Here is a 144179-nt window from a genome sequence, read left to right on the forward strand (position 1 = left end):
CCAATCAAGAATTTGTAAAAATAAGATCTGATACTGAATTTTCAAAGTCAAATAATATTCAGTTTATTCAGAATGCTGCTATAGCAATTCATAAGATCCAAAGGAAAGAAACTACTTGTACTTTGGAATAAGCTTTTTGCAGTACTTTTTTTCTCTCACCATTTTGTATCTATCAGCAAGGAGAATATTTATGTGAGCCACTTGCATTGATGAGTTCATTAGAGTAGAGTGAGGTAAGACTTAGTTTGCAGAAAGGAGAAAATACAAAACCTCCCTATGTGTTCACTGGAAGGGTTTGGGAAGAGGAAGCTGGTTACTAAGAGAAAGTTGAAGGTAACCCTTAAAACTAGTAACAGGCAGGATGAGAATTAGGACAGCCTTCTTACTAAGGACAGGACTTCTCACTAACCTACTTACTAAGGTTCAGGAATATTTCTTCTAGACTCAATGCCTCTTGAGAGCTAAATGAGATGTTACTATCTGCTAGCAACTGCCCAATGAAATCAGACGTTTTCTGCAGCTGGGATTAAGAATGGAGGTAATTGCCTCTTGTCTACCAAACCAAATATGGCAAGAAGGGAATGTTACAGAGTTCTCAGAGGAGTTAATGAATTTGAGTAATTGAATCATCAATTCTGAATTAAAAAAAAAAAAATCATGTTCTTTGTAGTCTTACAATATTGCTTTTCTGTCTGGAATTGCGATTCCATTGTGCCATTAAATCAGTATTAACACACTCAATTTTGGTTTTTGGCTGCTGCCTCTAAGATTTCACGTCTCTTAAAAGACATTTCTAAAGATATTTTTCCTAACAGAAGGCATAACATCTAACTGGGAAATTTCAGGTCTTCCTAATGACCTTGTACTTGAATAGCTACTTTTATCCCCAGAGGATTTAGTGGCTCTTAAGCTTAATAGCAGCAAAGTGCTTTAGAACAGGATGAAAAGAATCCTTCAGCAGTTGAAAATGCATGGTAGAAAAAGAAGTACTATTATTTCATAACCAGACCAATTTCAACAATTCAGGAAGGCATTCTTTAAAGTATATGGAACAGAAAAAAAGGCTGGTTTTTTTCCTAAAATCTGCCTGAGGAAATAAGAATTTTAGTTGTAGTTGTCAATAAAAGTTTTGTAACTGAGGTTTTGTCACTGATCCTTGCTTAGGTGAATTTTTATTGTAAACAAAATAAAACTGATCTGCTAAATTCATAATCATCAGCCTCAAAGATTTACATGAAAATTTAAAATTTTGTCTTGTAAAAAATGTCATAGAGGATCTGATATATCTGAAACAAATCTGAGAGGATAAATGTGAAATAGGTATGAACATCTTTCCCACTCTGTATATCCAAACAGAACAAGCTCTAGATTTCCAGTTACAAGTATTATATGTACAGTTTATCTGCAATAAAAAGGAGCTCCTTTTAAAACTGAAGTTTAACCTCAAGAAGTACACACATAGATGAAAAGTCTTCACTTTTCTGATGGCTTCTTAATAGCCATTTAATGGGCAATAAAGCTTGGTCCCTAAATGCACTATACTGTGTGGTTTGTCCTTGAACTCTCAAGTGTTGCATTGGCCTCCAGCTGTGAGCAGTGCACCACACTAATATTACCAAGAGGTATCATTAGTGCTACTAAATGTGAAAAGAAGAGTATTTAAGTTACTGTGATCTGGAGCATAAATAAACTGTTACTTCATATCCTCCGTTCAACTACTCTCTATGGCTGTGTTTACATCTTCCTGCTGGGACATATTATGGAATGCACTACAGTCCAAATTAGACATGTGTTCAAGGAGTGTCATGGTTCTCATCCAAATCGGAAGTCTGTGAAAAATGAAAACCAGGTCGTGAGGAAAAAAAAAAAATCAATCTTCTTGGGTGTTTCTTCAAACACTATGACTACAGTAACTCATTGGTATCCCAGTTCCTAAATTCTATTACCTTTTTATTTCTTGTTCACTTGGGTGCTTTTAGAAATAGCAATTCTACAACATTTAAATTGTTTTATTGAGGAAAAAATAATTCTGATTTTAAAAATTACAGTAATTTTATTTTCACAAAAATGCAACTTTTTACCTACCATAAATTCATTAACTAAGAAATGCTTTTATTCTCTTCATTATTTATTAATCATTCTACTCACTATCTCGTCACTTTTAAAAAATTTTACAGTATGAGCTTAATGTAGCAAGAGGAAAGACAGACTTTATTTTTGAACACTCCCTAGTTCCAAGAAACAATCCTGAACTCTTGTATCTTTGTCTTCTTTGAGCTATGATTATGTGAAAGTTATGGTACACTGCCTGATTTCACTGTTCCCACCAATATGGCATAAGTCTGGAAACTTGGGAATGAAAGAAGACATGAATAAAAAGTCTTGCATTCCAGAGCAAGGGAGTATTCTCAAGGAGGGGGGGAGCAGTAGGGAGAGGGAAACTAGGGCTTTGTCTTCCAAAGCATAACAGCATGTTTATAATAGAGGAAACACATACCCTTTAAAAACTGACTTGATTGGAAGAAAATTACTTTTAGCCAGCTACTGAAATCCCTAAGCACATGCTGGTTTGTTTAATGGGAACCGATTTTGAAAGCATTTATGGAATGTATAGAGGGATCCTGTCTGAAAACATATACAAGGAAGGCATACCAGCTGCAGCTATTCCCTTCATCCTCACTGACATTAGCAATTTGAGATTTAGTCAAGCACAAAACACCCATGACCTTCTGAGCCATGCAGTCCCACAGAAAGCAGACGACCTCTGCAGTTAGGCAAGCCATCATGAAGAAACATCACTGTACCACAGAAGACCTAAAATAAATCTGCAACAGTATTGAAAACTGTGGGACACTCAAATAAGAAAAGTCATAAATCTGTGTCCTCTCTTGTCTGTTGCAATACTCTGTTCTCAGGATCTTTATCCCTGTAAAGCTAGCCAGAGAACAAGCCTGAAGAGGACTGTAACTCAGCATGTTTTGTTCCTATTGTTTTCCCTGACATCAATTTTTCTAGCTTTAAAAGTCATCCAAAAGCAAATGTTCAATCATGCTTCTACCTGGTTCCTGCCTTAAAAAATAATCCATGGTTTACAGAGAAATCTCCATGCTATATGAATTCATTGTATGGTTGATCAGAAGCTTGTAGAAGTAGTGCCATTGCCATTCCAGCTCTCTAGGCTGCCCATTTTTTAAGGATCAGTTCATTATAGAAAAATGCACCTGGCTGGATAAAGTATTTTTTTCCCCCGAAAGTTAGTGAAGAATAACTAGAAATACACAGAAAGGAGGAGGGTTTAGTAGTGAATTAAAGATCCTTTTTAGTAGTTATCTTTGTTGTTGCTAATCAGAGCTTTTTCCAGAGGTTGGTCTAGTTTACAGCATGACTCTTCCAAGCAGGGGCATCAGCATTTAATGAGGGTAGAAGTGAACAGAGTAAGGGAGAAAATGAGGTGGTGGGGATGAAATGGATGTGGGAAATTCCTAAGCTAAATCAGTAATTTACAGTTCTAGAAACTACTCTAAACACATTAGTGTGGGACATTTTATTACAACTTGTTTAGTTATTTTCTCAGATCAGGAGGATGTCAAAAGAAGAAATTGAGAAGAACTCCCAAAGCAGATTTTTGCCCTTTAATTTTAAAAGTCAAAGTACTGTCTAGGAGGCAAGCATTCCTACAGGCTCCTAGGTTCCAGATAAATTACTTTCTCCCTCAGATACTCCAAGGAATATCACAACATGCCAAAATGCTCACTTAAGGTGTAAGGGACTCACCTATTCCAATTACAAGTAAAAAAAAATCTTTGGAATAAATGGAGTTATTTTACACAACAGAGAAAATAAAAATATCCACCTAAACACCTGAATTAAAATTTTAGGCAAAGATTGACTCATTGAAATAAAAAAAAAAAAGTATTTTTTGCAAATGTAGACTTCTGGCTGAAAATACTGTTATGATACTTAAAGTGCTAGGCAAAATCTATCTTCATAATAAAAAGAAATTTTCTTCTGGAAAAAAAAAAAAAGGATGGGAATTTGCCCAAATGGTTCTTGTGAGCCCTCAGCATATTTTTTTCTCCTTCCATAGGGAAAGTAGAAGGAATGATGATTAATCTTGCCAGCATTCTTGGCAGAATTGTAACATATATTTAGCCACTGAGTTCACATTTCTAAATAATATTATAACTAATGTGCTTCATTAATGGTGTACATAGCATTATAAGACCTTTGCAAGCATTATGAAAGTTCAAAAAATGCCCAAGGCAGTCTGAACATGGGAGATTTGGGGGTGATTCTTCATCTTCTTTTAACAAGTAGTGTTCTTAATACTTAATGAAAAGCTCTTTCTTATCAGCATTATCAAATACATTTTTATTGATTGAAAGCTACAGTTTTAAGTTAATTCTTTTAGCGTGATTAAATTCACATCCCTTGCACTACACTGCAGTTGTATTTATTATTTCCCTTTCTAAGACATGACTGAGAAATAAGGACTTCTAGGCTTTTGCTGTTGGCTTGAATATTTATTTTACAGCTTCACAGCCTGAGAAAATTTATTTCAGATGGAAAATGGGAAGAAAACCCCTTATCTTTAATACAAATACCATGCCCCCTCCTATCTTCTCTTTAGTAGACATTCATGTTCTATGTTGAGAACTTCTGATACAAAGGTGTCTTCGTGTTTCTAGTCATTCTCCTGGTTGTGACTATGTGCTGTGATTTTATTGTTTTTGATTTGAATGAGTGACACTCTATTGCAGCTACGCAGCAGATCAGTCAGGTGGAATGAAATTGATACATATTCTCTAACATGTTGCTAATAAGAAAGCGATTTATTGAGGTTGGCATACAGTAATTTCCCTTGGCAAATCTCTTCCACTGAATGAAAACCAACCTTGCTACAGGTATTGCATCGGAAATGCTTTCAGATCATCCCTCAGTCATATGGTTAGGTCAATCTACAGCTAAGACTTTGTAAGTGCAGGCAAAGACCACCTCCAAGGAGGACTGGAAGAGATTAGAGTTATCTAACTCAAAGTACATGAAATAATGAAATGCTCTGTGGAATAGTTTTGGTCTGATAGCGGGCATTATTGAGTAGAAGTTTTCACTGAATCTTCCATGCTTATCTCACTAATCATCCCTCTTCCCTGAAAGATTAGTAACTTCAGATCACAGTGGGAACAACACTGTGCCACATTTGGTACAGACAGAAACCAATCAAATATAAAATCTCTGAATGCAAAAATAAAAGAGCAAAAAGCTGAAACTTTTAGGGAATATGGAGAATATTCAAAAATTGCCTTTATTTTTCATGGTATCTGACTGAGTTGAATATCTTAAGTTGAATATTCAACCTACTGAAAACTGTTAGATTAAGGTGGCAAGAATGGAATCAATGGACCTTAGAAGCTCACCAGGCTCAACCACTCTACACAAACAGGGTCAGCTAATCCTATGTAATTCCTGCAAGGTGCTTGTCTGGCCTTAAACATGCCCAGACAGACACACCATGTATCTTTACATTCCAACCTCTTTCAGTCCTTAATTATGACCTACCATTGGATTCTTCTAATTACAAATGAAAATCCTTTGTTCCTTCCTTGTTCTCTGCCTATACAGAGAATATATTATTCCCTTCCTCTTTTATGTATCTGAGTACTGTTTCCATGCCCACCATTTTTTCCTTCTCAGCCTAAACAATCATGTTTTTGCAGGTTTTTTGTTTGAAGTCACATTTCCAAACCCACTGCATCAAGAGTTATGTACAAAAATCTGCACTGTGCATTACTCCCCATATAAAGCCATTACATTTTCAGACAGGTACCACAACAAGATGAAAATGAGGAAGAATTTAAGTTTTTTCTAGGTGAAGCTACTATGCACTACCCTTATAAATTTCTAGTTTTGTTATTATGGGAGGGTAGAAAAAGTGGTCAGAAGTACCCATTTTTACATTAAAACCTTGTCCATTTCATGAATTCATTAGGAATTGCATGTGCTGCTCAGATAGGAGACAGGAAACATTTATAATGAGCTCTAAAGAAAGCTGAAGGAGTCCGAGTGCCCCCAGGAAAGCTGCTTTTCTTTTTGACCTATGACAGAGGCTGAACAATTTTATTACCCTCTGAATTATAGATTGACTAGAAGAACATAAAGAGCAGATACACTTGCTGGTTGGTTTGAAGAAACATGAAAAATATTTCTGTTGTATGGGCCCAGAAACATTCATGAAGCAGTCAAAAGCTTTTTTGACTGGTTGAGAATTTAATAAGAGAGATATACTGGAGAGTTATGCTGTCAAATGTTTTTCACCACTTGACATGTCAGCAACAGGATTTGGGCAGGTGCTATGAGAAAAACAAAGTATGTGTTTATGCACATTCAACACCTTTCTGCAGGCATTCTTGCCTCACACTGTCACACTGGGTTGCTTTCAGCATGTAATGTGCTTCACAGGGATAAAAATAGCACAGATATATGATTTTGCAGAACACAGCAGTGTTTGACTGGGAAAACGGAATAGTTTTGGAAAGAGCTGTGATACCTGGGCTAATGCTCAGGAAAGGGGAGGAGATGAATGTCAGTCCACAACAACTCTTTTCCTACATGTGCCAATACAGCAGGTAAATTACTGTATGGTACTGAATGCTATTGACAGTATGTCTGCTTCAACAAACAAGAAATAGATTTTAAAAATACTTACACAGCAAATATCCGTAGAGATATTGATTTTTTAGGTGTTCAGCAGTAGCTGAAGCTGCAGTTCTAAGATTTTTTAATGAGTATTTGAAAGTTTTTCTAGAGATCTCAAGGAAGATTTGGTTTTTTCTGACTGAAATTTAGATAAAACTCACGTTTCCCAAAAGTAATTGGCAAATATTTATGTGAGACTTTGCCTATTATTTTATAATCCAACATTTGCTTGGGTTTTGGTTTTACTGTTTTGGGGGTGGATTTGAGTTGTTTTTTGTTTGAGTTTGGTTGTTGTTTTATTTCGGGCCTGGGGGGCTGGTTGGTTTTGCTTGTTTGTTTGTTTGTTTTTAGTAGGGTTTTTTGGTTTGGTTTTTTTGTTTGGTTAGTTTTTGGGGGGAGTTGGGGTTTTTTGAGGGGAGCTGAGTTTTTGGTTTCGGGTTCTTTTTTGGTGGTGGTGCTGTAGGTATTTTGTTTTAATTCTGTAACAGGATCATTTGCAAACTGAAGGAACTAGCTGGTGATTTTGTAACAGGATCATTTGCAAACTGAAGGAAGTAGCTGGTGATTTAACACTCACTCCATGAAATAAAGGAAAATAAAGAGATATCCAAACCTAGATACATACCAATTTACTTACTAAGTAACTTTTCCTAATCAGAAGTAATATTCAGCTCCATTGCAGAACCTGAAACCACAGAGATATTAAGAAAGGCTATTGGTACAAGTAACTGTCAGCATACTCTCCCTTTTGGAATCTAATATTACTTCTATAGTGCTAACAGATATATAATAATACAAAGTCACTACTTCAAGAAAGAAAGACCTGAAAAATAGAAGTCCTACCAAAGTCCTTTCTCAAATGAAGGAGGGACAATTTTTATTATGTGATTTATCAAAAGATCTCCGGAACATGTTGAAATATGTGTTTAATCCTATGCAAGAAGATTATTAGGAACTGAAAAAGCACGCAGTTAGTCATCTAAAATAAAGAGTGACACTGAAGAAACTATTGCTTCTTGCCATCCATGCTGAAGTGCAATCAAGCAAAAGAATTCAAATAATTAAAAAGCAATGATGGATGTTTTTATTGATGCCTACATGAATATGAATTTAACCTTTTCATAGACTGGTCTTAATTCCTTGGTATAACTTTATTAGAAGTAATAAAACAAAAAGCAAAGTCATGGTGATTTTAGTGGCAAGAACAATTTTGAGTGTTTTTCACTTAAATGAATTTTGGATCTATCTCCACAAAAATATGATTACATATGTCTTCTTTATCATCTCCTGACTCTCCAGCAGATAAAGACAAACAAATGTTTCTCATTAGAAACTAATCTGCAATTACTCTGATCAGATAAGAAACGGATAAAGAAAAATATCAATGTTTTTATCTTGGCTATGTAAAAGATTAAGAGAAAAATACCAACTTCTTATATTCATTACTAACAGACACATAACAGTACAAGGTCACTACCCTAAGAAAGATACCTCAAAATATTTAGATCTTACTGATGGATTTAGGTCAGCTCTTTTTTTGTCTTGACTCTTTGAAAAGCTCCCAGTTTCCTTATTGATTGCACAAAATCTTGTGTGCAAGTTGCTCAGGGGCTTAAATTTTAAGTCCACGTGAAGTACCTCAAGAGCATGAAACCAAGGCTGAAGGTGCTTCCATGGAAGAACGAAGGTTTTGCACTCTGCATTTTTTTTTCCAGTTAATGAAATGTATAAAATCACCATTAGATGATGGACAATTGTTCCAAGAAAAAAACTTTACAAAGCAGTTGGAAAAACCTAAGTAAGAAAACCATAAATATGCGTGCCATAATAATCCTGCTGATGCGTCACATAAAAATATAGAGCTGATTTGCAGAAGACCACTGCAACAGGTATTGATCAAGCTAATAATTGTTGTGTCACAAGTCTCGTGTTAACTTAGAAGGAGGGAAAGCTGTGCAGAAACTCTTTAGCTACCCAAAACTGAGAAGCTAATTAACATGGCTGGGGCAAGGACAGTGACTGCTTCTTTCATGACTTGGTCTCATATCCCCAAGTTGAACCATGTAGATTCACACAGACTTAGCCAGAAGGTTTATGTAAGATTTACTGGGCTTTATTGCAAAACTGATGAAACAGAATTCTGTCACCCTCTTGTAAGTCATCTAACTGCAAGTCCAAGTTGCATTTTTCTGTCTTTAATATGTACTAATCACTTACAAAAAGACTTTTTTCTTTTCCTGTGGAACTGGAAGGGTGATGTAATAAAGAAGCATTGCAAAGTACATTATTTAACCTAGAAAAGCTGGCAATCAAGCTTCTGAAGGCTTATAATTTTGAGCTAGAAATATTCAAGTTTCATTGTTGGACAACCATATTCAGCCACAAGCCAGCCTCTAGTCCAGCCTAGTTCCTAGGCATGACTGCAATTTACTAGAACATATCTGGCAAAGCAAATAATACTAGGTAACTGAAAGTGTTATGTATGTGCCTTCATGTCCTTTGAAGCAAAATCCAGTGGAATAATGTTTGTGGCTTCCTGGGGGATACAGTTACTCTCATAAAGAAAAGGAATGCATTACAGAGAAGTTCTAATACAGCATGGGAAGAACCCTTACCCCATCATGGAAATTGGACCTTTTATTTTTAACTAAGTGCTATTGAAAATGAAATTGTCAGTTAAGAAATTGCTCACCTAAGCAAAGGGAAGAGTGTACTTTGCCCAGTTTTGGGGGAGATGGAGGTTGTGAAGAACTTTATAAGTATTTGGGGTCTTCCTTGCAAAGCCATTTCTATAATGTGAGAAATGGAAGACACAGGGAAATCACATAAGCATCTATATGAGCTGTTTAATCCCAGTGGAGTCTCTGTGGCTTCAGTAAACAAAGAAGCCTCATTTCTTCCCAAACTTTACCAGTCTGTAAGAGGGTGACTCTAGTAAAAATGGCTACCCTCATACATATGTAATTATTCTACTTTTTTTTTTCACTGTTGTGTAGTAGGTCTACATTAGGGCTGTAACCTCCTTTATAAGCTTGAAATAAACAAAATAAATTAATCAGCATTACTATCATAATAAAATTAATAAAAAAGATATAAAACAATCAAACCATTTTTAAGAGGTAATATCTTAATCCACTTTCCCCTCATTATTTGGGCATAAATTTTTCTGTTGGGAAATTCCCCTGCATCAACAAACTATGTAAAGAGTCCTCATACTGCTTCAGGTTAATAAAAAGAAAATAGCAGCTTTGATGATCTATATTATTCAAACTTGTTTCAATGCAAAGTCATTACATTCATTCCATCCTGGAAGGAATTAAGAACCAGCTGTCTTTAATCTGCTCTGCTGTTCTAGTCAATCACAGTTCTCCTGAGCAGCAGGGAAAGGAGGATTCAGGTGTTGACACTTGCTTCTGATTGCTGTGTGCTGATGAAGCACAGCTGCCCAGATGAGGAGTAAGTAGCATGCTTCTCCAAGCATGAGCTTTTCATTTTGGCATGATCTCCATTGGTTAGTTTCTTGATTAATAAAACAAATTTTGTGTCATGTTTTTGTTTGTTTGTTTCTGCTAGTCTACACCTATGTAAGGATAGATTAATATCCACCTAAGACTAGGTTAAGTGATTACTTGTTTGTATAAAATCTTGTTGTTGTTGTTTGACCTCAAGCATGGTAGTCACATTGATGTATTTATATTTCCTGAAAACCAGCCTAATTTAGCAGAGCCTTTTGTCACTGTGTTAAGCTAAAATTCACTTCTTTTTATGTTACAGGGCTATATAGCATAGAAGTTGTAGGGAGTAAGTAGAAGTGAAGTAAAGAATTTTAATAGCTGTTTCACTTTAAATGGGTTTCAGTACTGGCATTCTCATTTCTCTATAAAAGTAGAGGAATTGGAATGAGAAAATTGCTTTTGTTGTAATGGTTTAATGTTTCAGTACTCTAGGAAAAGAGTGAGATTAAAAGGCAACAAGACAAAACTCTCTGTGAGAGAAATTATGGTGCCAGAAATGGTTGGCATTTGTAGTAATTTTAAAATAAAATATGGCCAGAAAACATGGAAACATGGACTAAACTCTGAAGACAAAAAAAAAAAAGTTTGGGCAGTATTTTCTTTTTTGCAAAGGAAAAGAAATCCTGTTCCTTGCAAAAAGAATGTGATTTGGTCCCTGGAAGAATATCAAATTGTACTTAATCTATATCAGACTGTTCTAAACCAGAGGACTTAGTCATTAATGTAAGACTATTTAATGCTATAAACTAATGTGGATAATATTTTTTTGATGCCAAAATTTCTTCTGTAATGGAGTGGGAATGGAGTTTGAAAAGCTTACAAGGAATTAGTCCATAAGTTGTTAATTAAGCACTTTCTCACACACACCTGTGCATTTAGCACCTGATTTTTATGATCTTCTTTGGTAAAGCTCTTATTTGACTAGAAGTAAATCTTAGGACGTATAATACTTTATTGAATACTTGTATTCTTATTTACATGCTTAGTTGACTTCACAGAACCTGTAGGTGGGGAAGTAAGGGAACATAATGAAATAGAAAAATCAAGGGAAAAAATAGCATTAAGATCGCAAACAAGGAAGATGTTTATGCTAAAAAGAAATAGAATTCAGTATTTCTGAAGGAATAATGTTTCAGTAATATTAACGAGATCAACAGGAGTAAATATGTTGTTATTTATTACCACAAATTGCAAGCAAAATCAGTAGTGCTCTGTTGTTGTTATGACAAGAGGTCTGTTTTACTGTCTGCCCTATGTTTTCTTTTCCTAACCACCAAAATCCCTCAAGCTTATTACCTTGCCTAGCTTCTTAGCCAGACAACTATTACTGAAACCACTTCACCTCAGTGAATGAGTCTTCCTGTTTTCTTATGTCTAACCCTACATAATTTACTAATGGGGATTGTTATAGAAATAGGATTTTACAAATGGACCACAGTTTTAAATAGATGCCATACAGGGACTCTGAAAGGAATTTTTTTAGTTGCCTTTTCTTGGATTTTTAATTGGTGAATATATTTCTGGAATTAGGAGGGAGATAGAATAAGATCGAGGGTAATTTCTGGAATGGTGAAAAGTTATGATAATCCTTTGGTGACTGAGTCAAAAGGCAGGCAATGATACTACTTTGATACACTTTTTCTTTAAAAAAAAATTCAATAGGCGTAGCAGATGTTTTCTAATGCAATTTGAGTGCCCCAATTAGTTGTAGGTAGTGGGTTGCTTTTTTTAAAGTGAGGAATTGGATGGGCAAATGAAAGAAACTATACCTCAGCTGACAATCTGTAACTGAAGGAAAACGAATGGAGTAAGTGAAGAGAAAAAAATTAAATGAAATGAGATCTTCCTGTGAAAAGTGTTCGTTTTTTCTTCTCAGAGTGGAAAAATGATCATTAGAAAGGTGTTTTTCTTGTTTGAGATTGTAGCGTTGATAATTAGTGGTGATTCTAAGGTGTCTAATTTTGTGCTGCCTGTCGAAGGAAAAGACATGGTTTCTGTTGCCTAAACCTTGAAAATAAGGAAATTATGTGTTTTCCACCTCCTAAATAAGTTTTCCATTCAGAAGATTTAAAATATATTTTTAAATTCTGTTCCCTGTTTTTGACCCAATAAACCTTTAGCTGCTGTTTCAGGAGCTCTTTCACCTCTAGAAAAACAGTTAAAAATATAGTCTGAATTTGGTTACTGATTAGTCTCCTGAAGGGAAGGACAAATCTTGTGACTTTTGCATCTCAGGTATGTGACCACAACTCTACATATATTGATGTGCTTAATATGGCTGGAGCACACCTAAGTGTTTTTTTACTGCCAGTCTTCTAACAGCCTGAATTACATACCAAGCATTAAAACAGAAGGGGAAAAAAAAACAAAAAAGGAAAATTTTTTACCCTAACTCACTCTTTCTATTTTGAGCAAAGTGCTACTGAATCGTGGGCAGTGGCCCTGTGACTTCACTCTCTGTATCCCTCTCAATATAGAGTACTGGATGTTGACATATCTCTTAATTCCTTTATGGTGTTTCCTAAAGAAACTGAATTGAAGGAGAAATTGATAAGAGATTATGCAACTTAAAGGGTGAAAGTCATCATTCCAACAGGAACCATCCCATTTCTCGTTCTAACATCTATTGAAACATAATAGGGTTATACATCCATGTTATTAGTTGGAGAAAAGCGAAATAATTAGAGCTTCTGTTCCTTTCTTCTGGTGGAAGTGTGGGCTTCTAGTTGCCCCTTAAAACGTTTTTGGTTTTTTTTGGGGGGGGGGGGGGGGGGGGGGTTGGGGTTGTTGTTGTTTTTTAGGCTCTGAATACCTAAAGTAAGGTATGAAACTCACTGGCAACAGGAATTGGGCATACCTAGACAAACCGCCAGTCTAATTTGCATTTTTATCCTCTTTCCACATCACGTTTTAAGTATTTATTTTTGCACATATTACAGAAAACAGTTAAATACTGAATTCATCTAAAGGAAAAATCACTCAAGCAAATTAGAGATTGATAATTTAAGTATTTTACTTTTCATCTACTGTGTAATATTTCTCATTAAAAAAAAAGAATCTGAATTTAATATTTATGCTGACTCATACCAGCTAAGTTCCTAAAATAGCAAAGCAGCATTATTATCTACAATTCTAAAACTAAGCTGCCATGCCATTGATCAGGCATTATTTAAAAGGCTTAAGCAGACTTCCCAGGGAGGCTCATTTCCATCCAAATCAAACCTATAGCGAGTGTAACCTCACCTTATTTGTAATGCCTGGTGGGACACGCAGGGCTCCTGTTGTTTATGAAGTATTGCAGTGTAAGTAATTTGCCTGCGTAAGAGATCTATAGCTTGAAGGTCAAAGGTCTTGATGGCCTGTGACCCAGAAACAAGAAATGTTTAGCCTTTCTGTGTACATAAAGTTTGGCCACTTCAAAACCTTTTGAATGTGCCTGTGCTGTGCCGTGCCCCTGCAGCTTTATGTGACTTTTCTCTCAACAGTATTTGTTTCAAAAATTCCTTTAAAAATAGTACCTTGCAGGAACTGCTTGGCCTCCCAGAGGGTGAATGAAAAATACATTCACTGCTATGTTTGAGCCCTTGGGAATGAATTATATACTTGCCTAAATATTTGTTGCCTTGTGTTACTGTGAAAACAGTAGCTTAAATTGAGATTTCCAAGACAGTATTTATCTCCATGGTTTTAATTACCTGTGCAGCTTTGGTATGGTAGTTAGCCTTGTCGGTTTTTTCATCTTCCATAAAATCTCAGTTTACAATAATGTATAAATATACATGCAACAATAACATATAAATAACATGTTACCTACAAAAATAACTTTGGTCAATTTCAGGTATCTCTCAGATGAAGAAAGGATTTTGCCAAACAGTCTGGAATTTATTCCTGCAGCTGCTGGATCAGGCAAGCAATGGAAGTTAATCCAAAAATATGATAAAAATTTGGACAAAACCAGGGATTTTAGTGCAGCCTCTTTCCCGGTCTTGAGTGTGATCTCAGCAACATTTTAGCTCTTTTTATTTAAAATTAGATAACCATGGTGTGATGATCTCTCAAGGTTCTTGACAAGGAGATTTTTATAGCGAGTTGAATGTCTCTCCTGCCTTGGGCTGAGTGTTTTCAAAACATTCCTTTTTTTGTTAGAGTACGGTTATGCCACTAAGAGGCCTGTTAGAAATAGCCTAAATCCATTTTGGGGCAAAACAGTTCTGAAATGGTCAATCAAATATCCATGGGTCTCCAATTTGTAGATCTTTTCACTAATGAATGGAGGCTGGTAACAAAATAGGGTTTTAAGAGGAAAACCTGATTAATCTGTAGAGCGGCAAATTGTGAATTAAAAGCAAGAGCAAGGCTCTTTATTCAACAATTTTTCAGGATACAAATTTGCTTTCAATGCTGAGTAGAAAAGTTCTCTCTGACATCACCCCAGCAAAGAGCTTTTCTAACACAGCTGTGCTGGTCTCTCTAGTTGTGTACAGGTGAAACGTCAGGACGTGCAGTAGGCAGGTGATGGTGGAGTGCAATCAGGATAAGAGTTTACCCATGAGAGCTTGTAGCAATTCTAGATTAAGTCATCCAGACTTGGTATTTAATGGATATTTTGCTGGGTTGTATGTCTGTATTGCTCCAGTTACATTCTTATCTGGCTGATTTAAGGCATAATCCAATTAAATTACTCAATTTGACATAAGTTTTTATGTAGGTTTAATCTCTGAGCTACTGCCTTCTCAAATTTTCTCAATCTTCCTTTTTTTTCCACAACCTTTTCTTATGGAAATGGTGACTAGAGAAAAACATGTTTTGACTATTTAGGCTTTTAAATTTTCTTCTCAACATCTGGGGCAAGAGTAGGGAGAAAGAGTGTCATTATTAAATTTGACTGTAAACAATTAACAGTAGAATATGTAAAGCAAATATTTTAAATTCTTGACTGCATCTTTTTATAAATTTGTTATTAATGGTTCCGTTCCTTTTTATTCTGGTTACCTCAAGCAAACATTAGAAAAAATATTCCAATTAATTTCATTATTCTAATTATCTTTTTGTGTAAAGCCTTGTGATTAAACAGACGTTTATGAAGTTAAACAACTAATTCAAATGGTGGGGTTGAATGTATTTTTTCATGGTGTTTTAAAAGGTCTCTGTCCCCTTGAAGCTTTTGTTATGTTGAGCTGGTTAAAGGTAGGATGACAACAGAAAACTGGATGGACAGGCAAACTAAGATACAGTTCTGTATGCTGTTTATAAATTATTCACATTGCTATTTCATTTGTTTTCATGATATCTTCAAGAAAACTGCTGAAAATAGGAACATAATAAGTTTTTCTAACTACATCTTTTTTTCATAGCATACCACATTTTGGCAGTGGATACTAGTGTAGTCTTACATGGAAAATGTAAGTTACTTAGGATAAGCAGGTTTATTGTAATTCTGAGACAGACATAGTATTTCTGCCTTTACTGATTGTCACAGCTTAACTTTAATTTTTATAGCTGACAATGTTTTATCTCTTTTGTGCATGGATCTCAGTCCCTCATAGATTATATGCAACTATTAATTTTCTTTGAAGGAATGGGGACTTACAGGTCAGTGCTGACTTTAAATTACCATTTATTTTTAAAGAAACTCAAGTAGTCAGCAGACCACATGGGCTGCTTTTCACTTTGGAAGATACCCATAATTGTAATGCTATTTGTCATTTTAAGACTAGGAATATGACCTAAGTTCCCAAACCCACATAGCAAATAAACACTCCATGTCTCTTGGGAGCAGTACTACCACTCCACTACTAACTTTGGCTCATTATACTGAGTTTGCTGAACATTTAGCCCTTTCACTGTACTGTGTATGTGATATATGAGAATGAGTGAGTGGGTGTTGCTTGCAAATGTCCTCTGTTCATCCATAATATAAACAGGCCATCCTTACTGGTCCCTAGGTAACCAGTTTCTGGCCCAGTGTTTAAGCTGCAGTCTCCTGGAAAGATTGTGTGTTGGACCTGGTTCTGTTTGTATTAGAAAATTATCTAGGGTTTGTAGAAATACTCATGATTTACTGTACATGATTCTAGCATATATAACTTAATTTGAATGCCCTGATAACTCCTTTACCTTATATATCATAGATGTTGAAGACATAAATCATTCTAATCCTTGGGTTTGACCCCTACAACATCTTTTCTTTGTCTTTTGGAGGCTACAGGCAGCAAACTGAAGTTCATTAACTCATGGACTAATAGTGTGATACCTTGTTGCTTTTCCCTGAATGCTGTCTCCTTAATGTTGATACCATCACTTTTTAAAATATTTGTTGATGATTCATATAGAGTAAATAGACTCACTATATATAATGATTTGAAAAATATTTCTTCCCATTTTAAGTTCTTATCTGAGACTCCTAGCATTAGAAAACAGCAAATGAGAATGGTGTGGGGGAGAGTCTGTGCTTTACCAATTGTAATTTTGTCACTATGCTTACTTGTATTGCACTTGCCACCTCTTGCACTGAGGTTGTGATTTGTTTCTAGCTGTTCTGCTTTGTATCCAAATGACAAATTATCAATCTTAGCATAATGGGGCCTTCATCTTACATTTTCTTTTCCATTAGAACTTGAAAAAAATGGTCAGGCACCCAGTATAAACTAATTCAAATTTTATTGGGAATTTTTGGTTTGGTTTGGGGTTTTTTTTGGCATTTGCAGAAAGAGGACTTTGAAAGTGAATTTTAGGACTTCCCTCTTACACTAAGTTCTCAAGGTGTGTTCATCTGTGAAGTGCCTCTAGCTGATGTGTGTGATGTGCTGCAGCACATATTACTGCCTGCAGAGTTGTGGCAGGCAATTTCAGAGTCTCAGAGTCTTGTCCACTCTTGTAGTCAGTCCTCTCTTCTATTCTGTTTGCTGCAGACCATGCACTATCCAGCTCTTGTAATGTTTATCAAACAAAAGCATTCTTTTCACCACAGACTCAACCATAATAGTTGCTTTCCTCTCTTATGATTTCTGCATTGTCTTTTGTATTAGACCGGTGCTTCACCCATTACAAAACAGTACCATAATTTCCTATCCTGCTCTAGCACAGATAAATCTCTAAGTAGATGATATCCTGAACATAATTTTGTAATGTTTCCTTATTTTTAGTAGGAGTGAACACCTCCTGTTTCTCTGCACCCCAGTCACCCCTTGAGCACCACATTGCACCAGCAGTCATGTCTCTGTAACTCAGGCATTCCTCTGGAACAACACTTACAATGTGCAAGCAGAATGCAATACACAGTAATCTGGGAATTGGTTGCGACATGAACTTTTGGAAGACCATGCTACTTGAGCATTTTCATTCTATAGCAGCTGTTAGTTGCTCTTAAAAGATTATATCAGAATAAATGAGTGGAAAAAAAACTTCATTAATTTCAGCCATGACAGCAGATATAATTTGTATCATAAAACATTTTGCATAGTGGTCAATGTGGCATAATATATGGTTCAACATGTGTTGACATGTATTAGCAATTTATGTCAGAGTATTCCAAAGAGCTTATACAACTCTTGACTCCTCTTCTTAATTATATTTCACTTCTACAAAGTTCACAGTTTTAGTATTCATTTCAGTACTCTTTTTGTTAGGTACTACCTCAGAGGCACTTCAAATACTAGCCAAGTAAAAAAATTGCAAAAATGTGGCTTATGATGTGCTTTTGGGTTATTATTCACTCGGACAAATTAGCTTGTGAGTTCACCAGTGCATATGGATCCATTCATGTCATTTGAACTGCACTCCTATGCTGGGCAACTGAAAAGGAGAAGCAGGGAAGTGGAAGTACAGGACGCCACAACTGGCAGTTTGATAATTTGTATCACAAGAGCTCTTACCTGAAATGCACAGGACTTGTACAATGAACACAGTCAAAAATGTACTGATATTTCAGGGACCATATTAGTTAGAAGCTGTGAGCTTCAAGAGTAACACACATTTTCTGGTTTATAGCCTCTCTTTCCAAGTATTTTTGATGACAAAAAGTAAAAATAAATATGACATGTTCCTACCTATACTTTGTGAGAAAAGGCTAATAGGCCTTTCAGATCCTTGCCACACATTTTGTATTTTGTGGGCTAGGAGAAAAGGTCACCTGGTTAAAAAATGTGCATAGCCCTGATGTGTAAATACTCTGTTTTACTAGGAAGGATTACAGGGAGTTGGAAGAGGGAAAGCAATAAAATAATTATTTTGATTTTCCAGATTTAAAGCTGATCAGACCAGCATAATACCATACGCAAGAATTTGTTGTCGTGAGTTTTGTAATCCAGAACATTCATTCAAAATATCTAGTATTCAAAAATATCTATATCTAACTGAAGGACTTGCAGTAATGCAGTGCTGCACTCACTGATTAAAAATTGATCTCTTCTTTTTATTAGTACTTGTTTTAGTTTGTTGGTTTTCTATTTCTGCTACATTAAATGCTCTAATTTCTACCGTTGATTTTTCATTTGTTTTAAGTTTTCTGGAGCCAAATATCTGAAGTAAAGGCAACATAGGAATTGCAACAAGACTCCATTTTACTTGGCCTGTTAAGATTTTCTGCTCTCTAACTAACCTGAAATTTAAAGAGAAGATCACTTAAAATTATGAGATTGTATAATAGAAAACTCAAACTGAAAACTGTAAATCTTTTGAGAGCTGGGGCAGCAGGAAACATCTTGACCACAACCCAACTGAATATTTTATCTCCTGTATGCACATCTTTTCCTATGAATGTAATTTTCCAGAAATGACCATCAGTTGAGTGACTGTGACAGATGTCACCACCAGTTGCTCATTGGACAAAACGGCCTCTGGTGCACTGACTGATACAACATCAGCAGCTCTTGCAGAAGATGACTCTGCTGCTGCAAGCCTTGGCTCACACAGAGCATTAATATAAATTACTCTCCATTACATAGGAAAATTCTATGGGGTTCATGTGGGGTTACAGTAACAGGGTGCCCGATCTTATTCCAGCAGCAATAGCACTGGTGGTCCCTTTCAGGTGCTACAGTGTGTTGTTGAGCCACTTGTCCGCAGAATGAAGCCTAAAGCATGAGCGTGTCTTTATTTCTGAAGAAGATTCTGGATGGTCTGTATGAGTCAGGTTAAAATTTAGGAAGAATAAGTTATTGCAGCATCAGTATGCTGTCGTGGAAACACTAAAACTACTTTTTAGCAAGGGCAGGTTGTGTGATATTAGCAAACTGAGCACTTTTTTTCAAATATTGCTTGATTTCTAATTTAGGTATTTAGTAAAGCCAGCCTGTAATCTGTAACTTTAAAATTGAGTCATGGTCTTGGCACAAAAAGCTGTATGACTTGCAATATGAAAGCAAGCATTTGTTTATTTAGATTTCTCTTCAGGAGTAAATTTTTGTAACTATGTAGGGAATATTTCTTGACTTAATGATTAGTAATAAAGGAAGAAACTAATGTTAAAAAATTATTAGGAATGTAATAAAGAAATTAAATAGAAAAGACCATTGTGATTGTTTTTATCTGTAACAAACATACAAGAACTGTATACAATTCTTTTTAACTCACTTCAATTATGCATGAAAAAAGGTTTAGAGAAGCATATGTATAAGAATGTATAGAATGTATAAGACCATCATCTGCATGAGCAAAAAGCATACTAGCTAGGATCCTTCACTAAAAAGAAAACTAAAGTACATAGGGAAGGAAGTTTACAAAATAGAGTGTGGAGAAAAGGTGGATAAGGATTTAAAATTCAGTTCTGTCATAAGAATGAGAGGCACAAAATGAAACTAGTAGTATTCAGAGGAAACCAAGGAAGATGTTTCTTCATGCAATTTATTGAGCTGCCACGTGGTGTTATGGATAGTGAAAATCTACATGATCTCAAAGTATGACAGTTCAGATTCCTGGAAGGAAAAGAAGAACTGTTACATAGAAAAATAGATAATGTTTCTGCTCAAGAAGTTTTTAAGCTGCATCTTGCTGAGGTTTAGATAATATTCTGAGAAAGTATAACTATGTACTTGCTTTCATTTTCCTCAGGTTCCTGCTGTTGGTCACTGTGGGGGTCAAGATAGCAGACTGGAGAGACCCTTTTCTCCCAGTATTTCCACTCAACATACAAGCTGCATCTATTCCAGAAATATTAATACCTAACAAAAAAACAAAGTAGGAAAGCCTTTTGTCTAGAGTTTACCTCTAGAAAAAAAGTCTTTCTTCCCTGAAAAATAACCATTTCTGTGAGGATACAGCTGTCTAAAAAAGGCCTTATGATTTTCATGCTTATTGCTACTCAGCCACTTTTGGTTCAAAGTTATTATTTCTTACTTTACCTTTATAAGCAATATCATCTGCAAAGACAATTATATGTTGATTTGATCACTTTTAAAATGACTAATGCATTGTATCAGAGAGAATTTTGCATATTCTAAAAAATATATGTGTTCAAACTCTTTCATGTCCTTACTGGTTTCCTTTATAGTCCTATATAGTTTTCATAGTTATTCTGATTGGACCACAGTATATTCATATTCACTTTTTTAAAGTAGAAAATAAAAACCAAAATTCTTTTACTGTCTGTTACATACCAGCAAAATAATTCATCTAGTTTGATACATGCTGCCTAATTTAGTCCTGTTATTATTCTTGTCTCTTCTCTTGATTACTTATTTATTATTCTATAGTTTTTTAAGTTAAAATAGTGAAGAGGTAAAGAGAGGTAAAATAACTATTTTATTTCTTTTTAATGGAGAAGATAAAGTTCATCTGTTAACTGCTTGGGCTTTTCTTTCTATTTATTTTTTTTGTCTTAACTGAGATCACTCATTATTTATTTACTAGTTTATTAGGTCTCTTTATTCTGATGAATGCTTTTGTTTGTTTTTTTGTTGGTATTTTTGGTATTTTCCCTATTTTTTGCAGTCAAAAAATTTGGGATTTTTGTCCCAAATGGAAATTCCTTTCAAAGAATTCAGTTTCGGAGTCACACAGAACAGTTCTTGGCTAGGATTGCATTTTCTTTGCAACACTAAATTATACATTTCACAATTTTTCTCTGCCTGGTCAAAGCAGTGTCATTAAAATTACTTAATATGCAACCCTAAAACTAAATGTTCAGTCTTCTAAACTCCGGTACCTTCAGTTTATGGGCTGAGCTAATACACTGTCTGTTACCCCAGAAAATAATAGACTCCCATCTTTCTCAATTTGTACTTATTATATTTTATGTGATACCAAGGAAAAGAAACTTGGTAATATGTGGTTTTGGTTTTTGGCTCATGCTCTATGGTGGTTTGCTGTGGGTTCCCAATAGTCATCTTTAACTGTATTGTTGGAGTTTTACAGAGGCTGGCAAGAATTCCCTGCTTCTGATGGACTTTTATGGCTTTGCAAACCCTGCTAAATCACCTTTACAAGTTTTTGTTCATACAAAGTTCACGAAGGAATTATTACATTTCTTTTAACAGAAAAAAAATCTGAGGCTCAGTATCTGAAGAGAAAAATCCTGGGGTTTTAGCAAATTTCCCACATTGTATAGCATTTGTTTTTGCTATTCCTCTTCTTCAAAGTTGCAAAACATTATTTTACATGTTTTATTTTAGGGAGGAGGAATATTTTGGTGGTTTTCTTGTTTTGCTTTCAGAACTAAGTATTTCCAGAGGTGTACAATGGTATATGAGATTTTCCCTGTTCCATCAGTTGTGATTAGAGTGGGAAAAATATGGGAAAAAAAGTCCTTTTTAACAGAGGGAAAACAAACAGTTAAGCCTTGCTCTCCACTTCTGACTGTACACACCTGTAAGTTTCCACAGTTTAAAAAGAAGTATTCTTGTGGGAGCTGTTTGTTAAAATAGTACAAACTGTCAAGATTCTTGGCTTGTTTTCTTCTATTCAAAATAAGCACTAATTTTCAAAAGGAAAATAAAGAACTTTTGTAATGACAGAATCAGCTTAGTGTAAGCCTCATCTTGTCCTTAAATTACATTTTCATTCCTATAGAATGAAGAAATAGAAAGAAATGTTGCTGAGTATGCCAAGCTGGAAAAGGAACACTTCCCTTGCTTTCAATACAGGACTGAACATGATGGAGAATTAGTGATTGGTTTTGCAACACAAACCACCAGTGCTATGTTGCCACCAGTTTTGCCAAGATCAATGCATTTGTAAACCCAAAATGGCTCTAGATTTCTTCATCATGTTCTGCCTAAAGAGCAAAACACTAGGCATGAAGCTTTCTCACTGAGGATAGTGGAAAATGTTTTAATTGATTTTTAGTAATTTTTGGATTTAATTACTATGGGAATACCGCCTTCCCCCTCATCCCCATCCCCAAGGCAAATAGTGAGCACTAGGTTCTAAATCATATCCAAAGTGTAACTTATGAACACTGGGACTTGAGTCAGATTTGCAGGTAAATACTTGGTGAATTTTTCTGCTAATTCAATACAACGTAGGTGTTACTTCATTTTAACAGTTTGGTTTTTGTATTGAAAATAAAATCTTACTAAAGAGAAATGGGAAAAAATCCCAGAAATGGAGAAGGAAAATCTTTAGAGTAGGACAAAGCAATTCTGTCAGAGTTAAATATTGGATGCCAAAAGGGGAAAATACCTTTTAAAATTCCTTATTTGCAGGATCCTTGCAGTTTTTCTGTAGGAAACCAATCTTAAGCAACATTTTGGCTGCATGGTTTATTCACCTCATTTTAACTATTATGGTAGCATGTATTTGACTGAGCAGCAGGATATCTTTCATGTACAAAACACCAAGTATTAGTAAATTGCATTCCTGTCAATCTATTACTTAAACAAAAGCAAAAAGAATTTAAAGGCCCTAGGAAAACCTACTAAAGGTTTGTGTTGCTTTCTCCCAATACAGGATGATTACAAGTGTGGGAAGATATCATGCTGAAAATTTCTGATATGCAAGTTTAAATAAATATTTGAATAAAATATAAATGTACTGTAAGAATGTTAGTGACATGCTTTCTACTTTCCATAGATGTCTTGTGTCTCTCTGCCTGATCTTTGGAAACAATAACTGTGACACTGATGTATTCAGTGCTATTGTGCCTGTTGTATTAGGAAAAAAAAAGACACTTCAGAATAAGATATTCTGCTTAAGACACATTTGGATGAACCTGGGGAAAATCTGCCTGGGAAAATGGGATTTAAGTGTCTAGAAAACAAGATTAGCCTTTTCCATTTGATCTTTGGTGAAATCACATTGAACTGAGATGTTTTGGAGTTGACAGCTCCTGGTGAATTCGCTTTTTCTTCACATTACAGAATTGGAGAGCAGAGGCCACAGGCCCTGCTGCCCTTTCATTGTCTTGTAGCTCTGTTGTGTCAATTCTCATGCAAGAACTTGTGCTGCACGTATTGAGTAGCTAAAGCTTCACTAATAGTATTTGACATTATAATAGATGTCTAGCCAAAATTATAAAAAAAGATTAGATGGATTCAAATCTCTGTGATTAATAGGATATGTTACTTCATGCCATTTTTTTCTTCTTTGAAGTAAGAATACATAATGAATGTCATAATGTAATTGCAATTTTTGCAACTTCCTATAATTGTTATCTCAAATAGGTGGCAAAAAAGGTGAAGACCTCTTCCTTGTTTTAAAAAAAGTCAAGCAGAAACCTCTCTAGTTAAAAAGAGAAAGTTAGGTGCTACTTTATTTTCCTAATTGCACTATGCTGAAGGCTTCATACATGGTACATTTAAAGATAAACAAAAATCATGTGGCAGATCAGCAAGATTCAGAAGAAAAATTTTCAGTGAAATTATCTGTTCATAATATTGTAAAAGACAATCAGCACTCTATAAAAATGATAACAAGTACAGTGCTTCTGAAGAGCACATCTCTCACATGGAAATGGTACCTTGGTTGGTTCTCTCTTTCCAGCCTGCTGTTGATTCAGTTGAGCAGTTTGGATTTACTGCACAAGAAGCTTACAGTGAATACGTATGGAATTTCTTCATTCCCAGGTAGGCATTTACCATTTGCAATAAAAATGCCTATAGAGAAATTAGACACAATTTTCTGTCTCAGGTATTAGAGAAATCAAGTGTTGCACTCAGATAAACTAAATTTAGTAGTCCCTAAAATGTGATACTTGTGAAACTCAGACCACTCATATGGAATGATTGATATTTGGCTATAAGTGAAAGAATACCTGGAACACAGTTGTCTCCTTTCCATTTAATTCTTGTGACACGCACAAAGGAAAAATAGTGCTGTTTAAATTATAACCATAAACATCGTTCCAAAAGAAGAATGGATCCACTTGTGGGTAGTTTTCACATCTGGTTTGCTAAAAAAGCCATCTCATGATACATTTAGAGTGTAAGGACTACTGCAGTGATGTGTGAGTAAGGGAACTCTAGTTTGTGAAAATCTGAGACTCTTACTGAAACCACTATTCCACAACACTCTTTGAAAGCCTGATCTGGACATGCAATCAGTCCTGCATAACTGGAAAAAGATCTCCTATGATCAGAATTATGGTTTGAATCAGAGGAGATTTTTTGCAATGAGATAGACATAGGCATGCATTTTGTCTCAGGTATCTATATTTCGAATTCAGAAGACTTCACAATTGTAGGTAACACATTTCATGTTTCTCCCCTCCTCAAGCAGGGTTGGATTTTTTTGGGGGGAGTCTTGGGAGAAGAATTCTAAATCTGGTTGAGAGAAAATGAAGTGCTGTTGGATTTTAGTGCTTAATATTAGCTATGTTAGTCTTCCATGATAAAATCTGAGATTTTGTGTGAGATTTTGTTAAATGGCTTTTTTATCTACAATAAAATTAGACCTTTAAAATACCCAGCTGCCCACTTTTTTACATGGCAGAGTTAGTATGTTTTGTATGTAAAACATGATATACATAGCAATTGTAGGAATTAAATTAAAAAACATAACAGCTCTACAGAAAGATCTTCTAGTTCACAAAAAAAAAAAAAAAAGGAAAAAAAGTAGAAAAAAAAAGGAAAAAAAAGAAAAAAAACCGAAACCAAAATCATACAGAGTCCAGCAAGGCACTTCACTGTATTACATTAAAATCCTCATAAAGTTATGACTATCAAAAATACATGTTGTAAAAAGTTGTATTTTGCAACTTTGCAAAAGTGCAAAGAAAAAAGGGTAGAAAAATGGCACACTCTCTCTAATGGCAAAAAAACAATGAACCTCTAAATGTTGTTTTTCCTTGATAAAATTGTAACCTTTACTTGTTGAGCAATATCTGTTCACTTTGGCAACCTGAATACTTTGAATGCATCACTGCTGAAATACCCAAGGAGCCATAAAAGAGTCAGTTCCACCTGTGTATAAAAGATTATTCAGATCAACAAAATTGTTAGCAAGTTTGTCTCACAACGTAGACTTCCATAAGAGAGGTTCTTTAACTAGAAAGAGACAAATTGGTTTTTAGTTTCCAGAGTTTATAAGATTGGCAGGAAAGTGTGTGTGGCAGGGAGATGTCAGGTTTTTCTGGGCCTCAGGGTATTGAATGAGAAGCTTTTGACTTGGTCAAGTTATTACTCTAGTTAGGGTTACTTTAAAAAGACTTTATAATGATCAGATGAAATTTAGGTTTTTTTTTTCTTTTTTGACTGAAATCTTCCTAATCTGTTTTTTATTCTACCTCAACTTTTTAAGCTTTTTCCACACCTGCTGTGTCCCAAATGTAATTTCCTTCCTTTAATCTGTCTACTTTCACACTTTGTAGATCACACAGCTTTTTTAATGGCGTATTTCCCAACAGATGACTGCATCCCAAAACTCAGTCAGAATGTCAGATCATCTAGCAAGATCTCATTTCTGTATGGCTTGATTTTGACAGTCCAAACATCTCAGACAGAAATCAAAGTTCTTTAATAGAAATTACTGCATAAGCAAGATGACAATATTAAGGACCTAACAAATTTTTAGTCTGACTTAATCAATTGCAATGTGAATTTTTTTCATTCACTCATTTGATAATTCTCCAGTAAAACCTACTGACATGTCAAATCATCTTTTGAAACAACTTTCAATTTTTGTTCAATAGAGAGCTGAAAAGATGAGCAATACACCAATTTTAATATGAAAGCTTTATCAGTCAACAATCAAATACTCCCCTTATTTTATCAGTTATGCCACTATAATGTTTACTCCATTTTGATAATCAAATGGCCATGCTGGAGATTAAGTTCCTGTCCCTCTTTCCACCTGTATTTATTGTGCATCCCCTTATGGCATTGGATCTCCCCAGGGACAGATATTCTAATATAGGTTCTCAACATGAGACTTCTTTTCTGTAACTTTAGGGATCTCAAAGTTAGCATATAGTCTCCTTCTGACACTAACTGAGAGAAAACATATTTTAGCACGTGTCCTAAAGTGCCAAAGAAATGGAAAGCTACTTCCTCTTTGGAAGGAGCCTGTTTTGTTTTTCATTGACTGTAATGAACCATCAGACGCTTGGCTAAGACTGGAGCCTTAATTCTGGGATGACAGAAAGGAGATGAGGTCCTCTCCTATTTGTTTGACTCTTTCTGTTGTTCAGTTAGTTTTGATGAATGTCTGCCCACACATGACTACTGTTGAAAACAATTGTAGTTCTCCATTTGGATTTCACATTCTTTGGTCAGTAAATGTTGGCACAATGCAAGAGGGATATCAAGGCAACAATGCCCTTGAGGCATCCTGGCATTTGCTTGGATTTGAGGATTTCTATGTATTCCAAAGGCTAGAACAAATACAGTTCAACAGATGACCTTAAGAAAATGTCAAGAAAGCAGAAACATTTTTTTTTTAATCTTTGCATGGTAAAAATTAGTAGAAATAGCCTGTAAATATCTATTTAAAGATAAACTATCTTTTTAATGAAAGAAAGCATTTAAACATGCTTTGAAATGTCAAACTGACAGCTCTGTTTTGTTAAAAGCAAATGGTTTGGCTTTGCATCTTAGGAAGGGTGAAAAAAGGAGTTTGCTTATAAGGTCAAGTGTTCAAGTCAACCTGAAAAAATGAGTTGTGTTATAATTACTCCCACTGCTGTGCAAGCATGAAGTTGACTGATGAAATGAGTCTTCTTAATTATGAACTTTGATATTGTATATTTAGTGTAAGCTTTTGAAAACTCACTGAGTTTGATTCCAGCTTTTTTTGACCTTGACTGAGAATAGATTGAACTCAAAAAGTTGTTTTATTCCTACTGGCATGCAGCATTATAATTTAACAAGGGATCTGTTACACAGTTTTACTAAACAATAGGTCACACAATGTGCAGAAAATCCTTTGAATCTACTGTACATCTAGACTTTGAAGTTCTGTTTTAAGAAAAGGGGAATCAAATCAAATGATTTTTCAAGATCTCCTATGAATATTAACAGCCTTGCTGTGAATACTTCTGCAGGAATACATCTCATTCTCATTTGAGTCTTACCCCTTTTGGCTTAGGTGATCAACATATATGGAAAAGGGAGAGAAAAGGAATAGGGACTTAGAAAAACAGATGTGATTTGAAAGAAGGCTATTAAAATATAAAAGGATATTATTACAATTAATTATGGCTCCTAATTCCCTCCAGTTGCCTTAAAGATTTCAGTGCAAAACCGTGGGCTATAAATATTAGCCTGTCAGATGAACAGTTTCAGAATTGTGTGGAAACAAATATTTCTTTGGACTATTTTGATTTTTATGTAGTTTTATCAACTAGAACACTAGAACTTCATAGGTCCACTAGTAAACACCTATTTTCATTCTAAAATCTTAGAAACTTACTAGGAGTAACCCAAGAGCAAAAAGTGTGGGGTGAAGCCATATGCTATCTGCAATGCCTTAGAAGCAGATAAATGCTTTTAAAACTATAGCATAGCTTGTCTCAGCTCTCTTGTAGCTGTCTTTGTAGTCTCAGCAGCAGCACCACGTAGTTAGGGTTCCCTGAGCCTCACCAGGTTACGTACCTAATACGGCCAGCTCCCAGGAAAAAAAATCCTGTCTCGTTTCCTCTCTTTGCATGTAGCTGAGCTCATGGGCTTGCATAGGTTGTTCTTGACTGTACACTAGTCCATAACACAGATTAAAGTTACCATCAGGTGGTCTGACAGTCTGACCTCAGCTGGGGCAACTCAGAACCCAGCACCACACTGGCTTGTTCCCTCATCCCAGAATCCTTCCATGGCAGAGGTGCTGCTCCTGACTGGTCACATCTCAAGGGAGCAGAGAAATATGATGGAAGGATGACTCAGACTTTGCTCTATCCTGCTTAAGTGAGATATCTATGAGTGGCCATACAGTTACATAAGAGGTAATTTTTGACCACTCAGAATTATAAGGCAGAAAAAGTAAGCAGAGATAATATCTGTGCATCACTGAAAATTATTTTAATGTTATAATCCACAGTTTAGAACCTATCATTTTTAATTTTTTAAATAAAATATTTGCAATTTCTAGCTTTTAAAAATATACATGCTTGTCTCTCTGCTTCCTCCTCCTGTCTCCAGATCAGCTGGCTACCCTGAGAAGATGCCATCACTGCAGGGAGTCTTACTAAGAAGCTGGGGTTAGTTTTAGTTTTGAATAAACTCAGGCTTATGTTCATTATCAATAGAGAAGATTAGGTTGAGTTCCACAGCTGGAACCTGCTCCTGACAGTGGTCTGTTGATCTACCCTTTGCACTTAAGAATTTTATACTGGGACAGATTAGTTGAAGTGTCCCTGTGGAGTATAGCTGTAGGTTTGTGATGGGATAGGAATTCAAAAAATAGATTAGGCCCAGCATGCTACCTGCTTTTTAGGTCAGTAGTAGCTGCTTGAATTGAAGTTAGAAAGAGATAAGCAAGCAGATGGAGGATGGATGTGCTCTACTTTGTGCCTGCTTTGCCCAGTGATGGTCTCATGCCAGTTGCATCAGTTGCCTACTTTCAGCTGAAGTGTTGAACATCAAGACTGTTCAGAGAGAGATTAACAGGTTGTGCTGAAATAGGAAAGAACTGAAGCAGTCAAGAACTGGTGTAAGCATGCCTCTTATTGCATAAATTCATTAATGATAACAGGGGAAACTAGCATGGCTTTCACTATATCACAGCAAACTAGGACCTCTGCCACCCAGCATTAAGTGTGTAGGAAAATGAAATTTTCTGGCTAGACAGTGAAGGAGGGAATTATCTGGGGCCTTTAATGCAATCTCCATATCAGTGCACCTTTGTTCTTTAATTTGTTGACATTGCTTTTTGTTTGTTTGTTTTTTTCTTAGCAGCTTTTGAAAAGTGAAAAGGTTAGGGATTGAATTTTGAATTCTTAGAGACATTGGTTCCTCATCTTTCTAAGTCTGTGCCCAGGGCGTATCCTGAGGTCTAACAGAAACAATAATGCTCTTGATTCAGCACAAAACATACAAATTTTTGAAGGGAACATGTCATGGTTTTTATTAAGCAATTGTTTAGCAGAGAACAAAACCTTCTTAGTAACCTAGTTAAGCATGCTGCAAATTCAAACTTAGTAATGGCAACTTGCTGACTGAAAGTTGGTATACAGGTTTATAATTTTACTTTGTCTTATTTATTATTATTAAAAAAAAAAAAAAAGGAGGAAGCTGCTGCTTTACTGTTTTTCTGTGAGATGCATCCAAAAAGCTGATATATGGTTTGGTTTAGGTTTTTGCTCTTTCTGACTGAACGATTAAATCTAGTTTCAATGAGGATGGCAGTAGTGCTCTTTATTAATTTCATTGAAAATTATGAAGACTATTTTACAGATTTGATTTCCTTTGTACTTCCTTTCAACCGTATCTGTTGGACTGACTTTCGGTGTAATAATGATGTGCAAAAATAAATATTTTTGTTATGACTATGTATAGCGGTCTGAACATGAAACTGTAAGACAAGAACAAGAACAAATTTACTCTGTGGTTTGGACCCGAATCAATGAGAAATGGATTCAGTTTCCCTCATATATAAGATATGTCCTATGGACTTAGATAAACCATCTGTCTAGACTGTTTATCTATTTTTTTTTTGTCTTCAACAGTTACAATTTAATATGCTACTTAAGAAGAGCACAGTGAGCGTTAGAAAGATGCTTTTCCAGCATCTGTATTCATTGAATAAAGTATCCAACATTGGACTACTCCTCTCTTTCAACCCTCCAGCTCCCTTTTACTTAAAAATCATTTTATGGTCCTGATGTCCATGTCTGATGCATTTTTAAACTCACAGTTTAAACCTGTGGTAACAACAAATTCCAGAGGTTCGCTACCTGGTGTATCAAGGAAAACAAAAGAAAAACCCAACAAACCCAAACCAGTATCCAACCCAAACCACAAATCTCTCTTTCATCATTTTTAAGTTTATCTCCAACTATTTTCAGCCATGTGAAAAATGAAGTTGGACTTAAGCAAGAACTTCAGTCCTGAATATCCCCACGTTTTGGTATTTATGGTTTCTGATTCAGTATGATGGGCTGAAGCAAATCCTGCACTGTGGATCAGGAAGTCAGGAGGGAATTTTTAACCTTTAAACTTTGCAATAGGTCAATAACAACACTTTTTCTAACCACAAGGAACCAAAGGCAGCACAGGGGCAATACACCTCTACTTTGTTCTGTGTAAAGATAGGACCTAGGGAGCAAGGACAGCAGAGGCAGGTAGACTTAAAATTGGAAGTAATTTTCATGAAGGATAAAAATGACTAGAAAAAAATAGGAGGTAGTTCCCTTTCTCTTGAGAAATGAGAGTGTTCCAATGTGGGAAGAGTCAGATCTACAACTACAGGAAAGGGAACATCTGGCTGGATAGAAAATTCTCAAAAAACATACAAAAATTACATCCTATTGCAAGCTTAAAATGAATCTGCCGAAAAAGGAAATACCACCTGGGAATGTACATGCAGAAGAATGGGTTGGGGTGTTTTGTTCTGCCCAACACAGTCAGTTTTGAAGTACCTTTGTTCAGTGTTGAGCATCAGCTTTCAATGAATCCCTGGATTAATGTTATTCAAATTACAGTTATAAGTGTAACTTTGGAAAACAAAAATTTATCAAGATTTTGAAAACACTGATCTTATTTAGCTTAAAACTTAAAGATTAGGTAAGGAAGGCTAAGTGCTCACATCTGTAAAAGGCTGTTTTAAATAGGAGAAAATTATTGACTATATAAATAAACCATATTAAGAAAAAATGAGGCTCATTAAAATAATGCATTTATACTACTCTGGGTTTGGAAGTGAACTGGTCTCAAAAATGTTTGTCAATATCTTTAAGGTTTTAATAAATCAGCATTTTACATGTAGGGTTTCGCATATTCCTAATTTCTAGGATAGGCAAATTATTGAACAGAAAGTTAGAAGCACTGAAGAAAAAGAGAAAGAATGCAGCAGATATCTAAGTGAAGAGGAGGTATACAGGAACAAAATGAGGGGAAACTGCATCTCTTTAAAGAAACACTTATTTCTGCCATTGTTTTAGAAATTACATAGAAATGTCTCTTGACATAGAAATGTCGTCTTGCCCTGCTATACTATCAAATTCTGTAACTGGGAAGAAAAAATTTTGAATAAGCTATGTCATAGCTTGTTACTTGGAAAACTGCTGCAGGAAGGTATGTATCATGCTAAGTGTTTGTATGTTTAGTGGTCATGTGCTGTTAGCTCCTAATATTTTTGTTGAATCTAAGACTGTTTATTTAGTGACATGGCTTCAGCTATACACAGTTTAGATTGTGCACAGCTTTCAGTTAAGAGGCAGCATAAATTTGCAATCAGTCATTTTATTGTTTATAGCCAGAGGTTATAACAATGAACATCATCAGTCTACAGGATGTTAAATTAATGTTCTATGGATACTTGCTGTTGTGTGAGACCTTACATCACAAGAGGGAAAAAAAACTATGGTAAAGAGAAAAATCATAATGTAAGTCAGCTGAATAAAATGTTTGCTAGGGCTTTCTCCATTCTAAGGTTGAGAGATATGTAATTTGCTTTGGTTAATTCAAACACTTTTCTTGAGATTCAGCCTGCTGCAGTCCTTTTTTGCATCATACTACCCCTTTTTATGGCAAGGGTTGGAATGGTTTTACACTACTGCAGTCATTTAGTCTGTAACACAGAGAAATTCTAATGTTAGATGCCAATGGTTTTGATTTTAACAGTTTAAAAAGGGAATCCCTGAGAACAAAGAAATCCCAATAATCCTGTAATCCTTGAATATCAACCGGTGTCAAAAAGCTGAATTCTAAGGATTCTTGTCTTGTTAATTAATTTTCAAAAGGGACCAATTTTTATACTAAACAAAAGACAAATTTTCTATAACAAAGTGCAGGCTCCTAGGTCAAGCATTGCAGAAAATGATCTTGTAGCAACGATGTCTTTCTCACTGAACTGAAGTTATTTGTCCTGGCAATAATGCGAATGAATAGATAAAACTACATTTCAGGAGTTCTTAGCTGGAAGTTTGGTGTCAAACAGTTTCCCATGGGATTTTACAAGACAGGATGTCTGATCAAAGCCAAGGAAAATATTTCAGGAGCTATTGATGATCTCCAAGCCACCATGCTTAGATCCTTTTCTAGGATTATATAAGGAAATACTGAATGAGGGCTGATACCAAGAAAAAGATACGGCTTTAAATGTGCTTTTGATGGGTGATGAAGGACATTACTCTCATAATCAGTAAAACTGGCGGTACCCCTAAATATTTCCATTAAATTATGTTTTATGGAAATAAGAAATGTAGAGAAGCAGACTGCTGCCTCAAATCCACAGTATTCCCCCTTTTCAGTAGCTAAGTCTTCTGTAAAGCTGGTTATTCTGAGCAGCTAAGCAATCTGAAAAGAAATGTGTAATAAAACTTTGGATTGCGTGATTCAATGGCAGAAAATGTATCAGTGAGCAGTTTTGTCCAGTTTGGCACTGAATCAGAATTACCTTTTCTTTTTATTATTTTTTCCCCTAAACATTTGCGGTAATTTACATTTCCCCTAATTTACGGTTGATATTTTAGACATTGATCAATACCCGATTTTTTTTTTTTTAATCATGAGAGGAAGTATGGTGGAATCCCATGTGTAAAGGAACTAAGGAAGCTTATTTAGTGCCTTTATCTTTTGGGATGACTCCAGAATGGCACTTCCACAGTCTTTTGAGTTGCTACACACAGGGAGCAATGTTTTTTACCTTTGAGATTTACATTAAACATAATGCCATGGAAACTTACCTGTAAGACTGATGTGTATTAAAACAAATACAAACCATGATATCTGATTTTAACTCTTGAGTATGCCTCTGTCTGCTTAATGGGAGAATGAAAAGGAGATTGCTTTAAACCAAACACAATAATTTAAAGACAATGGAAATCCCATCTGTGAAAAGAAAACATGTTAGCATTTATTTCTACATTAAGCAAGTAAACCTCATTAGGAAAGCATGCTACTGTTTTTTCTTGCTGCTCTTAACGCTCATGTATTTCCAACTTTCTGCTCACATTTCTTGCAGTGAATTTTTACACTGCTAACAAATGGATAGGAAATAGGCATTGAAATGCATCTGTGTTTTAGAAGCAGAATGCATCTGAAAGGAAGACATCAGGTATTTCTAGATACAGGAGAGATGTGTTCTTGGCAGACGTTACACCACCTTGAACAAGAGATTGGGGCCTGGATTTTTAAAACTCATTCTTAAAACAATATTAAAAGAATTCATTTGAAAGACTCTTACTTCTGACATAAAAATTTATGGTTTTATTTTTCAACAGTAGCTATTGCTGTCATTGAAGCATACATGTCATACATTGAAGCAACAGTCAGATCCAGACCTTGTCTCTACATTATTAGGATATCTCTTTAGTCATCTGCATTTATAACGTCAGCCCACTGTTAGTGTACACAGTATCATTTAGAATTTTAAATTTATTGTCCTGTAGGCTGATTTCTACTTAATTTGAAAACAAGACAAGAAATATTAACTATTAGGTGGTGGAGGAAGTATGAAATATATTTTATTTTGTAATTATTTTCAAATTAGTCATCTTTTATGGGATGGGGAGAAATACAGTCTAGATTAAGGAAAATCTTAGTGTCCCAGAGGCAATGGAATATTTATATGTTTGTGAACAGAACAAATAAACTATCATAGATTTCAACCACTTTCTTGTTAAAACTTTGATTAGACTGAGACTTGAGCCCCTATGACTATGATTACTAGCTTTCAATTATGACACTTGAAACTTGCTATACAGGGCAGTTGGTGGAAATGCTCTATTACATAAAAGCCTTTGATCCCATGATGGATGTTCTATGAATTGTGGGGGGAAGAATGAAAGTGCTGGAGAACTGGGGAAATAAATAATGAAGCCAGCTGATATTATGATGGCACAGCAGGAGTGGTTTCATTCTGTTTTGTGATTTAGTTATGCGGCTTCTCCTTGCACAGCGCTCACTTATTGAAATAATATTATCTGTGCTTGATTTGTCAGGCAGGTTTTAATAAAGTGCTGCACAAGAACTTCTTCTCTATACCAGTCTGTGGTACTTTTGAGAGATTTTTAATATATTTACACTCAAATCAGTAATGCTGTATCTCTATTTAGATGGATTTTTCATCCTGGACTATGCTCTCTTTGGGCTTTAATCCTATGCTTTGATCTGAAGTGGTGTAAGGGTCCAGTGAAGAACAATGGTCTTATTAATTTATGTATGCTATTTTGTATCTTCATAACTGTTCTGCTTAACTTCTACCCCGTCTTTATTTGGCTTTACTCCGTCTTGAAAGTATTTAGAAAAACGTTAGTGCTTCAATAATTTTCTAATACAACCTCTTAAAATATAGCTCTATTTAAACTTTAGATTTTATTCTGATTACAAATGAAGTGATTACTTTCTAGCATCAAAATATTTGTGCAGCAGCACGCTGAAATACCATCTTGGGAATGATAACAAATAAATTAAAAAACCCAGTAGGTACCTGAGAGCCTTCCAGAGACACCTTTATGTATAACTCTCAGAATGTTGCTCCCAAAATAATAACTTAATGGGATTCCCAAACAATAAGAGCAGTGTAACATGAGCAGGCTGCCAGCATCTAGTCAAGGCAGTCAGAGATCTGCCACCACCGTTGGTTCCTATACAGTCTAATTACCAAAAGATGTACACAAGCGAAGCAGAAAACAAATTAAAAGCTTTTTAAATATTTACACAAGGGTCAATAATCAAGCAAAAAATAAGAGTATAGGGAATATAACATTTTCCTTTTGCGTAGCTGAGATTTGAGCAGGCTGCAGAGTGTTACTTTGATAGCAATATGCATTCTTTTTAAACTTTTAATCACAGTGTAACCGGAACACAGGATCTGTGCTCAGTTTTATTTAGGGCTCTGAATGGGATGTTACTTCTCTTCGAAGACGGCTTCAAAATGTCATTGATAGGAAGGCTACAAATAATTATGGTGCTCTTTGGATTACTGTTTCAAACACGGCAAAATCCTTTATTCTGCAGCCAAAACTAGCTGCACACTGTCTTAAGTGAAGCTGCCAACACTGCTCAACAAGTAACTGATTAGGATTCAAAAAAATTTTCTTGGATGATTTCTCTGTGTGAGTTTTACCGAACTTCACCCCTTGGCTTCCGAGCCAAATGAAACGAGCCGGGCAATTCGCTTTTTCCTCGGGGCTGGGACCTGCCACGGGCTTCATCTTGGCGGAGCCGAAGCTCGTGGCTGAACGAGCCCAGCTCTGCGGGACTGGGCGCGCTCGCCTCCCCTTCCCGGCAGAGCCGCGGAGCGCCCCGAGCGGCCTCTTGCCCGCGCTGCGGGACGATCGCTCCCCGGGGCGCCAGCGGCCGGCGGCGCCGCCGCGGCAGCAGCAGCGGCTGGAGGAGGAGGTGGAGGCGGCGGCGGCGGCGGCGGAGGAGGAGGAGGAGGAGGAGGAGGAAGGCGGCCGCCGGCCCCTCTCGGTGCGCAGAGGCGCAGGCAGAGGGCGCTTTCACCATGCGCGGCCGCCGCCGCCGCGCAGCCCCGGGCGCCGCGCACCCCCCGGCCGCGCCGCCGCTGACAGGCGCCCGCACAGCGCGGCGGGCGGAGCGCAGCGCAGCGCAGCGGGGCCCCTCGGCACCGAGCCCCCGGCCCGGCCCGCGCCAAGGGATCTCCCCGGGTGCGACCGGCCGCTCGGTCCCGCTCTGCTGCTCCCTGGCTCTCTCTCCCTCCCTCCTTCCCTTCCCTCCTCCTCCTCCTCTTTGCGCTTTCCACCTCCCCTGCTCCTGAGTGAGCGCAGCCTCGGATGTCCGGTTTCCTGGTGGGTTTTTTACCTGGCAAACTCTGGATAACTTTGGTGAGAATTTGTAAAGCGGCTGGGAAAGTTGGGAGCTCCCCTGCAGGCGCATAGGAGCTGCTGCTACCGCATCTTCTCCATCCCACGGATTTTACTGCCTTGGATATTGCGAGGGGAGGGAGGGGGGAGAGGACAGCGAAAGAAGGGGGGGAGAGGAAAAGAAGGAGCCTCATAATTTCGGCTGCATTCCTCCGACTGCCCCGCGGCCCCACTCTGCGCCCGCTCTGCCATCGCTGCACCATGCACTTGCTGGAGGTGCTCTCCCTGAGCTGCTGCCTGGCTGCCGGCGCCGTGCTCCTGGGACCCCGGCAGCCGGCCGCCGCCGCCGCCTACGAGTCCGGCCAGGGCTACTACGAGGAGGAGCCCGACGCGGGGGAGGCAAAGGTAAGCCCATGCCCCCGCTGTAGATGCCATTCCTCTGGGCATGTGGCTGCGAGTCCCTTTCAAAGGAGGGCTTGGGAATTCCACCAAAGAAAAGATGTGAAAGAAGCCCGCATCTTTTGTGTGTGGGAGGGGTTCCTTAAAAGTGGGGGAAGGAATTTTTTTTGAAGTGTCTGAGTTTTAGGGGTTGCTGGAGGGCGGGCTGCACGGGGAACAGCTGCGTTTACAGAGAGACGCGAAACACCTGATGAGCAGAGGCAGATGAGCGGGCTGCGCTCCTCCCGTGGAGCGGGGACTGCCCGGCGGAGAGCGATCCCGATCCTGGCCCGGGCAGCGGCCCTTGGGCTGCGGCTGATGCCGGCCCTGGAGCTGGGGCGCGCCCCGCAGGCGCCTCCGAGCGGGTCCTGCGCTGGGGAGCGCGGAGCGAGGGAGGCGGGCCGAGAGCGCTCCGGGGAGCAGCTGGGCACAAGAACGAAGCGGCCCGGGAGGCGTGGGAGGACGATGACAACAAAATCCTAGACTTTCCATTTGTTGAGAAGTCTCTTGGAGTTACTGACGCTTCGGGTGAGCTGCTGCTGCTGCTATGTGATACAGTTGACGGAGGTGTAAGGTGACACTCCGGTCTGAAAACCTTAGTTCTGCCCAGACGCATGGTGAAGGTTGGGCTTAGATTCTCGAATTCCAGACACAAATACTTAAAATTCTCGGTTAATTTTTGTTTGCATATTAAGTTTCGTAACATAAAACTCAAGTACCTTTGGTACTTGTGGTTATGCAGTTCCTGGTATGCTGATGCATAAAAAAGATGCATAGTATGTGGTTGTATAAGCATGTGGCATTGTTAGGGAGACCTTTGATGTCTGTCTTACCCTCATCTCATTGTTTTGAAGATTTCTGACATACTTATTGAAAGCAATCATGACCTGGCTCATTCATTATTCATTTCAGTGTGGGGCAGGGAGGGAGTTGTGTGGATTAAAATTTGCACGAATATTCTGATTGTTTTCTCCCACTATGCTGTTTGCTTTACTGATTAAAAAGTTTGGGAAATTTTATTGTAACTACCTAGGAAACCAAGTTTTGATACTATACATTACCTGCACTTCAGGTATGCAAACTGTTGTACACCATATGTTGTACACAGAAGTCATACCTTCATACTTTTCAAATCTTCATGGAAAAGTTTACTGATTATACTCTACTCTCTTAAAATATTTTAACTACAGCTGAATGCTTATATTGCAATATTCTGAGTGCTAATATGCTATCTCAGTGGTAATTTTGCTTAAAAGTGTATAAAGTGTTTTCCGCATTTTAGTATTTGAAAGTAGGAACACAACATCAATTCAGTTAGCCACTCTTACCACTTAGACTACTTATAAAACTTTTTAAAAAAGAATGCCAAAACTTAGTGGAGGGTAAAAATACCTCAACTCCTTCCAACCCATGACTGTAAGTCAGTTATTTACTGGGTGAAACTGGCATTTGAGTTGTAAAGCCTTGGAGTAGTTTATGCTGTAAAGGTAGAGACTCCAAACTGGAGCATAGCACTTACTTTGTGTACTTAGACTGCTGAGGTAGAACAGCTGATAGTGAAGGTACTCTCCTCAGTGATGCTTTCGTGTTCCCATGCATATGGTGTGGAAAGTTACTCTGTTTCTTGAAGAAACCTCGAAGTATTTGGGAGCTGCCACTGTAGTGCATTGTGTATAAGTGCAAGTGCTCCCTGGAAAAAAGAGGAACTGTCAGCCAAGCAAAGGAAGGAAAGGTCAAGAGACCAAGGAGAGTGGGATAGCATGTGTTAAGCGATTACGTTAATAGGAAAACGTTTTTGTGCCTGATTACTGATGAGTAGTAAGTAGAGAAAGATTCTGGATCCAAGCAGACTTAGTCATGTTGGAAGCCTTTAGTTATGAGTAGCTATGAGTTTGTTGCTTTTGCTGGAACTGTTTGAGTGAGTGAATACGGCGCATATTTGTTTCTGTGAATGTTGAGATGAGTATCTAAGGTAATTATGAAAGGATTAAATAAGTAAACTGCAAATAATTGTTTCAAGGAAAATCTGATTGTATTGTCAGTATAAAGCCAACTGCTTGAACTTTGTTAACTTCAAAGAAGTTTATAGATGTTGTGTTTTTATTTCCCATCAAGATGCCGTGCTGCTGCATGTTAAACTGATGCCTAAGTGCAGGTCATACAGGCCATCGGGTCAGCTCTTCATACAATATATTTATTCTCTTCACTCCTATTTTAATAACTTTAGCTTTAGAAAGCACTTTCAAAAGTGTGAATGAAGTTGAGGCTCCTCCAGCATAGGAGGAAAAACTGGCCAGAAAATAGGGGTATTGTGTTTTTAAGCAGGTAATTTTCACGTATTAAACTTGTCTAGAGATTTGCAGCAACTTGGAAGTGTTACAGATATAAATAGTAGTACTTCTTCATACACAGCTCTTGCAAGGGCATGTTCTGCAGCAAGTGGGCACTGATAAGCTTGTGCAACACTACCTCATCCCTCTCCACTCCTACCCCCCACCCCTACCTTTTTTTTTTTTTTCAGCCTACGGGTAAGGTTCCTTATTTAACAAGCTTTCAGGGCCCAGCTTAATACTTTTCAGCTGAACTGTCAGCTCAGTGGGACGGGAATGAGCCCTGCCCGTAAATCACCTCTTGCGGATTTCCTGCAGCGCAGGGGGTTGTCCTGAGGAGCTGACCCCCGGCAGCCACACCCGCCCCTCCCGGCGGGGCAGGAGGGCGGCCCTGGCCCCTCTCTCCGCCCGGGTGTGGAGGGCAGCCTGGTGCTTCAGTCAGCGCTCCGCTCCCGGGGGAATCAGCCCTCCTGCCCCGGATTTCACGGGTTCGGCAGGGACCCGCCGCCCCGCAGGGATGCTCGGAGCAGCTGCAGCGAGGGGAGGGTGAGCTCTTTTGCAGCTTTAGCTCCTTGTACTGTCTTTGAGTGTTTTAGCAACTTTTATAATATGTTTGGTCTCTGGCTTTTGTTCTTTAGATGATTTTGTGTAGGGAACGTGGGGTGAGTATAAACTGTCTACCTGGGAGAGTATTATTTTGAAGAAATAAATAATGCTTTATTGTTTGTTTGCTGAAAGTTTAAAAATGAACTGAAGGAACTACGTGAGTATTCTGTGCAGGAATTAAACTTCTTAGGTCATTGAAATAAAGGTGTGGCACTAGCATGTACCTAGACTTCATTAATGGCAATGAGGTAACAATAGCAGGAATAGGTTATTATGGTAACAATACATGGAATGAAACTACACAGCTGGCAGGGTTTGCCGTAGCTGCACCATCATTTTGTTGCATAGTCTTTAGAGTTATGTGACTATGCAGAAGCAATATTGGTCAATTGTCCCATGTAGTTTGAAAAGGTTTAAAACTATATTTATGCAAACATTTTTAGTTTTGTATTAGAATGGGAACAGCAGATGAAAATGTATTTGCCTTTTCTAAAGCACTTCCCTGAAAATTTTACTGGGGCCTCTTTGCACAGACAACAATAAAGTACAGAAAAGTTTGTGCTGTGATTCTGTGATTTAGGGATTTTTGCAGTGTAAATGCATGTGCTTATTTGAGCTGTGTTTTTCTTGGATGCTACCTGAGATGTACCTCTTTAATTTGATTATTATAAAATTATTTCAAATCTGACCGAATCATACAGTGCTGCTCATTGGTGGCTAACAGAGTTTAAGTACTGTTAGTTAGTGGGAGTGTGAGGGAAAGCAGCATGTCAGTTTCCTGGGTTTCCTGCTGGCTGTATCTCCATGGTACAATCTCAGCCCCATCAGTTTCATGGTCACCCATTAGTGTACTGAATGCCTTACTCCGGGTTCCATGCACAGGTGAGAGATTAGGCTGCCTTGTCTGTTCTGGAAACAAGCACACACCTCGCTCCCTGTACTTCAGCAGTGCTAAATTGAGCATGGAGTGAGAATATTTTTTCCTGCTGCTGCTGTTTAGTCTGCTGCAAATTTTCTTGTATGTGTGTAGCCACTCTCTTTTCAGACCCATAACACAGAAAGATGCTTTTTTTAGAACCATTATTTGTAGCAGATGCAACGGGATGAACATTGGTAGTAGTAGTTATTTTAAAGACTAAGCAATGCTTCTGCAAACATAGATATTAAACTTTGGTCTGGCCTTTTGTGTGAGTAAAGTACAGCACTAAGCTCAAAGAGCTTACTGCACTTTCTAGTTCTTGGAGAGCATTCCTGTCTAGTGTAAGCACGCTAGTGTGCCTGGGAGGGACTTCAGCTGTTTGTCAGCAGCAATCCCATGCATTTATGAAGGTTAGAAAAAAGCTGTGGAGGTCATTTTAACTGCAGTGTTTAGAAGCATACAGAAGCATCCCATCAAAAGTATTATTTTTATGCTCACTTAGGTCATGTGTATTCAAAGTCTTGCCTGTTTTTCAAGAGTGTGCATCCACTTACTTTAGTAAAAATAAACCAGGACCTAGACTTCAGACTGTTGTAGCTGAGGGTGATGGTAATAATATTCTCCCACTAATACCCTGCATCCAGGATAGAAGTCTGTTGAGAACCTTCTGCTGCTGCTTTTTTAAATGTGGTCAGTGATTCATTAAAAAAAAAAAAAATCTTTGGGAAAAAAGGGAATCCAACTAAAGTCACACTGGTTTCCTATCAAATGTAATATCCTGTTTAATGTAAAAAAAATGTGTTACAGCTGTTTGTAGAATGAGTTATAAGAAATTCCAAGCAAGATTGTCCCTGAAAGTTGCAAGTTCTTCTGAAGACTAAGCTGCTTGTTAGGAGTTTTGTTTGATAAAGTACTAAGTTTTGATTAGTAAGTAGAATAGGTATGATTGTTTCCTCTGTCAATTATAAATGTTTATTTCTTTTTAAATTTCACCTTGGTTCTATTCACTGATAATGTAATACCAAATTCCCCTCCATGTAAATGTGTTATCTACTTCAAAGAAACTCATGGCTGCATAAATTGCACCAGAATTTTATTTTAAAACATTGATAAATTATGGGAGTATGGATGATTGTTTGTTGACTTTGTCAATTTGTCTTGTTTTGTGTTTATCTGCTCCAGAAGTTCTTTTGGAGAGCAACACAATATTTGTGTTGCTCTCCCTCTTTGTTGCATTTCAGATTTTGGTTAGAAAATAGCTATGCTGTAAGTCATTTATTCTTCTGTTCTTCCATTCTATTCTTCATGAATCAATCCCTTTAACTCTTTAGTAGTTTGTTGGGTTTTTTCTTTTGACATTTCCTGGCTTGTCCAAGATAGCTATAACTCCTTACAAGTATTTAGAGACTGCAATTGTCAGTGGAAGGAATAGATATTCTAGTAAGAAGCTCCTTTTTAGCAAAATAACCAAGAGAAATGGTGTTCTTTGGGAAAGGGGGAGCAAACATGGGGGAAAACTTCTGATGAGGAAAGGAAAAAAATCATAGTTGTTGTTTTTTGACTGTATTGTAGTCTTTACTGAGTGTAGATGAGCATGCAATCATTCTTCAAGGCCTTATTTCATCTGCAGCTAAGTTTTGAAGAATGATTGCTTGGGGAGGTTAATGCCATCAGTTATCTGACACTGCTGTCACCCTAACTCTATATTACTCCATACTGTTCACACAATGACTTCACCTACTCACTGACAGTTTCCTGATAGCTTGACCTTCAGAATGCAGCTTAAAAGCTGTTGAAGACATTTTATATCTTGCTCGTTACTGAACTGAGCAGGACTTTTTATACTGGACAAGGGAAAACTGGCAAAGAATTGGACAGTTCTTGGAAGAAGATGCCAGAAGGCTGCTGGGGGGCAAATGACACATGTATTTCTGTCTGGTGTCAAGTGTGAAATCACCTGTGGTACTTCTCCTACCTTCTTGTGGCAGCGCTGAGAAAGCCCTAGGTCATTTCAGGAATTGTGAAGAACAAAATCTTTTACACAATTTCATGGTTTAATTCTTTGACTTTGCTTACTCAATAGTTATGCTCTGTTGAGAAAGAGAGAAGAGAGGAATTAAGCAGAAGGAATAGCTTCTGAGAACAGATGCAACAATTGGCTATTTCCTCATATTTTTTCCCTGAAGATGATCCATAGTAAGTCCCCCAATATCGCACAAGCATGTATGGAAACTTCTACTATTTCTAAAGATTTTTAGAAACAGTAGATACCCTGCTCTCCTGCCTTGTTGTGGCCCCACCCTGAGTTCTGTGTGCAGTTCTGAGCCCCAGAATTCAAGAAGGATGTGAAGATCCTTGGATGCAGGCAGAGGGCAACAAAGCTGGTGACAAGGCTGGAAGGAATGTCCTGTGAAGAGCAGCTGAGGACTCCGTCCATCTAGCTTGGAGAGAAGGAGTCTGAGGAGCGACCTCACTGCTCTCTCAGCTTCCAGGGGAGAGGAAGTTGAGAGGGAGGTGTTGATCTCTTGTCCCTCAGGTGCAGTGGCTGGATGTGTGGGAGTGGTTAAACTGTACCAGTGGAGGTTTAGACTGGACATTAGGAAACATTACTGAGAGGATGATCAAACATTGGAACCATCTTAGAGAGGTAGTTGATGCCCTGAGCCTGCCAGTGTTTTGGAGGCTTTTGGACAGTTCTTGTAACAACATGCTCTAGCTTTTGGTCAGCCCTGAAGTGGTCAGGCAGCTGGACCTGGTGATTGGTGTAGGTGTCTTCCAACTGAACTATTCTATTTGAGATCGTTTAAAAGAAGCAAAACTACTGTTGTTGTCCTTCAACTTACTCCAACTGCCAAATTCAGCTGGCCAAATGCATTTGTGGTGAGCTGTTCCAGCTGTCCAGAATGTTCTTGTGGCATCAGTTACAATATTTAGAGCCAAGAGAAAAACTGGAAAAAGTGAAGCTTTACACCTTATCTGCTCTTGACTTACTCATCTTTGTGTAGACAATCAAATGTTTGGAGGGCTACTTTGTTTAATGGGTGTATTTGTTTCAAAGGGGGAGAGGGAAAGTTACAGCTGGTGGGTAAACTCTCCAGTCTGCTTAAGGAAAAGTCTCTTTGGTTTTCTTTGTTCCCTAAGAAAAGAAAAAAGGGAAAGCATTTCTTACCTCAAATGCTGGAAGTAATTCTGAGAGGGTCTTGGTAGGTATTTTTGGTGTTCTTGTTTGTTTGGTTTGTTTTGTTGGCTTTTTAAATAATCTATTTTTAAAAAAATATTGCCTTTGGAGCCCTGTGAATTTACCAGTCCTGACCTGTCATTCTTTTTGACTAACAACTGCAAGGTGTTGCACACGACGTGACAGCTTTGTGACTGCTGTGAGTGAAGACTGGGGATACCATAATAGAGGGTTTCACTGAAAGTCACTGACAGTGCTTGTATTTTGTACCCCTAAAAGGATAATTCTTTATTTGGTGTGCTGCTGAGGAGAGAATATCTGCTTAATTGCACACTCACTATTACTTAGAATACACCACTCATATTTCTTCTTAGAAATAGGGAACTTCAGTCAGTCCAGTTCTACCTGTTTGTAACTACCCACAGATAAACTTGACAGAAACATAACTTGCCTGTAAAAATAATAATAATCAAGAGTCTTGGTGGAGATAATAGTATGATTTTTATAGAATTGCTGCTTATGGTTAGATCAGCAGTGCAATTAACTGTGGAAGGAAAATACAAAATAAACTTGTGAGTTGATGCCTTATTGACGTTGGTCCCTTCTCTAGGGACAGATGTTTCCAAATGAAAACAGAGCCTAGGACTTCCTCTTCACCCCACCCACTCTCCAGCACATCTTGCATAATGGGCAGGGCGCTGCTGCAGCCCAAATACAACAATTTACTTTGTTTCATCTGACTTCTAAATGTCAAATTTTTCATATTATGCGTTCCATATCTCTTCACCACGAGGATATTGTCTAATTTTACCTCTTTTAAGTCATTAGTACTGAAATATTCTGTGATTGGAGGAAATGAGACGATCTTGTTAATAAGCAGGCTTGCACAGTAGAATCAGTAAATATGGAGAATTTGTTTTTCCAGGAAGGACAATTACTTTGACTTTCCAGTTGGATGTTTTTCTGGCTGGTTAGAGAAGGGCAAAACGTTGGTGCATTTAAAAATACCAAGAATCTTGTTGAGCAGCCCATAGGGCACAGCTTTCAGGAGAACATTAATAGCTGCAAAAATCCCACAGATGTGATGCCCAATATGGTGGGTATTGGTATGTCTCCTTTGTAAAATTTAATTTCATCTAAACTGCCAGACAACAGAAGCAAGAGGCTCAAAACCAAATTCTCTGAGGTTTCCTTGCTTGCTGGAGTGTCAGTGGTGCTGAGTTTGTGCTTTTTGCCTTGTGTTCCCAGGCACACCCTGAGGTATGGGAGCTTTTTTGAGCAGACAGTTTGGAGTGGTCTGGGCTGCTTTTGTGGCTCAGAGAGCCCAGCAGGTGGGCAGCTCCTGGCTAACTCCGTGCAATTTGTTCCAGCTGCCAGGAATGCCACGTTAATAGCGCTGGACACGTGAGAATGTCCCCTCTTGGGAGGGGTTCAATGTTTGTGTGCTGAGGGAGGTAGTTTAAATTAACAGCTGGACTCAGACTGAGATCAGACCACCTTAGAGTGGCAAACTGGTTGATGAAGGGCTGCCTACAGTCATGGTTCTCTCCAGGACTGTGGTGTTGAAGTCAGATGAAAGGCAGCCTGTACAACTAAGAGTTGTAAAGTGTTTTGTGATAAAACGCTTTTATTTTTCTAAACCAAGACGAGCTGCCAATTTCTCTCTGAGTATCAGTTATGAAAATTATGGAGATTTTTAAGATTAATGATTTTCTTTTTTCTCCATGTGTCTGGGCCAACAGGTGATCAAATCACTAAAAACAAATAAAGGAGTAAAAATCTGTAGAGGAGCTCTGAAGTACTTTCCTTTCTGAAATGTCTGTGGATGGGCTGTAAAGCAGTAAAAGCACAATGAACCATGAGTTTGGAACAGGAAGTAGGGAAAGGAGCTGAGAAAAAATTTCAGAGGGCAGGGCCATGCTTCAAAGGAAGGAAAAATTAGGCTGTTCTATTGCATCAGGTAGAACTAAAGATTTAGGCAAACTCTAAATTGAACAGTCACTACTAATCTGGATTAACAGCATAAAAAGGCTCTTAGTAGTAATGAAACTCTTTGGATCTCTTAGCTAGCAGTTTCAGAAAATTAATGAAATTTTCAAATCCTCATCTCATGTGACAGATGGATGATCTGTTTTTACTTTGAGCCTGTAAGTTGCTGCTTTACTCCATGATTAGTTGGCTCATGCTATGTATATGGAGTATTGAAGTCACATAAGAGTAGAAGAGTATCTGTAGCTGGTCAGGCAAAATGCCTGATTTGCCCTGTATGCCATTCTCAGCAATCTCATTGGAGAGCCCATGCTGCACTTGCATCCTGTGCCCCACTGATGGGGCAGAGGATGATTGGGGAGTGATGTTGGAAACCTCACACGCAGTACATGATGAGAAATGATGTGTCACATCTTCCCCCTGACCTACCCTTCTCCCCAGTTCCTTCCAGGTGAAGGCTCCCCTGCAAGAAGACAGTACCCAGTGAGTCCTGCCCCCAAAAGTTTCTTTTCTTGCCCTCAATCATGTGAGCTGCCCTGATTGATTCACCTGTAGGGAGTTTGATGCACAACATCCAGCTGATTTGTCCTCAAACCACCTCATGGAAATGGCTTGGGCAATTGCTATTCCACTTTTTTCTTCCACCTTTGCAACCCCCAGACCACATTCAGGAGAAGTACCTGGTGTGTCAGCATGTACATGCTGCTCACTCCTTGGCTAGCTTTGGGCTTTAGTTAGAAAACTCAGCAGCAGACATTTGCAGGATCCCCAGACTCATCATGTTTGTGAAAGGGCAGCCATGGCAACATGCACCTGGCTGCAGGCACTCACTCCTCTGGTCTTTCAGTACCTCTTAGTTTTTTTGGCTGGCCTTCTTTTCTTTTTTATGTCCTTACCATCCAAAGCCTTGCCAAATTACAGGATCTACTTGACAGCCTCCTTCTGAGCAAAGAAATGGAAAGTGTCACTGCGTGCTGACAGGCTGTTGGCTGCAGCTTGTGACCTTCCTTGCCTTAAAGGATGGGGTGTGTGTGTTACTTCGTTTTCTTTAATAGCTTTCACTTGACTTTTCTCCAGGTGTTCCCTGAGCCCAGAGAAGCTTTCACATCAACACTTTTCTGTATCAACAAGTATGCCTTTAAGTGGATGTTCTGTTTACTATACATAATGGTAAATTAAAAAACAACCAAACAAAGGCTCAAGACATGCAAAAGGATTGGTTCTGACACCTGCTGATTAAATATGAAACTTCCAGAGTCCCTCCTCTGGACAAGGCAGGGAGCGATTATGTTCATGCCACTTGTGGTTTTATTGAGTTCCCTTCTCCACTGTTCTTTTTTCAGGCTAAAGATCTTTCACTTATGTAACCTGCTTTTTGAAATGAAACTGTTCTTTACCTTTGATCACCTGAATTCATACCTTCTTAATTCTCTCTAAGACTGCAGAACGAGGAGAGGGGAGAGCCAAGAGTGCGCACAGGATTCCATATGTTGGACACAACAGATGTGTGTAGAGACACAATGATGTTTTGCTCTCTTTCCTAATAGTTCCACTTGTGTATTTGTTTTAAAAGTGTGTCTTGATATGCCAGTATTTTGTAACATGTCAGACATGAGTATGATTAAAATGCCTCCTTTAAAGAACTACCCATATTTATATTGAAGAACAGGATGGGGGAAGGCGTTTCATAGTTATTACTACTTCCTCAAAATTCACATAAAAGTTGTTCTTAGGGGCCTGTTTCAAGATGATGTATGATTATTTAGACTTTTGTGTTCATTATGCTTTTAATGTGTTTTTCTGCCTGCCACATGTGCACAGTGAGAGATTTAATGGAACTAGCTATCTTTTGACTTATAAACCATGAGCTGTATATTTAATGTCCTTAATGATTTTTCTTTAAAAATGAGATGTGGTCTCAGTGTGATCTGTGAAATATGTCAGCAGTCTTGCAAAGACTGTTTATGCCTGCTAACAGTAAGATGTTACTGTCGGGCAAGATTTGTGAGGGTTTGGTTATGTGCACTAATTAGGTGCATATGACCAAGCAAATTTTAAAACCTGCCCATGCTTGCAGATTTTTATGTACATGTCAAGCCTAGCCTAAAGCATAAGAATATAGGAAATACCCCACTGGGGCAAGCTAATGGTTTGCAAGTGGCCTTTGTCATGTCAGCAGCATGTGCCCTTCTGTTTAAGGAGAATATTTGGACTTAATCAGTTTCTCCAGTGCCCTCCCCTCCTACTCACCTAACATGCACAGTTGTTGGATTGAGGATATTGGAAGACATGCCTCTGCCTCTTCAGTATCTCTTTAAGGATGTCTTGCCCATGGGTTTGGTCTGTTTTCATACTGAAGATTCTGTGAGCAGTTGGTAGATTCTGAGCTACTTCATACCGTGATGGTGCTGCTTTGGGGGCAGTGGAGTTTCTTTGACTTTGTAGACTTGCAGTATATGTAAACACTTGTTCTACAGTTAATTTTGATTAATATTATTAAGATTTAGAATTTGAACCTTGTGTTACGCAGGCGCAAAATCTATTTTCAGCGCTTGAGGGGAACAAAGGGCATTTAATTTGAGGATCTGCGATATTTGTCCTTAAATTTTGAGGACCAAACTAAAGAAGAAACATAAATGTGTCATTTAATTATTTTATTCTGTATTTCAATCAAATACAAATTTCATTAGCTCATATATTTTGGCCAGTCAGAGTGACTGGGTGCATTGTCAGATTTCTCTCACCCTCTTGGTTAAGAGACTGATTTTATTTTCATCTTTAGACCTTTATTATATGTGTGGTGTCTCTTTAGTTGCTTTCTGCCTGTGGCTTTGCCAGCTTGGGGAATTATTTTCCCTCCAGGTCAGAATTAAAATCTACAGCTCTCTTGAGGTGTTTATGGTGCCTGAAACCCCTGTTATGGATTTATTTGTAGGAAATTCCATCTTCCAAATGCCATTTGATGAACACGAGTGCAGGGGCAATCCGGGAGATCCTTTCTTTCTCTTGATGCCCCACTCCATAGAAGAGTACAGGAACGGTTTCAAGGGTATTTAGAGGAAGGAGGTGGAGTTGAATCACAAATTTCCCTTAATTCCCTATTCTCATCTTCTAGGAGGAGGGAGAAGATAAGGGAATTAAGAGAAGCCCTTCAGATAAAGATTATATGTGAGCTTTAGCAGACATTGAGTGTTACCCCCTCAGAAACGTCCGTAGTCTTTGGAAGACTAAGTCATCCAAGGTTAGGATTTTTTTAAATTTATCCTTGCATTGTTGTTCCTTCTGCTTTGTGGTATTGGAATATTTTTCTTCTGCCTCATTAGAAAAGTACCATGTTCTGCTTTCTTTTGAGGAATTTGAGGAATTTTTTTTGAGGTATTTGAGGAATTTATGCATCTTGCCAAAGGTCCCATTGAGTCATATTTGTTAAAATTTTTGTTATAATATAGATATTATCTGACAAGTCATATATTGAATAAAATTGAAGTTCTTCTGCATAATGATAACATTATAAATTCTAAATATTTTCTTATATTTGTGCCAACCTGTTGATTTCTGTCATTGTTCTGCACATATTTATTACAATTGTATTTAGCTTTGATTTTGTTCTTTCCTTCCTCAAAAACCCTGTTATGTGCATTATCAAAAAGACCCAACTTAGACTATTTAATTTGTATTCTTGTAAAGACTTAAATTTTTGTCATCACTATACATATATATTTTTTTACCTTTGAACTGCCTAATGAGGAAGCTATTAATTTTTTTTTTTCTGAGCCAGAGTGGGTTGTGTTCATTAGCTAATTAGTTTAATCAGAATTGGAATTTCCTTTTCACTTTGAGTTAGTGAAGAATTTAAAATAAATGCAAAGTCTTACTAAGACGTGAAATTAATTGCTTTTCTTGCAAAACTTGCATTGATACCTCTGTAGCAATCTTAAAAGAAAAATTGAATTAATAAAGGAAAGAAAAATGGAATTAAGGATTTTGGTAATCATTAAAGTAACTGAATTTCATGCAGAACTACTCTAATCCACTGCTTACCAATTTTCCCATCTGCTTTCATAAAATCAGAGTAAGTTTGCAACCAGCATCCTGATACTCTGATATCTAAGTGCTTTAGCTGGGCTGCAACAATGGCTTCAAAGTCTTCTTGGAGACTGAAAGAAAACAAAGAAGAAAACCCCATAACCTCTCTGACTCTACTCAGTGAAGATCACAACAGTTTTAGAAATTTCTACCACACTCTTTAAGGTCACTATATTTCATGCCAAGCTCTGACAGAGCTGTACCTTGGAAGGAAAATTGTATTATTTGATTATTTTTTTCTTACCAGGCTTGCAGTGCTTTTACTAGAGTTGTCTGCAATACATTCATTTTCTAGTAGAATTATGCTCTGTAAGCAAAACTGATAGAAAGGTGTAATTGATCCTACCTGTCTGGGTCCAGCCCTAGTAGTTGAAGAAGGTAGTATCTGTGAGTGACAAGTACCTGTGTTGCATACGAGTTATGGTAAATCAAGCTGTACTTCATTTGACAGAAGAGATGCTCCAGCCAGAAGCCTGTCCCTGTTCTCCTGGTTCGTTCTCCTTCCTCTACATGTCTTGGGAAGCTTGTAGTGGGAAGTACTCCGTTTGGTAGCAGCATGGATTTCTGCTGGATTTGCAGTAACTGTGCAACAGTTTCCTTATGAGTACTTCAGGCAGATAACTCCTAGTGGCTGATCTTGCTTCACTGTGTAGCAAAATTGAGAGTAGTTGTGTACCTGGGTGCAGTGTTTCACAGACACTTCCTCATGACCTGTAACTACCAATGTGAACAGATTATTCTCATAAAATTCTTTTTCATTTAATCTTTGTAGATAATAAGGTTCTTATTAGCCAAACTAATGTTGCTGATTTTGTTGTGGCTTTTTTTTTTTCTCCTTACATACATATAAGATAAGAATAAGCAATATTGAAGTGGAGGGTTGGTAATACTGGGCTGATTGCTAATTTAACTAGTCAGCTGTGCTTCCTGCAGAACATGGCCTCAGGAACAAATATGAAGCTCCAACTCGGGTTTCACTGTGATTAGATAGTACTGTGGTTGTGTTCTGTGTAGTGATAAAGTGATCCAGTTAATCATGTAATTGTAAATATGTTAATTTTTGCAACAAATTCCATGAGCAGCTAAACTTGCACTGGCAATTTACGAGACTGTCCATTGGTTATTTATGTTGAGTGAAGGTAGTTGTCCAAAATTATTTCTGTCGAAATAACTAAACTACCAGAAGGACATATAAATGTTATTTGTCTTCAACTTTGTACTTTCAGTGACACAAGTTTGGAGTCTGGGAATCTTTCTCTTGCTGTGATATGAAGATTTATTATCAATGCCTTGCTGTCAAATAATATGTTTGACTAGAGCCAAGATAAATCTGGTAGTGCTGACAAGCATGGAAACCACAAATGTATGAAGTGTATGAATACATACACTACAGCTTGCTACTTCAGTAAAAATAAAGTGTTCAGAAGTTGGATAATGCTAGTGTTAAAAACTTACTTTTTTTCTGATGTACTTCTGATACTCTTTGGAGTTAACCTGATGTTTATGAACTTTGAAAAGATAAACAAAAAATACCTGCAGCTGTATTGTCCAAATCTAGAGGACATCCTCCAGTCCTCTACAGGATGGGGCTGGCTGTGGGGAACTGGGAAGCAGCCCCAGCCCAAGTGGTGCTTACCTCCCCCCTTACCTCCCTCACTGCAGCCTGTAAATTACACGCTGAACCTGATTTGAGGACTGTGAATTGATGTATAAACTGATACAGCTGAAGAGATAGAAGCCTGCGTGTCTAAACACCTTTGAGTGTTTTTTGCTCATTTAGGGCTGCTTTGTATGACTAGTAAAATAGCAGAGGGGGCAGCAGGCTAGTGTCCTTTAGGTTTCTGTCTTTCACCTGCTTCTTGAGCAGTTCCCGTGTTTTAAATCTATCTCTAGTTTCTCCCTGTGTTTTCTCTACACCTTGCTTCTCCATCAAACTGTGAAATAATCTGATCTCTCCCTTCCCATCTTTGTACCTACAATCAAAATTTTTAATTGCCCTTTCTCATGTGAATAAATGGCAATGAGGTTATACCAGGCTGTCACAGCTCTTTGATTCCTTTTTCACTTTTTCTTCATCAAATAGCAAATTAGTGCCAGTGTATGTCCCCCATGGAGTGTGTGTGTCTCTCCCCATCTCCCTACTAGCTTCAGGTCACAGCTTTCTTTTCTTCTTTCACTCACTCTCTTCTCTGAGATCCAGGTTTCAGCTGCAGACTCCACTCTCTTCCCTCACTGTGTCCTTTCTTTTTCTCATTTTATTCTTAGGGTAAAATGAGCCTTTTTCTGCTTTGTGGTTCTTTACACTGAAGTTTATTCTTCTCACTGCTGTTGCTTCATGATCTGCTGCAGACCAAAGCTGTACCTGCACAGCAGGTCTTGTTTAGCAGCTGCAGGGAGTATACACTGATTGTTCCTTAAAACTTTTTGTGTTTTAGCAGAGCAGTCTGCCAAACTCTACCACAAATTCATAATCTGTGAGGCTTATTTGTTGGCTAAATTTTGCTGGAGATGTTAAAGTATGCCCCTGAGGCACCCTCCATTTTTTCTTTCTCTTCTCATCACTCCATATCATACTTCTCTGTCAATTTAAGGCGCTGCAAATCTTCACTGAGGAGGCTGCACTGTATTAATGTGGAAAGGAAACAGACATTAGGACAGTTCCTCAGTAGAAAATCAAGTTTCAGGTTAAAATCTGTTTAACAGCTAGAAACAAGGCGTTACAAGTGGACAAACTGGAGAAGTTCCAGCCGAAGTTCACTGCCAGAACCTGCATAGTTTGGTGCTGCCAGCCCAAATGGTATTTTTTCCCATTGCCCACTTGCTTGTTTGTCACCTGCTCTGTCCCTTCCTGAGTGCCAGTGGGAGATGTGGGGAGCTGGATTGGGAACATGATCCAAGGGGCAGCTTGCCTGGGAGGAGGTGTGAGGGTTAAGGAGTACTCAGTTGAACTGTTTTTGTTTTTTTTTAAATCGGGTTTACTTCTTGGCTTCACATGTGCCTGTGTCCATCCAGGAGACAAGAATTTGTCTGGGAAGGCATGAATAAGCAGTTGGGAATAGAAAGAGTGGGTGGGGTTTTTTTTTTTTTGGGATAGTCTAGGACATTTGTTGATCAATAACTTAGATCACAGTGGTACTGTTAACCCAGCTTTGAGGGCCTGTTTTCTTTTCACTTTGCAATGTCCTATGAAAAAACAGCCCTAGAGCAGAAAATGCCTTGACGGAGGTAGTCATTCTTTGAAAAACATCTCTGATTATTGTCCCTTAACTGCTCAAAGTTTAAGCAACTCAGTCACGCTGTCTGCTCTTGTGTTGTAGCTACAAGACAGACTGGCAGCTATGAGGAGTACATGGCATGGCCTTGGTAACCACAGTTTCAGGGTATATTCACAAATGTCAGTCTTCAAAAGTTACTACATTTAAATGGGCAGGCTGATTGAGGGGGGTTAAATAAATGTGCACTTGCACATTTATCCTGTGCAACCAGAGCAACTGTTTTCAGTTGCATTTCATGTTTTCCATAGCCTCTTTGGTGAAATTGCTGAGGGATTTTTCTGAAGCATATGAAACTTTTGTCCTCAGATCAAGCTCAGGTTTCTGCAGTATTGAACATCTGCTTGGTGTTTAAATCCTGTTGGTTGGTGCTCAGTTATACATAGCAAATAGCTGAAAGAGTAGGTGAAAGAGATAAAGCAAAGCAGCAATGAAGAGATGGGAACTGCTATCCAGTTTATTCCTACTGCTCCAGTAACATGTATGCAGAATCTAAGGTTAGTAGGAGCACTGTATAGCATACTCTATGCTGAGAGAGTCTAAAGCACATTTGATTTTTTTTATTTTAAAGAATAAAACTGTATATAGATCAATGCATCTGGCTGCTAGCACCAGCTGTTGTCTTGATTCCCATTCAGTGCTGATACAGTGGAATTGAAGGGGAGATAATTTTAGTATGGAATTTCCTGAGATCATATAGTTTTATTTTAAGGTATTGTTCTGTATCCGGATGCTGTTGCTTAGTTTAGATCTAGCTATAGAATATAATCATGCTGTTCCCACCCTTTTATGTATAGACACACAAATGCACATTCACAATATGTGTCTATATCTATATATACACATAGATTCTTTAGATAACTTGAAAATAAGAATACAAATGTGTGTTTAAAACTGTCATATTACAATTCTGCTATAGCTGAAGTAAAATTACTCAAGTTTTTTCCATGAATTAATCTCTGTTAGTTTTATGGTTTTGCTTCCAGTCGGTCAGTTTCAGTTTAGAAAATACAGAATCCAAAACCAAATTTAAAATTAAAGTAGTCTGAAAAACAGGCATTTACTTCCAAATTTTAGATTTTTTTTTAACTGCCTATTTCTGCAATGCCTACAACTTTCATACTGACTGTCATGGTTTAACCCCAGCTGCCAAGTACCCCACAGCTACTCGCTCCCCACTGCCCCCAAGTCCTAGTGGGATGGGGAGGAGAATCTGGAAAAAAAATGGTAAAACTCATGAGTTGAGATAAGGACAGTTTAATAATAATTCTAATTTGAACTGTTGAATTATAATAACAATAATAATTCTAGTGGAAAGGGCAAAGAAAGAGGGGACTAAAAGCTAGGAGAGACAAGTGATGCACAACACAATTGCTTCCCACCTGCTGCCTGATGCCCAGCCCATCCTCGAGCAGTGATGGGCTCCTCCCAGTTTCCATACTGTTTCCATACTGTCAGTAATGTTTTCTGGTATGGAATATCCCTTTGGCCACTTTGGGTCAGCTGTTGTGGCTGTGCTCCTTCCCAGCCTCTTGTGCACCTGTTTGCTGGGAGAGCAAGGGAAGCTGGAAAGTCCTTGGCTTAGGCTAAGCACTGCCCAGCAACACAGTGTGTTTTCAGTGTCAATCTCATAGCAAATCCAAAACACAACCCTGTACCACCTACTAAGAAGAAATGAGCTCTGTCCCAGCTGAAAGTAGGATGGTGACTCTGTTAAATGGTGAGAGACTCAAATTGCAGATCAATAAGCTGTTTTTCAGGACCTCGTGCTTATACTTGTTGCAGTCTTGGTGTATCTTACCCAGGTGTATGTTAAGACTCCAGGATATTTACTTCTTATGCTTGTTAACACTTTATTGCCATAAGATTGGACATCTGTATTCTCATTGAGAATCTCAGGGTAGTAGAATACATCAAATCTGCATCATCAGGAGAACTGTTCATATTTAGGGTGAAGCATATTTTCACACCAAAATCATGTCTTCATTTAGAAAAGATTTTGTAATTGTTAGCTGCCTGGCTCATTATACAGTCAAATCACAGTGTGCGTGCTCTCTGATGTGGGTGAGTAGAAGGCTGACTGCTTTCACTTAAAGTATTGTATTGTGTTCTGTATCACTTCATATTATAAAAGCTGATCAAGATGTGCACAAGACAGAAGCCACTGAGTTGGTAATATTCCTTTTATTAATGACATACTTTTAAGTAGTTTTGCAGGTATTTATTCCCTGATCTGTGTGAAGTACACTCATGATTATAACTTGTTTCATATCTAAATGTGACTGTCCACAAATGTGCCTTTAGATAAACTCAGAAGCCCTTGTGACAGTGCCAATGGAATAGCTGCCTGTGCTCTCAGATGCCAAAGGTGGGGTCTCTCTCACTTCTCCTCCTGCCTTCTTGCTTTATCTTCATCCTTCTTTAATAGTTTTATTGTGAGCGGGGAAGTGAGACCCAAGTCACCTCTCTCACACTCATTTCATGAGTCAGAAGTGGTTTTATAGTTACCTCATTTTTTTGGTCATATTTTCCCCAAACTGTGAGGTGTAATATAATGCATCTTTCTGCTTTAAATAGAAAAAGTTGTTTTGAGTAGAATGCAATTACAATTAGACCCAGGTGACTTCCAGGTGAAGTGCAGTTCTTGCCTCAGTATTCCAAGTCTGTTTCGTAGAAAATATGACAAATGAGGAACACTGAATGCAGTTCCCTATATTTCCTATTAATGTTTTTATGGCAAAAGGCTGTTTAATTTCATTAGAAAGGAAAGCGAAAATGAATCAATTAAAACTATGACCTCAAATCCAGTGCAGTACCTTGATTTTTTTCAACTTGATAATCCTGACCCTGTCAGTCTCATATTTATGATTGCTAATGTGCATTGACAGAAGCAGAGCATTGGAGAAAGTATGTTCTTGAATGCCTGGAAACTGTAATTGGAAGAATGGTTCAAATGTCCTACCGTGCTAGTTTAAATTGCCTTACTAATAAATTGCAAGTGCTTTATATGGTCTGTAAAACAATGACCTATAAAGATAGGGAGAGCAATAAACAAATGTACATTACTGCTGCAGAAATGCTTCCTATGTCGTTATCTGCTGTGTCACATAGAAAACCCTTTTTTACCTGTTGCAGTAAAATGCCAGCGCTCCCAAACATGAAAAATTGGGACTCCAGCAAAGCAAAATAATGAAAATTTAAATTCAGGGTAGTTGAAATAAAACTAGGATTTACTTTCTACTGTTTAACATTGAATATACTTGTTGCATAGAAGGCTAAATGTGAAATAGTACTAGAAGATTGATGTAAAAGCCACAGTAATTCCTACATTCCAGTGTTGTCAATGAGACAGCATTACAAGAATCTCAGGCATATAAAAGGGAAGAACAGTGAATTATACCCCCTTCCCCCTTCTGCATGTGGCACTAATAAGGCAGATATTGAGCTACTGTCTCCAATTTCAATGTCTAGAGATGAACTTGGATTGAAAAACTGGGTTGGGAGGAAGAGATGCATAATAATAGAGAGGCAAATAACTTCTAGTAAGAGTTTAAAGAGTTTCAAATCAAAAGGTGACTGCGGAAACCATGTAGAAATCTTCGGAAAAGAGAGAATTTAACATGGTAGAAGGCATCAAACTGAAGTCAAAGACATTGGTGAGGGTTTTTTTTTTTTTTTTTGTTCTGAACTGTGAGATTGACTAATCTTTGGAAAAAACTGTCAAGGGAAATGGTGACTTTAGCATCTATTCTTGAGTTTAACTCTAAGATAGGAGCCTTTATGTTTTAAGACTTGGTTCAGTGCTCAGATAACAGATGAAAATGGCCATTGCAAGCAAGAGGTTGGAGCAGACTTCCTTTGATGTCTCTGGCTCTCAAAGCAGAAGACCTTTGTACCAACATGTATAATATGGCATGCCAAAAGCCTCTCTGGTGTGATGACAAGTACAAAAAAGCTCTGGAAGTACCCTGATGAAGTTTGTCTGGGTTAATATTTCATCTGCTTGTAATGGTAGTACTGAAAGATGCCATCTGAAGTGGAGATGAGTTTTTTCCAGTATGCTTTGGCTTCCACCAGGCAGCAGATAAGGCCTGAGCCAGTGTAACTAGCCCACCAAGTTTGTTATCCAGTTTTATATACATCCCCCCAAGTTTGCTGAGTTCCTTTGTTGTGGCTGCTTGTAGCTGTTGCCTACAGAGCAATGAGTTTGTTGCATGTTGTAATTGAGTCTTAGAAGGGAGGTGGCAGTCTCCTCTCCACCACCTTTGCTATCTTATTTGATTTTTTTTCTAGATTTCAAACAGTTCTGGTTTTGTAATAAATAGTGTATAATTATTTTTGTGCTGCTGTTTGTGATATTATTTTTATTTTACAGCTCTCCTACAGAAACAGTGGGGTGGTGGCTTGTTTTTCTTGTCTTTTACTGTTTGCTTGTCAGATCCCCTTTGCATTTTGAAGTGGGGTGATCTGATTAGTGCAATTTGTGAAGAGAAAGTGGGCAATTAATGAGGTATGATCATACAAGACCAAAATGTAGTTTTTTCTTGTTGACACAGCTGGTAGTAGCTTTCAGTTCTATTCAAGTGATGCGTCCAAACATCATTTCAGCCCTATTATGCTAATCAGGGAGTAACATGGATGTCTCTCTTCATTGCAATGATTATATATTTCATCACGTGGTTGGAGGTTGTGTGCTGCCTCTTACATGTCCCTCTTGTCCTTAACTGTCCTCTCACAAGCACACATGCTGCTTTTATGTGACTATATATTCATCCATCATAGATCAGTAAGCCAGAGCGGGTATTATCATGGTGCCTGTTTCTAGTTAAGTGAAGAGAGAAGAGCTGTGATCTTTCCATAAATGTTATGACAGGGAGCAAGCTGTGTGAGTAATTCGTGCAGCCCCAGCTTGCCCTTATTTACATCTTGAAATATCTGAAAAAGAGCACTGGAGGAAGCTGTAGCTACGTGCAGAAGGAATTATTATAGTGAGCCAAATCCAGTCAATAATTTTGGGCATCTCAGTCCAAATGACCTTTCTGGCTTTGGAAGAAATATTAAATTTTTTTCAGCTTTTTGTCATTGCTGGTCTTTGTATGGAAACATATGTGGAAGTTTGAATTGTGCCTCCAAGAGTTTAAATAAAACAGTAACAGTTCTGTTTGAAGATGGAAATAAGATTTGGCAATATTGCTAACAGGAAAAGAAAAGCTTTCAAACAGTGTACTTAGGGAACAAATATAATTTTTTTTTTTATAATTAAATATAAATGCACTTTTCCTCAACTGAGCACGCTAAACCTGAAATACACTTTGCATATTAAAAATACAGGGCTGTTCTGATCTGTTAAGGCATATAAAAGTCATAAACTAAAGAAGTGAAATCTATAAAACTAAGAGTTATTTTGGCTTAAATTCTCTTATTTACTCAGTTTTATATCCCAAATAAGTGTATTAGGTCAGTACTTACTCTGGGCTTGCACTTATGTGAAAACAGAATGCAATCCATGTTTTTGTCCCAATCTGCAGACTTATGTCAGACCCACACATAGAAAGAATTAAAATATGGAGCCAACATCTTTTGGAGAAATCTCAAGTCTTTTAGCCATACTTTTGGGTAAAAGATCAAAGGTCTGATCTTTGTGGCAGCAAAGTGGGGAAGAGGGGCAGCAAGCTGCTAAGGGCCAGATTCTGTGATCCAGTGAGTGCACTCGGAGTGTCCATGGCTGGCCTGTTGGCACTGAGATGCTGGGTAGCTGCCCAGAGGGAAGCAAGACACCCTGATGGTTGGGCAGTTGCTAAGACTCGCTGGGTGAAGGTCTGATAGAAACTTTACTGGGATAACAGTATCCATTTCCAAGGAAAACATTCAGGATACCAGACTGTGCATAAAGAGTGGTCACTGACCCCTTCCTCTAAGTGAGATTTTTAGATGCAAGCACCTGTTGCACTTTGCACAAAACTCAAGCTTTCAGAGTGTGCCAAAGCAATCAGCTTCCTGGAGAGATTCCAGGAGAGGTCCTTGGTGACCCTCCTTTGTGAATCCCAAATAACTTCATGAGTGTAAATGGTGCTTGGACATACTATTGTTTCAAAGATAAGCAGGTGTGGGCAAGTGTGGTGAAACACCTTTGGGTATTGAGCATGGTTAGATAGAACTTGCAGCTTCAGTTAATTTTGTTGTCCCTGCAAATATAGCCAGGTGGAATGCTGCTTAGTGTGCCATGTGATAGAAGTGCCTTAGGTGCATCTTTGGTGTACGTCATTTTCTGTCATAGGCCAGAAGAAAACTGTTAGGAGGGGTTTTTAGTTTTCACCTTCTGAGAAGTACAGGTAGGTGTAGGGTAATGGCCATGTCCTCTACCTCTAATTCTAAGGTCTTTCAGGTGCTCTAATTCACTGTACCAGGCTGTGCAGCAGCCTGCTGAGTGAATTAGAGCTGCTTCAAAATTTCAGGCCACTGTAACTAGTGTGGAAGTTCTTCTGTGGGCATTTGTCCTCCTTGTTTCATTCCCTCACTATGAGGCTCTACTTAGAAAAACCTGTAGCACTTCATAAGAAACACTTCTGCTCAAGAAAATGCTCCTTAGAGCCACTGAGTCCCTTTCCCAGCCTGTGAATGCAGCTGCAGTGTCATGTACAGAGGGCAGACCAGGTCACACTAATTCCCTCTTTGGGAAGCCAGAGACTTGAAATATGAAAGAAGCTCATTTTGGAGAAGTCATGGACATGGTAGTGAGAGTTTGTGTAATTATTTTCTTATTTATGGAAAACAAAAAAAAAACCCCACAAACCCCAAAACTGCAGCATTGCTCAATGTGTATATACAATGTGTATATACAAAGCCATAATAATTGCTACAGAAAGTGGAGACCCAAAGAAACTCCTTTTGTTTTGCTTCTGTAATTTCCAACAACCTTTTAGTTAAGGATTACAGTGGGAAGGGAAGTTTAGAAAGCAGTATCTTGAATTTGAGAGGACACCTGTTCTTGAACCACAATTTAAGATAACTGGGGTATAACATATATAATATAGTATAATATATTATTGTAATATAATGTGTATTTCACATATATATATAGTAATGGGGTATTTCTGGGCATAGCTAGGGCAGGGTGCATCTCTGGGGGACACTGCAGAGTGTTTCTTGGAAGAATTTTATCCATGCTTAGTTCTGTGTGTAACAGCCACTTCACTGTTGGTGCCTTCACTAGGTAACTAATTTGCTGTGAACTTGCACATTGTCACAAACTGCCTTCATTTTCTTGAAGGTAGTTTGAACTTGAGCTTGAACTAAGTGCCGTGATTGAATGTATAGTAGGTACTATGAAGACAGTGACAAGCTCTTTATCTTTGTCACTACTGGTTTGAAGACCTGCTTTGGATATTCATGTGTTGAATAACAGCTGTGGTATATGCTTGGAATTTTAGTTCCCAAAAAAAGAAAAAAATAGCATAAATGTGGAAGTGTACTTCTTATCTCTGTGTATGCAGCATTGGCTATGCAAACTGCAAATTGACAATGTCAGGTTTTTTCTGCTAGTAGTTGTAATTTTGATATCTATATCGTCACTTTGAGTTTACTAGCTACATTTCTGTGTTGAATATTTTTGAACTGATGTCTCTGTTCAGGAAGATTAAGAGTTCTCTGATAGTTACGAGGTTCAGGATTTGATTCAGTTTCCGAAGCTGGCAAAAGACAATGGATTTAGTAGGCTGTGATATAGTCCAAGTGCACATAAATAATTATTTTAGTGGGAATAAAGTGTGTGCTTCAAGATCTTAAAAAAATTAAAAATTACTGCCAAGTTCTTCTGCCATGACTTACAAGACCCAGTTAAAGATTGAAGTACATTTATGTTATTAGACAACTACATAGGGATATGTGAAAATATGTTAAGCTACTTGTTTTCTTTTTAGTGTCCTTTCCTTAAAAGGCCATATAGAGTAATTTCTAGTGAGTGGTGTCAATTTTTTTTTCCACAATCTATAAAAACCTCAGTAATTTTTGGCAAATAAAGGATTTGCAATTTTGTGAGCAAAGGAGTAGTTATTACCACTGGAGGACTTCAGTGTGTTTGTTAACTGAATTGCATTTTGAATACAGTCCAGCATCTATGGGCATTTAGCCATGTGCTGTCTTAGAAACTTAGTCACCCAGAGCTGTTGTGAGAGATCAGGGAGAGGGAACAGCTTCAAAGGATAAACCCATGCAAATTCTAAATTAGCCCCTGGAAGTTCTCTCTGCATGGACTAGGGCATTGGGAAAATTGAGATATCTAGAGCCTGAAGTGGAATGTATGTGTATGTTGGATTTCTTTTTTTTTTTTTTAAACTTGCTATAAAATGTTCTCTTTTTTGATAATAAAGGTCAGGTTTATTTCCTACATTGCTGCTCTTGAGGCAGATTTAAACATATTGACCTTTTAGGTTTCATTACTTGGATCCATTTTTTATTTGTTTGGATTTGCAGAGGTTTGGAGGTTTTTTTGATTATTTTTTGTTTAAGAATCTCCTACTTGTGGGTTTGCTGTACCTGGATCTCACTAGGATGAGTCTGAACAGGATTCTGTTTATCAAGGTAGGTGTAAGAAGCGCTTGATCTTGCCTTGATATACCTCCCATCTCTTAGAGCAGGACTTTCAGACACCCTGGGCATCCAGTAGCTCAGACTTCTGCTTTCACAGGCATTTCTTAAACTTCTGTTTTCACAGGCATTTCTTCACTTCAGCTGAGATAGATGAGTCAGTGAACAGCTTGGGGCTTTACAGAGGTTTCTAAGAACTTTGGGTTCCAAAAAAACCCAAAAAGATAAGTTGAGGCACTAGTGGAGAGCCCTCACCATGTTCTTTTCTGCTTCAGTTCTTCCCCACTACATAAGCTTTAGAGGGCAGCCAAGATTTCTCTGATTCCAGGTGTCTGCTGAGATGGAAGGTGTCCCTCTTCCTCAGGTGGAGCTGTAGTAGTCAAAAATACCATTCTGCTGTGAAGCTATGTTCCTTCACTCTTCCCTGTTCCATGATGACATCCTGAGAAGTGCATAAACCAGGCTGCAGTACGGACTTACTGTGCTAGATCTAATGCAGCCATTCATTTAACCTTAGTATTTCATGAAACCAGCTTTAGTTATATTTTATCTGATTTTTTCCATATATTTGTTCCTGAGATTTTAATCACTATTCTTTTGAGCTTTTTTTTTTTTTTTGTAGATAGGTGGCTTATCCAACCTTTATGTTCTTTTAAATTCTCATATCTCTACTTTTGTTTGGAAAAAAAATCTTTAAAAGCTTAAACCTTTTGAGAGCTCAGTGCCCCTACAATCTCAGTCATACCATATCGTGGGTTATGTTAGAAATTTCAGCTTCTCCAAAGTCAAAACTATGATATTAGGAATTGGTTTAAAAATTAGTATGTATGCCAAGTAAATGTCCACAAAAAACTGATATGCATCACGCATTTTAATTGACTTAATTTTTTTTCCTTTCTAACAAAGCTTTTTTTTCTGCTTAGTTTAAACCTAGTTGGTTTTTATAAGTAGAATTAATAGCAAGGAAAATAGCTGTTGCTCAGCTATTGGAGTATGCACCTTCAAAGAGTTTGAAACTTTCTGCAGTGAAATTTTTCACATGCAGAAAATGAGATTAGTCTTTCAAACTTCGTATTTTAATTTATAGAGAAATTACCTACAGTTAAGATTCAATATTCAAAGATTCATCTGTTTCAGAGATAATTTAAAATTGTGTCTTTAAGAGTTTGGGGGGTTAAAAATTTTCGGCACTTGTTTTAAATTAAAATTGAGTTGTATTTAAAGTTGGACCGATAGTAATTTTCTTTTTTATTCTCCCTAAAACTAAGTGGTCTAAAAGAGAAACACCTTTGAGCTCAGTTACATAAATGTAACCTCAATCAAAGCTTCAGTGTTAATGTCTTTATTATGGGGGAAGTTATTTCTGAAAAGCCAAATGTTGCAGCTTTTTTATGGCTTCATGATTATAAAAGATTCATACTGTAAATCGTCAAGCAATTAAAATAAAGTGATGATTTGATTTCTACAGCTCTCCCTTATCTTAAAACCATAATATGGTACTGAGTGGGTTTTGATGGGATTAATTCACACTTCCAATTATTAGAACTTTTAAAACAGTTTTTCTGGTTAGAAATTATGGTTTAAAATCAACCATGTCAAGTAAATCAATTGTCTCTTACACAAGGATTAGTTTTGGTGAGCATCTGCATGAAACAACCTACAAAGGAGGATCCTTTTGTAGCTAAACCATAGATCCATTTTTATATAGACCCAGTGCAGGGATGGCTTCAGGGATCTGAATTCACAAATGGGAAAGGTAGTCAGCAATGTAAGTGTGCTCTGCTCACTGAAAGATTACATTTCACTGTTGTGGCTACCCTTGTGTTTTGTCTTTTTAAAGCCTAATCAGATTTCTGCCTATTTTCATGTTTGCTTTTATATACACTTATATATGTGGCCTTACAAGATTGAAGTGTATTTTTTTCTGAAAGTCATTGCAAATTTTGCACAACTACTAAGAAAACAGAAGAAAAAAGAAAGAGCCTCTTGCATTTCAAAGTTTTTGGAATTGATCCATTAGTCAGAAAAAGATCTGTTTCCCTTTTACTCCCTTCCTCTCCCCCATCCTCTTAAACTACTGGATGGCAATCCTGTTTTTGGAACAGGTGTCCAAACAACATTTGTTAGGCTGTTTTGTAACTGCAACACAAAGTAATAGTTTAGAACTGCTTTATGTATTTCCACAAAGTGGAATACATTTCTTTTGTTGGCTGTTTATATCCAACACCCTAAAGGAAAAATCACTCTATTGGATTATTTCTTGGGCGTTTTTAACCAACTGTATTTTCCTTCTAATATATAATTACAAGAAGGGACACTTTTTCTTGGAATCACATTCACATGTAGAGCTGTCCACATGAATTTTGAAAGAGTTACTTGGTGCACTGGATCTAGCTGAAGCTTCACAGTAAAAGAAATTTTGAATCGACATGGCCAAGTATATGAAACAAAACAAACATTTTATTTCATATACTTGGACCATTTACAACAATTGCTAATGAGATATGCTCGTCTAGTTCCACCAGAGAAGTTTGTCTTGATTGCTTTCCTCACTTCAGCTGCAGCAGTACTGTTTTACAAGACTGGCAGAAAGCAAGATGCTGGCTAGATTCAAAGCAAACAAAAAAGCCTCAAAAAAAGTCTGTGTGGCACAGCAAAGGGAGACTATTAACAGACAGAAGGGGAATTTGGTTAATATAGCTTCCCATATAGATCTCTAGGAAAGAGGTTGTTTCAGCAGAATTCTTCTTCCTAATACCCAGTGTAAATAGCATGTGCTGTAAGTATAAATCTGTTACTCTTTGTCCAAGATAATGTGGATGTGGAACATTACTTATTTCCTCTTTCCTTTAATTTAGCTCTTAAGTTCCCTCAAACTCTTCTTCTTTAGACTAAACACTGGTCTCTTGAGTGTGTTATGTGTTTTTTTTTTAGTTTTTAACTCATGTTCAGGTTGTGACTCATAGATGTCTTTACTGGAGAGCTGCTACAAAGTTAGAATGTCTTCAGTTGTGTTTGTCCACTTGAGTATTTCTGCTTGAAGGACTGAACTTAAAAGATTCTGAAGAGTAGAAGTGTCCTAACAAAATCTCATAACCTTTTTTCCCCTGTATTTCTTATATTGACAGAATTTCTTTTGAATTCTGGTCCTGTCATCCAAACTTTTTACAGCCTACCACTAAGCAGTCAGAAGCATATTTTGGTAAGCATCTCCCTCTTCAGCTACCCAAATCCAGAATGAGTATGTTCATCTGCACAGCAACAAGTGTGTTAACTTCGACTTTGACAGCTGTGTTCACTTTGACAGTGAAACATTGACAAACAACGTAGGGTACAGTTTTCCAGCAGTTTTGCTTCCCTCTTCGTAGTAACTTCCTCTAGACCACATTTCCTGTGTCTTAGAATATCAAGGAAAAAGCCTTACTAAAGTCAAAATAAATTACAGAGTGGACAAGATGATGTTTTTAATTCACACTCAGGTCACAAGCTTTCCAAGAAAACTGAGCTGGCAGAAAAAAATTACACAGATTTCTTCTCAAGAATAATTGTAAGAGGAAGTGCAGCTCCATGACAACCATTTGTATTTCTTGTAGCCCTTAAACAGTGCAACACCTTGGATAAAGGGCCAAGTTTGCTAATCAGTATCTTTTAGTGGATCCCTTTGACCTCTCAATACCATTCATGGAGCAGGATCATGGGGCAGGGGTGTGGAAGCTGTTATACAGATTCCATGTGCAGCCGTGTCAGGTCTTGGTTTCTGACTTTATTTAGGCTACAGAAATAGTGAGTTTAAAAGTATGTGTGATCTCTTTTGCTGCAGAGGGTATCTGGATTTGACTGGTGGCCACATATGCATGCACAGAAGGTGCAAGGTTGGGAGAAGAGTGTTGGGAGGAGTGAGGCTGGGTTGCAGGCAAGCAGAGGGAAAGTTTGGCTCTTCCCCATGTGACAATGTGACAGCGCTGCTTATTACCACATAGAAGGTTTATCCTAACTCATCTAATCCATATTGCTCCTTCCTTGTCAGGAAACCTTTCCCTGCCATAACAGGAAAAGATAATGATATTAATTTGATGTGATTAGTGTATTACACACAGCTGTAACAGATGTTTACAGTCTTTTGGAGCTTAAGGGATAAGGATGATTCTTCATTTTCCTCCCTAAGAACTTGCAAATAATTTGTTTGTTTATTGTTTGCTCTAATGTTTGTGCAATTGGAATTGAGCCTGGGGTCGGAACTCTGGTTTTCTTTCATAGTCTCTGGTAACCAGCAGTCCTCCAGATTGGTTGTTCTCAAAGATGGCAAGTAATAGCTCTGTTGTCCCTTCCTGACAAATTTGAAAGTATTTTAGAGAAAACTAGACAAAGTAATTTGATTTTTAAAGCATCCAGGTTAACAAATAGGAGAATGCTTTCCCCATTTTAGCTGAAGCCCTTTGGTACTTTGTTACCCATGTCAGCTGCCTGGTTCCCACTGACCTTTTTTAAACCTGAATGTAAAGACTGAAAGATATAAATACGTCTTCTCATCACCATCTGTCCATAAGTTGCTCCTCTGCTGATTAGGTAGAAGATCAACTTTCCTTTGAAGGTTAATGCTCTGTTTAATGGAAAACTATTTCTTTCTTCACAGTCTGGATTAAATCCTCCCATGTAGTTTGAGTAGACTTCAGAAATATTTGCTCTCTAGTGGTTTGCTCTATCCTCTGTACTGAAAATTGTGATAAGCACTTAACAGAAGCTTGCTGGACAATCTGTTCTGCTTCATTCTTTCTTTGTCAGATGGGAGAGTTAAAGCTCGTTTGTTTCTCAGCACTAATGTCCCATACATTGGGTGGTCGGATCGGGAGAGGCCAAGTCCTACTCATCTTTCTGTGGTTAACGTTCTTTCCACTGCCTTTATTCTTTTTATTCTTGTCACTATCCAGTTGCAGTGGTTTGTCTGTTTAAAAACAACACATGCTGTAGTAGAGATAATGATGCACAAATTGGCATCTATTGCAGATTGAGCTTTGAAAAAAAGCCCAGCAGTACTAGCTGATACTCTGATTTACTGCTACCATGTCTCATGTTCTCTGTGGAAGTCAATCACTTGGTTAAAAAAAAAGGAAACAAACAAAAACCCCATAAAACAACAACAATAGCAAAATCCACCCCCATCTGTATAAGCTAAACTAGATAAATTTGTGTCTGGTACATAATTTGAACTGATTAGAAGATAGGGTGCTGGATTTAGAGCTGTACCACTTTTCATAAGCTAGCAATCTGGTCTAGGAAAGGCAAAACAGCTTTATATTTATAAGGACATAAGGTAGATTTATTGGAGTTTGTGTTTTTGGTGATTGATGTGGTACATAGACATAATAAGTGCCAGCTGTTACTTCTCCGTAAATCAGAAACAATAATATTTCCTTTTATTTCAGTGTGAACTATCTGACTTGCTTGAATTCCTTTTTAATTCAAAGGGCTTTGTATTTGCAGTTACAAATTAGAAATATATCTACACAAACAAATTAGAAACATTGCACTATAATACTATGATGGAACCTGAGAGCAGCATCCCAAATGTGTATTGTCAGGGTTTGTTATCCTTCAGGAGCTAGATCAAAAGCATTTTTCCATTTCTGCCCATGCTTCAAAAATACGTATTTCTGTCTTTCTCCATTAAAGCTGATGTGGTTTTGGCTGCTCACATCCCTTGGTACTCTAGCTGTATATGGAAGCATCGTGTTTTTGTTAATGGAACTGAGACAGACTCGACTGTTCTATTCCTTTTTATCTCCCTTTTGAAAGTTCCTGCTTTGTTAGCAACTGTTAAATAACAGATTTACATATTTGGCATGAAAAAATTCAGAGTTTTGATGTGCTGTCAGATAAATCTAGTGAACTACATGCTACAAGTAGTTGTTGTAAAGTCATGATTTATCTGGTCTCTTTAACCCTTGAGGAGACTGCATTTCCATACTCTTTCTTTTCAGTTTTCTATAACTAATTGACATGTTGATAAATGTCATGTGTGACATAACAGGATCTAAAAATAAAGTGTTGTGCTGCATAGTGTAAAGGGTTGTGAACTATGCAAAATGTAAGAAAGTAAAGTTGAAATAAAACAATTGTTCAATATGCATAGTCATGTAATGCAACAAGCACATTCCTGCAGCTTGTTAAATTCAATAAATGAGAGTTATCAACGGCTGGTATCTGCCTCTGTTGTTATCCAAATGAACAAATGGTCCATGGTGACCTTTGATAGTTCATTTTAATTATATTTAGTGGCTGTTTAGGGTTCTCAGACAGGTTTAGTTAATTAAAAAAGTATTCTCCCTGACATTCTTATAGATAGTGAGTGTCTTAGTGTTTCTCAACCTTCAGCTTTTGCCTTTCTAAATGAAACCGTGCTGCTGCTTGTAAAAGACGCTGCTGCTTGGTTCACGTGTGTGACAAGTGGCGTCAGTTTCCTTAAACAGCTTGCTGTGGTCCGCTGATGTTTAATGTTTAGGCCCAGTCCTGTTAACTTGTGTGTGCTTCATATGGTTCAAGTTTTACTGAACCTTAAACTCCAGATGGGGAGAGGTTACAGACAGTAAAAAGTGGTTACTTTTTGTTTGCACCTGAATTTTTCTGTTTTAAAATATATTAAAAAAATCTTACTTTTGTTGTTATTTGTATCTTTATAATGTTATGAAATTTAAATAGAAATTAACTAAAGCATTTCTGTTACAAAAAATTATCATTTGCTTTTAAATTTGACATTCAAACATTTCAGATGTATTTTATTCTTTCATTTGCATCTGTTTACTCGTTAAAAAGATTATTAGAAGTCAAAATACAGGGGTACTTAGAGATGTCAGAGGAAACTTTGTTATTTTAGGACATGTGCTTTTCAGAAATGTGTTTCCCTAATTTGACCCTCAGTAACCCTTGAGAGACTTGAGCACAAGTTACAAACTAATTACATTAATTGCTTTTCTGGAACTTGCTAGGCATTTTCTGTTTATACATTAATGTAATATAAATATATCTCAGGCAACAAAAGCCCTTGGGGCAAATTTATGTCCTGAGTAACCCTGTTCTAGTGACCTCAACAGAATTACTCAAAGTCAAGACAGAATTTAAATTGGAAGACCAGATCTTCAGCTGCTGTTAATAGTCTCAACTCCACTAAAATCAGTGTAGCTCTGGTCACAACAGGCAGAAATGGCTCCTTCAATTACGTTTTTGATTTGCAGGCACTTCTAGCAAGGGGTTGGGCTGCCTTTTCATTCCAGGTTTAAAAATGAGCAGAACTTAGCTATAGAAACAATTCTGATTTTAGTCTAGCAATTTTATAATGTACACGACCTTCTTTTGTCTGCATTTTGGAAAAATCTTTCATGAAATAGTGAGGAACACAGGCCTCTTTTGGTCCTGCATTTTTGGTTTTTCTGTGCCATTTTCTCTGCTGTGATCTTGCTTCTAAAAAAAGTTTGTCTAACCAAGCACTATATAGAAACTTATACTTAACAGTTACGTGGTGTTGTTTAAGAGTCTGTATAAATTTAGGAATAGTCACCTAGTAATAGAAAGCTTTTTGCAAAAATAAATTTAAAATTAAGGCTAATCTTTACTCCAGCCCTACAAATGTTTATATCACTTTATTTTCACCTTGGGGATTAAATTGTTGGTTTAATTCAAAAAAGATGTGCTCAGAATTAAGTCTGGATGAAAGAAGATTCTCAACTGGAAATTTGGATTGCGAGTATTTTGCTTAGGAGGAACTGCAAGTGATCTACATTTTTTTTACAATATTATAGCAGTAACCCATCAGTGAGAGTTGTTTGGTAGAGTTTTCATTCAGCAATCAGCATTAACACTTTTTTTTTTTCCCCAGTACATTGAATTGTGTGTCTATTCCTCCTCTCAGAGGATTTTTGTACTAATTGTAGGGGTCAATAACATCTTGTTTTTTTAAGTGACCTCCATTTGCTAAACAAATATTAAATCACCATCAGTCAATTGACTTGCTGGAAGAGAAACTGCATACACATCTTATAAATGGTAGCCTGTAATGATCCTGTATTATTGTTCTCTAAAGCTCTTCTGCAGGCTTAGCCAAGGAAGTGGAATTGTAGTTCAAGATGCGAGGCTGGTGATCCTCGCTGTTGATTAATGTTTCAGTGTCTTGCTGGTCAGTATCCTCAGCAGAACTGAGGCCCTGCTGATTTTTTTGTCTTAGGAAATGTTTTCTGTCAAGGCCTCTTGTCCATCAAGAGAGCCAACTGCACCTCCCAGCTGGGGTGCCTGTGTTCTGATCCAGAGTGCATCCTGTGCAAATGAAATCGAGTTAGGCAGTCTCAGGACTGCAATCCGTAGATATTCCTAGGGTAACTTTTAAAGGAGGTGGTTGGAGTACCAGTGCAGTATAGCTGTACCTATGTGGCTGTTTGCTCAGTTTCAGATAATATTTTCAGTATTCTGTTCTGGACTTTAAACTCACTGTGTTAGATGGGATTTTATCCTTGTTTGGCTAGGATGAAACCTTTCCTCCCTTTGCCTACATATGTGATACTGATTGAACTTGTTATTGCATAGACTTCTACAGGTTTTTCAGAATTTTAATTTGCAGCAGTACAGCTTCTCCCAAAGTAGCAGAGCTAATTTGAAAGTGCAACAGCTGACAGACAAACTTTGTGAGATTGTCTGTACACAGTTTTTAATTAACGTTTTGTTACTGGAGTTGAGAGGGATATACATGGATTTTAAAGAGAAAAGAAAAAATTGTTGGAAGAAAACAAGCAAAATTTGGATGACAGACAGAAAAGTACTATCAGCAGATGGTCAAATCTGAGGAAGAACAACTCCAAAGCAAAACATAAATCTTCTGGTTTATAGACTGTCAGGGAAGAATTGCCTGCAGAGAGATGCACACAGCATAGGAATCAATCAGGAGGAGACAGACCTCTGCATGCAGACCCATCAATAAGGCATTGTTGGAACAACTATGATGGATGGATGTAGGAAGACTGGCAGGGAAGAAAGGAATGGGGCTTTTCCTTTGCAAATAAAGGCAGTTTCAGTGGATGGGTTTCTTGTTCAGGATCGGAGGAGGGGCAGGTATGAGTGACATGATGGTGAGAGTATTTTAGGGATCACTTGCTTAGAATGGGAATAGGACAATGTCATATTTAAGCAACTCTGAGACCCTTGTTCTTGGGATAGACTTTAGCCTCCCTCCTGCCTGCTGGAAGGGCAGTGCATAAAAGCAGCCCAGGATGTTTCTGGAGACTGTCAAAACGACGCTAATGAGGGTGCAATGTATCTGAGTGAGGGAGTCCTCACAAATTAAGATTTTGCCAAGAACCAATAATCAAAGACAGCCTTGGCTTGTAGCAGCCATGAATTACTGAAGCTCATGTGAGGAATTCAAGTAGCTGAGTATCATCCTGCCCTTGAATAGAGCCAACTTTGGGTTTAATTAGAGAACTGGTAAATGGGATATTTTTGGAGTCAGAGTGTGAATGCCAAGGGTAAATCATGCTTGACAAATCTGATCACATTTTCTGATGAAATTATTAGGTTTGTGGATGAGAGCCCTCTCTGGGGATTTGTCCTGTTTTACTAGTCACAGATTCACATGTTATTCTGAGTTGGAAGGGACCCTCAAGGATTGTTGAGCCCAGCTCTTAAGTGAATGACCCAAACAGGGATCAAACCCACAACCTTGGTGTTACTGTGCTCTAACCATGTTTGTATATCTTTGAGAATTACAGGAGCAGAGGGTACCTGCTGGTGAGACAGAGCACACCTTCATATGGTTTTTGTATAGCAACAAACTGGAGGTGTGGAGGCAGTGAAGCTGATAGACACTGGAAAAATGGACTGACTGGGATCTGATGAGATTCAGTAAAGACCAAATGCAAGTCTTTAACCTGGGATGGAAGAGCTCATTGCAATGGTAGAGGCTGAGGCTCAGTGGTTGGGAAGCAGCTCTGTGTGAAAGGACTTGGGGTTCCTGGTGGAAGCTGAACACCAGCCATGCAGGCTGGGCTCCCTCAAGAAGAGCATGGCCAGTAAATTGAGCAAAGTGGTTGTCCTCTACTTGGCTGTAAAACCACATGTGGAGAATTGTGCTTGGTTTTCAGGAAAAAGAAAACAAAACAAGATGTTAATAAACTTGACTGAGTCTAGCAGTGGGCCACCAAGATGGGCTGAAACATCTGCCCTATGAGAAGGGTCTGAGAGGACTAGACCAAAAAGGGGTCTTCCACTTAGAGGTTACCTCAGATATGGAACCAGGCTTTTCACTGAGGTGCACAGGCTTAGAACAAGAGACAATTGTCATACTTTGAAGCAGGAGAGGCTTCCAAAGTTTATAAGAAGGAAAATGTATTTTCTATGGGGATGATTAAGCAATATAACTACTTTTGTAGAGACACTGTGAATTTTTTTGTCTTTGGAAGTTTGATTGGGATGTTGACTAGATGGCTATTTGGGACCTTTCCGATGTTATTCTAGGAGGATTAGAAAGTAACAAGTACTAGTTGGCCATAAAGAAGCAAAAAAAAAAAAAAAACAAGGAAAAAAAAAAATCACCCACCCAAAAAAACCCGACCAAAACAACAAAAAACCTACACACATTCCCTCCTCCTGACAAGGCTCATAAATCTGGGAGACTTTTAAATGAAAATTATATTTCCAAGTTTTTAACTCTTCTCTTACTTTCAAAAATACTGCCATGTGACCCAGTAATATATCTAAATCATGAAAATCAGAGTCACTAATATACTTGTGATAAATCTGAAGTCATGAAAGAATGCACATATAACTATATGCCATTTGTACTTTTGCTGGATTTGACTATATTCAATTGTCTGTTTAATTTTTATTTGAAAAAAATCATAAGCCTCTTTTTAGAATAATGTGCCATATTTTCTGTCTGACAATGCATTTTCTGACATCTGTTTCTATCTAGAATAGCTCATGCTTTCTGAAAACCAGATTAAGTATAAATCCTGAGGCAAGCATTTCAAATATAATGGCAAATCACCATCTTTTTGATATAGTATACCTTCTGATTCAGGATATGATACTAAGTGTAACTTCTACCTTTTATTAGCAGATGTAAGGCCTTTTGTCAGGAATATTGGTATAGTTAGTTAAAGACTACTTTCTGTTTGTTTTTCCCAGAAGTTCTTTGGCTTTAAATTTGGAGGTACTGCTGAATAGGTATAATTCTGCCTGCTAGCCTGTTTGCCTGACATAGCTATTTCAATGAATTCACGTGGGGCTTTAGTGTGTACTGGCACTAGGCAAAGCTCTAGCTACTGAAGACTTACTGCTTCCTTTTCCGTGTGTTTGCTGCAGTTTCTGTGTGATTTTGTACTAAAGTGATTACTGTGTGCTTTTTGTACTAATTTTGTACAGGGAAAGTATAACGAAATGTTACTGTTCGTACAAGGAACATCCGTGTGCTCTTCAAGACTACCTGCAGGTGTGTTTAGCCCTGAGAAGGATCACTTAGCCTTACCCTAAGAAGGATGCTGAGTCTGGCAGCACTGCAGTCTATCTGTGGGCAGAGTCAGTACGTGCAAAGAGCTTTGACAGCTGGAGCTGGGAGACTTCAGTGCATGTGTCATTTGGTCTTAAAGGTGGTGGGGAGAAGTTTTAGGCAGCTCATGTAAGGAATGCTCTAAGGAGATGTTGGCATTCAGCTCAGGAAGCCAGCCACATGTGGTTGCGGGGAAGAAGGATCCATCCTTAAATGCTGAGTATTTGTTGGAAATCTGAAAAAGGCCGAAATGGAAAGTATGCATCTGGACACTTCAGAGAATTATTTTCTGGTCTGAGTGCAGGCTGCAAAGTACCATGACTTAGTGCAGGCTTTACTGAAAGAAGGTCAAAAGAAGACACACAATTCACAGAAAAGATGTGGTTTTGAGTTCAGTTGAAAAGCATGCACTTATTGGCTGGGTAACATGCACTATGTTACCTTCCAAAATTTGATTGTCCAGTTCTAATTCATACTTTCCATGTGTGTGCTTCATGTTGCTTACAGAGAGCATAGTGAGATAACGTCTTTTATTTAAATTACAGCAGTCTCGACTTCGAGCTGCATTTCTCTGCTGGGTTATCCAGCCTCCCTTATTTGGTGGGACAGAGCACTGTGATACTGAACAAGACTAAGTCCTTATGCAACACCCACAGGCTGATCTGTACCTCATCTGGAAATTACCTGTGCTCTTCACTGCAACTGTATATGCCAGGACAAGAGATGGTCAGGCTGGTGCTGGAGCCCCAGAAGTTAGCTACTGTTTCTGCATGAGGCTAGCACCTGGTGACTGTAGCACTGTCCTAAACTTACCGAGTTTGCATCCCTTTTTGTCAGTGGGAGTTAAGTGCTCTTTTGCATTTAAAGTAAATAGCTGATAAAATCTTCTGACTAGCATGTGCCTTTCAAGCATGAAAAATACCAGTTTGTATGTCATTTGGCAGTGACTGCTTCAAACTGTTGGAACATAAGGTTACCTTGAAAGTGGACCCCATTAAATAGTATTCTTATCACTCCTATAGTGATGTCACAGCAACTGCAAACCTTGAGCAGCAATTATATATTTGCTGCTGCTTGCAATTCACTAGAGACTTTTTAACTAAGTGAATATGCTTTACCCAGTGGGTCACTTTAGTTTATGCTTCTAATTCTCATGTAAGCAATTCCTCATCTTTTATCTGCTGCTCAAGAAGTTTTGTTCAAATTACAGTAAAATGCTATTAAAAGCATGTTGGAGTATTGGCCTCTCATAAGACAAAAATCATTGAACTCAGTTTCTCAGCTCACAGTTGACATATTGCTCTGAAGTCAGAAATTAATTTTTGGAATTGAGGCTGATACAAACATTTGAAGTTACCCAAAGACCCACATGAGCTAAAGACCATGGACCTGGGTAGAAACAAAGTCTGTAGGTTTAAAAATCTAAATGTTTAACATAATAAAAATATTGGGTGCTCACCAGCTCATCTTTCCAATCAATAGGGAAAAGAAAAAGTTAAATTTTTCTTGACAGTGCATTAAAGAGGCATATATTTCTCTTACACAAGATTTTATTTTTCTACATCTCTATCAAAAGTGTCATGCTGCAAAAATGGAGATGTCATCAGTGAGAACAAGAGTATAAATAGCATGACCCAAGGCAGGATTACAAGTGTGAGGGAGTTCAGAGGGTGTGAGGCAGTCAAGTAATGGTTCCCTATGGTAAGACCAGTGAGTGCTTGGCTTTCTACCTGGACAGCTTTGCTTGGGTTATTTTTGGTATTTTCTTGAAGGGGTTGCAAGGGAGTCTAAGTTTGTGATGTATAAAGCCTTCCAGAATGAATGATTTTTTTCCTTAATCCAACAGACAGTTTGGAATCCAGGGGTCAGAGAGCTTGAGGTAGCTACATTTCCACAAAGATCTTTCATGGGGATATGGAGGAAAGCCCATTTCCTAATAAAACTTTATTTGGTAAATACACAAATGCGACAGGGATTTAACATGTATCAATAAATTTGGTTAGACTAAACTGTAGCCCTCTGAAGCTGCTTGGCTTCATTGTGATGACTTGCATGAGGAAGCTACTGAGCTGTAAATTATATATGCTGTCCTGTAGTTTCCCTGATCTGTTTTCACTTTCCAGGGAGTCCACGTCCAGGCTTTACTTTGGGAGGTGTTGGGAGTTAATCAAGGTTTTGACAAGGGTTGCACCAGATGTATCTGATTTCCATGGCATTTCTTAAGGAAGGAAAGACTCCATCTAGGTGAGCTTGGTGGATTGCAGTAGAGAGCAAACTTGAGCCTTCAGGCCCCTTGGTTATGGGTCTACGCAATGTCAATGCTGCCCAGAGCAGGATGAGCACACACACTTGTCAGAGCATTTTGTCAGTACCCTCAGCTCCTGTTTAATGTCTCTGAGACATAATTACTGGTGTTGTTGCTTTGGAGAGTCCATCAGTTCAGATAAACTTGTTTTTTGGGGGGTTTTGAGTGTGTTTTTGATTTTAAATTGTCAAAGTATGTGATCCAGCCCCTTGGGAAGGTCTTTGTGTAGTGTGATACTGCAGGTTGCATGCCCCAGGAGATTACAAAAGGGGTTTTTGGTTACTAGAGCAGTAACTTGGGGACAAGCTCACGGTGTTTTATTCTGTGCTGTTAGAATCAGGCACTGAAGTGAACTGTCTTGTCAGCTGTGCCTGGGTTTCCTCATGGGTTCAGTTTGGATGAGGAAGAGACCAACAGGCCTGAACTGACAACATAGAAACACCCTTGTCTTTCAGTTGTACAGCTGGTCTGATAAAAAATGATGGCATGCACTTTGTCTAGATTGTAGTGTTTGCATAATGATGGAAAAATGTTTCATGAACATATGTCGCGGGGTAAACTAGGAAGGCTGCAAGGCAAACTGATGTAAACATGTAAAAAAAATGGAATTGGGAATTAATAATGCAAACATGCTGTGGCAAGCAAAAATGTTTAGAGAAGTCAACAGAAGCTATTATGGGCATTGGTAAGATGATGTAAAAATCACCAGATTGCTTTAATAAGGACCTGAAATGTAACTGAGTAGGAAACATACTGTCTGTGTTTTAGCAGAATGGCTGATATAGTAGTTATGTCAGTCGGTTTAGAAAGCAAATTAGAATGTTTGAAATGAAAATTATAGCACCAGTAAGACAAAGATGGGCTTTCAGGTAACTATTATTTAAAGTTCAATAGTGTTGACTGTGGAAGAGCCAAAAAAAGAAAAGGATTAAAAACGGAAGCTGCATTTTAGGACTTTGGAATGGTAAAAGTCTTAAAAAGCTCAACATGATATTTCAGGCTAGTAAAACTACAGATACTGTAACCGTAGGGACTGAAGCATATTGCACACAGCGATGTATAGATGCAGTAGTTAAGCTAGGAGGCTGAATCCTGTAATCCTCACTAAACAAAAATCCCATTGAAGTCAGTAGAAGATTTGCGTGAACAAGGAATGTATAACCAGGCAATTAGAGACAAAGTTGCAGCCTGACCTTGACTGGGCCTTTGTGCCTGTGATTAGCTGTACCCAGAGCATCTGGGCACATTTGTTTAAAGGCACAGTCAATTTTAATGACAGCTCAAAAAAGACATACAATTATACCATAGTTTAAGTTCTAATGGATCCAAATGACGAATGCAAATAATTGCAAAGAGACATATTAAGGCAACACTTCTATAATCTAAGTCTTTTGAAACAGCAAGTTCTGTGTTCTTTGTTCCTTTCCTTCTCAGGAAAAGCAGGAATTTAATAGATACTGCTCAAGTTTTGGCACTTATAATAGAGAGGAAGCTATTTGACTTTTCTTAAATGTAAGAGAGCATGGGAGATTATTGTGTGAGGTATCAGAAATAGCCTCTAGTTAAATTAATAAAAATGCCTAATGGCATTTGCCATACCTGTTTATAAAGTTAAATTAATTGCTCTCCAAATTTTTTTTAACTATTTCAGCATGAAACAAAATGTCCTTACAATTCATCCATTTATGTTTTTCCTTCTTTTGTGATCCTAGTTCAAATAAATTTGAAAATCAACAAAACACTTTATTTTGAAGCAAAATTTAATTCAGCATACCAGAAATGTCATTCTCACTGCCAGTTAACTCTAATGAGAAATGTGTTCCTTGTGTCTGAACCTACTTTGTTTGAAAAGAGCGGCTCTTAAAGCATTGAGGAAATTGCAGTTCTCAGTAGAAGAAATGTTAGAAACAGGCAAGAACAAACAGAAATTGTTTCATGGCCTGGTCCTGTAAATGGTGACCTCAGTGACTACAATTGGCTCTTGGTATTGCTAAGTGTGTGTCCAAAATTCCAGTGTCCAGGACTGCAATGCTGTAGATACATGTGTGTGCTTTGTGGTACGTGCAATAAGCTGTTGGGGAAGAAAGTTAAAGGAATTCTTCTACTGCATTGTTTTTGTGTGCACTTAATTCCATCATGGCTTTATATGAAAACCATTATAAGTAATCTCTCCAGATTGTTCTTAGGAAGTAGTTTCATATGCTTTGAAAAGCAATTCCTGCAATGTTGCCAGTAGTGCTGGAGAATTTGAAATTTCTCTCTGTATAAGTTCTCCTACTTTGACACTTTCTCCTGCTAATGTCTAAGAAAACCTCTAGAACCTTTGATTTTGAAAATTATGAAATGATAGAATGTTTTGGGTTTTTTTAGAAAGTCAAGAGCCTTTTATCCTACTTTTTGTATCAAAATCTGTCAACTCAAGATATGTACCTTTCCTGCTGAAGAATAAAATCTCAGGGTGCTCCAAGCTGGAGACTGGGTGTTACAGTCATAGTACTAACCCAATTTTACTCCCTTATATCTTCTCCCATTCCTGTTTTCATGTCACAAATCTGAATGGGTTTCTTTACCTAAAGTTCTTCTGTCCAAGACTGTGACCGAGTAACTACAAAATGCAATGACACAAACCCATTTTTTAAAATTAAAAAATTGTTTACTTCTAAGAGCAGATAAAAAAGATTTAACCTTAGTAAATATTTCAACATAACAGTAAGGTTTATGTCTATGTTTAGCTTAATTTTCAGCATCACTTTAAATAACTAGAGCCTCTTTCTCCCATTCTCCTGCTCTCTGTATGCCTCCTTTAAACATATATAATCCATATGAATCTGTTTTATTTTTCATTAGTTTCTGGGCCTGGATAAGAATGGAGGCAGCTCAGCAAGGTGGTATGGGACAAGTTTCAACTAATGGCAATTATGATGGATTTCAGGATGCAATGTTCTGTCTTCCATCAGGGGTTATATGTCTTTTGCCATTCAATGGAAGTTCATTCCTCAGGGCATACTTCTTGCAATAACTTCATTCTGCAGTCAAGCCTTGTTCAAAAACTCTTCTGATAGCATACTGTGTTCAGCATTGGATTACTCTATGTCCTGTCAGTGTAAATTAGGATCTGTTTTAATACTGCTGATGTTCCCTGATCCTTTTTAAGTAACATTGCTGTACAATGCACTATTCAGAATAATTTAAGCCAAAAATAATGGGCAACGTACATTTCTCCTGATTTAGTTGCATGAAAGGAAATTGTGACCAAGTCTCAATTTAGTTCTTGGATTTGCCATTCTCAGGGATTCATTTGCCTTTCCCTATCTCTCATGCCTTGCTGGCAAATCTCTTAATACCTGTCAGGTTTTACATGGTACAGTAAGCTTTCTCCTTTAGTGATACAAAAGCATGATTTCTCTTCTTGTGATCAAAGACCCTTGTTGTTTCTTATTTTTATTTTTTCTTCCCCATCATTCAGAACAGGTGTGACAGCTCCACAGAACTACTGAATTTTTTATACTGTAGTTTGCAATGAAGTTAGCCAATCAGGGAAAGCAAAAAGGGGAAAAAACATATTACCGGCTCAATGTCTAAACAAATGGGTTTGTCTTTGCATAACTTATCTGTAACAGGTGTCAAATTCTGGTACAAAGGATGTTTCACTCAGAATTCAGAGTAGAACAAATTTCCAACACAAGTTATCAGGTTAGGCACAAGAAGGTTTTGGTAGCTGGTCCTCTGAACTGTATAACTATTCAGGCTAAAAAAATTCAGATGTTCTCTTTCTTCTTGCCTGGATTAGCAAAGATTCTTTTCATAAAATATTTAAGTAATAGCTTGATAACAAAAATAAAAGCACCTTCTGGTACTTTTTTTATTAATGAAATCTCACAATTTAATACCTTTGTTTCCAAAACCTGTCAGATATGTTAGTCTGGTCTGTTTATTAAATGGCTTATTAAATAGACTTGTGTCAAATTAACTGAAAAAACATGATACTAAATAGCATAAACCAATAATAATATAGTTTTAATGGCATATACTTAGAAACCCTGAAATGAAATAAAATGCACAGGTTTTTGAGCCCCTTTATTTGTTTCCTCTTTCATATATACAAAACCTGTTCGTAATAATTTAGAACTAAGTCTTTTAAAATAGAATTATTGTGTTATTACTTCCTCACTTTTTCTTTAGTTTTTTGTTGCATTTTAAGTAATGTTGTGTTTATGGCTCGAATATTTTTTTAAATACTGACAGAGTAGGTGGTCTTGTAATTAATATTTCTGTAGAGATCTGTAAACTGTGGATGATTTGTTTAACAAAACAGAAATCATGTTCTTTTAGATTAAGACATTTGTTTAGGAATAAAGTTCAAGTTTGTCTTTGAAATTCATTGATGTAGTTTCATGGTCTGTGAAATTATTTGTTTTATGAACCATTTTAAAAGTACAACTAATTCAAGAAATTTCTGTGACCTGTTGGTAGCTATTTAGACTATGGATTAATTATATTTTCTCGGTCTTTCAAATAGTGATTTTAAAAACATGGTGAAAAGGCAAGTTACTTAGTAGTGAGAGAAATTATTCAACTATAAGATACAGTTTGTTCATGTAATCTTTCCCTCCTGTAAATGACTATGTTTTCAAAAATTCAAGAATTGCAAAGCAAGCAAAGGTGTTGAATTGAAAACTAAATAGTCTTATCACAGTAAGAATCTATGTGTTCAGCATAACTCAGAAATGTTTTTATAAATGTGCAATTTATTTTTCCTGCCCTTAGTGAAACCTTCTTTTATGAATGGTTGACCTGCAGAATAGAAAACATGATATAAAAACTACCTTCTGCTTTCTTGAAGCCAGTCCCTTGATACACAGCCAGAACTCCTACTTGCTGACTAATTGGGATCTGGGATGTATTCCTGCAGAGCAGGTACTGTGCTCAGGCGGTGTCTCAGAACGTGCTGGCATCCAAATTAAAATTAATTTAAATTCGTTTAAAATGAATTTACCCCTTACCTCTCCACTTAGTAACTCTCCGTTCGCTACTGCAGAAGTTTTTAATTCTCCCTGCTGGTGTTACACTTGCTCAAGACTGTAGCTCATTGCAGTGCTACCAATTTTCCTCAAAAAAAGACTCTATGTTTGTTTGGGGTTTTTTTGACAAAGCTAATGATAGTTGTTAATAAAAGCAATGTCAGTGAAAGCTGAGCAAAGACTGAAAATAAGCAATCTTCTTTGCCTGATAGTTTATTCTGTTGTACTGATTTTGATGGAATACATGTGACTGCTGTAAGGAAAACAAGAAGTTACAGAGTATTTTGAAAAAACAGCAATATTCAGATCATATTAAAAAAAAAAAGCTTCACTGGCATTTTATCTTTTTCTGAGAGAGTAAGATATTTTAATAAGGAGGATTTCTAGGAGGAGTGCAAGTTTTTCTTTTCAGAATTATGCGCTTTGCTTTTCTCAATGTTATTAAGAGTTGCTTAAAAGCATTCAAATGAACATATTGTTTTTATGATGTGTCGAATTCTACAGAGCTGCCATGTGACAGCCACCCAGATGTCTTGTGGAGGCAGTGCACGCAATCAGCCCCAGGACCTTGCTGCTGGCTGCAGTGGCTGCGTGGCAGAGGGTGTTTGCATTCTCATTCCCTTAGCTGCGTCCTTCCTGGCAGGGCTCTGTGCCTGTTAGTCACCTTGATGTCCCAGCAATCGTCACAGTGTTGTCCTTTGCTTTCACTTTACAAATGTTTTTTACTTACAAAGGGCTTCCCCTTTCTTCTGGTCATGCATGGTGCTGCAGCATTTGTCACCACTGGTCACTGGAGCTGCTGATGACCAAGACAATAATACACAAATCTCATCTGGTACAGATTGCGCTGCCTGATGTTGCCTAGATTTAATCAGATGTAAGGCTTTCAGCAGCAATAATCCAAATCCTTATTGATTCCAAATCTATCTGTAATGCTAGCTGGAAGCTTCAGTACAAGCCTTAGAATCAATTAAACAATCCAGATGAAGCTGCACTTAGACACCAAAGGGTTATCCCACATATTTGCAGCCTTTGACCTTTTTTGAAAGATCAGGCTGAAGTGTGTGAGAACAAAACCTTTCCTGTTACTCTAATCTAGTTGTGAAATTTCTTCCAAAAAAAGAGTCTAGCTAAGGTGCCACAAATCCTTGTTCTGAAAACTGCTCTCTGTTTGGAATGGTATGATTGCCCAAGTTTGTAGAAACCTGTGAGAACAAGCTGTCCAAAATGAGTTTCTAAAGCAATCAGGCAGCAGCCTACAGAGTTGCTCTAGAAAGCAACTAGAATTTTTTTTCGTATTCCCTCTGCTTCCCAGGGAACTCAGATTTTAAAAAAATTATATTTTCATAAGTAAGTCCCACTGAATATATGAAAGTACCTGCATTTTTGTAGTGAAGGTTGAGAACCACTGAGGAATGCAGGTACTTGAAGAATAAGTACCAGCCAAGAAGCATGTTTCAGAACCTCAGCAGCAGCTAAATGTTTGACTAAAGGACTTAATGTAAGTACCTTTGTGCAAATCTGTAAATTTAGGTATTGTTCCAGCATTGTCTAAGAAGATCTAAATAAAATATTGCCCTAAAAATGCTGAAATGCCTAAAATTAATTTCCCTTAACATGGAAATTTTACATTAATGATTACCTTAGCCTAAATACTTGTTCTTATTAACTGGAGGAGCAATATTAAGTAGTAAAAGCCTAGGATGATTTTTCTAGCAGTTTATGATCTTTCTATCAAAAAAAAAGGTCAAAACAACAGAGAAAAGACGTGATATATAATACAGAAGTGACACTTCTGTAGTCTTAAGTTTATCCTTATGGCCAGTTTCTTTCTCTTCCCTCTTAGCAAATTCTTTTGAATTTCTCCGCAAACTCATTTATTTTTCCTTGCCTATCTACTTTGTGCATTCCTCGCTCCTCCAATTTATTTGTTTTCTTTCCCTGATGTTATTATTGGTATTTAAAATGTCATAGTGAATAGAAGTCCCTTAAAGCAAAATATAGCTTGCTTATTTATTTATTTATTTATTTATTTATTTATTTAGTACTTTGATTCTTTTTAGTTTGTCTGATGTGCTTTATAAGCTCTTTGGAGCAGAACCTGATTCTCATCTCTCTGTTGTTGTCATGATGTTTTGATTTAGTTCATATTAACTGCAGTGGTCTTTCTACTGATTTGAAGTGATGTGCAGTAAAAGTTATGTTCACTGTTACTGTTTGGCTTCTGTAAGACTCTGTTTTGTTACCATATTGAATGGTAACTTAGGAGTTCTCAACTGCAGTCATCTGAGTTTGCTGGTGACAAATGGATGTGTGGGAGATGAAAATCAGGGCTTTTCTAGTAAGACCATAGAAGTGGTCATAAAAATTTAATTCTTAACTATAACTACAATTTTGAATTAAAATATTTTCTATTTTTATTGGCATCAACATCTAAGAATACTAGCCCTGAAATGCATAAAAATTGCAACAAATTATTATGCAAGTGAAGTGTTTACAAATAATTTTGCAATATTTCCATTTGCTTACAAGTCATTTCAATATTCAGATTTAAATACTTAATTTTAATCCATTTCCATCAACAATAAATACAGAATATAAGCATCTTAAAAAAAAGGGGTTTATAGACAACAATTTACTATTCAGAATTGTCCACAAAATCCTTGGAAATGAAATGAGCTGACAACTGTAGTCAGAACAGATACATAAGGTACCATTGTAGCATATTGCACCATCAATTATGTGTCAAGCATGCTGCCAGATATTAAGTGTTCTGACCTTTGGTATTAATAATAGAGGCAAACACTGGGGACATATGAAAGATAAGTAATGCATGGAAAACCTATTATACTTTTGACTTTGTTAATGGATATAGAGCCTATTTGGTATCCTGCCCTTTCCCTTGCAAGCCATAATTTCATGAAAAACTGGGCATACCATGTAATGGAAAGCCACATTGTGAAAAACATACTTTGATAGAATGAGATATTCTGAAGTTAAATAATAGGAAGAGAGCACTTGTCATCAAGCTTTGCACCTTTATTTATATGTAGTTGTCACTTCCCCTGTTCCTCATGAAAAATGTGAAATTAATGAAATGGAGAAGTGTATCTTTATTGTGTTCTCCATTCACACTTGTATTTTTTGGTTGTTATTTTGCTTAATATTACCTATCATCTTGTAGAGTTTGGCTAGTCAAAGGTTTAATCGGGGTCTTTCTCTAGAATACACCTTCTTGCCTTTTCAGATGTTCATGCAGGACAACACTGATAATAGGCAAAAATGACAAAAATAGTAGAATGGTCAACCAGAAGATAAACACTTAGGAAGGGAGTGGTGGTGCTTAAAAAAAAAAAAAAAAAAAAAAAAAAAAAAAAAAAAAAAAAGCCAAACAAAAAACACAACTCTAATCCCTTAACTGATTTGAAAATGCCAAGAATATAGAAAGCATGGAATAGAGAAAACTCCCTCCCGTTCAATCACTCTTGGCTCTATTTCCTGCTTCCTTCTTAATGTAGAACATAGACTCCAGAATGCATTACCAGTAAAACATTAAGCAGTTGGTCCACGATTTCATCAGGAGTGCTCTGTAATTATATGTAAATCAACTGTTTAAACTGTCTGTTTCAATTTATCAACAAGTGTTCTTCGGTCATGAAATCATAGAATCTCTCTTATTACAACCTGTGCTAATGTTCTATTACTTTTTTCTTCCCTCCCTTTGAACTTAATATTTGGGAATAACTAGCTTGGTGACAGTAATTGCAGCTACAAGCCATATTTCTTTCTGCACTTCACTAATCTGCACTTGCATAAGAAGAATGTGAAATGAGAGCTCCTCTAATCTCTAGTACATTTTTGTTGATGTTAGTTTGTGTTGTTATATATTCTAAATGTGTTTAAGTCTCAAAATTGTTTTACAATGGAAATCCAGTGTCCTACACTACAAGCCAATCCATAATTAAGAAAGAGCAAAGAATAAAAGATATGGACCAAGACAGTATATTTTTGTGAAATTACCAAAATTTGCAAAAAATCAAAAATGTTGCCAGACCACTATTATATTTACAGAAGCAGATTCATTCTTCCCTTAAAAAGTAGGAAACTCTTTCTAACAATCCTTAACGATCTGATGCTTATCCTGTGTGCAGGACACACTCTTGTAATCATCCAGAACTTAAGATTTCATTTGATGTTCGTGTCAACAAGATGTTTGGCTGTTCTACAAAATTAAGTCACAAGTTCCTTAAACAAATGTTCCTCTAAACAGTTTTCCATGGATGAGAGTAATTTGCTGCAGTTAAATAATAAACAGATGTATAGGAAGAGATTGTTGATCTGTATCTCAAGGTAACACTGTAAGCACATTGAAAAATCAACATATATTTTCTTTATGGTTTTTTTTTGCTCCCTAACTTGGGGCACTAGGTGGAGTGTATTTAGTACATATATATGAATTTCCTTCTCCTTTTCTTTCTAAATTGGAAGAGGGGAGAGAATAAAAGTCTTCTAGTGAGCAGATTATTTTTCCATGGTATAAATTTGAATTGAAGCCATCTTTATAAGCAAATTAAGCTAAGCAGAAAATATTTCAGATGCCATAATGATTATTTTATTAAAAGTAATTTTATATATCTGCTCCAGAAATTGTTTTCCATTTGTTTATATTAAGGGAGCACTCAGAGAATCATAGAATAAGTTGAGCTGGAAGGTACCCATCAGGATCACTGAAGTACAGCTCCTGGGTCTGCACACATCAGCCCCAAGAGTTACACCATGTCCCTGAGAGCATTGTCCAAAGACTTCTTGAAGTGTTAGTGCTGTGACCACTTCCCTGGGGAGCCTGTTCCTGTGCCAAACCACCCTCTGGGTGAAGAACCTTTCCCTGAAATCCAAACTAATCCCCCACTCAACTTCATGCCATTTCCTCAAATCCTTTCACTGGTTTAGTGATTAGATCAATGTCTGCCCCTGTTTCCCCTTGTGAGGATGTTGCAGACCACAGTGAGGTCTCCCCTCGGTCTCCTTTAGACTGAACAAACCAAGTGTTCTCAATCACTTCAGATCCTTCACCCAGGACAGGCTTGGCCCTCCTGGCTGCCAGGGCACTGCTGACTCAACTTGACATCAACCAGGACCTCCAGATCCCTTTCCAGAGCGCTGCTGTCCAGCCTCTCCTTCCTTAATCTCTACACACAACCAGGACTTCCTCGTCTCAGATTGTAGGCACATGGCACTATGGCCCATGGAATATCCAGGGTAATATAAGACTTTATCACATTTGATTCAATGCATCATTAAAGCCATGACTTTCTTCATATTTTGAGTTTTATTCATGCATATTTAATACATGTATAAAATTTTTTGTGTCCAGCTGAAAAGGCATAACTTGATTGCCTGACAAGGGTGAATTAATCAGCATACATTATTTCTAGAGATTTCACTTTCCTGCTCCATGCCTGACTTCCTATCAACAAAGTAATATTGAGATTCATTTTCCAGATGCTCTAGGCCTGTATTTTAGATATCTACAACAGCAGTAGCCAGTGTTTTGTCTACTGTGGGCTGTACAGGCTTTTAAGGATTCATCAAAGGTGGCAAAGCTTTGATTGAATTCTCTTTCCATGTTACCCCCATGATCTGCTAGGACTTTCTAGGACCAGCTACTGGATGGCTAAGCACAGGTTTTATTCCTCTGCCTTTTACATAATAGCCTGACTCCCAGCCTTGTGACAGGATATACACACTGTGCCATGCACATTCCCATCACGTGGCAGACGTGCATGTGCAGCACTGGCATTGTGCTGGTGCAGCAACTTGCTTCCCATTACTCAAGGGCCATGTGCTGCAGCACCCTCAGCAAACAGTTTGGCAGGAGTGAGGCTGCTCACACCCTGCTCTTCTCACCTCTCAGGAGGTGCAAGCAGCAAGTCGACAAATTAGTTGTTTGTTAAGCTTGGATTTTTGTCTGTGACCCTCTGATTGAGAGCTTGAGTGGCATCCTGCAAGGAGAGCAGGGGTGATGGGAAGTGAAAGTCTCTGTGTTACCATTAAATTTGAAGTCAAAGCTCTCAGAATCTGCTTGATGCATAGCTTGGGTCAGGGATGGCCCTATGGTTACAAGGAAAGAGATGAGGAACTGCATGGGCACATTTCTGAGACAATAGCTTGGTTGTTGAAACCTCCCAGGACAGTCATCTGCAAGTACACTGTAGTTAGTAAGGCTTAAGTAAAAACATTTTTTAAACTTCATAACACTTTGTCAAATTAAGTGAATTTACAATTGGTATTAGAATAATAGAATCACAGAATGGCCTGAGTTGGAAGGGACCTTAAAGATCATCTAATTCTAGGTCCCCTGCCATGGATAGGTACATCTTTCACCGCACCAGGTTGCTCAGAGTTACATCCAGCCTGCCCTTGAACAATTCCAGGGATTGGACATTTACAGCTTCTCTGGGTGACCTGGTTCAGTGCCACATCCTCTTGACAGTTCTGTATATAACTGTGTTTACAGAAATGAGTTCTGTGAATTTGCCTTGTCCTGAGGTGTTTCTACTGTATTTGACACCAGGTAAGGGAGTAGATGAAACCATATGTGCCATTTTATACCCTCCCAGTTGTTTGTGAGACAAGGAGCAGTTTTGATTCAGCTGGGCTAGTTCTGAGCTACCTGTTTTACTCATGTAATGTTCAAAAGCATTGAACTGAAAGAGTTTATTTTTTTGTTAGTGGCAGAGCTGGATAAGAAATTGTAAATTTCAGTTCGTATAGCTTCGCATTTCTGCATTTAGACATTTTGCACTCTTACAGGTTTTTGGAGTAGAGCAACAATTTTCTAGTAAACTGTAGAGTTCCAGCCAGTTGATGCATTTTGTACTAGTGTGTACCTCTGTATTTCGTGTCTCATACTGCCATCTAAGGGCCATGTAGGCTGAGAAGGTGGCTAAAGGTTCTTCAATACTCTACTTTCTCCATGCTGCCCTTCCCTTTGAGAAGTCAGCAATCCATGGATGAGAAAGGTGGGCAGGGGATAAGCACCAGTCTTTTGGTGCAGTATGCTTCATCTAGGAGAAATAGAGGAATCTTCCTGATAAGCAATAAGCTGGAATGTAAAGAGATTTACATGAGAATTCATTCAGAAAACTACAGTTGCAATGAGTTTGTGTAAAGGCCAGAATAAGAAGCCAGGATTACAGGATTTGAGGCTACTCCTGAAACAGCAAGGGAGTGTGAGGTTTAGACTCTTCAAGGTACCTAAATCCTTGTGTCCTACTGATGTAGGAAGTTGTGCTTTATAATAAAATTTTCTTATTAAGATTTTCCCTAGAATGGTACTAAATAACATGATTTAGTTTCTTTATTTAGTGTTTGGTTTGTTTTAACTGGTTTTGCATTTCTGGGTGTTTTGATTTTGTGGGACTAAGGGATTAAACAGGAAAAACTTGGTGTTACTTTAGGAGTATATGATATTAAAAAATATGAACATCATTTAAGTATTTTGGAGTTCAATCATTCAAAATTTGATCACAAAAACTTACCTTTTCAGGATAAAAATGCCATATATAAAATCTGCAAACTGTGTTTGTGTAGCCTTAATTCTATAGCTCCTTTCTCGCACAGATATTTTGAACTACAAGAGTGATAAAGGAGTGGTGGAAGAAGCAAAACATTTCATTGTTTGTCAATATAGTAATGTTGGCATTGACTGACAAGCAGTTTTTATGATGAGGACCCCTTTATTTTACAATGTATGGCTTGCTTTTCAGGCTAGTTTCCAGCAAACCTTGTGTACCAGAGAAAGTAATTAATCTTGTGTGTTGCTTTGGCAGGCTCATGGAAGCAAAGACCTGGAAGAGCAATTGCGGTCTGTGTCCAGTGTGGATGAACTCATGACAGTACTTTACCCGGAATACTGGAAAATATTCAAATGTCAGTTGAGGAGAGGAGGTTGGCAACACAACAGGGAGCACTCCAGCTTTGACACAAGATCAGATGATTCCCTGAAATTTGCTGCAGCACACTATAATGCAGAGATCCTGAAAAGTAAGTACAGGACGCAATCCATGTTCCAACACACAATAGATGAGATTCTGGAGGCTGTTCAGTTGTGTCAAAAACACTTTAAAAGCTAAGCATTGTCAGTAAACCAACATCAGCAGTTTGATAGGATGGGTTCTCTATAATAGAAAATCTTTGATAGTCAGCCTTTCATAATGAAACAAATCACTCTGCAGACATATTTTACCTATGTCCATCGTATAAAAGTGGCTCAGTAAAGAAAGTGAGGTGTTCATCTTCAAGTATAAGGAATCCTACTTCGTAGAGGCAGAAATCAAATCCTACTTCGTTTTGCAGAAATCAAAGAAGATGCTAATGGTTGGGCTCATTGAACTATTTCTTCTCATTTTCTGTAATTGCATCACAGCTGGTAGTGCTTTCTTCTCCTACGCATTTTGGCTTTGGAATGCCAAATAATCCACTTGTAACTTTTTCACGTTACAAGAGGCTAGCTGTAATGATGTTGTGCTAAAACAAGCAAAACAGTTTTCAAACCCATGTGTTTGAATACCATTCAGTGTTTCAAATAGCTTGGATGAAAATATATTAACTTACAGTTTAAGCCAGTGCTTGTAGGCAGAGAATGAAGGATTTACAGCAGGAAGTGTATTTTTGGACATGATATTGGAAATCATGTACCTTAATGGAGAGTTTAAAGTACGCATAAGGCAAAATTTCCATTTTTGTTGAATAGCTTACCAAAATCTAGTGCCAAGAGGGAATAAACTTACTTACAGCTCTAAGTCTTGGGGCTGTTTAGTGTTAGATTATATTTAGTAAAATGCTCTATAACATGGTACAAAGTCTTTGCCCAAATTTGTGTGGATAATCTGGGCACAAAAATCATCCATCAGATTAAATCACATGCTGTACATAATTGTTAAATACTTTTGCTTTGGATTATACCCTTCTAGTTAACAAACTAAAGGCATGTTTAAATGAATGTCACATTAAGTGTAGAAAATATTTAAATTCTAATATGCTATGTCCAAGTGAAGTACTGTGTGAGGCTGGTTAGAATTACTTTGCAGAAGTGTGCAGAACTAAAGTGCTGACTTTACTCAAGATGAGACTTGCCCCAGGGGAAGAAAGGACATGTGCAGCTTTAGCTGCTGGCCAGCAGTTTGAGGGAGGTGATTCTGCCCCTCCCTCTTCTCTCTAAAACCCTACCAGCAGTCCTGTCTGTGTCCACCGTTTCCAGCTCAAGGGCCCCCAAAACAAACAAGAAGGATGTGGACCTGTTGGAGCAGGTCCAGAAGAGGGCTGTGAGGATGTTCAGGGGGCTGGAGCACCTCCCTATGAAGATGGGCTGAGGGAGCTGGGGCTGCTCAGGCTGGAGAAAACTCCCAGGAGTTCTTACAGCAGCCTTCCAGAACCTAAAGGGGGTCTGTAAGAAAGATGAGGAGAGATGTTTTAGCAGGTCCTGTTGTGACAGGACAAGGGTAATAATTTTAAACTAAAGAAAGTAGATTCACACTAGATAAAGGGAGGAAGACTTTTACTATAAGGTTGGTGAATTACTGGAACAGGTTGCCCAGTGGGGTGGGAGATGCCTCATCCTGGGAAACATCCAAGGTCATTCAAGTTTAGGTGGGGCTCTGAGCTACCTGATCTGTTTGAAAATATCCTTGCTCCTTACAAGAAGGTTGGACTAGGTGGCAGGTGACCTTTAAAGGTCCTCTCCAACACAAGCCAGGCTATGATTCTGTGCTTTAAGGTCTCCCCTGCCTGTTGGATTCCCTTTTAGTTCCACTGTGACTTTTCATCTGCTCCATGATGATATGTCATGTCCCTACGAGGGAGAAAAATCAGCCAGAAGGTAACATAGAGGGATGTGTGTTTCACTGACTAAAAGGTGTGACTCTAGAATTTCATATTCTGGTTTTGAAGTTTAAAAAGGAATCCTAATTAACTTCAGGATAGTTTCAGTTTTAAACAGTTACTTTATAACCTGAAATTCCCTGTAACCTGGCAGGTATCGACACTGAATGGAGAAAAACCCAATGCACACCCCGTGAAGTGTGTGTGGATGTGGGAAAGGAGTTTGGAGCAACTACAAACACCTTCTTTAAACCCCCATGTGTATCCATCTACAGATGTGGAGGTTGCTGCAATAGTGAAGGACTTCAGTGTATGAATGTCAGCACAAATTACATCAGCAAGACAGTAAGTTCTCACACTTTTACAGTTCTTGTACTCCTTGCAAATACGTTTATGTTCATGCATATTTTAAACCTTCTCATTGCTACTATGACAAAGGAAATACTTGATTCCAAAATACACAGGAAAAACAGCTAAAGACACTATTGCCTGGAAAAAATACATGTTTAACCCTCCTTTCCCCAAAATATTTTTATTTTTCAGGGGAAAAAATAAATTATGATGTCCTGATCTCAATTTTGAGATTATCCATGAAACTTAATTATCTTTTTTTCCATCTACCTTATGCCTGGATGGGGCAAGCACTCCATGGAAAACTAGTCTGTAATTTTGTTAGTGTAGACTGCTGCAGGACATGTGCAGGCAGGATATATGTTTCAAAGAAAGCCTTTTAGCAAGGGTGTTTTACTATGTTAAGACCTATTAGCTTTATATACCTATTTGTTTGTTGTAATGCATCTTCTTCCAGTGTATATGCAGGTTTTGTTATTCAAGCTCAGGGTTAGGGATCAGGTAGGAGTGTCCAGAGATCGTGCACTGAGCCTGTGAGCTGCCTTTAAAGCAGCATATACTACATTATTCTAAGTAGATACAGGAATTATCACAATTGTCTTTCAACATTTCCTTCAAAAATCATGTAAATCATGCTTTATTCATAATTAAAAGCATTTTGTGGGGTATTTTCCTGTTACTATAGTATTTGGTAGGGGTTTTGTTGGTTCTTTTTCACTTTTTAGTGTAAATCTTTCTTCCTTTTTCAAGAGGATTCATCTAGCTGAAGATGCAGTACATATTTATAATGAAGGCAAAAAACTGCATAGCCAGTTATAAAATTGAAGCCCTTAGAAATGTCACTCCTTTATCAAAAAACTTCTTAGTGCTCTGAGCCTTTTCTGGGGTGAATTAGGAAAAGGGAATGTAAAGAAAACAGCAAAACCCACTGGTTTTGTAGAGTGCATTTTCTGCCCTCATTTCTCACCAAATCTGTCTGTCTGAAATGGTATAACCTTCCAAGAATTTTCAACCCTAAATTTGGACTAGTGGCAGACAACCCCCCAGCACAGGAGTAATGTAGCTCAAATAGATTAACTGAGGACAGCTACAACACTGACTTTGCTCAAGCCTTACCATTTTTCTCATTATTAGGAGAAACCATTGTCTCAATTCCACTTGTTTGAAAGATGTAAATATAATTTTTATTTTAAAATCCAAGAAACGGGACTTTTTTTTTTTTTCCACATATTGGTAAAGTTTAGATGGATGAGAAAATCCTTCATTACCAAAATGAAGGATTCTCTCATCACAGAGAGCTGTTCCACATAACACAGATTTCCTGACGTTTTGAGCAATATGTCAGTTTGGGCTAAATCATATCTTTATGTTCATCTTACTGTTCACATCTGTTGAGTGAAGTAATTTTTTACCCAGTAGAAAATGTTTAGCACTGAGGTTTTTTTTGAAGTTCTTGATGTTATGGGTGATGGTATGATGTAGAGTATTTAAAGATTTGAGAGACTCTGAAAAGGAAAATGTTACAGGTCTTACTAGAAAGAAGAGGAATAACACTTTTGTTTTCTTACTTATTCTGTAAAAGCAAGCAATTGTATCTATGAGTTTTCTGTCTTGCTTCTGATTTCCAGTTTTATCTGGTCCTTGACAGAATGCAGTTTTAAAAGAATCCTTAATAAAGGAACAGACCTATAGCTATATATCTTCATCTGTCACCATCTCAATTTTTTTTTAAATTATGTGACCACTGTTTAAACCATATCAGATGGGAATTAGGAAGAAAAAAAGTATTGGATTCAAGACCTTCAGTGGAATTCAGGTACCCCACACATCTATTTTCACCACAGTTTCTTTTATTTCCTGAAAGAAATGAGTACAAACAGTTTTCTCATAATTCACCAATTTTTAGCTTTATTTTTTGTGCATAAACTCCATAAGGTAACTTCATACTCTTCACCCTGCAGAAAAAGGGCTTCATGGGAAATTAATTGTTTAGTTGGAGTTCTTACAGTGAGGGCAAGCTCTAGCATTGGTTCCAGACATTAAAATACAAAGAAAGATTATATCAGCTTTCATCAAAATTAATTAAAAATAAAAGAACTAAGCACAGAAATTATTTTTATAGATTTTTTTATAGATTTCCAGAAGAATGGACCAGATCAGATGTTGACAGATTGCCTTGGTAGTGGTGGTCTAGAGCAAGGTCAATAGTTTCTAGTTCAGACTGTATTACTCCTTTCTAGCTACTTAAGAGAAAAGTCAAAATGTATTCTTTATTAAGAGAAAAGTCAAAATGTATTCTGCTTTGTTTTTAATACCATTTTTTCCCAAAACCCATTTTTGTAGTTGTTAAGGGATATTTATACAAACAGGATTGAGGTAAGAGGCAACTTCTTAATTAAGACACAGTACAAGGTCTGTGACAATATTTCAAGACTCCCTAGGCTAATTCACAGACTGCAGTAGATCCTTTCCTGCCTGCAGTAGCCCAGTTTTTAAGTGGTGGCTTGGCTAGTAAGGATCTGTGGGAAATAGGACTGGTTGGGTTTTCGTTTTGTGGTGTGGTCATTAGGGTTTTTTCTCTGATTTGTAATCAAGCAGCTGTTCTGTATTTCCATGGCACAAAGATTGTGGTGCAGTTATAGCCTGTCCCTCAGCAGCACTTTTTAATGCCCCACCTGCAGGCTCTTGCTTATAGGTTGAAGGGAGGCAGAGGGCTGATGTCAAAGAGCTGTTTCATCCCATTCTCCCTCTTGGCTGTCAAGAAGGACATTTTTTTGGCTTCTTTCAGATCACTTGTTGTGAAGGTCCTAAATCATCTTGTTTCGCAGTTACAGTTATAGTCCCTCCAGGGAAAACATCTATCCAAGCAGATCAGAATTAGATTTAGAGGAGATTTTCTCTCAGGAAACAAGTTAACAGCTTGAAATTGTTTGCCCAGTTTGGGGTGTATGTGGTGTTCTTCTTCACAATTCAGAGATATGCCGCAAGAATACTCAGTTGTTTTCAACATTAACATTTCCACCTTTTCCCATGCATTTTTCTGCTAGACTAATTATTGTAGTGATATAATAGGTACTTTTAATAGTGGGAGGATATATAAGTTCCAAATGTTTTTGTTAATATTTCTGGGAAAAGAAAGGGATTAAAATAGAAAAAGATAGAATAAGGAACCCAACCATATTAAACAAATATTAATCTATTATATCAAATACCTGTTGTTATGTCCCACATAAACCTTGAAATAGTTTTTCAAGAAAGTTCAACAGTAAAATATTATGATGTACCATTTCTCAAATAGTTTATTTTTATTCTTTTCAATATAGAGATGTTTAGTTTTGAAATCAGTCTTATGTCCTTAGTTTAAAAATCTCTCTAGACACATTGTACTGTGTTACACTGGTTATATTTGGCTGGCCTTACTGACACTTTAGAAAGTGCAAAGATCACAAGTGATGGAAACTTAGACTCAATCAATTTAAGGGAAACTTGCCAAAATAAACCACAGGCCATCTGAAGAACATGGGGTGGTTAATGTAAATCTTGGGAAAAAAGCATACATAAATCCTGTATTTGAAAAGCATCTAAAATGATGGCCTTCCCACACAATAACAGTTTTGATATATTTTAGGAGACATAGGGAGCATATTAATAGGGACACATTTTAGGGAGCATAGTAATAATTTTGTGCGCTGATACAATGGATATTGGCACATGTGATGGTAGTGCTGAGTAAATTTATTTAGCCACCCAAGCAAAGAAATGCTTAGTATAAAAAGCCTCAGTTTTTCTGATAAGTATGTTGTGAAGTCCTTCTAGTGTAAAGAAGAAGCCATCAAGACTGTGGATCAAAATTATATGCCTTTTGGGGCTTTGAGTAACCTGCTCTATTGAAAGGTGTCCCTGCCCATGGCAGAGGGGTTCTAATTAGATTATCTCTAAAGTCCTTTCCAAATCAAACCATCCTGTGTTTTTAAGGATCAGTGAGAAGGAATACATGGAAAATTGCTTTTTCAGGAGTTCTGATAGTGCTTTTTCTCCACAAATTCAGGGATTCCCATCTTCTGTTAGATTTTTTTTTTTTTTCTCTTAAGTTTAAAATCATACTGAGTTCTAGGTTGTGGACAGTACTTGGAAGAGAAACCCTAGAAATGGTGCAGAAGATTGGAAGACCTGCCATCTGGCTTTCTGTGATAAAACAGCCTTAGACTGGCTGAATGGCAGGTGTTGAATTCTTATTAAATGCATTTAATTATTAATGGCTTTCAATTGTTCCTTAATTACACAGCACTTCTGTTAGTATGTGCTGTACTCTGAGATTAACAATGTGTAACTGATTTATGTTTACAATTAGCAGCTTTTCTGGAGGAGGACAGGGCTTTGTGATTATGTGGGGGGAAGTTTGGGGTTGGTTTAGTTTTTGGTTGGTTTGTTTTTTTTTTTTTTGTTATAAATATATGTATTACTCTTTAGTTATACAATCGCTTATTACTTCTGTTGTGGCTTTCCACTGGTTTCTTGAAAATGCAGTGTTGGTGGCAAAAAGGTATAGGACAGCATGGGCCAGTTGAGGCTATTTTTGTCTTTTATTTGCCTCTGACTGGAACAGTACTAATGAATTGCTGTTTTATTTATTATAACTACTAACATTTTTCAGAGCAATAAATGCTCTCCGCTTGTGAAAGACTTCTCTAATCCCTACTGCTGTCAGATCTTATGTTCTTTCAGGGACTTAAGCTCATTCATTGTAGTCTTTAGGGATAGGTTCCTGAAGGAAATGGTTTTTCTCTTTAGAGTGAATTAGTCTGTTTTTTAGAATTTAAAATTGGAAAGGAAGATAAGATTTGGGCTTCTAAGAATGCAGTAAATCAAGTCTTTTAGAGAATGGGGGATCAAACAGAAATATAAGACATTTGGTCTCCAAGAAGAATTGCCCATTTGGGCCATTTGGGTAGCAGCAATAGTAGCCACAGCCAACAGTGATGCCAAAAAAAGAATTGAGAACCAACCTCAGACATAGATGTTATGAGGCATTTTTCATAGAAATATCTTTCTATGTGTTGACATTTGGTTGTTAAATGTTGCCAGACATGCCCTATAGTGACAGCAGATGTTAAGCCTATTGTTCTGTTGGATGAGGAAGGAGAGCAAAAAATAAATTGTAGATGTTATCAAAACCATAAAGCATTGTTCATGGCCAGGTTTTACATAATCTGAAATGTTTTACTTAGATGAAGATTCAGACATACCTGATGCATGTTGAGAGTTTATTCACTTAAATAGTTTCACTGAATAAACAGTCCCAACTATTGGGTGAGGTAAAATACATTACTCTTAAGAGAATTTATTTGAACAAACTGAGGGTAATTTGAGGAGGTCAAGGAAGCTAGTCTACCTTTATGTTGTTTAACTAGACTTTTTTCTCAGTGCAACACTGAAGAGGTGATGGGAATACTTGTTAGCAATATTCATCTCCAAACTGATACCTTTCAAGGCGGAAGGATAAATGTAAATTAAGATTAATTCACGTTCACCATCATTTCCATTACCATGATTGATATGTCTCAGCTGTTTTTGTGAAATTTCTCTCAGTAATTTCCTGAAGCCAAATTGGACAGTTGGGCAAGGACCTACCTCTTCTAGGTGCTTTGAAAATGTAGCAGTCATCCTGTGCTGCCATCTCCAGTGGTCTGTAGTCTGTTATGCTTTGCAGCATGGCAAATTGATCTACTGCAAGAATGCAGGAAGAACATGCACTTGTTTTCCAGCTGCAGTAAGGTCCATTCTTAAGACTCATGCTTATTTCATTTTCTAAGATTTATCCGTACTCTCTGTAGTGGGTTTTTATTTCAGCTTCAGAGAAGCAAGGTCATACTGTCATGAGAGAACAGAAAAAACAAGATTCTCCTTACATGTGTAATATTGTAATTAAGTTCATACTCTTTTTTCTGCCCATCAATTCATACATATCTTCTAAGAATCAGCTTTCTAAGCAAGTGAATACATCCCTTAATGGTGTATTTTATATTTTGAAGCATTAAAAATTACCGGTATTCTGTTTACTATTTACATGCCATGTATATGACCTACTCTAAAGGTACAGATTTTTAAAGAGCATTGCAAATACATCTCAGCTAAAAATTAGTCTTTTTATACAGTCTTACCAACTGGAACTGGAGTAAAAAACCAATGACCATTTTTAAAGGTAGTAAAGTCCCCAGAAGATGCAGAAATGTTCTTAAATGTATTTTGAAAAAGGAGTGAACACCTACAAGGCAACAGTGCGCTGTTGTCCTTCTTAAACATTATCAAAAACCAGCTTTTAAGACTTTGACCTAGTGCATTCGTCCTAGCTTTTCAGGAGATTATTGAGACTTTTTTAGAGCAAAACCTACTTAATTTGATAAAGTAGATGTCCTGAACTGAAAACTGAAATGAGTGTCTCTGTTCTTCTATTATCACTTGTTCAGTTTTACTACAAGACATCACTGAAGTTGTCCTCTTTTACCAGTTGCGCTATAATTTGCACTAAAATTAAGATTTTGTTAATTCACTTACAGATTATTTTATCAGTAGCAGATATTTCTTAATACTTTGAAAAAAAATGAATTGTTAAAGATCTGTTTCATCAGGATAGGCATATAAATTGCCCAGATACAAATACTAAAAATTTTTAAAATGTGCTGTGCTGTAATTCCAATGTTATTCATCCAGAACTGGTTTCAAGTCCACTATACTGCTTTTTTACATAAGCTTTTGTAATTGTGCAAATGATGTATTAGGTGGTAACTTACTGCCTTTTTATATTATTCGTCAGCTTTTCAAAGCACCTTCCAAAGTTTCATTTTGGATGTTTTTAGAATGCTGCCAATTTGAAGTCATCTCCTCAAGAAAAATGAGTTCTTTGTACATTTTCCTCTCGTATATTAAATGTTACAGTAAGCAAACTGGCGTGTAACAGTGTTTAACACTAAAAATGTTAGCTGTGGCATCATAGCTATTATATTCATTTTGCACATAATAATTATTGAGCAATATAATTGAATGCTGGAAGGCGACAAAAAATCTGAACCTAAATTCATGATAGGCTTTTTGTATGTCCTTGCGTTAGTTTTAGCTGGATCTGTATCAGAAGTTTTCTGCTTTGCCTTGCCTTTTGTAGCTGTTTGAGATCACGGTGCCGCTGTCCCACGGCCCCAAGCCCGTCACCGTCAGTTTCGCCAACCACACGTCCTGCCGGTGCATGTCCAAGCTGGATGTGTACAGACAGGTCCACTCCATCATAAGGCGATCCTTGCCAGCAGCACAAACTCAGTAAGTATGAGGCTTGTCTTTCCTTTCACATTATGAGCAAACACATATCATTCAGATTTAAAATACTGCTGGGGAGTTTTCACAGTTAGGATAGGCGAGCTATGCGTGGCAGTAGCAGAATGCTTTCTGCAACAGAGCTGCCATTATTTTACACAAAGAAAATTTTACTAAAATAACATCACCTTTTTATCCAGTAGGTAAACTGGAGCAAGATGATTTAAAACTGAAGAATAATGTATGTGGGATTTGCTTGATGAAAGAGCTACAGTCCAATGGAGACTTAAAAAAAAAAAAATCAGCAAAATCAATTTATTGTCAAAGGAAAGCTAAAAATATCTTTGTAAATAATTAGGAGACAACATTTCTCTCTCAATCTGTATTTTCATATTTTAAATGGTTTTTTTTAATGGCTTGTTTTTTAGGGAATCATTAACTCGCAAATCTTTCTTTACATCTTCTTGTGTCAGAGGTGCATATAAAATAGAATGGAAGGGGAAAATAAAAGGTTAATTCGCACTTCACAGAAGTAGCATATTTATTTTTTTGTGTGCGTGATTTTTGAGTGAAAAATGTCACAGAACCATCTGGCGCCAGAAATCCGATTTGAAGTTATTAAAACACTTGAAGATCTTCTTCCTTAATTTAGAGGTTTGAGTGATGATTTTATGATGTATTAATATTTAGGAGGTCAAAAAGACATAATAGAGTAACAGTTTTGAGGAAGAGTCAATAACTAGAAGGCAAAGTGGAATGAATTGATATTTTTAATTAGGTGAGTGAGTAGAGTAGAACAAATTTCTCAGGGGTGTTAAGCATTTTCCTCAGTGGTTTCCATTTGTTTAAGTCTGGATGTTTTCTGACATGTTCCTAAACATAGAATATATTCTATTTGAGTTTAATTTATTGAATTTGTTCATCAAAACGTGGATCATAAGTAGTGGCTTGGAAATAAACCTATTCATAATTAGTTTAATTACATAATTAACAGATTATTAAAAAAACAAACCCAAGAGTCAGTTCAGTAAGAAAGTCAAATTATGTTGACTCTCTCCAGCTTCTCTGTGTTTCTAAGTTAAGAGCAGTTGAAATGATCAGTGCAAGAGTTTATTCTAGCCAGGAGACAGCTACGTGTAGTTGAGGGAGGTGAGAGTACAGCTATCAGACTTGGACCAGCACTGGTAGGAGTTTGTCCTGTGACTAAGGAATCACGCTTCAACAGAGGTAAGACTACAGAGTACTAGATCAGAATATATAAAGGTCTTCTCTACTGTTACTTAATGTCTTTAGTTTATAAGCTGTGGCTTTGTGCAGTGGAGCAGGCAGGAGGGTTTGGTTTCTTGTTGTTGTTTTATGGTTAGATTTGGTTGGTTTGGTTTGGTTTTTTTAACAGAATACAATAAATGTCTGTAGATTATCCATGCTATTTCTCAAGCAGAGTTGGAAGGCAGGCTACAGGAAACAGATGCCAAGTGAGGCAGCAGGAGTGAGATCATTATTGGGATGAAATCAGGAAACACCAGTTTGATAAAATGTGAGGTGAAGCCCGGGTGATGTTAAACCCCAGCAGTCTTTACAAATTGAGTGATTTAGTGTGTTGAAGGGGAGTGGTCTACTTGAATGATGATCATGGAAGAATATCCCAGCACCTGCATTTTTGAATGTGTGAGTAATGGTGCTCAAGGGAATGAAAAGTGCATCAAATGTGTAATATAGGTGTTGTCTTAAAAGATTAGTAGGATTTTAGAAATACTACAGAAACAATGAATAAATTACATAGCCCGGATACATGAAGTTAGGCTCGACTTGTTCAAAGATGTAATGTCAGCTGTGGTGATAAAGAAACTGCAAGCAAGGAAGATGAGATAACACACATTAATATTCTATCAGTGATTCACCAGACAGCTCAGTTCACTCATTTTTAAAAAAGGCAACAGCTGCTGTTTGGATTTTTTCGCTTTCTCTGGTACCATTACCTTGGCTGCAAACTGTAGCAGGAAAAGAGGACTAAAGTGTTAACTTGTTTATTGTCTTTATTTTTAAAGTGAAGAGGCATCACTGCTGAAAGTCTAATTCTTTAGATGTGAGAAGGCTGGCCAGAGTGAGTGGCTGATGAGGAAGTGTCAGCTAATGGCACATAACTTTCACATAAAGTGGAAGGGAATCTGATAAACTGATTTTATTTTTTAAGTTTTGCCTACAGAATTCATTCTTAAACTATTATTGCTGTCTTTTGACATCTTAAATTTTAAAACATTTTTGTACTTCAAAAAAACTACGTGGAAAATGATGCCTGTTACTGTGCGGTATTTGGCATGCAAAAGAATTTTTATACTCGTCTGTATGAGGCTTATGTTCTAGGGTTAGGTCTGTTTCAAAATAACATCAGCAAAATACAAATACCAGCTTCTAGAATTTGGAGCTAAAACTTGAAATATGAGGAGGTTTCTTCAACAAATGGTTGAAAATCTCTGTAGTGAGGAGAACCTTTAGTAGCAGATTTGACAGGAATAAAAAATAAAATTATGAACGAGCTGACATTCTTAGGAAGATGTTTACAATGGTGAGAAAGTAAAGCAATCAACAGCTGAAATAGGTTTTCTCCTTGAGTTCTTATTGTAGTAAATCAACAACATTTTTAATTTTGCAGGTGTCATGTGGCAAACAAGACCTGTCCGAAAAATCATATTTGGAATAATCAAATTTGCAGATGTTTGTCACAGCATGATTTTGGTTTCTCTTCTCACCTTGGAGATTCTGGTAAGCACTTTCCCTTAAAGCAAATGTCCTTCTAAAGATGAGAAGTTGTAGGAATTATTTGTGTCTTTTTCTGTATCATTGTTGCTACTGGTCATTGCTGTCTTTTGATATATGCTTGTTTTTGAAACACCATAAAATGTATGGAGTTGCTCATTTCTTCACATAAAAGTAGGTGAGAGAGTAGACACACAATTCTGGTACTAGTGGGATTCCTCTGCTGCTTTTCTAGACACATCTGAAGGATTCCATGTCTGTGGACCAAACAAGGAGCTGGATGAAGAAACCTGTCAGTGTGTCTGCAAAGGAGGCGTGCGGCCCTCGAGCTGTGGACCTCACAAAGAATTAGACAGATCATCATGTCAGTGCATGTGCAAAAACAAACTTATCCCTGCATCCTGTGGGCCCCACAAGGAATTTGATGAAGAAAAGTGCCAGTGTGTATGTAAAAAGATCTGTCCTAGACATCAGCCACTAAATCCTGCAAAATGCATCTGTGAATGTATAGAATCTCCTAATAAATGCTTCTTGAAAGGAAAAAGGTTCCATCACCAGACATGCAGGTAAAACCACAATTTTTTATTTCTTTTATGGTGTTCAAGGCCTAAAATTTTGGGTTGTGGCATAAGTTGTCTCGTTGAATTGCTTTGTAGCCTTAAGTAAACTCTATGCCTGTTGTCAGTTCAGTTTTATCTTCCATGACTTCTATAATCTCTAAGAGGAAGCTACTAGGCATAATAAGTATTCTAAAGCATATTTCATTTCTGGTGCTCTTAGGCTGCTCCTGGTACTTGTCTTCCTTTTCCTTTTTTTTTTTTTCCTGGTGAAAATGAAAAAATGTAGTTAGTTGGAATTAAAAAAAAATATATATATATATACACATACATACATTTGTTCACCTTCATAAAGGAAAAATGTCAAATATAAGTAGTGATACTTGCATTGAAGCCTCTAAAATGAGGGAACAGATTATTAACTAGCATTACTTGTTTACAAATATTTGGCCTTTTAAGTGACAGAGAAGAGTTGTTAGGAACATCAGGAATTATCTCTTCTCTATAATTCAATTTTATGTTTGCATAGAGAAAAAAACCAGCCTGGTTACATAAGCTTTACACATTACAAAGCCTTTGCACTATGGCTTTTACTTCCAGCAGTGCTACAAACATAAACCACCTACAATTGAAAAGAACATTCACAACTAGAGAAGTCAGGCACTTGAGAAGCTAAGAAATGTCATAATAAATATCTGATGTTGATTTCAATATCTTTGTTGATTTAAAGACTTACTATTTGAGGGAGGAAATTAAGTTTGGCCTTTCTCTGTTGCGTTGTGGTTGAATACGATGGAATCATTTCCTCTCTTCCCAGGACAGGATGATAGAGATGCTTTTACCTTTTTTCTAAGCTGTTTTTCTTTTGTCTTTGAGTGCAGAAAGCAAGGTTTATATATGTTGTTACTTTATACCTCTAGAACCAATAGTCCTGTAGATGTTAGCACTGTTAGAGGGGACAGTCTCTCCTCCCTAAGAAACGGCTTAGCATAGGTTTCTCACATTTTGGCTCTGTCCAGCACAAGCTGTTTCTAAAAGGAATAAAACTCCTGCAACATCCTTTTTATCTCTGAAAGATTCCTTGCTCGTTGGAAACATCATCAATTATACAATTTAATTTATATAATAAAAATATAAAATATATTAATGATACAAATTTCTTAAAAATAAATGGAAGTACCAGTCTGTTGAGCTTTGTGCTAGACATGTGAGCCCTAGACATGAGCATAATCCTGTAGTCATGTCCTAGACAGCTCCCTATCCTGCAAGTAATGCTTGTAGCTTCTGGTTTTGAAGCACTAATATTTTTATGCACTGTAGCTAAAATGCCTCTGCCTCTAGTGTTATACCCTGCTTCAGATGAAAGGAATACAAAATCATGAACAAAGCACAGGATTGGAAAGGGAAAAAAGGTCTCAGCATACTGCTTTTTAAGATGATTATGCTGCTTATCAGCCCAAGAAGTAGCATTTCCTCGTTTCATCTATGGAGTTGTTAGAGTGCCCACTGTAATAATCTGGGCATTCTGCATAGCAAAAATTCACAATTATTGAGAAAGTTGCTGCTGCTTTGCCCGACTCTATGAATAGTGACTAAACATCTGTCTTAGCTCCAGCATGCTCAGATTATCCTCATTGAAACGGACCTCTGTCACATGAAACCACTCTGTAAACAGCATTCAGACCAAATCTCTTGAAAGACCTGGTCTATTGTTCAGCAGTTTCCTAAGGAAACCACATTTATGTAGTTACAATGACTCTGCTGCTATTCACTCTGTGCTACCACCTCTAAAATTTATTTTGGTCAGTTTTGGCTGGGCCAGATAACTAGGAACTTCATCTGCTAAGCACTTTAGAGAAGGAGAGGGACTTTCTTGCTCTGTTGAAATGTCCCAAATAAGGATAAGACTGAAGTAACCTGACCTTGACTGCTGTTAGACAGAAACTCACATGGGAGAGGTGCTGTATAGCACTCCCAGCTGCAAGCTGAAGTTCACAAGGAGGCATGAATCTTAAACAAAGGGAACTCTTCATTCTTAATGCTTTCATGAGAGCTTTTCATTGTGTACAGTTAGGTGTGTGGAAGAGTTTGGCTTTGCCTCTTTTTCTTCTTGTCTTATTTCATTTTGCTGTGATTCAGTACATGAAACAGTCTGAACTTTCATGCCAGAGACAGCAAGAGGATGAGTTCAGTGTTTCATCCTCTGCATCTCTGTGGAGTACCTTTTTTTCCCAGAACACACCTACTGATAGTTGCCTGTTGGCTTAGAATATTAGATTCTTCCACAAACCTTTTCGTTGCCTTTTAGCACTGTTTCCAGACTTTTGGGGGAATAGATCAGTAGGGGTTTGAGAGATTCCCATGAGCTGCTATGCTTATTTCAGATCTCTATTAAGTGGCACAAAATGATGTTACTCCCTTAATTACAGAGACCACAGTGGTGAACTAATCTGTGATAAATGACATTGAAAACACTGAACATGATGTGACTAGTTAATCAATGTCCCATTTGCAGTCTTCCTCATTCCTTATCGCTTTCCTCATAGCCAGATTCATTGGTTGAACTGGATGGTGTGAATTTATGTAACTGTAGTGCAGACCTCATATCATAAACAAATTATTGCAAAGTAGTAACTTAGTATCCAAAACAAGCACACAGCATACTAAGGTCTTTGCAACAACAATAAGAGTAGCCACAAGCCTGAAACAAGAATTACCTAGGGAAGAGGAGAGTAACATTGCACAATTTAGCGTGCTGTATATATGCAAGTAAGAGTTATTGTAATAGATCATAATATCAGTGTTTCACAAACAGGCACACATTATTTGAACACAAGTTTTAAGTATAACTGTGCTGAAATTCAAGACATATACTTTTGCCTTTTGACTCATTGCCAGTGTCTGAAAAAGTCACAGACTTGTACTTTGTCTCTATTATACACCAGAAAGTATTTAGCATTGTTATTGTAAGGTTATTTTGGGTCAAGTTCTTGTTTTAATAGAAAAATTAAATAGGAAAAGGAAGGGTTCAGGGACAACCAGAGATATTATCTTTGTATAAGTTCTATTTTTCAGTCAAGGAGTTGGTGAGGAAAACTTCTGCTGCTGCATAGGGAGATGTGATTTGTGGTTCAATGCTGTATTACTGTTAAACCTATTTTAATCAGGTAGACACTAATTCTGTTCTTTCTCCATTAAGATTTATCAGAAACATGATCAGTAGGCTCTGATTATTCTTCAGAATGCACACAGATGCAATATGAATGCAGATATATTCCCACTGGCTCAGAGACTTGCTGTGGGAATTTGCAACTGGAAAGGAATTATGTTCTCATTTTCAAGATCAGAGTCACAGTGTAACATATGTAGACAAACCTCTCTCAGGCTTATTGAAGTAGTCAATAAGATGAGAAACAGTCCTGGCTAGGAGGGTGAGAGATTTGGTTATCACCTGATTCTGGATTACCACCCCAAATTTGCAGCATGCAGTAGGTTACAACAAACCAATCTGAGTACAGCAATATATCCTATTTTCAAACTAAAACTTTAAAAAATAGTACTCAAGATTAGAATGCAACTACTGATAAAAGAGATCCATATGTATCTGTTGCCACATAATAATTTCTCTTCAGTATAATTTGTTATTGTTTCATTGTCTTTTGTGAAGAATAGTTCATCTAAAATTGTTGCAAGAACATAAAAACTTTAAATATATGTATTTGTAGGAATTAAATATTTCGTTGAGAAATGGCAATGTGACGGCACAGAGCTTTCTGCTCCAGTTAACTATAAATGATGGTGTTATATAATTACCCACTTTTTTTCCCCTTTCTTCAGTTGTTACAGACCTCCATGTACGGTGCGGACGAAACGCTGCGACGCCGGCTTTTACTTCAGTGAAGAAGTGTGCCGCTGTGTACCTACATATTGGAAAAGACCACTTATGAATTAGCCAAGAGAGCACTACTCACTACCTTGGTGTACATTTTTCCATTAGAACAAAAGAACAACAGAAACTTTGCTAATATTTGGAATTAAATGTTCACCAGAGACCCTGTGGGGCTTTCAGAGACAGACTCGTGCTTTTCTCAAGACGTGGAAAGCAAATGTAGAAAACAACTGGGGTTCATGTTTTGTAAAGAACTCAATAAGGACTTGTTTTCTGTCAATGACCAAATGCCTAGGTTCTCCTTCTTGTGATTTTTTTTTTTAAGAGATAATGACTATATAATTTATTTCCACTAAAACCATCGTGCAGCATTTCTGTTTATAGCAGTAACAATTGTTAAAGCTCACTGTGATCAATATTTTTATATCATGCAAAGTATGTTTAAAATAAAATGGAAATCGTATTCTATAATGGTGAGAATGTTTAATCATCTGCCTAAAAAGGAACTCAGATTCAGCTCTGTTTTCTGGATTCTTAACAGGGAAAGAAGCAGTAAGGAGAAGGCACTTTTATGAAGGAAGGCTGCAGACATTTTCTTGTGTCTGTTGTGTTTGCCATTTAGAATAGAGTTATACTGAGGGTTTTGTGACCCAATGGTATTTCTGTCTCTAGAATGAAAGTAGCAAAGGCAGCACAATTAATAACAAGGAGAACATTGGAGATTCTGTACATTGCCCAAGTAGAAGGACTATGTTTAAAGCACATCAGCGACTACTCACATTCCAATATAGTCATCTCCTATTTTATTTCTTAGTGTCATTCCCAAGGAAAAGTATAAAATTATGTCTGTTCAAGATACTTGACATGTAAGTGGAAATACCAAGATTGTTTTTTATTTGGTGTTACAGGCTACATTATAAATTTTACAGCAAAAGCTTTCAAAATGCTTTGATGAGTTTACCATTACATAGTCAATCAGATCTCTTGATCAACGTATACAGATGCAAATATATTTTGAAGGGGAAAAAATATATTCCAATAGGGATGTGAAAGGACTTTGTACCAGTCTGCTGTGGATTGACAGTCTCTACATTCAAATAGTCTCTTCCAGAAAATATGAAATCAAACATCTACAATTTTAAAACAAGGTAAGATTTTTAACTTGTGTGGGAAGGGCAGTCTATTAAAAATTAAAATATGTTAGAAGTTGGAAGGAAGTTTTTTACTTACGGAAACTTTGTTGGGTGCAGAGAGTGGAGCAAGAAAGCTGCAAAGCAAAATTTTTGTGACAGGAGTGGTCAGAGCTCTAAAAATAATTCTGATGGGTCTAAGCAGCTGTTCTTAAAAGAGTTATTGATGAAATAGTATTATATTCTAGAATGTTGGCCAGGAGGGGTTGCTTTTCTAGATTCTTTGTATTTCATAGTTCTTAAAACTGAGTTTTAATCACTCAGTCCCCATTGTGTGTTGAGGCAGTGTAACAGGATGAGTAATGCTTTGAGACTTCACCACTTTCCACTGTCTGCCTGCTATGCTCAGTGTTCTTCCTATGAAGCCATCTATTTACTATCCAAGTAGAATAACAGGGTGAAGTTTAGGTCTGCAAATGCTGAACAATGTCTTTATTACCATATTGCTTCAGCTTTCAAATGCAGGTAGAAATGTGGATGACAATTGAACATTGACGTACAGCTTTAGATGTTATAACAACTCACACTTCCCATCAGTAGGATTAGGAGTCACGCAAATCATCAGTGTCTAAAATGGCAATGTCGACATAATAGCTAGAGGTTAATGATCAAATTTAATTCAGTATTCAAAGAAATTCAAGCATCCACTTCTTTTGGTTACCTGCTTGAAGGAAGCCTGAAATACCTTAAGAAACAATTGAATAACAAATTGGGTTACTGCCTTGACTCGTATTGGTGAACCAAAACCACCACACTTTTATGTATGACATGAGGGAAAAAAACCCCACTGTAGGTGAAGATTTTAAATTTCTGTCCCAGCCCAATACAGATGAGAGGCAGTGAAGAGAAAGACAAACCAAATCTGGTACCAGGAACAGACCCTGAGTAAGCAGGTATCCAACTAACAGATCAAAAATGTACTGCTGGTTATAAAGCAGAAGGACACAAGTGAAGGCAGAACAAAATCTACATTCCATCAAGTAATTCCACAGAGATTATAAAAAGTGCATGTTAAAACAATATGCAAATAAAAGAACCAAACCCTGCAAAACTGTGCAATGATCAAATGTCTAAATATTTTTAAAGGGTTAATGAAAACAGCTAATAAACCCATTGTGGCTAAGCAGGTACTTGCATTTCTACTGAGTCATACCGCACTCAAAAATGGTAAAACCCATCTGTGTAGGGAAGGGAAGGCAGGAAGTTCAAAAATGAGACCAATGAACAAGAAGTTTCAACATTATCACAAACACTAGCATCCAATAAGAATTACTTTCTTGAATGCACATTTTTTCTGGTTCTTAACTTTCCAAGTATTGAGACTTTTAGGCATAAATTATGCCAGTAAAATAAGATTTATAGAGAGCAAATTCCTGACTTGTAAAAGTTCCCACAAAATCAGGTTTGTGTCTGAGCAAAGTGAATAGTTAACCATTCACAAAATTATGTAGATGCATAGAATAATATATGCAAGCAGTTGGTAACATTTTCTGATAATCAAAATCTCCAGTTCTACTTTCCGTGAGCATAGTTTTATAAAAATGCATTATACATAACACAAACATCAGTTTGTTATCAGTCTATCTAGTGGATAGGCTCTATAGATTCTGTGTGATAAATGGGATTCATTTATCTCCATACTGTCATGAAATAATCTATAGAGCATGTCTTCCTTGCATTTATTACATAAAGTGGCTTTTAGGTCTACACTGTTTTCAGTTTTGAAGTGATACTCGATTATGATGTCTTTGAAATTTTCATCTTCATACCTTGATATTCTTAAAAAAATATAAAAATAGGTTATACAGCTTAAAAGAAGATTTCAAAGACAGATGATAATTCTATATGCAAGTTATTCTGCACTAACTCCAAATAAAAAGCTTTTATTGTTATTTGTCTAAAATCCCCATACCTTGTACAAAAATTACAAGGTGGTTGGGAGAGGGAGAGCGCATGTAACTACAGTAAATCACATTTAATAGTAAACAGACTTCTGCTTGCATTTCATCAGGAATTTACAGCAGTTTCTGTACTCTTTCAATACTGTACTCTAGAGAGACCATAAATTCTGCAGGGTAAGCCCCCTTTACCTGCACGACCAGAGGGACATGCTATTTACAGTGGGAGTGTTGTTAGTCAGCTGACATGTTTGTTTAATTCATGCTGAACAAGTTGATAGTAAATCAGGTCTCTCAGCTCTATTTGAAAGACCAGCATGAAATCTTGCATATGTACTGTATCATTTTGAAAGCCTCAATGTGAGGATTGCTTTCACTATTCTGATTTTCAGTCTTTAGATCTCAGTTACAACTCCAGCTGCCCTTGAATTTTAGCATATCTCCCATTTCTTTTAAGCATTACCACCCATCCCATCCATGCCAAAAGACAGGAATGGAATAATTATGCAGTCAGTAAGCTCATCAACAAATTAGCCTGAGGAACAGATTGTGTTCTTTTAAATATTATTTATTTTATATTTAATTTAAGGATATATTCTTAAAAGATTGTGATATAAATATATTTAATTTTGCATCATTTGGAGGTACAAATGGTTGCTGTCAGGTGGAAAAGTTTGAAAGTGGTCAATTCAGAATTTTCACAACTTTTTCATTTAGAAAATATGACATAGGATTAATTTTTTCTATTACAGGGTTTTTGCTTCCTCAAAGAAAATAAAAATAATAGTTGATAATTTATTTAATAGCTTCTTTTTGTTCTCTCTTTTCCTTTTGCATTTCAGATAAAACTATTGGGAAAGAACACAGGACAACCTTCTAATTGAGTGATGAAATAATAAGATCCAATGAACCAGGTATTTATTTTTTAAAATTTAATTAATATTAATGGATAATAATAACTAATGAAATTAGGCCACTTAAATACAGGTTTAAGACTCCACAATACACTAGAGGTCTCAAAAGCTCTGGAGAGATGAAAACCTTTTCACAGAACACATGTCTGGACTCATTTTATCTATACTCTCTTGTGCAAATGTTGTAATGGAATGAGGACAGTAGAAAACATTAGGACGTCAGCAATTTTATAATTAAAAGTGCAAAAATTTTAGTAATTAATCATTAAAAAATCATAAAAAAATTATAATTTATCTGTAGTCTGGATCTGTGAATTAGGGGACCTTATTTCAGCTTGAGAATGTACTGAATTACAAGTAGCATACTCCAGAAAAAAACAATAAAAATCTTAAAACACATACAAAACATAAAAATCTTTGCTCTTTTGTATAAGCATTTCAGCTTCTGGCAAACGACAGAAACCTCTAGTAGGTGTATATTACCATTTATTCCCCTTTCTTCTCAGCAAAACCCTGTCATGAAAATAACATCCTGTAAACCCAGGTATTTTTCCTGATCCTGAATAAGGATATTTTATCCATTCATGACAGTCACTGCCCTTTCAACTGCATTTCAGCAAACTCTTTATCCCTTTTCTACATTTACAATCAGCTGTGTGTGGTCACTGAACTCATCCCCTTTGCTCTCTTTCCCAACTTAAATTACTTCTCTTTGATTTCTGCACCATATCTCAGTCTCCCCATAGGAGCATCTGTATTTCCCTGTCAGCCTTTTCCACATATCACTGTTAACTCTAACCCTTCTATTTCCCTTTTTTATCCAATCTCTCCCTAAAAATAGCATTGCTTTCTTCTCTGTTGTCATTAACGCCACTTTATTCTCTCTCTTAAATAATCATGCCAACATTGGGATTAATCTTGTTTTAGATACCTAGAGTTGCTCTTTACTACACATACATGAAAGCAAGTGTTAAAAGAAAAGTCTGAAATTTCACATTCCAAGTTTGCAAATCCAATCTGTCTGATTAAACAATAATTAAATATAATTAAAGCTGAGAGCTCCCAAAAGCAAACTTGCAAAAAAATATAACAGATATAACAGATACTTTGATCACCCTAGCAGATACCACTTGAAACAGAAAGGAGATTTTACAAACAAAAAACCAGTTTATAATATCACTCTCCCAGTAAAAAAAAAAAAAAAATCAAGGTTTAATTCTGGTGGGTTCTGCAGTCTAACAGTGCACTCACCAGTCCTTGATGTCCAGCGCAGCACTTGGAACTAAATTCAGCCTTGTTATTGAGTTTGTGTTCACATCTCATTCCTGCTGTGTGGGGAATAAAGTCTTGTGTTCAAGGGCAGGTAAGCAGACTTCTCATATATCCCACAAAACCCTGAGGTCTGTGTTCTTCCTTAGGACAAATGTACCCATCACCTGCTTTGCAGCACTGTGAAGACAGATTAAATGGGGTTAGGGAATCTTTTCCAGAAGGATAATGCCATTTTTAAAGATAGGTACTATTTGCAAGATCAAATCTTACATCTTATGGATGTATTTTTCACTAGCCTGCACCCTGTCCAGTAATTTGGCTGGAGAACACTTTTGGGTCAATGTAGTCCATGGGATACAATCAGAGTAGATACTATTGGTTTCAGCTTATCCAATCAGTTTTTGTAAACCATTTAACAGACACTTATTTTAAAGTGCAGCAAATAACCTCTAACTGAAAAATACCTTGGACTTGTATTGCTTTCAGAAAGAAAAAAAAAATCCCTAATGATATGAGCGGACACACTGCCTGGAGGCTTAGTTTGAAATAAACTTGAACTAGTACTAAGATCTACCTTCACTTCCAAACTATGAACAAAATACAAATACATGTTTTAAGTAGACAATAATCTTTTACCAAATGTAATTTCCAAAAATAAGAGAGTGAGTTTTCAAATACATGTTGGTGTTATCTGTCAGGAAACTAGAAGGCTGTGGTGACAGCACACTCATCTATTTTTGTGAAAAAACAGGCTGTGCAGCAATGAGATATCTTGATATTGCTGCAAATGTTATGTATAAAAGATCAGAATTCTTTTTAAAAATTATTAATAGTAGCTTATGTTTTAGAGAATCCAAGTGGTAGAAGTTTATCTGTTCATTCAGTACATTACTGCAATAAGTTTAAAAACATTCAGCTTTCATAATCATAGGTCTTTATGTTTCAAAGATTAATGAGTTAACATTTCCTTTTATTATGTTCTTTGAAACATGTAAGAAGTATATCTTTAACTGTAACTTAATTTGAAAAGCAGTTCTAAAATAACCATTTTTATTTTAGTAACTGTAACAATGATAAACAACCAGTGGGTGAATAAAACTTCACCTTTCCTAGCCTTCAGTCTCAGTTCAGTTATTCACTCTGTCTCCAGTCAGTCCTGAAGATCTGTGCACACGGATTCCTAAACCAGCATCCTCTCTCTGAGTGGTTTCAAATTGGGAATGCAGCTGCAGCCAGCGGTGCCAAGAGATTCTGGGTTCTGCTGTGACTTTCCCATCAGGCAGCTTCTAGAGCCAGCTTGGAATGAAGGTCAGCTGTATTTGGGGCTTCCTCAAACTCCCAGGAAGAAAAATCGATACTCAAAAAAGTAAAAATCAATCAATTACTAAATAAATAAATAATAATCTCAACCACTGAGAAGAATACCAAGAAGAGATTAGCTGAAGGCAAGTCAATACATCTGCTGGATGAGCCTTGTTGCTGACATCACTGATTCTTCTGATCTGAACGGCATCACTCATTTCAATGGCTTCATTGTGAGACTGATCAGTCTCCAGAGTAGCAAGGCCTGATAAATGTCATCAAGGATCTTGTTCTTTACAGGTTGTTCTAACATCACTGGTGACTGAAGAAGGGAAGAGCTACATTTACTCAGGAGTATTTTACCTGAAAACTCCAGGTTTCACTGATTGGTCCCTATAGCTGTTACAACTCCCTACCTTGAGAAGACATCATTCCTAAGTTTTGTTCCTTTTCCATGCAAAATGAAGCAGCAGATATCTACTGGGATTTCTTGTTAGCTCTCCCAGAGAGAGCCAGAAACACTGTGAACCTCAAAGCATGCCTCATGGAAAAAGGACCGAAAAAATAAGAAAAAGAAAACTGAAATTCCCACAATTTATGAAGTATTAAGATTAGGAGCATTTGAAACAACTTCTACTGACAGCAAAACCATTCATATAGGTTTGGGAAGTTGTGAAACAGACAGCTTAGAACAAATTGTTGTCTCCACTGTTTTGTCCCTGCCATGAGAGTTTGCAACACAGTGAAATGCCACACCAAAACATAGCTAAGCCTTGAGCATACTCACCAGTCAGTGCTGAAAATCTCCTTCTCACTGAGGAATCTGTAAAGAGAAAGATGAAAGGATACAAAAAGGAAAAAAAACACAATGAATTAGATTCACAAATGACTATATAATCACTGTGAGTGATACCTAAATCCTAAACTTAGACCAAAAAGATTCCTCTTGAATTTGCTCCCAATTCCTACGAGGCAATTTCTGAAGTGATTTTCCCTAACCTGAAGATGCACTTTGGCAAATGCCTAGAATGCAGTGTATATACCTAAACTATCAAAGCATGTAAAATGATGACCTCTCTATTTAATCTGTGCAGTAAAATTCAGTAAATTCTCAAAGTTCTAACAGCTTTACACCCAAAACTCAAGTGAAAGGTTCTCTTAGTTCTGTTTAAGTTATTATACTTCGTATGAAATAAGTAAGGAAAATTCAAGGCAGAAATTGAGAACATAATATTCTTATCTAGTGTGGTTGACTTGATCAGGATTCTAGTGCTATTTATTTGACCACGTTTTTGTAAGAGAACACCAGATGTTAGAGAAGGGGCTGAACTGTCCTGGAGGTTACCACCTGCTCTAAGACAGTAGTTCTGGAAATTTTATGAATGAATCCTTTTCATCTAGTTCATGTGACTACTCCCCATTTCTCATGAGAGATGCTTTTGTCATGCTTTTCTATGACATGCTTTGCTCTATTTGAGTAAGTGAGATGCAATGGTTCTTCAATGTGCAAAGAAACTCCACATATTTTTGTGGTTTTGCTGTGATTTCAATAATTTGTAGGGTAAATTGACACAGTTTGAACTTGTTTATAATTCAATTTTCAGCTGCCTTGCCAGGTGTGCACTTGATTATTTTGGAGTATTTCTTGGTTTGCAAATATAACAAATTAATTAAATTTATTAATTTAATTAAATGCTTATTTAATACTTTATATATACCTCGATGAAAGCAATACATTTCCATTTCCTAAGCTGTCATCTTCATGTGTAGTAAGGTATAACCACTAAAACAATTCAAAAAAGAAAACAATTTTGAATAAAAAAGCCTCTTTACTTAAACATCAACTGTTTAAAATCTATTAAAGAGTTAAATAAGTAGTAATTTCAATTATGCCAGTAATAAAAGTCTGAAATCCTTCAAACCATCCAGGAAAATCAGAGATCTGAAAGGCAAAAGACTACATTATTTATATGCATGAGAAGTCTGTCAAGAATTCATCCCCGAGATTGGCAGTAATTTCATGGCAAAGACTTGGGGCTGAAGTTGGGGCAAGTTTCAATTTGAAGTGAGTGGAATAAGACACATTCCCCTTTGGCTGGCTGTGGGACCTGCCCCTGAGTGCTGCAGAGCTCGGGGCTGCAGCTGCCGCGTCCTGGGCGCCTTGGCCAATTCGCGCGGTGAGCTCTGTACCTGCCACCCACATTGCAAAACATCTTCCTCCATATTACTTCTGTAGGGGTTTAGGGATGCTCATGCAAACCAAGAACACGTTTTTAGAGCAGTGCTTGGTATGAAAGAATGAAATGCTCTCGTGTGTTCACAGTGCTTAGCAGCAGTACCAAGTCATTGATCCGTGACATTCCGGTGGGATGATTTCAGGTGATCAATGTTTAACTTGTCTTACAGATGTGAGAAAAAAAAGTGGAAAATCCATCTTTTTACTTCCCATCACACATTTTGAATACTAAAGAAAATACAAGACTAAGGAAAGGACTGGATTCACAAATCTAGCAATTCTATTAATGGGCTTCAAGACTACTCAACCTGAATTTATGTGAGATCGAGATCTACACATTGACCGCGAAACTCTGTTATTTTTTATTTGCATTGTTTCTGATGAAGCTGTCTACTAAATCAGAAAACTTTTAATTTGACATTTTTTTGCAGTAAAAAATTGTCATTGAAGCAATTAGATAATGTTCTGCTTGCCTGTCTTCAAGACCCGAATATCTAAATTGTTACTTAACACTCACATGTCCAAATTTATCGTAGCAGAAATGAAAAAAACAAAAGTACTTGCCTTTCAAAGACAAAAACAACATTCAGGAATTGATGAGAGCTGATCTATTCTACCTCTTAATCCTTGAAAGTTTGTTTTCCCCTTTGATAATGTTAATTTATCTTTATTATTTGCATTGCCTAAATTTTGTTTTGTCTTTACATCAAATAAAACAGTCATTGACCTAAACTGTCATCTGCTGACTAGAAAACTATAAGCAGAGAAGTTTGCTCAGCTGGATCATTCCATCTGCTAAGACACACTGTGTATGAGAAAAACATCAAATATGCCCTTAATGCACTGAAAAATAATGTTACAAAAGCTAATTTATTTCTTTAGTTAGAATTCTGATACATTCTGGTTTACTTCCAGATTACACCAAACAGTATACATTTCTAACAGATCTAATCTTCTCATGCCAAAATACTGAAAAAAAATATTAAACATACCTTCTAAAGATACTTAACTACAAATAAGACAGAGCACAGCAAGATAACTCCATAAAAATAACTCAAAAAACCCAATACAACAACTGCAATAACTCCATTAAAACATCATTACAGTGCTATTCATCTATTTCATACATTTTCAACAGATGTAAAAGTGTATTTAACTGATAAATAAACACAATAGAAATAGTTTTCTCTTGCATAAGCCATTTCAGACCAGAATTAGGCTGTTTTCTAAACATTCCATAAACAGAAGACTAACTCCCATGACAAGACTCAAACAAGACATATTGTCTATTTCACTGCAAACTTTGATGAGAATTAAAAACCCTTCAAGTTCTGCACAACCAGGTACTAAAATCTGGTATCCAGCACTAGTGAGACAGCCTGTCTCACTATATTATATCTAATTCATAGAATATATGCAGTTCACGTACAGTCTCATCCCCTATAATGTTTACAACTTTTCTGATCCATTTGTATCCTTTTCCTGCAGGTACTGTTTCGGTGAGAAACACCAGTATCTTCACAAGAGCAGAGACACAGTCTCCCTTCTGGCTCAGCTGGCTTCATGCACCCTTCTGTATGGAATCTCATAACCCAACATCTATACACATCTTGCTAAGAAGTATCCCAAAAAAAATTTGTACTGTGGTCTAGAAAAGGAGAGCTGTTGCCTTTGAAAGACAGGACGAGAGACAGAGAGGAAAAATAATGCAGAACAGTGCTGGATCTGTAGTAAAACCATCTGTTCCCATTCCCCCAAGGATACCAGAATTGTAGCTCAGTAAGGCTATTTCTTTTCTTCCCATTGCTTTCCATTGAAATTAATTATTTTGGTCAATTTGTATGAAGAAATAGGTCTTGAATGCTAACATGCTTGAATTGGGAAGTGCTTCCCAAGCAGAATTTAAATTCTAACATCCAAGTCAAGCAAAAAGATGCTTTAACTATAGCATAGTTCTTAGTGACGTCTCACAATTATGTCCTTTTTTCAATGACTGATCAAGATAGCAGCTATGTTCTTATTTTTTATTTAAAAAAAAAGAAATGGAATATTCACAGAAAAGCATAGAATATAGCCGGTTTTTTTAAATATTAACGACAGTTGCTAAATTCCTGCAGATATATTTCGATAACTAATATAATATATCTCCATAGAAATAAATAGAGAAATAAATAAATGAATATGAACTATATATACAGTTAACTAGAGTAAAAAAAAATCAGAGATATTTTGAAGGTAAGTCCGGAGTAAAGCTGTTGTTTTGAATGCCTTTCTATATGAATTCCTATATGAATAACATTACAGATACTTACAAAAATAAAATTGCAAGGAATAAAAAAAACTCTTTCCATGTACCATAATGTCCTTACAAGTAATAATGAGAATTTTAACCTACAAAAAGAAATGATCCTTCTGCGAGGTCTTAGAGCAGATAATCTCAGATACTGCAGCAGTTTGCAAACCTTTTAAAGTGTGTCCCATGATACATGATCTCCTTAGCACATATAATGAATGACTTACAGACAATGGGGGTTTTTTTCCTATTATTATATAATGGGTAAGAGAACATATGTTTAGCTTTTTGTAAGAAATTCTATTTTAAGTAGTATTACCTGAAATGAATTTTATGTAAAATGGTACATCAAGTCTCTCTGAGTTCCTGTCACCTTTTAGCTGCACCACTTAATTTCTCTATAGTTGCTAGTTGATTCCCTGTTCATCTCACCACTTCTGAAACTGAGACCAACTGCTGTTTGCCCTGGATCACACCACAGCCAGTGGTGGAGCATCCAGCCTCTTGGATATTTTCTCTGCCTACAGTGATAGCAAGCTGTCATAAGAAAGGCCTGATGTGGCATCACATGGTTTCTCTCCTAATGAAGCAGTTCAGACCCAAAATTGAGCACAGTGATTTTAAACTACAGATATTTACATTGCAGGACATTTAGCATCTTGTCTCATGAGACTCACCTTCTCTTTGATAGGATGTGGTAATGAAAGTATCAGTCTTTCCATTATTCTACATACAGCTTCTCCCACTTTGAATTAGTTATTGAGCAATGGAGATGAAACTCTTAATTCTGGTCTCTGTAGCAAATTTCTAAATTTGTGCAGGTGGATAGTAAATAGTGCTCTGCTGAATGAAGTTTTACCTTTCTTGTTTCATTTTATGTGCTAGCTGCACACCAGTTAGAACTGACTGAAAGTTATGATACTAGGCATAAAATTCTGATTAAAATGGCTATTAGATACACTGACAAATTAGTAACTAGTTTTGGTTCTGTTAAGCAAATGCATAAATTGTTCTGAGCTCATCTACTTCCCGAGTACAAACTTGTATAGCAGTTGCTTACAGTGGGTATGTAGTTCCAGCTGTTTTTCCACACAGCATGGTGGAACTGTACAACTTGTGGATGAAAACAGGAAAAATGATTACTTTGGATCAAAGCCCTCCACATTTTTTTCTGTGGTAGGAACATAGGAAAATTATGTAATGTTATACTCCATTCATTATTATCACATTTTCTCAGTAGTCAAGTAACCACTTGTTCCTAAGTGGATGACTGTGCCAGCAGCATTTTTTGGACACAAATTAAATGCATATTTGACACTTAGTTCTGCATCGCTCAGAATGCTTTCCAGAAATATTTTTAATAGTAAGTCTAGGAATGCTAATTATGCATCATTCGGCATTACAAAACATATTTTTCAGCAATTACTTTAAATGTTTAATCCAGTTTTACCCAATATTTGGAATAGGAAATAACTGAACAATCTCATTTTCAGCTTCAAAGTATTGGCAAAAATACATTTCAAAAAAAATCTGCCTTTAAGATCTTATAGGCCAATAGCAGTCCAACCTAGATATGTGCCCAGTTGGCTCCAGAGAAACCTTCAAATTGGTTAAAGCACTTCAAAAGTCAAGAGGAAATCCAAATCAGACATCCAAAAACTCATAAAAGATGATGGCATTGATAGCCTAACTGAAGTACATCTGCACCAATGCACGCCACATGGACAGCAACCAAGATGAGCTGGAAGTCACTGGGCATCTGTTGCCATCACAGAAACAGTTCTGGGCTTCTCAGTACAAGTGAGACATTGAGGGGCTGGAGCAAGTCCAGAGGAGGGCAACAGAGCTGGTGAAGGGCCTGGAGAACAAGTTTTATGAGAAGCAGCTGAAGGAGCTGGGGATGTTTAACCTGGAGAAAAGGAGGCTCAAGGGAGATGATCTGGCTCTCTCCAAGGAGGTTTTAGTGAGGTGAGAATAGAGCTCCAAAATAACCAGCAACAGGCTGAGAGGAAATGGCCTCAATTGCACCAGAAGAGGTTTAGATTGGATATTATGAAAAAGGTTGTTCACCAAAAGGGTTTTTGAGCACTGGAACAGGCTGACACAGGGAAGTGGTTAAGTCGCCTTTGCTGGAGATATTTTAAAGACATGTAGATGTGGCACTTGAGGACATGGTTTAGTGATGAACTTGGCAGTTCTAGCTTTAATTTGGACTTGATGATTTTAGAGGTTCTTTTCCAACCTAAATGGTTCTATGATTCCTTGGATACAGATATCTTCCCAAATATTTCACACAGGAGAGTTTGGCACAAATCATATCCAGCTATGGCCAAAAGTGCTTAAGAAAAAAGGGTGGAATTAAATCTCAGATTATTAACAATTCTGTTGAACTATCCAGAAGTGATCTTATTCGTGCTGTTTCATTAACTACTACCAGAATACACTAATACTGTTGAATAGTCAGTAGAATATTAAAAGGTGATCTCTGAGACTAAACATAGCAAGAGCCTTGTTTCAGACACCAAGCACAGCTGACACTTCAAGGCTATCAGGTACAAATGCAAGGGTAGAGAAGATCAGGATTTTCACTTGGATATTCAAGATGCCACTGTACATGTCTCTCACTAAGCATTTGGACTGAACGTTGAACTTTTACTTTCTCAGTTAATTCTTTTTATTACATTAATTTATTTTATTGTTTCTGTCTGAGATACTTAATTATTCAATTGTATTACTTAACTTATTTAGATATTATTAAAATTTTACTACATTCTTATCCTAAGTGGATTCAGTACTTTTATTATTGTTTCATCTCCACAGTACTTGAAAAACTTCCCAAATGCCAAGTAGTCTATTTAACCATGTCAGTATTTTTATGCATATCCAAAGACACCCCTTGCGAGAAACACTTATTCTAGGAATATTATCTCATACAACTTTCATATTAACAACCTTCTCTGCTACTGGCTTTAATCCCACGAATAACATTTTGAATAGATTCCATCATTGTCTGTGTCTCTTGTTACACCTGAGAAGGCATTTGATCTCGTACAATACGTAGCACTTGCTATTGTTCTAAAAATTGCCTCTATTGGCTTTTCTGTGTGAACAGTTTCTTAAAATTATGATGGTTGAATTCGTGGTCAAGTCAGTCATTCTGAGAAAGCTCATTAAATCCCGAGAGACTTGCAAAGAACAATCAATCCCTACATCAGGAAGCAAAAAGGAAGTGCCAACCCAGTGGAAATTTATTTATGACATGTTTGAAGTCTGTTGGAATAACAAAACGCTGGACTTAACCATCAAACAGGGCATATACAAAGGCAATGAAATTAAATCTCATTTTCAACAAGGGAATGGTATTCAAGTAACTATTAAAAACTTGATTTTTTTTTTTTTTTAAAGTCACTCCGGAAAAGTTAAAGAGGTAAATATGATCATATATGTTACATTAGGCATCAGTGAGAAATTTTCCTTGAGCTATATCCTTGCAGGAAATTGGCTAAATGTAGCCCCTTGGCGCCAAGGAGGTCATGAGCTCTGCGTCAGTGCTAATTCATTTTTTCTGACTGCATTGTGTTGGGAAATCCTGATTCCCAGTGCTGAAGTGTAAAACAAGACTTTGAACTCTATGGGATTATGCATCTAATATGCCAAACATTAATGAAATTTCATTTCCTTAAACACGCAAGGAGTGTATTTACACGGAAAATGTTCGGCAAATCAGTAATTATTTTATCTTGCAAAAGTTTCAGACAGTTTTCTCTTCTGAAATGAAAATTGTATTTGGAATTAAAATACCTAATACAATGCAAATTTTTTCTGTTATTTTTCTGTCTCTGGAGATATAACCAAATTACCCAAATTAAAACATTATTAAAGCAAAAATATCCTGTAACCACCTTTCAAGAATCTGTCAATAGCAAACAGATATTCACCAGAAAAAAGAGCAAGCTAATTCTTATTTAGAAGAAGACCACAAAAATAATTGATCCAAGTGTGAACATAGTAGCTACCAAAACCACCACACTAACAGGCTTTGCTTCCAAGTCTAACTTGCATTTAGGCCTTAGCTTCTGTTTAATACAAAACAGTCTGGAACATAAGTCCTCAGAAGCTGAAAAATATGAACATACCACAGCAATTAAACACCACAGTTAAAACCCTGCAAATTGTATTATGCAGATAAGTCAATAGATGAATAAAAGTGACAAAGACTAAGGTAAAATATTCTCAAAGATAAAGTTCATCATGCTTACAGCACACATCCCTCAACAGACCACCTGCAGTACTCTACTAGGGCTGGCTCTGAGTATGTCAAGCTTTAGGTTAGACAGTGAATGTTGTGGCTGCGTTTAATAAAATTGGGGATAATTCTGAAATGTTTCACTTCCGAGAGAAAAGATAATGCTCTTTTCACCCAATATGCAACTACTGTGCATGTGTAGAAAATGGCTAGAATTCAGGACACTGTAAAGCTGCTTTACAAATTTTCAAATCTTTGTAGACCCTCCTTGAAGACTCCCAACAGCTCTTGCACTGCTTCACCTGCTCCATGCATCAGTGTTCGTTGTTTGTCTAGACAGAGCTGTGCTGAACTACTTCTAATCAATGCTCAGCTTCCTCTACAAAAGGGAATAGGAAGGACATGCCACAAGTAGTCCTGAACAAGTTCACGAGAGTAATTTTTTCTCTGCACTGCAGGTAGTGAGTTTTGGAGAGTCACACCTGCAATGGCATACCAGGCAGATTCCTCCTACATCTACTGCCACCCACGAAGCAGCCCTCTGAAATGGCTCTTGCCGAATCTGGGAAAAAAGGGATGTCCTAAGCAGCAGAGCACAGAGATTTAGATAAGGCAGAATATCTTTTCCTAGTGCTGAAAATGCTGTGGCAGGGTGTAGAATAGGACACACAGGAGTTCTAAGGGCTAGGATCATAGGTGTCAATCACCACCAAAACACGTATAAACTGTGAAGTTATTCCAGGAGGACGAAGTATATTTCTCCACCATGGTAAGAATTATGCGTTTAGGTGATGTTAGGGAACAAGTTGGCTGCTAATCACATACAGGAGGTGATCTCTTTCTCCCTCTTGTGTGACACTTCCACGCTGACAGGCAGATAATAGTTGTCAAAAATAAAATAAACAAAAATTTGCAGGCACCCCAGCCCTTAGTGAAAATGTGATGAAAGCTTTTCTTGTCGAGTTGTCTATCCTCTCCTTTCTTTGAATACAGTGGCTAATACCTCTTGGAAAAAACATTCTAATAAAATTTGTCTCCAGTTGCTTGTGAAAAGGCAACAGCAGTTCAGAGCTGTTGGCTCTTTTCCACAGTTTCTTAAATTCTGCCTTTGGAAAGCAGATTTTCTCCAAGCTCATTGGAGAACAATAGTTTCTTGCTAAAGTCAGTGCAGTAACTTCTATTAATAGCCAGTGTTCATAACACAGCCTTTAAATCCCTCCCAGGCATCATTGCTTTGTTCTTGCAAGCAACAAGCCATTTACTATTATTTTGTATCCATGAGTTGTCCAAGGAGTTGGGCCGCAGTAGCAAAGGCAAGGCTAGCTGTTTATGTATTGGAGCATAGAATCACTTAGATTGGAACACACTTCTGAGATCATCCGGTCCAACCATTAACACAGCACTGCCATGCCCACTACTAAATCACATCCCCAGCACCAAGTGCACAGCTTTGTGAACACTTCCGAGGACAGGGATTCTCCCCACTCCCCTGAGCATCCTGTTCCAATGCTTGACCACCTTTTCAGAAAATAAATTTTTCCTAATATCCAATACCGAAACCTTGGCACAATATGAGGCCGTTTCCTCTTGTCCTATTGCTTGTTACCTGGGACAAAAGATATACCTCCAGACCTCGAACATACATAGAACATGTTTTTTGGTAGGAAGAAAAGGGAGGAGTTTATGTAGCACCCTATCCAAGCATCAGATTTCATTCCCAGAATCAAACTGACCCAGCAAAAAGACGTTTGTGAGTCCATGGAACAAAAGTTTTAACTCTCTCAGAACAAAACAAGCCATAAAAGACTCCACTGCTCCACAGCACATTTAGAATGTTTTATAGAAAACAAAGCACAATGTCCTTAGCTGACACAGAAGGCCTTATGCTTGAACTGAATTAGGGATATTAAAAAAATAAATTTTATTTCTGGCAATGGGATCGGGAATCTTATCTAAGCTTATATTACTGAAGGAAGATAAGTAATTGATAAACACAAATTATAGCTCATTCTACTTTTTTTCCCCCTTTACTTCTCATCCCATTTTCCTAAATAGCTGCTACCAGAATGAAATGGCAAAACTCTTGAGAGCACTTATCCAATTCCTACCCATAATCTATTTAGCATATGTTACATTCTGAGCTTATTGTACTATCATTAGGGAGATGGTTTCCATTGCCACGTGTCCATAATCATTAGCTGTCTGGCTTGTGCAGATTTTTAGCACCATTATTTAAAAGTGATTCGAAATACTACTCTTATTTGGGGCCAATACAGGTTACCTCGTGCAAACAGATCTTGTTCTCTTCCTTATCTAAAGAATCTTTTTGTTTATTTGTTTTAATTTCCTTGGAAAGGTCGCTTCAGCTTGACTTCTGGCAGTTCTAACCTCTTCCTACTTTCTCTGACCTACAAGATAAAGCTCTCTTTCATGCTGTCTTTAGGGCAGGAGGGAAGAGGTTCTTTCTCAGGTCAGGATTCATCCAGATAAGCCTGGAAACCTTTCTTTGAAGGGTGATGGGTTTGGAGTGTTTTATATTTTGACTTGCAACTGTTTTCTGCATTTGAGCCCTTGACCTATTTAGTTCAAGGTAATTAAATCAGTATATTGGTAACAAAATTCTCTTGAAACATCATTTTGCTTTCTTCATACTTATATTTTCTACTGATATTTTTGTCTGTTTTAGCATCTGGAAATATTTTTTAGAAACACATACTTAGCAATTTTTACAGTTTCTCACTATGCATTAAATAGATACGTATCTAAGCCAAATAAATATTTTATAAAGATGAGCATTGTTAGACATATCCACATCCAAACACTGAAGAAATAACACGCACACGTTAAAAGGGGCATTTAAGCACATGTCAGTATTGCAAAAATGCAGCTCTCCACAAATTCAGGGTTTGTTTTGGTCCCCCACACTTAGAGTATAATGTTTATTCTCCTTTAAGTATTATATACAATTTGAGACCTAAGCATAATGTCCCTCTTCAAGTTAATGACTGTGCACAAGGGCTGCCACTCACACGTCTTGTAGGTCAGACAAAACGCACATTAGGTGTTGTCCCACATCCCGAGGATGTCATTTGATGTGTCAACATTACAGTTTTTCTTTTTATTAGTCCCAGGAGTTGCACTAATTTTGACAGCTGCTAAACTCATTTCCCTGCATTTTAAATTTTCTAAGACAATCATCATAAAGGGACAAATCCTGCTTGGCTTTGCAGAGGAGAAAGGCTTTGCGCAAGCCTTTTAAAACGTGATGAAAGCGAAATGATTGTTAAGACTTTATGGTTTGTTTGGGTTTTTCTTTCCATTCAAAGCAAGGCAAAGTACCCAAGCAGTGATCTTTGTTCCTCTTTTTCCCTCCCTACAACATTAATAAGGAAACTACCTAAGCCCTGACCTTTAAAAGTACATATTCTGGCAGTTCTTAAACTAAAGGTGAGCATTTGTTTAATTAAGCAACTTCTGAAGACAATTACAGAATCAAATCACTAATGTAAGTATTTAAGCAAATCACTTTTGAGGAAATCTCTTGCCCTTAAATTTTAATTTATAATTAAAGTGAATAAAACTCTATTTTTAATGGAAATAGTAGCCATGTTTTATGCTATTGCTTCTCCAGAATGCTTATTATCTAAGCTTTTTCATATATCTCATACATACTATGTGAGAGATGTTGGAAAAGCCCCCAAAAGAATAAAAAAACACAGTAGTAGACCTTTTGTCCTGAAAGTGAATAAAATGGGAAGAGCTGGAAGAATTACCTCAAAGGATGCTGCCACTCCAAGATAAGGAGCAATACATTTAGCCAAGGAGATTTTTGATATGCATTTCAAAGGAGGAACTGAAGATGTTCCGCCTTCCAGAGGATCCACCATCCTTTCAGATAAAGCAGCAAGTAGAGAACATCGTTTAAAATGTGGCTAATGAAATTAAACACCTGAGCTACTATCATATGCTAAGCTCTGCACTGCATTCATTTCTTGCAGGTAAAGGATTCTTCTCAATGATTTTCTGAAAGCAAGTCTAGAAGTGAGTTTTAAAGGCCAGAATGTCTCCCAAGAAGACATTGTATATGCTATCAGAGATCTTACTTCCCCCCTCATTTTCACCCTATGGAGCTATCCAAAATCCTGATATTCAGAAGTGAACCCAGCCAACAGGCTGGCTTCACAGAAATTAACAATCTTACTTATGACCAGTCCTGCATGTTCTATTTCTCATTATCCTATTTTGAATTTAATGGTAACAAATTCAACTAATTCCTCCAAGTCAAGTCAGTTTTGCTCATGAGGGTACCTGCTGAATGATCTCTGCCTGCCCTTATGTCAACCCACAAGCTTTTTGTTATATTTTCTCTCTCCTGTCCAGTTGAGAAAGGGAATGATAAGGTGGCTTTGGTGGGCACCTGGCATCCAGCCAGGGCCAACCTACCACACATATTTATTTGCAGTATGTGAAACTTCATATGCTCTCTAAACTGTAAGGAATAGGTCAAGTTCCCTCCTTTGGCTTGTAACAGTCTGTTCTTTGAGAAGCAAAGAAAGACTCAAAAATCTGCTCAGAGGGGAGAATGAAGTACAAAAAAATTTCCCAAATCTTTGCTTGTGCATATTCTACTGAGTAAAGACAGTAAGTGCAATTAGTATTTAAAGCTTCCCAATAGAGAGGAGGAAGGAGTTACAAAAATTATGGTCAAAAGGTTGTAGGTGGCAATACTGATTGCACAGTCTGATGGGAGATGCTGTTGAGTTCTTATAAAAGCTGATGGGGGTTTTTAAATCTAATTGAAGATACTTTTCAAATTTTACATAAATTATCATTCTGCTTGCCTATGAACTAAATAATATTTTCAGTTACATACGGATATATTGTGATGACATCAAGACAGTGTCACTAGATAGCAATGTGAGGAAGTTATCCACAGGTGACACAGACTCATGAAAACAGCTGTATGGCATTAACAGGAGTAGATGCCTACTACATGGGTAGCTCTGTCTAGACAAATTTCTTACTCCATAGCTGACTTGCTTTGAAACAAAGTCTCAAGGCAATTATTTGATTTTATTTCACCTATTGGTACCCATAGGAAAATGGACTAGAATTTCCCTCTTCATGTCTATAACTTCATGAAGAAATAGTTCATGCTCCTTTGCAATCTAAAGTTGCAGTGTAGCTTTATTCAACATTCACACACAAAGCTCCTCAACACCACCATTACAGTTGTGTCCTGAGATGCTTATGGCAGGACTGAAGGCAGAGTCAAAAAAAGTCTTAAGGGCTATTTTAAAAAACTTTTCTTTAACAGTTCCCTTGGAGGCATTTCCTTCCATTGTCTGTTAAAAGCTATGTCAGATGTCCATTGTTCTTCATGGATGGGGCTGACAGCAAGATTTTTATATGTGCCTAAATTTCTGTGTAATTTTCCATTTACAATGACATTTAACTTCCAAACTATTCAAATACATAGCTTTCAGGACTGGGATTTCAGCACTTGTATGACTTTGAAACTGGTTTTATGGAGTAGTACATGGATACAAATCATAAGCCAGTGCTGAAGAACACCTGTTTTCCAAGGGTCAGCAGCCTGGTGCAGCCTTTTAGTGAGCTCAGATCATTTTTCCCAGCACATGTATTTTTCACAACAAATACTTTATCTCTTCAATATTTGTATTGAGCTAGACTAGTATCTTTGCAAATTTGGATTATTTTGCCCTAGTTTCTAATTAAGCCAATGTATTTCACCTCCAACATTTCTACTAACCTTTTCCTTCTATTACATATTTCTGAAAAATTTTCATGTGTTTTTAAAAAACATCATCATGTCTCACTTTCTATGCTTTATGACTTCCTTCTAGGTCATTGTTATCTGAAAATATTCCACATATTCTTTTTATTCTGCTGTTCAAGACATTAATTAGTATCAAGTAGTATTGGTTTTAAATTAAATTATTGATGAATACTATTTAATGAACCAGCATTGAAGCAGTAATCTATTTCATCTCATAGTGGTGGGAAGTACAATCATTAATTTTATTATTAACTTCTTTTTTGCCCTCCCCACTACATATTTTTGATATGATACTCATGATTGCAAGTGATTACAAGTGATAAATCTGAGACAATCTACTATGATTATGAAAACAAATGTTAAAATTGTGTATGTCTGCCATTATTATTTTTTTTTCTTCTTTATATATTAAGATTTAAATTTTTATTCTGTATCCTGTAAGAAAGAAGAGACTGTGGAAATATGAAGAATCACCACAGGTACACAGCCTGAAGCAGCAAACACACAGAAAGATTGAATATGATCCTTATGGGTCATTTTTAACCCAAGACATTCTATGATAATTATATTGTATCTTGTAAAAGTAATTTGCCTTCATTCCTCAGATTGAAGGTATAAGGATACTAAAGACCAAAAATTTTAAATGAGATTATGCATTTATCACATTTTGTCACACACTTAAATGTATGTCAAAATAGCTATCCAAGAACAGACATGTTCTAAATCTCTTCACACATTCAGAAATTTTAAAATTTTAGTTCAGAACATTTAGTTCAGAACTGGAATCATCTAAAATACTTTTCTCACAACATATGAAATTACCTACCTTTATTTTACAGTTCTGACTTAATATGACAGCTAGGTCCTTTTAAATAAGATTCCCATGGCCTCCAGCCTGTCCTCTCCACCTCAAAGAACCTGGTTTTCTCAGTGGATTCCATCAGAGATGGAACAAAAAACAAGTAATGCATGTGTGCTTCGATTATCACTTTATCATTTCCTTAACTGATATAAAGACTAACTTTTAATTCTGTGAAACCAAGCAAAAAAAAATTCATGTTATTGAGGATATAATAAGAGTTAGGTATTTCCTAAAATGCAATGGAGTCATTGAACAGATTTGTTTACAAAAGGAGGTTTTTTCCTCACAATCCAAGCCCCTTCTACTTGATTCTGCAGGAGAAAATACAGCCTTTTTTTTAATGCTCAAATTTGTGAATGGAGAGAACTGTTCTATCCTAAATTTATCATTGTGGGAGACAATTTTGTGGCAGGAATGTGAGAGATGACATATCAGGAGAGGTCAGCCATGGTATCATGCCACAGAGTTGTGACGTGATGAATAAACTTAAGAGGAAAAAAAAATACAGTCAATTAAAGAACTATCTTTAAGGAGTAAAATATATCATTAGACATGTAGGATTACATTTCAGAACGATTTAAGAAAAAGACAAACTGCGACAATTGATGCTTATGGATTGTGAGGTGAAAGTGGTCAAAAAATGTGTGCTGCTGAAACCTGCTTGTTTACTGAGGACCTCCTAACAATACTAGATCCCACTAAATGCAGTAGTAAAATATAAAAAGTAAAGCTGGAACTGCCCCATTCAGGTCAGCTTTGGGATTCAAAATTGAGGTAGGTGACAACAAAAGTAAAGCTTTCATAAATGCCCAGAAGATAATTCCTCTAGAAAGGCACATGCTTTTTTTCCAAAATAAGCTCTAAGACCAAGTGAAAGAGAGAGTCCTAAATAAAGTTAAACTGTTCCCCCTTTTCATGGAAGTCCAAAAAAAAAAAAGAGAGGGAAAAAAAAAAAAAAAAGCAGTCGGAAATTGTGCACACAACTTTGTTGAAAGCAGACCACTGCTAAGTAAACCTTCAGAGCCGCTTTGTAAACAGCCAGAAACATCCAGTCAGTTTTCTGTAAACAGCTAAGTCACGCACCAGCAGAACACAGCAGCCTTCTGTGGAAGGCTTTGGTTGATGTTTAACAGGGTTGCATTTCAAGCCAGCTAATAGTCATAGCTATTATCATTGCAGTTCGATTGCACAAACCAGAAAACTCTTCAGAAAGTGGGCCACAGCCTGTTCTGCTGTGGCAATGCTCTTAGGAAATAAATCAAAGAGAAAATCAATAGATCTCCTAAAATATAGCATACCAATTTATGCAAGGTCCATTCCTAATCTTCATGAATAAGCAGAAGAGACTTAGTTCACCTTTAGTTTACAAGTTCCAATCCAGTGCAACAGACATATGTACAAGTATTTATTCCATCCTTGTTTGCCTCTTTCTACTTTATGTTTATGCCCCATTAGCATATTTTGAGAATGAATTAAGCTGATCATGTGAATTATTTCCTGACCTTCGGAACTTGAAATATTTAAAACTTGTATTTATTCAAAACAATATGACGTGCCTTATTCTAATAGATTATTTTCTTCATTTTAGTGATCCTTCTTAGATTTCTTTATAAAGTGAATGCATAACCATCACTCCCACAGAAATAAAATTTAGTTTAACAGCTTAAGTATTTTCATCCCGTCTCTTTTATGGCACCTTAAAATAAACTATATTACTGTAAAACACTCAAAGTGTCACAGCAATGAAGATCTGGCAAATTGACCACAACTCAGGTCTAAGTTGCTCTTACAAATTGCCTTGTGAAAGTTTTAAAACTTCCAAGCTCTTCTGGGTTGAAAGGCTAATGAAAATTGTTAACAGAATGAGTATATTTGCATATTTCCTGTACATTGTCTGTTTTCTGCAGAAATAAATTCTCTATGGCCCATTCTCCATCTCAGTGATATAAATGAAAAGTGACATTGTAGGACTTCTACACTAAGGGCTTTTGAATGTTCATTTTTACTCTCTACAGATGTATGAGAAATATTACATAACCTGAGCCCAATGCTGAGCTCAAGTACCCAAATTCTTCCTTTTTTTTAAGAATTCAAAGTAGTTCTAGCTTTTCAAAACTTGAGAACTGGTAAAGAAATTTTAAAAACTTTAAAATATATATGTAAAAGTTACTGCAATCCTGCATTACTAATGCAAGTTTCTAAGTAACTTCAATAAAGTATAAACCTAAAAGGAGGAAACTAATACTTTCAAATAAGTGTAAGCTGGAGGATAAGCCTGACTAATGTATTTAGGGAACCTTGATATCTGTGATTAGCATGCAAAATATGTTAGGAATTTTGTTATGGCATGGATTCTGAACAAAGTTTCCCAGCCCTAAATTTGACAGATTTCTATAAAGCTGCAGATTTATTCTCAGAGTTGTTTGCTTTTTTAAAAATCTTACTATTATTTTCTAATAAGTCTTAATTGAAAAGAGGTAAAGGCACCAGGCAACTTGACAAAAATCCCCGAACAGGTGAAGCAATTAAAAACTATTCTCAGATGGAAATAGTACTGTTTGCCTATCTGGATTTCTAGTATTCAAGCTAACAATTGATTTGTTATAGAATCACAGAATCCCAGATTATGTGGAGTTGGAAGGGACCCACAAAGGCCATTGAAGCCCAGCTCCTGGCTCTGAACAGGACATCCCCAGGAGTCACACCACGTGCCCAAGAGCATTGTCCAAACACTCTTTGAACTCTGTCAGGCTTGGGGCTGTCACTTCTTCCCTGGAGAGCCTGCTCCAGTGCCCAGCCACCCTCTGGGTGAAGAACCTTTATTCTAACATCCCACCTAAACAGCTTCAGGCCGTTCCCTTGGGTCCTGTCAACAGGAAGAAGAGATCAGTTCCTGCCCCTCCTCTGCTCCTCACAAGAAAGTTGCAGACTGCACTGAGGTCTCCTCTCAGTCTCTTCCAGGCTGAACAGACCAAGTGACCTCAGCTGCTCCTTTTATGGTTTTCCCCTCAGTCTCTCCACTGTCTTTGTAGATGGTCTTTGAATGCTCTCTACTTGCTTGATGTATTTTTTTTTTCATATTGAGGCACCCAGAACTGCACACAATACTCAAGGTGAGGCTTCCCCAGTGGAGAGCAGAGCAGGACAATCCCCTCCCTTGCCCAGCTGCGATGCTGTGCCTGATGCTCCCCAGGAGAGGGTTGGCCCTTCTGGCTGCCAGGGCACTGCTGGCTCGTGTTCAGCTTGCCATCCACCAGGGCCCTCAGATCCCTTTGCACATCACTGCTCTCTGGCACCTCATTTCCCAGTCTGTCTGTACATCCAGGGTTGCCCCATCCCCTGGGCAGAATCTGGCACTTGTCTTTCTTAAGCTTCCTACAACCAGTGACTGCCAGACCTCTGCTTTGTTTAAGTTAGGTTTTTGCTTCGTTTATGCTAAGTTATGAGTTATAAATAATAGTATCCTAATGTTTTTATTTGTTTTAAAAGGCAGCATTAGAAGGACATAACTAATATAAACTTTTCCTTACCTGAGCATTCTAAAAACCTTTTGTGTCTCAGTCACAAAAGTTTTTGTTTTTATCTTATATAATTCCGGGGAAAGGGGCAGAGGCAGACAGAGGAGGTGAAAACCAGGCTGCACCTAATTTCCCTGGTTTTGATTCCCTGCACCCTTAGGTTTTTCTTGATGTGTGCTAAAGAAATAAACAAAAGCACAGATGCGAGTTTTTACTGAAGGCTGGCAATGACTGAATACCATCATCTTTCGCACAAAGAATTCTATAAATTGGGTCAAACTCCTCTAAACATTAGGTATTCCAAAATCTTAGTGTCTTGGCATCAATTTTTTTCTAGCAGAATATTAGTATCATGAGAGATAGCAAGGAGAGATGCACAGAAGAGAATGAAGTCTGATGGACCCTTTGACCTGAAGTGTTTTCTGCTTATGACAGACTGTGTTCAGACAAAATGTTAAAGAGACAAAATGTTAGAGAGAAACCCTATTGCGGCCAAACTCCTGTCCTGTCTGGATTTAAAAGGAACATAACTATGGATGTGTTTTACTTCTTAAGCCAAAACAAAGAACTTTCACCTTTTGTCAACTGAGGGGAAACAACATAGAGGATACGAAACTAAAGCTAAAAAGGTTTTGGCAAAAGTTTGCAGGAACAGTTATGGAACAAGGAAGGATGCAACATGAACTTTTCCAAAGGGCTTACAGAGGTTTTTGAATGTTGCTTCATTAGAAGAGTACCAGTAAAAAGCACTATCTACAAGAGGCTGTTTTATCTTTAATGATATTTATTGTGTAATCATAAAATTATGAGCTATGATGAGCTTTTGTCTACATAAGCTGATAGCATCTTTCTCATCTGAAAATACATGTTCATTGTTTCAACTTCCTATGGGGAAATGGCATTTCCTCACCTTGGCATGCTATATTTCATGATGTAACAATCCATCTCATTCCACTTATTACAAGTTATCTAATTTTATTCATCTACTGAAATTAGCCTGAAAATGTGATAAAAAATAAACTTTCATAGTTACTGGATCCTACTTAGTGAGCCACAGAGCTCAGAGAGCCTAGGGGAGCAACCTGGCAAACAGATAGTGAAAGCAAGAGATACATGATCTCAACTCTGATGGAGCACCACAATACTTTAAGGAACCAGATTTTAGGGTGATGCAAAAAGAATGAGCTTTTTGTGGTACATTAAAAGTGAACATTTTGCTTCAGACATACTGATGTAAAGATTTTAGTTTCGAGCTGAAGCAGCTTTGCAGGTAGGAAAGAGCATGCTGAGAAAAACATTTGCTTTCTCTTGATCCATTACTAGAGAATTTTATATATATATATATATTCTTTCACTCTGCAGAATGAAAAAATAATAGGCCTTTACACATTGCTGAAATTCTTATAAAAATAGTGGAATTCAGCATACTTAGATTCTTATGGCTAGGAGTGTCATGGTTAGATGGTCGGGTATCTACTGAGTTGAGGTTTTTCCCACTGATGGATCTACTCATGGGTCTCAGGAACCTTATACCACAGCATTTTACTCAGGAAGTGTCACCCATATCCAATGTTCAGGTTAATTTTCATGAATTTGAATGAACTTAACAGCCTTGAGGCTTCCATTAGTCTTACAAAATCAGTTGAAGCAAGGTAACTGAATCAATTTTTTTTTTCAGAAAAAGAGAGCATGATTGACTGGAAATTTTATTTTTTTCACATAAGTTTGAAATAACAGAAAAGATGCTGATGAATGATGTCTTTCTGATTAGAATGGAAAACAATAAAAAAATGGGATATATCACTCCACTTTCAGTTCAATTTGGAAGGCTGACATTTATTTTACCTGCACATAGTTTTGCATTTCAAACATAAAACCATAATTTTCTCCAGAAATTAAATATTTTACAAGCTGAAAGCACCATTACAAAAGTGAATTTAAATGCCCCTTTAATAAATAAGGTTAATAGATAAAACAAGTTTTCAGAGAGAAAACTGAGAGGCAAAAGTAGAAGCAAAGAGTTTCCTAACACAGTTGGCATTTTTTGCATTTTAAACAATTTAGAAAACACAAAAACCATTAGTGCTGACAGAATGCAAAGTATTTTAAAAGGTATTCTCCTAAATCTTCACTATTTTTAGATTTAATTAGGCCGAGATAATTTCTGCAATATTTCCCTACCCAAAGCAAAGTCCTTCTGATGTGATAGGAAACATCTGATGAAATCTTTCCTTCTTAATGAATGTCAACATGGAACTATAGTTTAATACAGGACACTTGACAAGAGAAGGGCTCTATTTAAATAACCTAAACAAACTCTGATACAGTGAAGCAGTATATGACTTTTGTAGAACTAAAAATTATATATGTCTTTTGATTTGTTCCTAGGGTACGGGTTCAAACTGTCTAAAATTGTTAATCTTAATGTTGAACTGGAATGCTCTCACATCTTCCCACATGATCCCTAATTCACATCAAGGCTGGAGAGTATTTCCAGCTGTTACTGATATGTTAATAGGACCACTGTGAATGCATATCATTTTTTAAAGCTATACATACAAGAAGAAGTATGGGTAATATTTCCAAAATAATTTCATCCAGCCCTGCAGTGAGATTTTTTTTTTTATTTGAAAGTTGTACTCAATTTCCATTCTTCTTACTAACAATGGAATTAATCACATTAGGTATGCCGATGGGACCCTATGAATATTTGCTTAAATACACACACTTGGAGTACACAAGAGTGAGAAAGTGCTGTGGAAGTGTTCCTAATCATCTGTAAACATACATAGTAGGTATGAAGTCTCAATCACTCATACTTCCACTTGAAATTATTCTCTTTATCTTCTTTCCCTGGCTCATGCAATGAGGGGGAAGTAAAACACAGTGCTATCAAAATGCTGGAGATGTTGCTTCCAGATCACAATCTAATCTGCCCATCAGGTTGTTGAGCTACAACTCGTACAATTTGCATGGGATGAAAAAAAAAACTTTCGGGTTAAAAACTCATTTTTGTAAATCTCAAATCATAATTATTATTAGCCCAGCACTCCTTATTACTGGGAGAAAAAAAAAAAAGAAAAAAGAGAATAATCAAAGAAAAAAATATTACTATAGAAAAGTCTTCCAAAGTAGTAGTTAAAATTGAATCCACCTGGTATCTGCACCTTCTTCCTAGCATTATCACACCCTCCCCTTTGGGTAAGAGGGTAAGTTGATGACTGCTTTCTTGTCTTCTCAAGGAGAAGTGTGATGTTGGTTTTCTTTCTCCCCTCTAAGGTCTCTATAGCACTATTTTGATGCACTTTCTAACATGCTCTACACATTGCTTGTTCTGCTGGTTTACAATCCCACAGTACAACTGAATTCCCTGCACACAGCATATTTTCATGTATTGGATATTTCTCCCCTGTCCTCCTTGCAATCCCTAGCACTGGTTTTGACCAGTCCCAAGGCTGCATTTCTGTGGTGACCAATGACTGACCACACAGAGTGGTTTATAGCACCGGGGCCTCTAGGATAATTTAAAAGGCTTTACTGTCATTCCCTGTCTCGTCTACCCTACATTTTATGCCAGGGTCAATCATAGTTCATTCTATATAGAATAGCTTTATGATATTATTGCCTATTATTGGGCACTTTACGTAACAAGAAGCACTATACCACAAAATTACACAAAGCTAAGCAAAAGATAGAACGAGCCATTCGTGGTCATCTTCTCATTAGGCAATTGCTGTAGCAACTAAACAAGCTAAAACAAACTTCCAGAAAGATCAAGACAAGGTCCAGGCAGAGCCAGATAAGCCTGAAGCTCTTCTGCCAGCCTAACACAAAGACCAGTGGCATTTTCCAAGTAATAGGAACTCCTGCATATGAGGTCACAAGGCTACATATCTGTAACATGGATGGTAGTGGGAATCTAAATCCAACATGTTCTCCTTCCTCTGACAGACCTATTCCAGACTATGTGCAGTGTGATGCACTTCTACAGATGTTGGTAAAGCTGTGGAACCAACACAGGCACAGATTATAACAGTCTCCAGTAGAATGTTTTGAGTATGCCAACCAGGATTTTTCCAAAGGTTTCCAACAGAAGGAAAACCCGTGTCTGGAACCTTAGTCCTAAGTAAAATAAAGATCAAAAGCCTTTGGACTTTATTTCACCATACCAAAAATCAAAATATGAAAAATAGAGGTTTCAGTGTTGTTCCTACCAAATAAAGATCTATTAGAGCATCTTAAAAGTACACTGAAAACATTTATAATTTAAAAATTTTTAGAACTCTAAGAAAAGCTCACTCCAACAATTAATACCTTTACAGGAAAGCAGAAAGAGTAAAGCACATTCAGCAATTGCTGTTGGAATTACAGCACCACCTAGTGTGCTCTGGAAATGCTCCTAAGGGGTGACTTTATACTTTTGATTTATGTTTGTCTTTGGAATTGAAATCAAGTCACTATCATTTTGTTTTTCATAATTCCTGCAATTTGTTTTATAAAGTTGCAGTCTGAGTTTCATTCAATTAATGGATTTTGGCTCTATCAAAACACCACCAGAGGAAGTGTTACATAATATTAAACTAATTCCCACTCCAGATGCCAAGAAAGTACTTATTTCATTTCCTAATGAAAGGATCTATGAGACCTTCTTTTCCTCTAACCCTCTTTATAAGGAAATGAACACAGTTCTTCAGGCATGGAAAGAGGAGCCTGTCTGCACAAACTGAGATGGTCCAGAAATTTTTATGAGTACCTCATAAAAACCCAAACTTGGGCTCTCCAGGTTTTCAGACTTCTCAAGAAGTGCAAGGACACCCTCTTCTCTCTAGTGATCCTGAGCACTGGGAGACACTATGGAATAAACCCTGCACCAAGCAATGATTTGTTGGGTTCTTTTCCTACCCTGCAGAACAGAATATTCCTAGTTAACCCTGGACGCAATTGGATAATCATACTCGATAATGACAAATTGCTTTTCTTAGTCTTTTTCTGTTTGCTGTGCATATACAAGGGAGAACATAGAAAGGTCTGGATAGGGGAGGTAGGTTACTTATTTACATACTTATCAAGATAGAAAAACAGTGCTAGAATTAAAAAGGAAGAACAGACACAGTGATTGAGCAAGCCTCTGAATTTTCACATATTTGTGATGCCACAGCTCACTTTTACCACCTGATTACTTTCAAATGTAATGAAATGGTGGGGGGGTTCTTGTCTGCTTTTGATGAGAATGATCAGTAGAACTGGAAAACCTCAGCCTTTTCACACACAGAACCACACACACACAGAATCACAAGGTTGGAAGAGACCTTCAAGATCATTGAACCCAACCCAGCCCTAACACCTCAACTAACCGTGGCACCAAGTGCCACATCCAGCCTTTTTTTAAGCATATCCAGGGATGGTGACTCCATCCTGGGCAGACCATTCCAGCATTCCATATCATATTTATGTACTATTTCAATACATTTAAAAATTTGGAAGTTGAAAAGACCCACTAAAACCTGGTACACAAACGCAAATTTGAAGTGGCCTAGACTAATCTATGCCATTGCTAAAAGGGAGCAGGCATATGCCTGCACGAGACATTGCACTACGCTCTCATACAGCAACTTTATGGCTAAACATAACTGACTGCTGCTCAAAAAAAGACTAAGAATAAAGACTAAGAATAAAGAATTACGTAGAACTTTGCTGCTGCTGTACATTGTTCAAACCCAAAGCTGAAGACAAAGCCAGTCAGGTTTCTAGATTAGAGGGTTTGCCTTGAAGAAGGACAAAACCACTTGAAAATGGTAGGAACTACCTATCTCTGTGCAATCATCTTCTGATAAGAGCACCTTTCCAGGAAGCAACATAACTGATAAGCTGTGAGTGGGCTATAAAGGGACCAGTCTCCTTCCCCTCTCTGGTAAATCCATATCTGTGCTGAAAAGATTCAAGTATTTAATACACAAGTGACAGCCTGATTGCGTGACCTAACAAGAAAGACATTTCCCATGGGAAGCTCTGAGATCTTGTTTTTGTTCACTGTGTCCCTCCTGCACTCATTTTCAATGCCTCTGAGTAAACTGCTCCCAAGAATGGCTTATGAAGGAATAAGGAATGCAGTCACCTCCGTTCAATGGAATTTACTTCATCACAAAACTGAAGATCTTCAACTTTCTCAAGAATTAACGTATGTCATTTATTAAATACAAAATTAATACAGACCAAAGACAGCCCAAATATATAAGTGGGAAATTGCAAACCTGACTGTAATTGCATTCATCATAATCAGCTTTACCTAAATTACTTATTTTTCATCAGTGATCATAAATTTCTGGAGCAACACTATTCTACCACACAGTTAGATGCTTTAATGCAAAGCTTTTTATACATTTCCAAAATTTATATTGGGAAGTCAGAATGATCCTGAACTTCATAACCCAGCAGGAACACAGAATGAGAATTATAATAGTACTTGTAACTCAAATTCAAGAAAGGATTCTAAGAAGTCCATAAAAAGTTGCTCTTGAGGTTTTTTATTGGGCAAGAAGTCTAGCAGGTCAAAGAGATATAATAAAATAAGAAAACAAAATCTAATTAAATTTTATTCTTAGTAACAAAATAGAAGCATGTGTTCTATATGAAGAGTAGTGTGCACTCACATCTGTTTTCAATTCCACACTGTATGTAGGGGAGCTGGCTGGAGATGTCTCCCAACTCTGTAGGCAGTGAGGTGACAGCTTGGCTTTACCTGAGCTACCTCTGTGTCCCTCCACAGGCAGAGGAGAGCACTGAAAGTATGTGGCTTGTCCTACCCATTTTAGAATGAGATTAGTTGTGCCACAGAATGCCTATTTCTCTATTCTCCCTATAAATGAACACAGGTGACTAATTCTGATTATGATATTTGTATTATCAATATTTGTTGCCAATATTTGGTCAGTTATATCCCAAACCAGTTTTCTTTACTAATAGTACCATTATTACAGCAGAAGTACCAATTTTTGTATCTTGAATACATGCCTGACCACATCAGTGACTTGGGAGCAAAATATCTTAACCATAACTTTTACCTTATACATTATTAATGTGGCTTAGGAAAGGAAAGCAGGTAAAAACACATCCTAACAGCACAAGGTCAGCATATTTTGGGAAATGGAGTGAAAAATCTTCTGTATGTTTAAAATCTGACAAATACAAGGATTCAGAACAGCAATATTTCAAAAACAGTGATGTTTAGGAAAAAATGCTTAGAAGATAAAAATTATTTTAAATATTTTAAGATATAATTTTTATCTGCATTAACAACCAAATTTTACTTCAATTTAGGATTTGGAGAAAAGGAATTTTCTGAAGTACTAAGTAGGTGAAGAAGGCCAACAATTCAGAAGCTGATAGGCAACAATTCATAAATTATAAGAAAATATCTTTCACTGAATACATGAAGTAGGTCCTGTTGAGGTATATGAAGAATAGAGCAATAAAAAATTACAGTTATACCCATTTGGAAATAGTTACTTAAATTAACATGTCTGGAGACTATGCAATTATATAAAAGGGTGTAACAAGACCATAGTCTAGGACTGGGGGTTTTTTTGAGTTACACTAATATTTGACTCATGACAAAGCACCAAATAAAGAAAAGCGATCAAAGGAAATTGAATAAAGACTGAAAACAGTTGTACAATCAAAATTAAATCTAGCCACAGATTTTATCTTGCAGAAAGAAGATGCATGCAGACAATACCCTCTGGAGAACATATTCATCAAAAAAGACAGAAGGCAAAAACAAAGAAACAGACGTGAAGTGCAAGATAACATTTGGAATTATTTGCTATGATAAAATATTCTCTCAAGTTAAAAGAAAATCATATCCTCCAAGGAAACAGGCCTTCCTATTTATGTGTCATCATATGGTATGAAATCAATTTTTTCCCATGAAGCCGTGAGTACAAAGACCACATGACAGTTCAGAAACTTGGCAATATTCAACAGTAGTGTAGTATAGTGGCATATTTTAAGAACAGCTACAGCCTCAATCTTTTTTCAATTGTATTCATTAAAGATAAATTACCCATAAAATGTAATTTAAAAACCCTTTTCTGTGAGCCTTTTTCCACTAGAAGATGTGCCTAGACTTTGAATTTCATCGAAACTTTTCTAGAGGAAAAAATAAAGTTTCAGGAGAGACCATTTTTCTTTGTGTAGTATTGAAGATATTTGAACTAAAAACTTAACCTTTCTTAAACTATTCCTCAGTTCCTTGCAGATATGAGAGTCAGGAAAGCAACCTTCTCCAACAGAAAGAGGTCTGACTGAACGTCACTGAAATATAATTACGAGATTGCAGCAGCATCTGTTGCCAAAAAGTGCAGTCATTATTCAGTGATTTTCCTAATAATTGCTATAGCTATTAACATAGCTTTATCCGTTCCCATAGGAAATTCAGTATGTGAAATTCTTAAGAGCTGTTCGATAGGGAAGTTTAATAACACATTTTTCTCATGGCACAGATTTCTGCAGGAAAGTTGCATTAAGAAAACCTCATCCAGTCTAAATTTACCATCCTCCAATTTACCAGCACCCGACAACTCAGAATATATTTTTTCTTTTAAGATAACATCAATAAAATAAAAAATCCCAACCCTAGCATAGGTAAAAACTTGAGGCTCTTCCTCCTCATTTTCTCTTCTAGCAGAAAATGCTGGGGAAGCTCCCTGGTGTAAATGCCTACTATAAATGCCCTTGCTTTGCATATATTTCATAAAGCAAAGTCAGCTAAGTACAACTACAAACAAAAGGTTAAATTCTAAATTAAATCATATCATACAATCATTTACTCATAATGAACTGACCATTGCTAAAAGAGGCCTTAAAATTGCAATACACCACTTGTTCACCTAACTCCTTTTCCATCTTTGTACCAGGTTTTTGCTGATGCCTTTGAACTTTGCGATTTTTCTGATTTAACAACACAACATTTTCTCTAGTTAATACTTGTTCTGTCTTGATTCGACCGCATAGTGATCTCAGTCAAATTCTGAGAGCTTTAGGTTACCCAGTATAGAGTATTTCAAATGTCTGCTCCATTTCACCTTCCATCCCTTGCATACCTTTCTGTTGAATCATTTGGTAAAGCCTTCACTCTTATGACTAATATATTCATCCAGGTGAGATCTACAAGAATGGACCCCACAAATAAATAAGGAGTATCAGGCAGTAGCGTAGGAATGAAAAGTCTGTGGGTAGCATTTAAATTCCTTACAGATGTCTGTTTTTCTAGTGTGTCCATATGTGTGTCTTATGACTTCTCACTCAGAAGACAAAAAGCCAGCCTGGTTGCCTTAGAGACAGCTGAGGTATAGTGTCAACTAAAATGGAACAAGCCACAGGGAACGTACAGGAAAAACACACTTAATAAAAGAGCTCATTGCCAATAGCCCACCCAGTATAAACATACACTGGCAACTGAAGATGTAATTGTCTTTACAATGCAACCTATTTTTAACCTGAAGCCCTCTTTTTTTAAACTGTGTAGCTGCATTGCTGAAAGATGGATCATCTGTGAAGATGTGCTAAGTACCTGCTGAAACATATTTTGACTTGACATTGTGGTCACTATTGTGTAAAAGAAGCTAAGTATTGATTTGTAAATAAAGCCTGAAAATGTATCAGGGGGTGGTGTATTTGACTTTCTGGATCTGTGAATTGCTGTGAAAAGTTTCTGTAAGCATATGACTGAAAACAAGAAAATTTGAAAATTTCTAAACTACTATTGCAATCAAGGATTACAAGAATAACACTCAAATCATGTTTACTAAAAATTAAATCAAGAAGTAGCAAAAAAAATCCCAAACCAAAATATTAAAACAGCAATGCAATAATGAATCAAAACTGAGTGGGTTCTTATGAAATACTAAGCTCATAAATATGAGGAACGCAGCTTTAATCCCAAGATCTCGAGTAAATTCCCTAAGGGATGTTATTTACCAAGTGATTTATTCTTTACAATAAATATATCAAGAAGTTCAGTCCTTTTCTAGTTGTTGTTTGCCCATCAAAAGTTTTCAGAGAACTGACCTAAGGCATCTCTCTTTCAGTCACTTATTAATAAGGAGTCAAAAATCTCCATTGGACTTAAAAAAAAAGAAAAATGTATCTCGAGTAAGAAGGAATATGACAGTGAAAAATGTTAAACTACTGTAAGATAATTTGACCAGCTTGCAGGAAGGCTCACAGCTGAGGGAGAAGCTGCAGATTTTGCCATTTGCTCAAAGGAGTCTGCCTTGCCAAACTCCTCTGGGTTGCAACTAAGTCAGATGGCTTCTGTCCACGGCTTGTAATCATCCAAATGTAAAGGAAGGCAACAGTTCCAGGCAAAGAAGAAATAAAACAAAACGAACTTTAGAAATACAAATGACAAACTACAGTAGCATCTCTACTCTGAGTAGCCCTCACCCACCCATAGATCTGCTGAAGCAATTGAAAATATTTTTTAAGAGCAGATAAAAAGTAAATTAAAAACACCAACGAAACAAATTATATCTGCTATTCTGAGTATTTCAGAGGTTAAGGCTTTTGAAAGGCAAAAAGTGACTGCCTATAAATCAACTTCTGCAATGTCTCAAAGAAGAATGAATGGAACTACGTTGTAGCCTTTCCTTCTGTACCAAAACTGTGAAAATTGCACTCAGAGCTGTTTCTGGCTAGTAAGACTGACATAGTAAGAAAACACCTTCCAGCTCTAAAAATGCTGACCGAGAGAAGAGGAATAAGGAGGAGAAATGTATTCTAATCTAAGTTTAATTCAAGATGTAACATTTCAATGCAGCTTTTATTATAACTTCTTTTTTCCTTTTCTTCCTTTACTTTTAGAGTTAGTTAATGCCTCAATTGGAAATGGACATTTCAAAATGAAAAGAAAACTACTGTTTTAATCCAAAAATAAATGAAAAGAAACATATGCTTTTTGTCTTTTGTTCCCCTTCTTTAAAACAGTCACATAATTAAAATTGTCTCAACAAAATGTTAAAGAGCAACCCTTTTTAGATAGTTCTACGTGCTAGAGAGTATAGCTCTTCTGTCAGATGCCATAAGGAGACAGGAAAATGACCGCTACAAATTAAATCCCGTTGCAACTTTAATTCAGTTATAAATATTTAACTATTTTTGCCATTAAATAAGGTCTAATTATTAAGCAACATCTGATATTTACCAGCAACTACCTGGACTTATTTAAGGACATTTACTGTTTAATTTTCCCCTCAAGAAAATATCTATACTTGGTGGAAAGAATGGGCCCAGCTATTTTTCCTCATTTTTCCACATCCATATAAGGGATGAAAGCTGATTAATATTTGGAGACGCCCATTTTTACAAAGAGGATCTAGAACATTCAACAATCAAGGAATTTTTTGCTGTTTCCTTCTAGCCTGATAAACTACCACAGGATTCATTTCAGATGATATCTGCATACTTATCTGTCAAGCAGACTCAGACATATTGTCATCTTTAAAAATTATCCAAATACTAAAAAAAGTGGAAATACATCTTTGATTCGTACTCCTACTGCTGAAAATGTAGGAAGATTATTTCTGAAAGTCTTGCAGATCACTTTTCATTAATTCTAACCCTAAAAAATCAATGGAATTTTTTCACAAAATTCAATTTCTTGCTGAATTGCAAGCTTGCTATTATGCAAGCTCAGATTTGCGTTCCTAAATGCATCTGATATTTCAGCTGTAACAAAAAAAATGCTTTTCTCTGCAACTCAGAAGGAAGTAACATGATAAAAAAAAAACAAACCAGTCTTTAAAATATTTTTAAATGGATATATAGTTTTATGATCCATAAAACCATTTTTTAATGGCAATTTTTCTTGATTTTTAGCTTAGACTATACCCCTACTTCTGATGTGTGCCTGACCACGCAGTGTCTCCATGTCAGCCTTGCCTTTTTATCTACTGACCCATCATTTGCTTTATCTCTTCTTCAAATGAGCTCCAGCACCAGGCTCCCAAACAAGCCAAACAGAATCTCTCCATTCCACACAGAAATATCAACAACATTGACATTCCAGACTGGAGTTGGGTAGAAGGTCTTCAGTGCTGTAACAAGCTGCTGTAATGGAAAGCATCACTTTGTACTTTCCCTAAGTGTAAATACCTGCTCCTGGGTGTGCTGTGAAAAGGTTAACAGAAGTTCACTCCTTTCTACTGTTAAATACAGAATTCGATGAGAGACTGTCCCAAGTGTTATTTCTACTGATACACATCTTTTTAAGTAAAATGCACATTACACCCTGCAAGATCAAGATCTTAGGGGAAGATGTCCAGCCAGGCATGAAGTACTTAGCGTTTCCCCATAACTGTCCCCATCTAGTCAATCCATTGCAAACATCCAAGGAAAAAAAGGTCCCCATTTACCAACCTGGGCTTGCAATTGACTGAGGAACAGCACACCCATTTCCTTTCTTATTTATTTATTTTTGAAGCACTAAACACCCCACCCTCTAATTCCCAGAAAAAGAATTTGACAATAGACTTTCAAACTCCATAGACGTTTTACAGATATATAGAGCCAGCAGTGTGCATTTATCATTACCTATAATTTCTCAATTTATTTATGGATAAAGCTGGTTAACACCCTAATGGGGATTCAGCAGCACAATTCAAATATTACAATAGCTAGAGAGAGCTGCCAAGTTCCAATACAGTATTCCAGAGCCAAGATTATTCTAAAATTGTTTTCTATTACAGCACAAACTAATTAGACAGATATATTAAGTATATTCAAATTCAATGTAAAAGTTCATATATTTCCTGAATCTGAAGCTTTTTAATTGCATGGGTATTTGAATCATGTCAATATATAAAAACTCATAATTTTTTTTCTATTATCATTCAGATGCCTCTCTACAGGCATGATTCCCCATAAGGGCCATTCACTTCAGAGCTGGATTCAGTGATCCTTCTGAGTCTCTAGTACCTCAGAATATTCTATAACTTCTGTAATTAATGGCAGGTTTTGTCTATTAAATATTTTTTTTTATCATCTCTGTTGAAAAATTTTCTGAAACAACATACAATATTTCAGCATTGTAATGCCTTGTAATTATAATATTGTTATTTTGAAAGAAAGAACATTAGTTGAATAGAA

At 37.1% G+C, this 144179-nt stretch overlaps 1 protein-coding gene across 1 annotated transcript; it reads left to right on the plus strand.

Moving 5' to 3' along the window:
• Nucleotides 1-36185: 36185 nt before the first annotated feature.
• On the plus strand, nucleotides 36186-105867 carry VEGFC (vascular endothelial growth factor C; the record flags this gene model as incomplete). Its single annotated transcript, XM_084203798.1, is given in 11 exon segments — nucleotides 36186-36374; nucleotides 36376-36459; nucleotides 36463-36565; nucleotides 36568-36676; nucleotides 36678-36909; nucleotides 88594-88807; nucleotides 90798-90988; nucleotides 98154-98305; nucleotides 100953-101062; nucleotides 101292-101622; nucleotides 105451-105867. Coding segments are annotated over 11 exon segments (1830 nt in total). The 3' UTR covers nucleotides 105566-105867.
• Nucleotides 105868-144179: the final 38312 nt, after the last annotated feature.

The sequence above is a fragment of the Fringilla coelebs genome (assembly GCF_963513975.1).
Source record: "Fringilla coelebs genome assembly, chromosome: 4".
Taxonomy (NCBI): domain Eukaryota; kingdom Metazoa; phylum Chordata; class Aves; order Passeriformes; family Fringillidae; genus Fringilla; species Fringilla coelebs.